This window comes from Adiantum capillus-veneris, chromosome 26 (genome assembly GCF_014529385.1).
Source record: "Adiantum capillus-veneris isolate H3 chromosome 26, ASM1452938v2, whole genome shotgun sequence".
NCBI classification, from domain to species: domain Eukaryota; kingdom Viridiplantae; phylum Streptophyta; class Polypodiopsida; order Polypodiales; family Pteridaceae; genus Adiantum; species Adiantum capillus-veneris.
This window is the reverse complement of record NC_140956.1, coordinates 59,363,619-59,507,797: the sequence shown is the minus strand read 5'-3', so window position 1 is coordinate 59,507,797 and position 144,179 is coordinate 59,363,619. Positions and strand designations below refer to the sequence as shown.

Below are 144,179 nucleotides of genomic sequence, written 5' to 3'. Positions count from 1 at the left end.
GAAAGCTTTTAAGGCCTCTAAAGCCTCCTCTTCTTCTGTTCTCCAATTTGCAAACTCCTCATGCCATTCGTCCATGTTGTAGATTGCACATCTTCATTGCTTGTGGATTGAAGGTCTGTGTAGCCCTCCTCAGTGGGGGCACCAAAATGATAGCGGGAAAAAGAGCAGTGCAATCGGGTGGCCTCTGTACTCGTGCACACTCCGCAAACCACGCCTCATGCAAACAAGCAAAGAACAAAACAAAGGGGGCACCACCCTAAATTAAGAGGTTTAGGGACCTCACACATAGTGCACATAGGCAAGTGAGACTTCTGGCATTATGATGGCATCAAAACATATGGCAAAACACATAGAAACGAAGCTTAGGGACCTTATGTAGCATATATATACACAAGACATCAGCTTAACAATACAACGGCATCTGATCATACATAACAAGGATATAGAGAAGCACGCCAAGGATGGCATAATCCCTTGTCAAAAACAATCAACCCAGCAAGTAGGTATGATCCTACTAGCAACACATCAATACCTTAGAGAATGATGGCGAGGATGGTGGCCATGGAGCATAAGAGAAGACTGCTTATTTAGGTTTTAGGGCTAGTAATGTAGCATACTAGAGGGAGAGAGAGAGAGAGAGGGAGAGAGAGTAGAGCTCCATCCATAGCTCCTCGTTGTGAGCAATGTCGTCATAGCTTCGTTGCTTGGTGAAGTGGGTGAAGTGTTGGTTTTGAGTGAGAGAAGGCCTCCTTATATAGGTTTCTGAGAGGGTTTAGGATTAGGGATAAACATGCTTAAATCCGCTGATTGGGGTTACTTTTTGCTTAGGGTGGTCAACAGATTGAGGTCACCTGATATGTCACCATCAAGATATTCTCTAGAGTGATGTGAGAGGGGAGGGTAAATGCTGATTTTTCTGATTGTGACACCTGGGGATAAGGCCTTGACCAGCATTTAAGAGCAGGTAAGGTGGCTGTTGAAACTGGAGGTTCTGCACATGTCAGGGGGGGACCTGTTGGGTCCTCCTGAATATCAAATTCTCAAAAAATCCTCAACCATGGCTTCTTTTGACATGTGTTCTTTGAAAAAATCAGCATGTCTCTTTTCAACTCAAAAGTCTTTATCCCTATTGACTCACCTTTACCATAAGATTTTCTCATTTTCTCCTCCTGTAACTGCATTGTTGATGCCCAATCACTGCTTCTAGTAACAGTGAACTGTTACCTACCAAATACTTATGGTGCAGTGAAAAATATTTACCATGGGTAAAAAAAATTACTGTAGGTAAAAAGTGATTTGTATTTACCATGTAGGTGAAAAATATTTATTGTAGGTAAAAAATATTTATTGTGGTAAAAAATATTTACTGTCAGTAAAAAAGTGAAAACGGAGTATGCTGTGCTGTGAGTCCACACGAACATCCTCGTGTAAATTTCACTAGAAATTCACACCTAGAATGGGCTATTCTGTAAGATATAGGTTGTAGGCATGCATAAGAGCTCGTTCCCACGTATCTTCAATCCATGGCACTTTTTACTCTTTGGTGCTTGTGAAGTAGATTTTTCTTCTCTTTCGAGATCCCTTGGACTAGAGTATCCTCATCTCCCCAACAACTGACTGTGCCTTTATTGCATCTTCAGAAGGGGTCCTAAAAACCATGCATCACATCTAATTTGGTTTTGTTTGTTTTTTTAATATGTTTTTATTTACTTTTTCAAGTAGTATGTATAAACTTCTATGTTTTCATCCATTTTGCTCTTTAAGAGATATGACAAGGTCATGTACGAGCAAAGTATTTTGGGATGTAGTGTCCAACATACAATCCTGCATTATGCAGTTATGGACCTACATGTAGGGTTTTCTTTGGAACATGTTGTCACACTGGATACAACATGGTATGAAACTCAAGCAATTCAATTTATTCAGTGTGGAGTAAAGATAATGAGGGTCCCTCTCACTCATGTCGCAAAGTGTTTACAGTTATCTCCACACACAAGTACACCCTGAAGGATGTTCTTTTTTCAAAAATCCTTTTTTGAAACATATTCCACATGTGTAGAATTTGAGTCTCTGGGACTGACACTGATGCCCGTCATATCAATTATGTGTCGCGATAAAGTCCCTAGGTGCTGGTCAGATCTGCTTTCTAGACCATTTTCAACATGACGTATCAAAAACAATTTCAGTGCCCAAAAATTGTCAGATACTTAGAAGGACTTGTTAAGGTACAAGTGTTGTTGAAAAACTATAAAGGATGGTTGTATATACATGTAGCAAGGATTTGTTCTATTGATGAACATGTTTCATTGGTATCTAGGTGTGATCGATTTTCACATTCTATTATGGTCCAATGTCCAACCCATGAGGTTCATGGATATGTAGGTTTGGATTTGTTTTGCTAAATGCATGCACACCAAGTATTATGGGCCCCAGTGTTTAGCAAAGGCTGATTTGGAGCGGCATGTAGATTCATCACATTAGTTGCTTATGAAGCATTTTACACTCTATGTGCGGTATCTCTATGAGATTACTTTTAATTACTTTTGGATATACCAATCGCCAATACAGGTCATGACTCGGTTCGGGTGTTTGTGGATCTTTCAAGTTAACCAAGATGGTTATTCATAACATTGTTGATTTCTCAACAATGTTGTAAGGAACTGTGCCCCTTGTTTACCAATCCTCTGGGAAGACTGTTTGTAAATGGTGGGGAAAACACACCTCAGTACTGTCATTTATCCAAAGGGGATAGACAAATTACAAGTTTAATCTTGTGCTAAAGGATATGCGAAGAGCATACATTAGCACCAAGCAATCCAATTAGAAAGCATGTACCTCTCTACTTGGAGTTTGCTAACCATAAGGTAAACATGTTTATGACTAGGTTTAGTCTCTTCATAGATTAAGTCGGGTTCTCAACCTTGACCACTAGTTATGGTGGGGTTGTTTACTGATACGATAGGATACGATAACAAGTCAAGGATATATAGTTTGCTGTGATGAGTTATGCCAACCAGTCACTTTCATGGAAAGTGAAAAGAGGTACTCTTTGGGGTACATCTTTGTTGTGATAACTCGTTTAATATGCTCATGTGGGGTCTAAATGGAGTTTACACACTATTGTTTATGGACCAATTACACAAGACGGTTGCAAAGGGACAACAATGTCAAAAATCAATATGTTAGTCTTGGTTTCATTGAACCTCCTTCTGAACTGTGTTCTGGTCAAACGAACAATTGGATCCATGACAGATGCCACCGTGGAAAACATTCGTGTTCTTATGAAGATACAACCACTTTTGTTTTTGACGACAAAAACGCTTCTCCAAGGGGGGGGGGTGGGTAATGTAAGGCCAAGGGCAAACCCAAGGGCGGTTCACGGACCCAGGCCAAGGGTCGGCTACTAGGTGTGGACAAGGGATTCTAAGTATGGATGACCAAGGGCCTATATTATGGGTGGTCGGGCGGAGAATCCCTCGTGAAAGTTCGCTCAGTCTCACATGTGCATCTCGACATAGAGAATCATAGGTGTACATTGTTACCGGCATTTTGGATACTCATTTTTTTTGTAAATTTGTATGTATACATAGGATGATATGTGTCCAAAGGGTTTCCTTTTTGTGGAACTTTTAGCTTGCTTTAGCAAGCACATATACATGCAATGCAAGTCACTTGGCTCGCGGTTTATCTTAAGTGCTTGTCAGTATGTTTTTGAAGTACTAATTGTATATAACTAAAAACTCATTTACAAAAATTTTAGTGAAATAGTATAATTTTGTAGGTTTTTGGTCATGGTGCCTCCTTTATGCTTTTTGATGCCATTTTTTGCCCTTAACTAGCCTTCTCTATGCGTAGTCGTGCTATGGAAGCCTTCTGTTCATGCCAATTTTGCACTTGGTATATAGATTCAACATTTGGCATCTTCATAACTTTTGTTTCAGAGATTTTTTCAAGCTTTGAAGCACCCAATTTAGAGTTGTGGTGTTATAGTTATGGTGTGTTCTTTGCAATGCACAAGGTATGGTAACCCGCACTTGGTATAGAGAGTTTGTTGGGAGCTCAATTGTGATGTGAGATCTCTATGCTATGATATTGTGGTTTTGTAGTGATGTTTTATGAAGGGAGAGCTCTTGTGTGGAAGAGTATAAGTTAGTGGTGGCCATAATTCCATACTTTGATAGGGTTTTCTTGCTCATATCAGCATCTTGTGTAATGCATCCACATGCCATCAAGGTGCAAGTGTCTCTCTATAGCAACGTCTCTCTCTCTCTCTCTCTCTCTCTCTCTCTCTCTCTCTCTCTCTCTCTCTCTCTCTCTCTCTCTCTCTCTCTCTCTCTCTCTCTCTCTCTGTGTGTGTGTGTGTGTGTGTGTGTGTGTGTGTGTGTGTGTGTGTGTGTGTGTGTGTGTGTGTGTGTGGAATTGGAGCTGATCTCTTTAGATAGCTGATTCCAGTGTTAGAGTTTACAACTACTGGTGATTCATTAGTTCAATCAGTAGGACTGGAGGAAAGATAGAAACCGAGCTAGAACAGTTACATGAACTGGAATACATCTACTGAGAATTAGATAAGCTGAATGACTGGAATTAGTGTTCAATTCAGATTTTGATTCGGAAGAAATGGATACAAAGCATATCTGGCTGAAGTATACTTGACTACTGTGTCAGGAATAACAAAGTAAGAGTACAAGTGGGGATAATGTAGCCTAGGAACAGCTTCAGGACTACAATCACACACTAAGAGTAGGAAGTTAAAAGATAAAACTGCCCCAAAAGTACAACCAACAATTGCCAACCCGATTACAATGTAATGGGTCCTATTTATAGCTTCTTGGAGTTACTGTGGTGACCGTCATGGTAATTACTAAATGATCCGTTGCTCGGCTTTCCAGGAGCTGGTTCCCACCTAATGAAAATGCCTCCATCATCTACATCCTTCCCTCCTTTCTTGAATTTTGGTAAGACTCCAAAATTTCTAGAAAAAAATCCACCGTCTAATCCTTCTGAAACATGGCTTTATACCATATTTCATGCTTTTTGTTGACTGCTTGACACCCCCTATAGTTGTAATTCCAAGGGTGTCAGCCAAAGAGATGTCCACACCCAGCTGAGAAAATCCACCATCTGATTCTGAAAATGTTGGGAAAAATCCACCGTCTGATTCTGAGATGGCTGGAAAATTCCTCCATCAAATACCAAGATGGAACTACCCAGTATCCTTCCACTGAACCCGCTTTCTTTTGCCCTTAGGTCTTGATGGTGTCTGCGAAGTCCCAGTGCCAGCACTATCCTTCTGAATGAGTCTGTAAATGGCCTCTTGCTCAAGCTGATCTCGCCTCTCTGTGGTCATTTCTACTTCATAAGGCGTGAGAGGATGATAAGTTTTGGTGTCGGGATCATAGAGCGTGCGTTTGCCTTTTGTGAGACGAGTTCTGGCTAGTTTGTGACAATGCCAGGCTGTATGGATCCATCCTTTTGGAACAGGCTGATTAGTTCTGATCCTTGCTTCAAAAAGAATCTCAGCCATCTCTCTGTACTGGGGTCCTATACCTGGTTTATCCGTAATGTCCTTTTAAGGCACTTTAGAGGACTCAACAGTGAGTTATAGCAGTTGGTTGGTGATCTTAGTGAGACCTCTGAGTTGAATTTTCCACTATCCCATACACAATTTGATCCTCTGCACCTCATCTCTTAGCTCTGGAAATCATTCAGTTGGAAAGCATCATTGAAAAGTGTTTGTCAGGTTTTCCATTCCTCAGTCGATCGCTCATACCAATCCTAAAGATCATCATTAATCTTGAAGTATGTGAGCCGATCTACTGGTTCTTTGTGTTGAGGATAGAGTGTTGGAAAAAATCTTGGCAACTCTGCCTCTCTTGCTGGTAAAGCATACAGGAGAATTGGTGAATCATGCACAAATTCTAAGAAATTAAGGACAGCCTAGTTCTCTTGCTGCATCATCTTTCTGGCTACTTTAACCAGCTAAAACAGTCGTTGGAGAGCATTTTCTTGTTCTCCCACTGACATTCGAGTTTGAGGTCCCTTGCTGGTGGCAGTCTGATCTTCAAGATTAGCTTGCACCCTTTGATCCAGAACTCCCCTAGCACTCTGCATTTGCACTAAGACCTCTTTTAATTGACTCCTGACATCCTTCATGCATCTATACGTTGGCTTGTTCCCCAACAGAAGTTCTAATTCCATGGGTAGGGAACGACAATCTACAGTAGAATGCCGTTGCCAATGTGGATTAACTACTCTCTCTTCAACATTCAATATCCATTCAGGCACCCTTGTACTGGGATGATCAGGCAGTTGACAAACCTCCTGATCTCATGGAAAGAAACTAATTTCCAATGCTCAACCATTTCCCTAGGGCCGACATATAGTCGTTGAAATTGCTCCAGATCAGAGATAAGATCATCATCCTCCAGATACCGCCTCGTTATAGGAGCCTACTGATGCCTCAATTTGTTATTCAACGTGATGAGCTGTAATGAATGTTGCTCATCACCTGCTAGACCATCTGTCATAGCTTTGCCTTTCCCCCTATTGTGTTGTGACTGGTCTGCCAGTGAATTTCCAGTGTTGCTGGGTTGTTGCTTTCCCAGCCTGCTGATCACTCGACTGCTGCCCTTCAGGCTGGTATGGTTGGTCTACCTGTCCTCTTATTGTCCCTACACCACCAGTACCAGGTTTTGGAGGTGGAGATGGAGGAGAGTCATCATCATCATCATCATCATCATCATTACGCCCTTCTTCTGGTTCATCCTCCTTCTCTGCTTCTTCTTCCTCCTTATCGTCATCCTTCTACTATTCAATATAATCAAGGATAGCTTGATTTGCTAGAGCACTGTTATATTCAAAAAAATTATCTTGCAAATCACTCTGCATTGTCTCCATAAGAGACCTCAAGTTATCCATGTTGAAAACAGCATTCCCTTCTGGATTCAAGATCTCGGCCAGATTATTATAGATATATATTTCTGTTAATGTGGCCTTCAGAGCAGTGTGGCTGGTCAATAATGAGTTGAACTCAACTCTCTTCATTCTTAGCATAGTTTTGAACCTATCAGCAGCTCTGTCAGCTTCTGCCTTTTCTTCCCGCATGGTCCGTATCTCAGACTCTACCTTGTCGAGCTTACTTTGTAACTACTGAATAGTCCTAGCTGACTGAGCTTCAAGGATACTGTGGTGCAAGTTCTGGGCTGCTCTTCCTTGCTCCAGCTTTTCAATCTGCTCCTCAGCTCCTTCAGTTTAGTCTTTACTTTAGTTAGTTCATCTTCAGACCCTGCAACATCCAGCATTTGTCCCATGCAATTGAAAATAGTATTCCATGATGACTGAATAAGTACGGAATTACCATCCTTAACTGTTGCTGGGTCAGAGTCAGTTGGCTCATAGACCGTGGACAGGAGCCAAGTAGGGTAATGCAGAATAATCAAATTTTTGCAAAACTAGTCGTCCCTTGAGAGAATGAGTCTGCATCTGTTGTAACCTGTCTTTCTTTGTCAATAGCAGGGACTTGGAGATGCTGGTCCTTTTTCATTATCAGTCTGGTCTGATGGCTGCTTAGGACTGGCCCTTTCTGATTGGTCTTGTCCAGTACTGGTGGTTGCTAAAATCTCGACTGCTGTGGCTGGCTGACTCCACCAATGGTTTGGACAGTATGTTGTTCAGTCTGGCTAGCTGAAGTCTTTTTAGTAGACATTGTTTTGATTTGACTTTCTAGCTGCTTTAGGAGAGCAGTGCTTTTGATCAGTGTCGTCCTTGGCCTCTTTGAACTGCCAACTTCCTCTTGTATAGCCTTTCTCTTCTGTCCAGTGGGAACTAACTGGCTTTCTGGGGCTTCTTCATCAGATAATAATTCTACATTCTGGGATATTGGGAATGGCTTCTGGCTCCAAGCCATTCTCACCTGATCATGGGCGTTTGGAGCAATTGCCTAGTACAGAAATTGTCAAACATACCAAGCCTTGAATACACTTTGGGACTTCAACTTGGCAGTTTGCTGAAGTCATTATGCGACAATATCTGGCAGAGGTTGATATCGACTTTAGAATCCAATCTCTTTGCTAAAAGCATAGCAAAGAGTTTCTCTGACACATATGTCGGATTATTTTTCAGGCTCACAGCTTCAGCCACAAATCGGTAAGCAGCAGGAACGTCTAGACCTGCTACTAGAATCCCTTGCGCACTGGCTTTCCGTTTCCCTTTAGCAGCATCATCCTCCTTCAAAGTTGCATTGATCTGCTCGATAGTTTCCACAGATGACTTTGGCCCATTTGGCATTTGGAATGCAAAAGCAATATTTTCTGGAGTGATTGACACTTTTGTACCATAGACCATAGCACTTCCATCTTCAGCATTAAAAGAATCCAGGACTTGCCTTATGATGGTTGTGTCAAACTCAATCCTTGTGGCTTGCACATGCAAATCCCATAGTTGGAGTAAAGCCTTGGCTTGCTCAGTAAACACATAGCACTGAATCTTACTATGCGAAATGAGTGGAAGAGTTGCCTTTGCAGCAGTAATAAGGGCTTGGGTTTCGTCGATAGCCTCCTGCATCTTCTCCGACATTTTCTTCCTACCCATACACCTTGAGGACGATGATGCAGTAGACAAAGAAGAAGATAACTTACTTGATTCATCAAACCTGTATCCAAGTGTGGCTGGCAAGGACAAGCGACAATCCACAGTCTCCTCAGAAGAAGAGGTTTGCGGCTGCAGTGAGGAAACTTCGGAGCTCGGCGATGGTGAATGGACAACAGAAGGTAAGCGTCGTGCAGGAGACTTGCGAGAAAAAACGCTTACTTGCCTTACTGTTATATGCATTCGTGCCATAAAAGCTCCACTACTTACCGTTCCTAGAGTTCTGTGCATTGCAAGTGACGTGGCAGACATGCATTGGACAAGAATTTCGCTCGTCTTTGAAATGATTACCACTGATATTCCATCTGGCCGTTGGTCCCCCAAAAATTGATATTGATGTCCATACTTTTCTGGTTCTGGTCTGGACAGGGTTTGATAGCACTGAAACTGTTCTGGCTTTTTGACTGGTTCTTAAACTGGTTGTACATGGAAAAGACCTAAAATAGCTGATTTTGGATTTTCCTGGTCTTCAACTCTCATACCATCAATACCCGTTTCCCCAGCTTCTAAATAATAGAGCTTGATTTTAGCTCCATTATATAGCCCCAACAACAATAATCCAAACAGATCTTTCAGCCTTACCATGCCATTTGAGAATTCCCAATCAACTTCAAATGGTCCTGCCCAAGCTATCTTTAAGTTTGGTTTCTTAGGGCCTAATTTGGACTGATATAACAGAACCAGATCGCCTTTCTGAAACTCTCGAGCCAGTGTTTCCTTCTTTGTTGTTGCTTTCAGCCTGCCCATTGCATCTAGGATAATATGGTGTGGATTTCTGATGCTTGATTGAAAGCATATCCATGAGAATATCCATAGTGTCATTTATGAAGTGTGTCCCTTGGTCTGACACAATCTCCACAAGACATCCATAGCGGCATACAATATTCTCAAATAAAAACCTTGCTGTGGTTTTTGTTGTGTTGTCAGAAAGAGCCTTAGCTTCTACCCACTTGGTTACATAGCAGGTAGCCATCAATATATACCTATTCTTCCTAGGACTAACCTTCTTGAATGGTCCCATAAAATCCAAACCCCATTTCATGAAAACACCCAGTGGCTGGACTGGTGTTAAAGGAGTCATGTCTGTTGTTGTGGTCTACCCATTCTTTGGCATATGTCACAGGTTTTGCAAAAACTTCTGACATCAGATATCAATGTTTGCCACCATAAACCAGCCTACAGAATCTTCTTGAAAGTAGTATCAGTAGAAAAGTGTCCACCAGATTTCCCATTATGTGCTTCTGAAATAACTTGCATTCTGCCCTCCATAGGCACACATCGACGAAGAATCCCGTCGACACCCAATCTGTAGAGTGAGCCACCAATAATGGTAAACTTTAAACTTTCAATAACCAGAGCCTTCCTTTGGTTCTGCTTCCAGTCATCTGGGAAGCCACCCTGAGAAAGAAACTGATATACTTCATATAATTCAGGATCAACTGATTCCGCCGCTTCCAGCTGAAATAATTCAGCGTCCACTGGCTCGTCTCTTAAAGATACTCCAGAGTAGCCCTTCGTACTCCTAGAGAGGAAATCAGCGCCACAGTGGTTTTTGCCAGGTTTATGAAAAAATCAAAATTCAAATTCCATAAGGAACATCATCCACCTTATTAGCCTGCCTTGAATAATGACTTTATTAATCAAGAATAATAGGGCTTGATGATCCACATAGAAATGAAACAATTTGCCTAGCAAATAATGCCGGACAATTTCATAGCACTGAAAACCATCCCTAAGGCCTCTCTTTCAGTGGTTGTATATCCTTGTTCAGCCTGGCTGAATCTGCGACTAGCAAAGTATACAGGAAAATTAGTTCTTCCATCTGGCTGAGCTAGTATCACTCCCATTGCCAGTCCCGAAGCATCCACATGTACATGGAAGATAACGTCCCAATTCGGTTGGCGAAGAACTGGTATACTGATGATGGCACTCTTTAAGTTCTGAAAACATTCCTCACAATCAGCAGTCCAAATGAACTTGCTGATTTTCTTTGTAAGCTCATACAATGGTAATGCTTGAGAAGCAAACTTATGCACATACCTTCTATAAAAATTAATATATCCCAGAAAAGAACTTAATTTTGATGCATTCCCAAGCGCCTTGGCCTGTTGGACGCACTGGATCTTGTCTATTCCATTTATGGACACCACATGTCCCAGTAGTAGTTGTCCTTTCCAGACTAAGAAAACAGATTTGAATGGATTTAGACAAATTCGCTTCTACCGACAGCGCTTAAAAACCATCTCCAAAAATAGTAAATGTTTTTTCTCTGTGAAATATACCGTGAAGTCATCCATGAATATGGCGAGGAATTGATGAAGAAATTCATTGAAGATTTCCATCATACATCTCTAAAAAGTGGCTGGTGCATTGCAAAGGCCGAATGGCATTACCAGATACATAAATGCTCCCCACTCTGTAATGAAAGTGGTCTTTCCCCGATCCTCAGGAGCAATTTGTAACTGGTTATAGCCACTATATCCATCCATAAACCTGTACATCTCATATCCTGCAATCTCATCAAGTAACATATCTGTGAAGGGTAATGCGAATGGATTCTTAATGGTTTGAGCATTCAGTTTTCTATAATCTACACATACTCTCAACTTCCCATTCTTCTTAGGCACAATCACAATAGGAAACAACCAATCACTACTGGCTACTTCAGTAATGAACCTAGCTTTTAGAAGGTTGTGAATCTCTTCTTTGACCTTCTTAGCATAATTTGGATTCATTCGATAGCGCTGCAGTCGTATTGATCTGGCATCGGGTTTCAGTGGTATTCTGTGTTGACAGACCTCTGGATCCACCCCTTTCAGATCAGTATTCTCCCATGCGAACACATCTTTATAGTGCTGGAACATATGTCGTGCCTTCTTTTTCATTGTAGGATTCAGATGTTTATTTACCTTGATCATTCTAGGGTTTTCTTCAGACCCTAAATTCCATTCCTCTATCTCTTGATCATCTGGAAGCAACTAGTTAGGCCCTCCACCCTTTGTCTTGGTTGACTCCTCAGCATAATCCCAGGACAATCCTCTGAGCTCTGAATTACCATTCTGATTTCCAGTAGCTCCTCCAGAGCATGCCGGTTCTATTGGTGTGTTGAACTCAACCGGTTCTTCTGGCCTTCCAGTTAACCTCACTGGACGTTCTCCTGAATACAGTTTAGTGAATTGTTCCAGAAATTGTTTCTTTTGTTTTTCAGCTTCATCTTTGTTCATTAAAACTACATTGAGATCTATCTCTGTTAATGGAAAATTATTCATAGCTGCCAAAATTTTCTCAATTTTCTTCACCTTATACTTCTGGCAGAGCTCTTTGGGTCTCAGTTCTTTTCTCCAACTTCTGGTGTTACTCGTCTGAATCTGGATTCTACTACCGGCCCCTTGTATTGTCAAAGTCTGACGCTCCTTGCACATCCAATACTAGGAAACTGGCTTTGAACTTTGCTTTGCCCACTCGTATCTGCATATGATCTACCATTCCAGTTGCCTGCACCACTCGATGATCCGTCATTCGGACTTTGAAAGGTGTTGGTTTCAGGTTGGTAATTCCCATCCTTTACTGAAGATGTACTCCCAAAATGTTTACCCTTGCTCCTCCATCTAGTATGATGCTTGAGAGTGGTTCCCACTGTTTTCGCACTTTGTAGTCCACCTAAATCACCGGCACTTCATCATCTCTGACAGCTATCAAGTCGACTGATCTGGCCTCCGCCTCAGCCTTCATTCGCTGCCTGATGAATTTCACTCCTTCAGGTAGAGTTCTTCTAATGTCCTCTAACTCCACAGTGAGTTTCTGAATTCTGTCACAAATTTTGACATGAAGTTCCTCTTTCTTATGCTCAGAGTTGTCGTCAAAACTTGAAGAATGGTATTATCTTCACAATACCATTCCTTTGGTTCAGTGCTTCCAGCTCCTTTAGCAGTTCCCAACTCTTCCATCAACCCTTGTACTGTAGCCAACATGGTCTCAGGAATCCAAGTCTTCGACTGATTTGGTTGTTGTCAAGGCTAGGGACTTGCTACGCGCCGTGTGCGAACCACAAAGGCTCCTAGCACACAGTCATACAACAGACAAGCTCACAAGGAAGAATGGTGTGTCACTCACCTTCCTGCGTAGTTGCGAATGAAGGATTCCCGTGCCACGAAGAAGAGGGAGACGCCGCTACGCCGCGCTCAACCGCCTCGCCGCCGTCGTGCCGTCGCAACGCTCGATCACACACACACTCTCACACTCTCTCTCACACGTACACACACACACACACACACACAAGGAGATGGTGAAGGAGAAGGTGGAGATGGAGCAAGAGCGGCTTCTATTGCACAATGAGAGAATGAGTAAAAATTAGGTTTAGTGGCTTTTATATGAGCTCACCCCATTCACACTTGGGCGCCCATACTTAGCCAACTAAATCCTTGAATATTCCAGTTAGAGTGCGTCTGTCATCGGCGATCACCCTTACCCTGTTCCTATTGGTCCGACAAGCCCGGTACCTGACTCTAAACAATACAACGTTTATAGATCATAGGGTGTCCGTGTGCCGTGAGGGTTAACATGCCCCCCTTCCAGATGTAGATTCCGTCCTCGGAAGCTATCCAGTTCAAGCTCGTTCGTCGAGATGGAAGAGCAGTCGACATGGATGTGCGTAGCCTTCTTCAATCACTGCAAAATCAAACAACATTGCCACAGTAATTGCATTCTCATATACAATTAAAAATCATATGCAATTTTAGACAGACAAATTGATTGGTAACAGAATTTTAGACAATTTGTCAGTAATAAACATTAAATTGCAATATAATCAAATGCATAAACAGATGTAAAGGTAAAAAATTAAACAAGTCCGGGGTCGCTAATTTAACGGTCAAAAGGCTTTAGAGCTTGACTATTAATACCAGGGGTAACTTCTCAATTTTTTCTGGTCAATTAAGTTGTTTAATCGCGAGAGCCAAGTATTTGATGTTCGAGGGCTGACTAGAGGCTATACCTAGAAGACCTTGTAGTTAAGCTACGATAAAAGGAATTTCTCATGAAATCATCACCTGACTGATTACCTTTTCTTTGACCCCACAAAGTCTTTTCACATTGATTCAATTTTGATGTGTGTGCTTATTTTGTACGCCTTGGGTTTTTTGCTTTTCAAGGAAAAGCGCCCACACTGGGAACCTCTAGGGCTCTAGTACCATAGGCGATTATGTGAGTGAAGTAACAATTTAAGCAGGGATTTCTCTTCCAGCTTAAAATTTTACATTGTGGCACTTTGGTTTTTTTGTTTGTTCATTTTCAGCATTTTAATTTTGTAACTTTGGGGGGTCATATAACACTGTTACCCTCCCCAGGCTCATCACATTAGTAAACTCCCTTTATAATACTTCAGCTAAAGGTCATTAGGGTTAAGCCCACTTGCTAGTGTTTTCTTCAATTGTTCATAGGCCCAGCTGGTCACACTCTTCAGTCCATTTAAATTCAATGAGAAGCTTGTACAAAGGACGTGCTATCTCAGCGAAAAATAAAATAAACCGTCGATAATAACCCACGTGTCCCATGAACCTTTGAACTCCCTTGTAATTGGTTGGTGGTGGTAACTCTAGAATCACTTTAATTTTGCTCTCATCGGTTGAGATACCATTCTTAGATACTATATGCCCTAAAATAACTCCATGCCTGACCCAAAATTGGCATTTGAACAGGTTCAATGAGATACGATATAACCTACACTTTTCAAACACCTTCCGCAAACATGATAGATGTTCTTTCCAAGAAGAGTAAACACAAAGGTCGTCTAAGAAAGCTTCACAAAACTCTCTCAAATATTCTTTAAAAGCAATGTTTATTAATCGTTGGAATGTAGCAGGGGCATTTGTTAAGCCAAAAGCCATCACACGAAATGCAAACACGCCAAATTCTGTGATGAAGGCAGTTTTAGCTTGGTCCTCTAACGCTATCGTGATTTGGTTGTAGCCTGAGTACCCATCTAGAAAGCTATAAGCTTCCTTGCCTGCAACTCTTTTGAGTACATGTTCGGAATATGGTAGGGGGTAATGGTCTCTTCTAGTAGCTGCATTAACTTTTTTGAGGTCCACGCACACCCTGAGTTTCCCATTCTTTTTTGGCACGATAACTATTGGAGACACCCATTCAGAGTGTTCAATAGGATATATGAACCCACATTTGATAAGCTTTTCTAGTTCTTCATGAATGATCTTTGCGTACTTAGGATTCATCGGGTAGGGTCTTTGTTGTACGGGCTTCGCAGTGCTAATCATAGGGATTGTATGTTGGACCACAGAAGGTGGAACACCTTTCATATCATGGTATGTCCAAGCGAATATGTCCTTGAATTCCTTGAGAAGCTCTTTGAGGACCGCCTCTTCAAATTCTGTGAGGTCTTGGGCAATAAAAACAGGTTTTGATTCTTCACCGGGGTCGGCTAATTCTATTTCTTTAACTATTGTCGGACCATCATAGATTCCATTATTCCCATCGATAGGTATTCTTTGGGCTTTTGTGTACACAACCTTTGCTTCCCCTGTGGTGTAAGATTTGAAATTTTCTGGTGCAGGATGCAAGTCTGTGGATTCTGGTTGTGCTTTGGTCTGTGATTCTATTTCTACTTTCTTGTGTTGTCGAGCTAACTCTTGGTTTTGACGCCTCCTTGCAGTGCGGCTCAACTTTGGCTTGTCTATGATCTCTAATTGGGCTATGTCATGGGGTCGTGGTCTACACCACATAACATTTTGGACATATTCACCCCAATCGTCTACCAATTTTCGATGAGTATCACATGCTCCTATATAACTGAGCCATTCTGCTGAGGATCTCGTCTTTTTTATCCTAGCACGTACATTGGCTCGATATCGACGCCTCTTAAAGTTTTTCTTTTTCTTATTTGAGACCTGCTTTTGATTTGCATTTAGATCTGGCTCACTAAAGGAGTCCTCGTTGGTGTCCTCTTCACTCTCGGAGGAGCTATCATCGGTTGATGTGCTCGGTCCTTCCGAATGTTTTGACTCTGAACTTGCTCCACTCTCTAATTCATGAGATTCAGAATCCGTTTCACTCTGGGAGTCCGTGTCTGAGTCATGTTGGTCAAATTCTTCTATTGAGCTATCGGTGTCACTGTCAGATTGGTCTACAATTGCCTTGCCCTTAGAAGATGCATGTATGGCACTTATCATGTTCAGAGGTGCAATTTGTGGTACCTCTTCCCCCTCTGGTGTGACCCAAGTGGTTCCTCTATTTCCCCATGTATCTATGGTTGCAGCTAGGTGTACCCAGTCCACGTTGTCTAATTCCGTCATACCCGGTAACACATCCATGTAAGGAGAATCTTGGCCAATGTCTGTATCCTTCTTACAAGTGTAACAATATTGTAGTGGGGCCGAGTGAACTGTGGTGTCAGAGCGATGATCAATAATGGTTTTACTCCCTAAGGGGTGTACCTTACCAGTCACCAAATCCACTCTAAGGACAGAGTCTTGGAATTGCAAATAGACATGATTTTTAGACCAATCATGAACCATTTGTGCTTCCCTCATGAATGGTCGTCCTAAAATCATTTCATATGACATAAGGTGTTTAGAGAAATCCATTACAATGAACGTATGTCGTACCTTGTGTCCTAGAACTTTGATCTTAAGATCCTTGAGCATCCCCATAGGTTTGGCTATGGTACCATTTGCCATCTTTACCACAATGTTAGTAACACTGAGGCGGGGTTTTCCCATGGATTCCCAACAATCTTTTGTAACGATGCTAACTCCCGCACCACCATCAAGAATTCCCTTTATAGTTAATCCCTTGGTAGTGATGGGTAGGGTCGCATTAGACTCGTCGCCTTCAAAATACTGCCCTAATTCGTTAATGGGTACCTCGATCACAGACTCGTGTCCATCTAAGTCAAGTGATTGCACATGATTTTCCTCATCAATCATAATCGAGTCAAGCCTATTTGGTTGCGCAAACTGCGGTAATCCCGTTCGTAGCTCTCCGTTAAGGAATGCTCGAAGTGCAAGGAATAACTCAGGATCTCCATATATCTTTGCTATGATCGTGGTTCGGACCTCAGAAGACATGAAGTCCACTAGTTTGGCAACATTCATTGGCATTTTGCAGGGTGTAGGTCCTTGACTAGGAACTGGTGAGGATGGAATCTCATATTCCTCAATGGGATCAGGTATTCCTTCGTTAAACATCCTTTCCAACAAGAAAGGTGTATGCTCACATTCTGATGTCCCGTCCTCACTCCCTTCTTGGATGATACTAGATATGGCTAACAGTCTATGGTTCATGTGGGGTGGATGACCTTGCGTGGGAAACACTGTGTCATGAATTTTGACATGCATGGGTTCTGGTTCTAGTTTCCTTTGAGTCTCCTCCACTAAACCTCTTAGATGTTTCACCTGCTCAATCTCGTCTACTGGGTTTGGGTACGTCCCAATCTTCTTTTTACGATCCTTCCCTTTTTGCCCCTGCGGTTTATCTTGGGGGTCTTGGATTGGATTTGGAAACACTTGTGGTGTTTTCAGAGGCTCTTTATGGTTTTCTCTTATTCGGTTTTCATTTGGTTCCATGTTACGGTTTTCTTTGTCGGTCTTTCCCTTTGTGGTATTGGTTCTAGTCTCCATTGTCTCGATTGAATCTGAATCATCCTCGAGGTCATTCATATACACGGGGTCATCTCCTGTTCCTATGTTTGTTTTGGAACTTGGCTTTGAATTTCCCGTATTCTGCGACCTCTTCCTTCGTGTCTTCTTTTTCTTTGCTTGGATAACTGACGCGGTATCTCTCTCTTCGAGGATATGGCCTGGCCCTTGAAGCATGGACCGCGTAATCGCATAAGCGGGTGCGATGGGTGGTATTGGCGATGTCACACTAGCAATTTTGACCAAATTTAGGGGTGTGATTTTAGGCGGATTTGGGTTATAGGGGCATTGGGCAATCAAGTGATCTATGCCACAACGATTACATGTGAGTATTGGCATTGCAGACGTGCTCCCTTGATTCATTTGCATCTGTGCAGCATTCTTTTGCAGCCTAATAGGGCACTCCGCTGCCCGATGTGGTCCACCACACTCGTAGCATTGAAGAGGTGGCCTCCTAGCCTGGGTGTTGATATTTTGACCTCTGGATGCGAGAGCAACAGCTTGATAAACCGGCTTGACTTGCCCCCAACAATCTTCCATGTAGTATATAGGACACTCTTCCAATGTATCAAGTCCGTAGGCAATACTAGTGTCTATTTCCTCCTCACAGCCATCTACATAAGCATTAGATGGCTCGCAACCCACTTGGTTCATAGGGGCGACTCTTGGATGCGGGGGCTGTGGTCCTAGCACAGGAGGTGGTAGCGGTGTAGCTTGTACAACATTTTGAGATCTAGGGACCATGTGTTGTGGTAGTTGCTCAACAGGTGGAGCAAGCATCAATACAGGAGCTCGAGGTGCATCCGTCCAGGCTACAGGTGGTCTATTTGCCATCATACGTTTGATCATTAAACAATCCTTAGCTTGGTGACCATACCTACCACATGCATTGCAAGTTCCATTAAATTTTACTCTAAACGTAGGAGGGCACTCACTAGTGCTATGTGGACCTAAGCAAATGGAACACCATTGTTGCTCCCTTCTTGGATACATGTGACTATTTTGAGGGGGTCGATTATCCTTAAGAGACTCTTGGATTGCCTTGGTGAGGTCTGTCAAGAATGTCTCAAATACCTTTGGCTCATTGGCAATGGGCTTTGCAGTCATGGGTTCATACTCAATGGCTTGTGAGCTAGTGGATCTCGTGTCAGTAGACACCCTCATGCCTGCTATCATCAAGTTGTCCTCTAATTGGATTGCATTGGCAGTGACATCTTCCCAGGTTGTGATACCTCTAATCACTAGTCCATTATAGATTCCTTCATTCCTCAACCCTCGAATGAATCGATCAAGCAGTTGGTTATTGTTGAAGCGCTCATTTACAGGGCAGCGAGAGTTTAAGTGCTTTAGACGACTAATGAAGTCCCTTACTGACTCTCCTTCCTTACGTTCGGCCTTCTGTAGCTGAGATGCTACACCCCAAAGCACACCTTCTCGTATGTACTCCTTTAGAAACAACCTTCGAAGGGTAGGGTAGATTGTTTTCTCGTCCACCCTTAGGATTCTATACCAATCTCCAGCCTTCCCACTTAATGTCAAGCTTAAGGCATTGCACTTATGTAGTTCGTTGCGTTCCCCTAAGGAATCACATACTTGTTCAAACACTTCAATGTGTTTTCTAGCATCTTCGTCCCCATGGAATTTTTGCGTGAGTTTGGCAATTTGTACTGCCTTACTTCTAGGCTCTCTATGAGATGCATGACGCATATTTTCCGCGATAGATCGACCTATGGTCTGAGCAAATGCTGCCAAGTCACCTATGTGAGGAGGCAGGGCCGGTGGAGGTACTCTTGGAATCATATGTGGGAGAGGGATGGGTACCGGTCTTGGCATATGTGTGGATGATGCAGGATATGGAACATAACCGGGCATAGGTCCACTCGGATAAGGGCTAGGGAGCGGCACTCGAGGAGCATAAACAAGTGGTACAATTGGAGGTGTGGGGGCCATGTGTGCATAAGTGGCTAGAGGCACATACGATCGAGGCCCCATATTAGGTACTACGACACTAGGTAGTGGCACTGCGCTAACCGTAGATGTCATCGGTACATTCTCTGTCAGGCCTATCCCTGGAGTGAGCACTGTGTTTTCCTTAATAGAGGGTTGAGCCAAGTTAGGGAAGCTAAAGTTGTCGCTCGGAGGCTCAGATTGCATAGAGACCCCAGGTGAAATGACGTAAGATGGGTCCATGGGAGTCATTAGAGGAGTCTCCATTTGTGATAGAGTAGGTTGTTGAGCCTTGCTCGTATCCAGAAATCTCATGGGGCCAGTTGAGAGTATATTTACCCCTCGGTTTTGCCTTTCTGATTGAATAATGCCATGGATAACATTACATATCATTTTCTGTTGATCTTCGATGCTCGTGGCACTAGAGGTGGATTGTACAATCTCTATCCATCCTACATGGTAGGCGTGGCCAGAGTGTAGATCCGTCAACACCTTAGTGTGGAGGTCGTATGTCCAATGATCATTAATGAACATTCCTTCTAGAGTCGACGTGTTAACGGTTTCTTGTGAGGTAGAAGCAATGTTGCTCCCCATGGTTTTACTTGTCACCAACGGTACTCTAGAGGGAACTTTTGAAGGAGGCAGCTCAATAGGGCCTTCTTGGTAAGAAGTTGGCAGGATATCCACATGGACACTCTTTGGGGGTGTGGGGTCCACGTGCGATGTGAAAGGAGAGTCCACTTCCCCACCCCCTTCGTGTGCTTCATTTGCATCAGGTTCCGAGCGAGTAGCTCTACCTAATGTTTCCATGAAACGGCTAAACATACTAGTACTAGGCTGTGGAGCTTCGGGAGGTGCATGGCCTTCTCTCTCAGTGTTTTGGGTAGGGTATGCTTCCATGATTTCTGAGTCGGAGGAGGAATCACTAGCGGCTATTTTAGGGTCTTGGGTGGTGCTACCTTGTGTCCCCGCTGAGGGTCTAGAGCCTATCGTGGATGGGTAATGGGTGTCCGTATGAACAGAGGCACCCTCAATATGCTCGTGTTCTAGCACCCACCCAGAGCGTAAGTGCATGTGCTTTTGATACCCTAAGGTGTCAAAAAGCTGCTCTAGGAGGCCTTGTGACTAGTTTTTTGCGTGTTTTTTATTTGTTTTTTTGCTAGATTTTTTAGAGCGTGTCGTGGAATGGGCCGTGTGATAGCTCGAAACGAGCGTATCGCTAGGAGGGACGCGCTGTGCTTTACAGCCCACCGTTTGGTTCTATTTTGCTCCAGAAAAGCCCGAAACAGTCTTTTCCTAGCTGGGGAACTAGGCTCCAAATAGCAAGTCCTAGTGTGCAATGAAGGAGAGGAGAGTGTAGGACTTATCCCACATTCCTCACTCCCTCCTTGTGAGTCTAGCCTATATATATAGGAGTGAGACTACCCTATATCATAAGACAGAGACAAAGCCTGGGATTGGGATTGGGATTGGGTCTGGGTCAAATGATCCCGATCCCGATCTCAATTTTATACAAACCAACCCGTCCATTTCTATAACCTCCCCATCACTCACGTTTTTATTTTTTGAATTTTTTTTTAAAAAAAATTATGATTTTTTAACTTTATTTTTATTTTTTTATTCTTTTTATTCTTTTATTTTTTTGGATATTATTTGGTGCGCGTTGACTTCACCTAACTATTTACTGTCTCACCTACCTACTGACCTGCTAATCAGTGGTTCACCTAATTACTAACCTACTTAATTAACTAACTGTGCGCCTAACTGTGCACCTAACTGTGCACAAACCAGAAAACATAGAAAATGCAGAAAATTGAAACTTGACAGAACTGTGCAGTGCAAACTAGAAAATGCAGAAAACGCAGAAACGCAAGAAATGCTAACTGTGTAAGCTGAAATCTGAGCTTAATAGAACTAGCAAAACAGAGCTTAACAGAACACAGAAAACTTGAATGCAGTCAACAACATTGTGTCTTTCTCTACTGTTTTTGCATAACAACAATAATCAAACTTAAGCCACGCCTTTCCTACATAAAAAATAGCTTCAATACAATTTACAGGTCGCCATTGGAGCTTCACGCGCAGCAGCTCCCCGGCAGCGGCGCCAAAAATGTCAAGGCTAGGGACTTGCTACGCACCGTGTACGAGCCACAAAGGCTCCTAGCACATAGTCATACAACAGACAAGCTCACAAGGAAGAATGGTGTGTCACTCACCTTCCTGCGTAGTTGCGAATGAAGGATTCCCGTGCCGCGAAGAAGAGGGAGACGCCGCTACGCCGCGCTCAACCACCTCGCCGCCGTCGTGCCGTCGCAACGCTCGATCACACACACTCTCTCACACTCTCTCTCACACTCTCTCTCACACGTACACACACACACACAAGGAGATGGTGAAGGAGAAGGTGGAGATGGAGCAAGAGCGGCTTCTATTGCACAATGAGAGAATGAGTAAAAATTAGGTTTAGTGGCTTTTATATGAGCTCACCCCATTCACACTTGGGCGCCCATACTTAGCCAACTAACTCCTTGAATATTCCAGTTAGAGTGCGCTTGTCATCAGCGATCACCCTTACCCTGTTCCTATTGGTCCGACAAGCCCGGTACCTGACTCTAAACAATACAACGTTTATAGATCATAGGGTGTCCGTGTGCCGTGAGGGTTAACAGTTGTGTTGTCTCAGACAACTGGGTAGGTATCTTATGAATGACCCCGGGCATCAGAGCTCTCTGGTTGCTCTGGCAGTTTCTTGGCTAAATCCTCAGTGATTTTTGCCGCTAGTTCTCTTTACTCCTGCCATTCATCAACCACCTTTTCTTTATCCTTGGCCTTCCATACCTCTCTCTGTTGAGCCCATTTTCTACTTTCAGGAGTGACTCGTTTTGTTGGTCTTTCTGGGATTTCCTTAATCACCACCCCTTTGCTTCGTATAACTGCTCGTACAAGAACCGGTTCTGGAACCTTCGCCTCGGTATCCGCAGCTCCAAGTGTTTCTGGACACTGAGCCACGAAATGCCCATACTTACCACATGTATAGCAATTCAGGCTTCGATTCTAGAAATTACCACGACCTCGGCCTTGGCTGGTACTCTCTTGGTATCTACCGCGCCCTGCTCCAATACCACTTACACCCGGTTTCTCTTCTTGAGAAACACTGGTAGTTTCCACTCTTATTGGTTCAGCATTAGTGAATGCTACCACTGATAAATCTTTTCCGTTCTTAAAATGATGAATTCGAATACCACAGTTGTTCCATAGATGGCCATAGGCTTTGCAATAAGTGCAATGTGGACATTCGTTTGAAACATGGTCTTTAGATTTACACTTTGAACACTAGGTTTCCATTCTTCTTACAGGTTGTCTGGTCTGGCTAATTTCAACAATTTGTCGGACCATCTCTTCAATCTTCCTAGACCAAGATCCTTTCTTAGTCTTGACTTTGGTTCTTTCATCTGAAATGCTTTCAGAGCTACTGGAGGCTCTACTGGACTCAGAATCTTCAGTAGAAGTGCTGCATACTACTAGACCTCCTCTTCTTATGACTCTTTTCCTTCTTAGCTTGTTGTTCTAACTTCAGGGCCCGCTGCACCAAATCATTGAATTTCTTGGTTGGTGCCGACACCTCCTGTTCCCTAAGCTTCTTACTGCGAAACCCATTCAAAAACCATGCTCGCAACCGCTTTTCGGATGGTGGTTCCTGCAGTTGTCTAGTTAGTTCCTTGATTTTCTCAACATAGCTTCTGACTAACAATTTTCCCTGCCTTATCTTATCCAACTCACATAGTATATTCTCATCCCCTCTGTTGTCTGAATATTCCATTCGAAAAGCTTTAAGCAGTTTATTATATAATCTGAGTTGACAAGCTGGGTAATGGTAGTACCATTTCCTTGCTACCTCCTTTAATGTTTGTGGAAAGTAGTCACCCCAATCATCGTCATCAATATTTTTTTAACTCAACATACTGCTCAAAGGCTTGGATATGAACATTCGGGTCCTCCTTCTTGAAGGGGATCGGGGAGCACCACAGACGGAGAGTGAGAGAGAGAGAAGGAGACACACGACACACAGATATGGGTGGGGAGACTCAAAAGAACGAGCAGCCCCCTATACACTTATGCTATGTATAAGGTATACAAGTCAGTGGGCGCCCAGACTTAAAGGTGAATGTGCATTTAAGCAAGGGAACCTAGTCTAAAGACCACAAAAGGCAAGAGAAAACCGCTCTCAACCAATGCCCACTGGCTGGCTGTGATCGTGTGCATCCGGCTGTCCTGCTCCCGTGTAAGTCCATACACCACCAAACGTACCGCACACGTACTGCAAGTATGTACGCAATACCTGCATATCTCCCTCCTGCACTTTGCCATCATCAATCAATAAATGACTGACAACCCCAACTGCAAATGCTCCCACTGCAGCTGCGATATCCGGTCTCAAGATCAGCATCTCATACATGAGACCACCGAATGCCGATGCAATGCTAGCGGACCCTGCTAGCTCTATGGAGCATGCATCAATATACATATCCCTGGCAATAGGCATCTCTGACTGACAAGGCGTGTCAGCCACATGCATCTCCTGACTGTCCGTAAAAGACGCATCAATCTGTCGTGCAACCTCAGAGCAAACCATCTGCTCTAGGTGTCTGCTGGAAGACATATCCTGCACAACTATATCCCCATGCTCTTTGTCAAGCATAGAAAGGAATGACTGCATAATCGTTGACATCTTAGCCTCCTCTGCAATCATCCAATGCAAACATGACCACTCAATCTGCTGTGACTCACTAGAGCTCTCATGCTCTAACTCCGTATGCATAGACTCTTGCACAACGTCCTCCTGTCGTGACTCACTAGAGCAAGACCGCTCTACCTGTCTATCCTGCATAGAAGTATCTCGCACAATTGACTCTCTACTTTGCTCAGTCCTAGCAAAGCATGCATGTCTGACTCTGTCACCTGTCTGTGTGACTGCTCGAGTCGTGCCCCAACTGTGTGCACAACGAGCTCACTACTCTGCACTCCATGCAAAGCACCCTGCAACCCATGAGCAAAAGAGACTGTCCGGGTCTCTCGCTCTCTGCATGGCTGTAACAAGATTGAGACTCGACCATCTCACACCAGTACTATGTGCAATGGGTACCATGTGCCAACTCTAGCACCTCTCGCAATCACTAGCGAACCCAAATGCAACACAAAAGATCGCTCAAGCAGCGATACCCAACATCCACTATCCCTGAGCTGACCAATGGAGATCAAACTCATTGTCAAATCTGGTACATAGCGCACATGTCTACAAGTAAGATGCACCACTCGGCAATGACAGTCTCACATCTCCTGCACCTGCCTATCGCATGCATCGATCCATCGGTCAAATGTACACTGCCAAGCATCCCGCTAGAATAGCTACAAAACCATTCACGATGCGACGTGACATGAAACATAGCATCTGCGTCTAGCAAGCACTGCGAAGGGAGTGCACTATCCACATGTATAGCATCTCGTGCATAGCTCGAGGTAAAAGTGACATCCCCGTCACTAGTATACTCCGACACTACATCTGTCTCAAATGTCAAAGCAATTGAGTCCATGGCATCACTACATACATCTCTGAGACTGCCATATCTCCTACGATGTTGCATACGATGAAAACAACGCCGTCTAACGTGTCCAGAATGACTACAATACCAACATGTCACCTGTCAGCGTACTCGTGAATGTACATGCCTCACACGAGTCCTTTATGACTCAAATCTATCATACATATCATGTAATCTGCACCAAAGTTCTCTCGAAGTAGTCTCATACATAACAAGAGCATATACAGATTCCGCAAGGTGCAAAGAGAGCGTAGATAGTGCCATCTCCTCTAGCTCATGCCACTGATCGTCAGACATGTTTGAAGGTCTACATGCATCACCACTCAATGGTTGATGCAACCCTCGCTGTGTCAGTGCATCAAGCATACAATCTCTCCATGCCGCAAAGTCTGACCCACCAAACACGCGCATCTGTGAGAGGTCACAATCTGATCGATCACCTGTCTCTGCCATGAGCACAAGTAGCAAGCTAGATAGCAAAACCACCTCACCAACAACACCTGGAAACTGTCTACAAATATGGCTAGAAACACAATGTAAAACCTGTGAGACACACTCCAAAATAGAGCTCCCGCAGTGTCAATACAAGCCTCGCCTGCTCTAGTATCACACTGCAATCTGTGAGCTAATCACCAAGCCTACATTGTGTGGTATCGATGCATACACATGCCATCACTAGTGACATCCCCGTCACTAGTATACTCCGACACTACATCTGCCTCAACTGTCAAAGCAACTGAGTCCATGGCATCACTACATACATCTCTGAGACTGCCATGTCTCCTACGATGTCGCATACGACGAAAACAGCGTCGTCTAACGTGTCCAAAATGAACACAATACCAACATGTCACCTGTTGGCGTACTCGTGAATGTACATGCCTCACACGAGTCCTTGATGACTCAAATCTATCATACATATCATGTAATCTACGCCAAACTGCTCTCAAAGTAGTCTCATACATAACAAGAGCATATACAGATTCCGCAAGGTGCAAAGAGAGCGTAGATAGTGCCATCTCCTCTAGCTCATGCCACTGATCGTCAGACATGTTTGAAGGTCTACATGCATCACCACTCAATGGTTGATGCAACCCTCGCTGTGTCAGTGCATCAAGCATACAATCTCTCCATGCCACAAAGTCTGGGCCACCAAACACGCGCATCTGTGAGAGGTCACAATCTGATCGATCACCTGTCTCTGCCATGAGCACAAGTAGCAAGCTAGATAGCAAAACCACCTCACCAACAACACCTGGAAACTGTCTACAAATATGGCTAGAAACACAATGTAAAACTTGTGAGACACACTCCAAAATAGAGCTCCCGCAGTGTCAATACAAGCCTCGCCTGCTCTAGTATTACACTGCAATCTGTGAGCTAATCACCAAGCCCACACTGTGCGGTATCGATGCATACACACGCACAAATCTCCCACCTGCAGAGAACACCGCACGCAAATGCTGAGTGCAACCCGTAATCTCTACCTAGATCGCATAAATGATACGCATAAAACTCATGGGAAAATTTCGCCAGAGTTTCGACGCACAATGGCTATCAACACAAAATAACCATTGGCCTGCAAGCTCAATACAATGAGCAATCAATGCGCACCAAACTACACTCAACATACATGCATAAGCTCTGCAAACCTGTGTCCAAAAAATGCTCACAAAGAGTACCACAGGTGACCATACATATCATCCACAACCAACCTCTGCACTTGCTCACAAGATCTACTTCTCACCACATAAGCATACATAGAGCATTACCCGCTCAAAGACCATGTATGCAAGCCACAACACTGCAGAAGAACCACTCAACTGCAACAACTGGCAACACCTGTGGGAGTACTAGACTCAACCTGTACCTGGGAGTCAAACCCGATCTTGTAACACCTGCAAATGCTCACAATCGAGCAAATCAAACCAATCCACCTCATATGTGTCTGCTACCTGCAGTGTGCACGGGTAAGTTGTCTGCAGCAAAGAAAACAATAATGCCCAAAACTGTCCTGAAAAACAGTCTCTGTGTTTTTTATTTCAGACCCACCTGCACTCCAAATCAGAAAACAATTCCTTCTATAAAGTCGTAGAGCTTGAAGCCAGCTCCTTTTTGAACCAAAAAGTTTTGGAATCGGAACTTTCTAGCTCAAGTTATGAGCAAAACAGTAGACTGCTGTCAAACTGCCAAAAACTGAACGACTTTCTTTTGTGCTTCTTTGAGCTCATAGAAAGGCTCAAACTCACTTCCCACTTCGATGCGTGAGCTGAATGCGTCAATATCGCAATGCTTCCATGTCTATAGAAGCTCCAAGCTCCAATTTGTCGCCGATGTAGCCATTGCAAAGCTTGCTGAGAAGAGGGAAGATGTTGTACACAGTGGGCTGATCTGTAGAGGAACTGTGGACTGATCTGTGAGCACTAGGAAGCTCCTGAGAGCTCTCCTGCAAGCCTCTGTATGGCTATCCACAAGCCTCCTCTATTTCTTTGCTCAGATCTATGACCTCTCCGCCATAGCCGACGAGTTCATCGTGAAGCCGTCCATCTATGCTCTCACACCTGTCGCCCTGATACCAATTGAAGGGGATCGGGGAGCACCACAGACGGAGAGTGAGAGAGAGAAGGAGACACACAGATATAGGTGGGGAGACTCAAAAGAGTGAGCAGCCCCCTATACACTTATGCTATGTATAAGGTATACGAGTCAGTGGGCGCCCAGACTCTAGATGACCGGGCAAGGCACAGGCGCCTATACCCCAACACGTCTTTCCCCCTTTGAACATGGGAAAAGAAATTTTCAATGAAGATGTGTAATCATGTCTATCAGTCTCATTTCTTCCTCTTCTTACCTTGGAATCCTGACTCCTTTTTGAAGCTTTCTTAAAATAGTCTGTGTTTGCATCCCAATTAATTTCTGCCTCTGTCTCAGTTGTTGTCTCCTCCCTAGCTTTTCTACTGGAACTATGACGACTTCCTTTACTGCCTTTGGCACCTTTGTCTCCTTGTGTGGTCCGAGAACTCTTGGCCTTGCGTTCTTCCCTTTTAGCCTTGCGTCGTCTGGACTGACAGGAATGCTAAGAGTCCTGTGCCTCATCAGCATGATTGTGCTCCTCTTGAGCCTCAGTGTCAGTTATTTATTCATCCTTGGGATCAGAGTCTCTTTCTCACTCCTCAGGAATAGGGTCAACACGGTAGGATGGTTTTCGGCAACGACTCAAACTGGGAGAGGAGTCTGTTGGTCAACGAGCAACAGCTCTAGCCACCGTGATCGCCAAAATGGAATTGGAGCTAATCTCTTTAGATAGTTGATTCCAGTGTTAGAGTTTACAGCTACTGGTGATTCATTAGTTCAATTAGTAGGACAGGAGGAAAGATAGAAACTGAGCTAGAACAATTACATGAACTGGAATACATCTACTACGAAGTAGACAAGCTGAATGACTGGAATTAGTGTTCAGATTCAGATTCAAAAGAAATGGATACAAAGCATATCTGGCTAAAGTATACTTGACTATTGTATTAGGAATTACAAAGTAAGAGTTCAAGTGGGGATAATGTAGCCTAGGAACAGCTTCAGGACTACAATCACAGTATAAGAGTAGGAAGTTAAAAGATAAAACAACCCCAAAAGTACAACCAACAATTGCCAACCCAATTACAATGTAATGGGTCCTATTTATAGCTTCTTGGAGTTACTGTGGTAACCGTCGGGGTAATTACTGAATGATCCGCGCTCGGCTTTCCAGGAGCTAGTTCCCACCTAGTGAAACTGCCTCTGCCATCTACACTCTCTCTATTGAAGTGCCGAAAATACATACTCTCTCTCTACTGATTGGTTGGAGGCCATGCTTGAACACACTTTTCATGAGCAATGAGGGTTGGAGTCGGGTCTTCCTACAATGGAGTCTTACCATGCACGGAGCGACATTTTTTGAGCGAACAAAAATCCGAGCGAATATTTATACAGCATGGACCCATGTTGTCCTATGTGGTGCAGTTTGAGCCCCATCCTCAACATAAAAAGGATGAAGCAGAGGGGGGCATGCCACCTAAGGGCCATGTCAATAGTTTTCTTCTATATTCTCTCTCTCTCTCTCTCTCTCTCTCTCTCTCTCTCTCTCTCTCTCTCTCTCTCTCTCTCTCATCCCTTGCTCTTTCTCTCCTGCTGCAAATGCGCTCTCTTCTCTCTTGACTATAACACACAAGATTATGTCTCCTCTCTCTCTCTCTCTCTCTCTCTCTCTCTCTCTCTCTCTCTCTCTCTCTCTCGTATACTGCACATGTGTTCATGATTTAAGCTAAGGTGGAAACTACTAGGGGAGCAGTTCAAGCTCGAAGGTGCAGTTTTGCACAGGCTAGGCAAGGTATATATGTGGGTGAGGCTTATTAGTTAGGCAAAAACATGAGGGGGAGAGAGTTTATAATATGTATAGTAACTAGCTAATTAGTGCACAAACTATTGAATTTTAAAATTCACAAAAGGGTAACATTCCTTGGGATGGAGTATATTCATCTCTAAGGCTCTTAAAATTTTAATAAGCCTAATTGTTGTGCCCTCTTCTCCATCACAAAGAGAGAGAGAGAGAGAGAGAGAGAGAGAGAGAGAGAGAGAGAGTGACTTCATAGTACTCTTGAATGATAAGAGTGATTTGTCTTGGACACATGTCATACTTGGGCAGGAAAGTGCATGCCATACAAAGGTGGTAGCCATGTCATAGTAGGGCAGGGAAGCACATAGGTGGTAGCCAATCATTTGCAGATGAAAAGAAAATAGTTGACCTCCTTACCTTGTCAGAGGGATGGTCTCACACCCTCGGCCATGTTCTCCAAGCAAAAGCCAACTACAAATAGTGCACGCAGGAGTTCATTTCAGATATGTCGAATCCTGACAGATATCATCTAGGCCGAATTTTTAACCACCTGAGCTACTCCCATTTGCTACGAAAAATGTGGTCCTTTTGTTTTCAAGTCCAATGTGACAGCATGATTAATGACCATTTGCAAAAGCAGAGTGGACGGGTGCCCAAGTGTGACAAGAGACTTACAAGACATTCTAAAATACAAAAGTGAATGGACTCTTTTTTTCTGAAACTTTTCAATGTGTATAAAAATTGAAAAGAATTAAGTGAGGCTCTCTCTCTCTCTCTCTTCGTCGTAAAAAACCTCTTCCTGAAATGGAGTGCATTGGATGCAAGGTGCAAACCAATGTTCAAGAAAAACCATTTTTCTAAACATACAAATTTCCCTTTCTTGAATTTGCGACAAAGAAATTTTTAAAAATTAGGTTATTTTCATATATTTTCACATTATTTTTCTCTGTTTTGGGGTGGAGTTTTTCTTGATCCCCTTGCCCTCAACTTGCATTTCTTAAATTGAAAACGACAAGATATTATGTTGAGACACATTTTTTTCAAAAATTGGTGCAGACCCTTTCGCGCTTGGTGCACACACTTTGAGGAAGATTTTTTTTTTCTAACACATTGTAGAAGTCTAAAAAGAAAAGTCTATGTGCTTGAGAGTGTATTTACTTTTGCTTTTGTATTCATTCCAAAAGAGAGAGTTAAGGGGAAAAAAAAAACCTCCTCAAAGGATCTGGGTCAACAACTCAACAACGGAGATCCTTTGAGGGAGGTTTCTTTCTTTTAAACTCTCTCTTACAAAGTGATAGACTTTTCCTTCACTAAATGCAAGTGCATAAAGTTTTCTTGTTTGAGTATTACAATGTGTTTAAAATATATATATCTCCCTTTTGAAAAAGATTTTTTAAGGGAAAATTACCAAAATACTTCTCTAATTTGTGGAAATTCCCAAAATACCCTTCAAATTTCAAAAATTCTCAAGATACCCTTGTATCTATTTTGGTCGGATGGTTCAAGATTTTATGATTTTCTTTTTGACAATTTAGATCCATTTTTGAATGCTTAGCATGTAATTTGTCACAAACTACATAGCAAAAAAAGTCAATTATGTCTAAAAATAATGAAGCGATTCATCTCTAAAGTTTATGTATTCTTGTATTTATAGAAAATCAATCTTCTTACAAAAAGCTACAAGTTTTTATATCTTTGGAGAAATTTAATCTCATGCCGAGGGGTATTTTGGAAAATTCAAAAAATTTGAAGGGCATTTTGGGAATTTATGACAAAATATTGGGGGTATTTTGAGAATTTTTAAAATTTGAGAGGTATTTTGAAATTTCCACAAATTAGAGGGGTATTTTGGTGATTTTCTCTTTTTTTAATATACTATGAGAGAGAGAGAGAGAGAGAGAGAGAGAGAGAGAGAGAGCTAGATGGAACGACTGCATATCTTGTCAACAAAAAATTATCATTAGCGATTTCGATTCTCACCCTATCTTTCACCAATATTAGCCAACAACTAGCAAAGTCTCATCGTGTCTTGCGCCGCACAACAATCTTAGCCCGCCTCTCCAATAAGGCCACATTGGCATGGAAATGCTACCTACCACCTATTCATCACAGGTTTTGCAGAAGCAAGCTGAGAGAGAGAGAGAGATAGATAGATAGATAGATAGATTTTATTATCGTCCTCGGAGGTCAAATATGACCTATGGGACCAAAGTTACATGTGATGTAGTATGTGTATGACTGATGAGTGACTCTCGATGCTGCAAAATTGTAGTGATGAGAGTCGCAATGGAGAGCCCACACTTTGGCTGGGAGAGGAAAGTGTGTAGGTCTAAGTTATGGCTGAAAATGTGAGAGAAGCAAGTTCGGATGTGATCAAAAGCTGAGCACTCTAGTAGTGTGTGGTACTTAGACTCTCGAACTTGCAGTGAGCATAATGTGCACAATCGATTTGACTCTTCTCCATTGCCCCAACGCCCTATCTCACATCGAAGGAAATGGGAGCTAAGCCGAATTGTTGCGATAGTGCGTATCGCGGACAAGGGAATAGGCTCAAGCATGTAAGTGTGAGTACGGTTTCCTCTCTCAGCGAAGAACATGGTTTTGTAGTTGGGGGCAATATAGGTGGTGTAATGTATGAAGCGTGACCCACCGGATTTCTCCCAAGCCGTAATACATTGGCGTTGTAGAAAAGCTTCATTCACTTGAGAGTCAATTGAAGCATCATGTAGCAAGTGTAATGCATCCCATCTCCCAAACCACTTCTTTATGTCTTGCATCCATCCCGTGCTCAGGATCTTGCTTTTATGCGTCTTTTGAACTTTTTTGCTTGCTTCCCATGCAATTGTAGGAAGTCGATGTGAGGGGCTTTGACGCATCTTTATCATGTACTCCACAACCCTTTCCATGCCCATAACCTCAATTGGAAGAGATCCCGACTCAAGAAGTAGGAGCATATATGGTGTTTGTGTCTTAACTTGGAGAAAGTTTGTAAAAAAACGCTTTTGGACATTCTCAAACTCTTTCCAAGTAGACTTTGAGATGCTCCCGCCCCACACTTCAACTCCATAAAGAAGAACCGGTGTCACCAATGCATCAAAAAGATACTTCTTGAGAACCCAACACTTGATGTTTCCCGCATTACACATGTTCTCAAATGCATAATATGCTCTCTTTCCCGCTTCCAAACGACGCATAGCACATTCATGCCACTTGTGATTGGATGGAACCTCAAGGCCAAGGTACTTAAAGCTCTCAACAACTTCAAGTGTCTCATTGTTGTACACAATGCATGGCTTCTCCTTATGGTTGGTTTTCACAAGCATAACCTTTGTTTTGGATTCATTTACAATCAGCCCACTATGCAAGCAAAAGTTCTCAAGGACAACCATAAGCTTTTGTGCATCTTCTAAAGTGTGTGCTAGAAGCACTACATCATCCGCATACAACAAAAGCATGATTACCGCATTGCAAATAGTGACCTCTTCAATGCCTTCTTCTTGCATAAAGTCAAGTACCATTTGTTCCAATTGATCGATGCATAGACCAAAGAGAGTTGGTGACAATGGACATCCTTGTTTAACCCCAATAGTGCTTACAAAATTTTTTGAAATTTCTCTTCCCATGCGCAATTGAGACAAATCACCTTCTCATAGATTCGAGAAACCGCAAGCATAAACTCACTTGGCACTTGGAGTTCTTCCATCCTTCTCCACAAATTGTTACGTGGAATCATATCAAAGGCTTTCTTAAAGTCCACAAAACAACAATACAATCGCTTGCCTTTCAACCGACTTTCCTCCATGAGAACACGAAGAGCGACAAGATGATCAATGGTGCTATGGCATCGACGAAAACCCGCTTGTCCCTTTGCACGCTTGTCATTCTCTTCAGCCCAATCACTCAATTTCATCTCCATTATGCACCCAAACAACTTTGCCATAAGAGACCCAATCATTATAGTCCGGTAGTTGCTTACATTCTTTACATCCCCTCCTTTATGCAAAGGCTTAACCCAATTAGTACTCCAATCATAAGGCATACCATGTTGAAGTGCAAGGTTGAACATATCACACATCCACTCATGGGTAAAATCTCCCGTCCATTTGATCATCTCCGGCTTGATACCTTGAAGATCTCCCGCTTTGCGAGTGGCCAACTTTTCAAGCCCACCGCATACATCCTCAATAGTAAAAAAAGACGGCATACATGGGAGTGAACCATAAAATGGTATTTTTTCAGTATTTTCTTGCTCATATAATTGCCTACAATGTGTGTACATATCCACTAGACTCAAGTTACCAAAATTCTCTACCCGCTTGCCTCTCAAGTTTCTCCAAAATCTTCCACATGCATGTGCCTTTTCTTGGACTTGAAATTCTTGTTGCTTTACTTCCCATCTTCTTCTCTTCTTTTGAATCAATGCCTTGTATGTATGCAAATGACTTTGATAGTTGTCTTTGTCCATAGTTGCATCAAACTTTATCAAGGACTTTCGAGCATCTTGACATTCTTTATCAAACCACCTTTTGCGTGATCTATCTTTGTTGATACCATGGAGATGCTTTATGGCAAAGCATTCTTCCGCACAAGAACAAATAGCTTTCTTGAAAGCTTCCCATTTAGTTTCCAATGGTGCATCACATTGAAGCTTTGTCATCCATAATTTTTGCTCAACCATTTCAATGTACATTGGTGCCCGTTTGAAATCCATACATAGTGATAACTTCTCTTTCCTTTGGCTGAGATTATCATGCTTAGTTGCTTCTCCACATGAAAGGTCAATACATAAGGTGCGATGGTCGGATTCCGGGGTCCATTGACCAAACATAAAACTCTTTATGCGATACATGATGGCTTCAGAGAGTAGCATATAGTCAATCACACTATCCCCATTATGTCTTCTACATGTAAATCCATTGGTTCCACTCCACAAAGATACACCATTGGCAATGAGCATATCCGTGCTATTACACATGTGTAAAAGTAACTTTCCATAGTGATCCGGCTCTTTCTCATCCATTGAAGTACGATCATACAAGTGAACTTCCTCCAACTCCCTTGAAATGTATGGCATATCAAATTGTTGAGTATCATGTTGCAGTGTTTTTGTGCGAGCATTCATATCCCCAAATACAATAACATCACCTTCACCTTTGAAATAAGCAATGTCCTCTTCCAAATCAGAAAATGGTTGATCTCTATCCATGCAAGCATAAAAGGGAGAATCATGATGAGGAATGTAGCAACCGGCTACAAAAATGGGTGCTCTTTTTGGTGTCATAATTTTCAGCCATACATAACGTTTGTACTTGTCATCTTTCACAATTGATACAAAATCTTCCAATCCTTTCTTAACCATACATGCTAACCCTCTTTGTCCTCTTCGTTGCTTGAGATTCTTTGACCACATCAATGAATGTACATTGTAATCCTCCAAGCCGTTAATCCTTTGTGTATCATGCTCCCAAGTTTCAACAAGAAGTACAACATCGGCTTTGCTTGTTAGTTCATCAATGCCAACCCCCGCATTCCATGGGTATCCATTACAATTCCAAAAGCATATTTTCAATTGTAACTCGGTCTCATAGGTCACGCATCCCTATTTGCTTGAGAGACTTGCCTCCTCCTTGGGCACATTTTCTTCATGAGAGATCTCCTTGTTTTTATTATTCTTTTCCTCATATGCCTTGCGACGCATATTTTGTTGCTTAATAGTGCGATCTTCACATACAAAACATTTTGTATCCCTCAAATAGATCCAACTATTATCAAGGATAATCTTTCGCTTGGTCTCATCCGGCATGGTGCATACAATTGGCCGTTCTCCCGAGCGAGGAGCTCCTTGCTTCCCCACTCTATGTGCTCCATAGACCATAACTCCGGACATACCAAAGTGGGTTTTGAAGAAATCTTCAATAACAATGGCAAGAGAAGGAGGTGTCTCTAACTTCTCTTCGGGAATTCCACGAATAACAATGTTCTTGGAACGTCGCTCCCGTTCCTTCAACTCCTCCACATCCACATTCTCAACATTCTTTGTTTGAACCCTAGCTTGCATGAGTGAGGAATTAGAAACCACATTGCTATCACATACATCAGCCCAAGACTTGTTTGTGCATACATTTTTCATGTCGCATACATCCCGGCTCATAGTGTCAAATTTCTCCTCTTTCAATACATGGTCATGCTCTACTTTGCTCATCCGCTCCTTCAAAGCATTCAAGTCCACAAGAGAGCGTTTACATTCCTTGACTTCCTCTTCAAGTTGCATCAAACGTGTTGTTTGCATCTCAAGTGTCCTCTTGAGATTCTCATTCTCAACCACAAGTACCCTTAGTGTGCCATTCTCCATTGCAAGTGCTCGTAAGTCTTCACCTTGTTTGTTTACGGTCTCTTGCAATGATACCAAGTACGCCATGATCATGGTTTTCGATGTCGTTGGTTGGGTGGTTGTGTTGCTATCTCCACACTTAGGAGATTTTGGATCATTTTCCACAATGTTTGTGGACCTTGTTGAAGAAGAAGAACCCTTGCGAGTGCCGGAAGACATTGTATGTAAAATAGGAGATGAGAATCAATTTTGTTGAACCTATTCAGTTCGGAAATGCTGCTACAGAAACGCCTTCCATAACTCTGAAAATTTCTGTCTTTACATCAATGCGTAGAGGACTTTGTGCTCTTCGATTGAGGCTATAGATCACCCAAATCGGAGTTCGGATGAAGAAGTTATGATCAAAAGAGTGGACTGCTGTCTACTAGGTCAAAAAACGGCTGCACTGAGAGAGAGAGAGAGAGAGAGAGAGAGCAACATCCTAAAATATTCACACTAGTCGGCTAATAAGAATGCCCCATGACCAAAGAGTTGAAAAATACCAAGGTCTACTATAATTAAGCTAAGAGTTGGAAAATACTGAAATATAGTGCAAAAGTAAAGGGAGGGAGGGTTGCCTGCCAAGTCGAGCATTGATGCACAAGAAAGCCTACAGGTAGCATGTCAGCAATGTTAGCCCAATGTTTGGGAAAATTGATTTTCATAAACTTACAAAATTATTTCAGGCAATGGAAAAGTTACAAGGTTTCTTTTACTTGCTATCAAACAATACAAGAAAGAACAATTCTCCAGTTTAGTTTTAGGTTTGGTAGCACCTACCTCTTGCTTATCATATATCTATTCTTAAATTTAACCCCACCATCTTTAGGATGTCTAGGGCCAATTATTTAGTCTCTCGAGTGGAGAAATGAGTGACTTATAGGAACTCTTGGCTATGTGTGTTCGGATAAAGTGCCTCTCACTAACTCGCTCGGTCTTATCATCGCTCGAAAAAGTTCGCTCAGAGTATGGGATTCGTCCCTACAATGGTGATTTCAAAGTGAAAGGCTCAAAGGCTCAAACCCACATGCGATCATGGTCTGGTGCAAAGCTCGTGCAATCCAATGTCGACTCTCTCTCTCTCTCTCTCTCTCTCTCTCTCTCTCTCTCTCTCTCTCTCTCTCTGTGAGTGTGTTGGCCACCTGTGTCGTCGGGTTGCAGGCCACACTCACCAAGTGAAGGTGCTTGCGACACGTGTCTAGGGAGGGGTCAAAATCCCTTCCCCCATTATACATAGAACAAATGTGAGGTGTATGCAAAAAGTTTAGCTTTTGGAAATTTGGACTGGGAACTTTGAAGTTTCATGAACATAGTGGGCATTTCATTAGAATAGATTCCTAATGAGAATTACACGAGTGCTTGGGTGGAGAGAGCAACAAAAAGCATAACACCTAGCTAGATCGCATGAACAATACTTTCAAAAGAGAGAGAAATTAAGCTATTGACAATAGTTGAGGACAGGATTTGCATGGAGCCGGTCCCCCCTCCAAAAGGCTTTGTATTATGGTTTCTCCCATCAAGAGAGACATTGTACAATACAATTCTTTGTGTTCCTTCAAGACTAGCTAGTGCAATGAAGATGGAAGCTTCATGCACTAAGCAAAACACTTAGCAAACACAACTTGAATTATCCCCGTTCTCAGACCCAAGACCTCACACACCTTTAAAGACGGTGAGAGCTAGCAGGGTATGAGAGTAGATTGAGAGGAAGAAGGAATATCTTACGAGAAAGATGTACATCTCCTCACATAATCACTCATATTAGCATAGCTTAGCTTAGTAATTAGCTTGCTGGAGGAGATGAGCATGCATTGAAGCTTGGCTCTTGGTTGGATTTGCATCCACATGCCAAGAGAGTATTGATGTAGGCTTCTATCTCACAAGCTTGGAGTAGGTGATGAGTTCTCCATTAAAGCTTGGGAAGAGATGGTCTTCTCTTTCTTCACACATGAGATTGTGTGAGTGTGTGTGTGTGATAATGCCAAGCAAAAATCAGCCCCCTCTCTCTCTTGGGCGAGCCCCCTTGCTATTTGCTCTTCCTGCAGCCTCATTGGCCCTCCCCAAGTCAAGCCAATTACAATTAAGCAGCATAAGTGATAGCCTTCTGACACGTGTCCCCCTTTCCCCTTTTGTGAGAGCTTGAGGTAATTAAATAATTAAACTAAACTCTCATTGGACCCCTTTGCCTCCTGGACAATAGGAATCAGGCAAGCCATGGGGCTCCTGAATGCTCATTGGACCCTTTGGGAGACTGCCCAATAGTCTTCTAGGAGACTTAATTCTTATTGGTTTCTTTTATTAAATGTTTTTAAATTAATTAAACTAGATTTACTCTAGCTTAATTCTCATTGGTCCACTTCAAGGGTCATCCAATAGGAATTGGGCACACCTTGTGGGCATCTGGGCTAGGGAGCTGACATGTGTCCCTAATTCCCTTTGTGTAAAGGGGCTTGTGTGTGTGTGTGTGGCTTTCTCTCTCATCCCCTAGAAGAAGGGCTCGCCCCCTCCCATGTAGGGATGTGCATTGACTTTGGAGAGCACACAAAGCATCCAATTCCCCCTAAGCTTTAACCCTTTGGACACAACCTTTGAATTTTGGAACCTTAGCATTTTGGAAGTCTTAATGGGCTGAACCTTAGGGTCTTTTTAGCCCATTGTTGCACATGGATCTTTTGCAGACGGCCCCCCCTTTGGATCCCTATTTTCCCTCCTTTGGATCCCTACTGTGGCCGGTCTGCTAGCTTAACCAATATTCTAGCTTTTTCTCTCCTGGCACTTCCCCACATTAAATGATCAGTTTAATATGAGAAAATCATTTAGGAGAATTAGATATTGATTATTATGACAATTAGCGACGCCAGGGGATAAAAGAACCCATTGTAGTTTCATCGCTACAGCCATCACAAGTGCATATAACCTCTTGTAGTGTATGGTGCTGAGGAGAAGCAACCATCATGATATGTCAAGGAAACCAAGCAATCCCCCGCCGTACCCGTAGGCAAGGCACCACCGATGTAGTCAGTACCTGCGACAGCTCCAAGCCATGACTTCATCCCCAAAGAACAACTTACACAACAAACAGGGCCTTTCAAAGTCTTATGACTCTCATTTTGAACGCAGGAAAGGCAGCTCCGTGTCGGATATTGTACACGGGGACAGTCGTCGGCAAAGAAGCCTACTATTTTGCTTCATTGCAACGTACACTGGCCATACATAGGACTCTCTCTCTCTCTCTCTCTCTCTCTCTCTCTCTCTCTCTCTCTCTCTCTCTCTCTCTCTCTCTCTCTCTCTCTCTCTCTCTCTCTCTCTCTCTCTCTCTCTCTCTCTCTCTCTCTCTTTGCGTAGTTCCTGTCTGCCTACGACACCGGGCTGCATGTAAATCACATCTACTCGAGTGAGGAGGTTGCACCACGTGTTCGGGGGGAGGGGCCGGAATCTCTTCCCCCCATTAGAGATAGTATATATAGATGATCGTATGGGTTGCTAGCTCCCTATAAAAGCCTCCTTAAGTCCTCATGGTGAGGTTTTCTGCATGGGTTGGGTTGTACCTTTCTTGGTACTTGGTGAGCCCAAGGCTCTTTTTGCAGTATCTCAACGCAGAAGCCACCATGTGGCATTATATTTAAATTAAAAAAAGAATAAAAATGAAGCATCGCTGCCATGAAAAGCTTAAAAAAAACTGCACCGTGAAAAGCAACCAAGTGAATAAAATAAAAGAGCACTCTGTGCGATCTTCTGTTCCCAAATCATCAAGCTGGAGGGTACTTCGGATGCTTGCCGGCGTGATGAGCACTCTTAATCAAAGATCAGATATTTTGTGCAATCAACCCATGGCAGAGGTCTATTCTTGTGCTACTGAAACAAAAGATATCAGATTTCAATCGATGATCAGTTGGCCTTATCTGGAGTCGAATCACGAAACTCATTCCCTTCATAGGCTCGTTCATCACATGTTTCTGTTGATGCTATCAGACTCTTGGCAATGTAGACAGTAGAGGGCGAAGAAATGGAACGAGGTCAGAAAAGCTTAGGATCGATCATACCGAAGCTTATGATGGTTATCCTCAAGTAATTAAGCCAGTGGCTTCAGTGAAACTAGTTGCTTGCACTTTTAGCAGAGTGTGTGAGGGGATTAGTGATAGACGGCTCAATGTCGAGGGAAAGGCATTGGGCAATATTGCCACTAGTGCAAGACATGGTATGTTGAGCCGTTGACTTCAGACGCACTCCTCGTCCAGCTCTGTTGATAGCCTATTTGAAAAATTTGATGAGGCAAGCATTTTGAAACAATCTGCAGACAAACAGAAACATCTCTCATGACCAATTAAACGAAGAATTTGATGTCCGCGGTTGTTGGTTAATGTGTAGCTCCAAGGAGATGCAACAACATTGCACTGGTAGAGCATGGCGTCAAGACGAGGGTGACCAAGAGGCTTTGCACGACCATCAAAGACCGAGCAGCATGAGCAGGAGGCGCGTGAGTAGTTGTAGAAGGTGACAAGGGCAGTTGATTGAGTTGTAGAAGGGGAGCCATTGGCTTTTGGAGGTAACAGAGTAGTGATTGGAGGAACCCCTATGAGCAGTCCATGACTTGTTAATAAGGGAGAAGTGTTAAGAAAAATAAATGGCAAGCACTAGCAAGGAAAATTAGTGTGCAACTGCACATATCTAGGCAGGAAAAGAGGTTGACGAGCTGCACAACCATATTGGGGATAGCAAGCAAAGAAGGGGATTTGAAAGAGTGCCATCTATAGAGGATCCACGATGTGCAAGTAATAGAGGAGGGAAGCGTAAAACAGTATTCGACAGGCGAACAATATGGCAAAGGCATAGATAAGGAAGGAGATCGATGACTGAGGAAGCTAGTCATCCAAGAGAGAGGGGTCCATCAAGAGCAAAAATCCCATTTTGACAATGAGGGGACTGTTGTTGCAGAGCATGAGAACAGGGTTGAGTGGCAACCAAAAGATGGTTGTTGAGTTGAATTGAAGAACGGCGTCAATAGCAGATCGGAGCAGCACGTTAAAGGGTGCATAGGGTTGACGAGAGGCAATAGAGAGAAGGCAAGGTCATTTTCTTCGGAAGATTATTATTTGGTGAGACAAAGGCTCTTTTTGCCTCTATTTGGTCGCAGAAGCCACCACGTGGCATATCAGAGCTTCAAATATAAATGATTTTTTTTTTTTTTTTTAAAGGCCGTGAAAAGTGACGTTGGTTGGCAAGCAAACAAAAGCAGTGTCGCAAGTTCGTAGAGGCGCCAGTTCGGAGGTTCACAAAGGCAGCAATTCGCAGGTTTGCAAATGTGCATCAGGTCAAAGATGAATTCAGGTAAGTCTCTGGCCATTCTCTGCTATAAAACGTCTATAGAATATAACAGGACATATGTAGATTGACATCAAGGACTAAAATAAACAAGTACAAGTTTGCCGGCAATAGTGATGAGCATACTAAATGCTCCTATGTGGAGACACCGAACTCAACACGCCCGTTATCATGCGACCTTGCATAGGGAAGCAACAAGCGAATGTCTTGTTTGGCCAATGGAAGTACGCAACGTGGAGTTCTCTTTCAAATTCAAGCATCAGCCAGTCCCATGAACAAATTAGAAAGGCTCCTAGACTTCTTGAGGACAGACCCTACGTATGATAGCATGGATGACGAGTTGCATAATTGAGGAGAAGCCCTGCTTGGTCTACAAGGAGAGGACGCACTGCAAATAGGGAACTGGCTACAACATAAGGCATGAGAAAGAGTTGACGGCCGAGCAGAGAGTGATGGTGCAATTTTAACAAGGGAAAATCTATTGAAAAGCACCCATAACTCTTTATGTAGCAAACCTTCGACATAGAATATAAAATTATATCTGCTTCTCTTTAAGTTTAATCAACATGCCACATCTCCTGTATTTATCTTCTAACATTTAATGGCCTAGTAACTTGTGTGTGTAGCGGAATTTAGCATGAACATAGTGGGCATTTCATTAGAATAGATTCCTAATGAGAATTACATGAGTGCTTGGGTGGAGAGAGCAACAAAAAGCATAACACCTAGCTAGATCGCATGAACAATACTTTCAAAAGAGAGAGAAATTAAGCTATTGACAACATTTGAGGACCGGATTTGCATGGAGCCGGTCCCCCCTCCAAAAGGCTTTGTATTGTGGTTTCTCCCATCAAGAGAGACATTGTACAATACAATTCTTTGTGTTCCTTCAAGACTAGCTAGTGCAACGAAGATGAAAGCTTCATGCACTAAGCAAAACACTTAGCAAACACAACATCAATTATCCCCGGTCTCAGACCCAAGACCTCACACACCTTCAAAGATGGTGAGAGCTAGCAGGGTATGAGAGTAGATTGAGAGGAAGAAGGAGTATCTTACGAGAAAGATGTACATCTCCTCACATAATCACTCATATTAGCATAGCTTAGCTTAGTAATTAGCATGGTAGAGGAGATGAGCATGCATTGAATCTTGGCTCTTGGTTGGATTTGCATCCACATGCCAAGAGTGTGTCGATGTAGGCTTCTATCTCACAAGCTTGGAGTAGGTGATGAGCTCTCCATTAAAGCTTGGGAAGAGATAGTCTTTTTCTTGCTTCTCACATAGGCTGTGTGAGAGTGTGTGTGTGTGTGATAATGCCTTGCAAAAATCGGCCCCCTCTCTCTCTTGGGCGAGCCCTCTTGCTATCCTCCCATTGGACCTCCCCAGGGTTAGCCAATGACTATTAAGCAGCATAAGTGATAGCCTTCTGACATGTGTCCCCCTTTCCCCTTTTGTGAGAGCTTTAGGTAATTTAATAATTCAACTAAACTCTCATTGGACCCCTTTGCCTCCTGGCCAATAGGAATCAAGCAAGACATTGGGCTGTTGAATGCTCATTGGACCCCTTGGGAGACTGTCCAATAGTCTTCTAGAGGACTTAATTCTCATTGGTTCTTTTATTAAGTGTTTTTAAATTAATTAAATTAGATTTACTCTAGCCTAATTCTCATTGGTCCACCTCCAAGGCCATCCAATAGGAATTGGGTACACCTTGTGGGCATCTGACATGTGTTCCTCATTCCCTTTGTGTAAAGGGAGCTTGTGTGTGTGTGTGTGTGGATTTCTCTCTCATCCCCTATATGCAAGGCTCGCCCCCTCCCAAGTAGGGATTGCAAAGACTTTTTTTTACACACACGAAGCATCCAATTCCCTTAAGGTTGACCTTTGGACACAACCTTAGCATTTTGGAAGTCTTAATGGGCTGAACCTTAGGGTCTTTTTAGCCCATTGTTGCACATGGCTCTTTTGCAGATGGCCCCCCCTTTGGATCCCTATTTTCCCACCTTTGGATCTCTACTGTGGCCGGTCTGCTAGCTTAACCAATATTCTAGCTTTTTCTCCCCTGGCACTTCCCCATATTAAATGATCAGTTTAACATGAGAAAATCATTTAGGAGAATTAGATATTGATTATTATGACATTACCTCTCTCTTGAAATCATAGTCGTCCTCGACTATGGTGTAGAGAAGATAAAACATATTCATGAGTCCTTTTCTTAGCGGGTAGAGGATCCCTATGTTACCCTACGACAACATTCCACAATGGATGACTAGTCCATTTGGCGCTTGAGAGCCTGAGGCTGCCGCAAGCATGTCTACACATTAGTCCTATCAGTCTTCCATAGTAGAGTGACAAGCTCTACTTGGTGTTTGGGAGACGTCGTCTCCGCAAACTTGATCTAAGCATGCATACTACTTCATTTTTGTGCACAATAAAGAAAAGAGAGTCTTATAAGAGAAAAACTTTGTTCGTTTTTAAGATTTTGTACATTTGCTTACTCTTGGGAAGCATTGTAAGCATTGACAAGGTTTAGGTTATCCTTTAATTGTCTGCCTTGCATCCATCTAGCATCTTCAAAAGGATAATTCTTAAACTTAATAAGATATTGTCGGATAGTCTTACCGCCTCTTAGTACCTTGTCTTCATGTCGGAGAATGGACTGGGGCTGTAGCACCTCGTCTTGTTCCGCGATCTCCGGTGGGTCTTCAGTAGTTGGTTCTTGAGGTGGCTCTCCTTTGTAAGGCTTTAATAGGCTCACATGGAAAGCATTGTGTATGAGCCAATGATTGGGCAACTTGAGTTGATAGGCCATCTCATTGATTGGCCTAAGAATTTGGAAGGGACCATAGTACCTTTTTGCTAGTTTAGCATAGTACTTCTGGTGGCCCGTAGGATTCTTGCCCGTCGTGTGCCTTAATCGAGCCTTGGGAAACTTTAATAAGACCCAATCATTTTCTTTAAAGGCTTGGGCTCTTTTGTGCTTGTCAGCAGCAGCCTTTTGCCTTTGTTGTGAGATAGAGATAACATCCTTAATCTTTTGAAAAGATTCTTGTAGGTCTCGGCTATATTCATCTGCAACGAAGATCTTCCCTTGTACCTTAAGTAGCAAGGGACTTTTTGATCTTCCCTCAATTACCTTGAAAGGTGCTTTTCCCGTGGAAGTATGTATAGTGTTATTGTAAGCATACTCCACTAAGGGTAAGTACTTCTCCCATTGGGATCTTTGATCTACTTCCGTTACAGGCTTTTAGTAGATTGAGAATGGTTAGGTTAGCTATTTCACTTTGGCCATCCGTTTGTGGATGATAGGCCGAAGAGAAATTTAGCCTTGTCCCTAAAGTCTCAAAGAGACCCTTCCAAAAATTACTGGTCATTCTAGGATCTCTATCCGACACTATGGACATTGGCAAGCCATGGTACTTGGAAATTTGTGAAATGAAGAGGGTTGCCATTTGATGGGCTTTGATAGTCTTTTTGACAGGTATAAAATGAGCTTGTTTATTGAACCTGTCTACTATCGTCCATATTCCCGTATTCCCATGGATAGACTTAGGCAATCCAAAGATAAAATCCATGGATATGCTCTCCCATGGTGAATTAGGTATTGGCAAGGGTTGAAGCAATCCAAGTTGCTTCCCTCTATCAAATTTTGTCTTTTGGCATACCACACATTTAGAAACATACTCTTGTATGTTCACTTTCATGGTAGGCCAATAGAAATATGTATCAATTCCCTTTAAGGTAGACTGAATCCCTCTATGCCCCGCATAAGGTGGAGCATGTGATTCATACATTACTTTCTCACGTAGTGAGTTAGTAACGCATAGTCTATTGCCATAGAGAAGATAACCATCTTGTAAAGTAAATGGTTCTTGTTTCTTTCGTAATGCAAGGGGTGAAATCACATCTCTAAAATCGGGATGAATAGCGTACTCATCTATCATTGAAGCTAGATCATTGTGAGTTGCTATGGAAACCGCATTCACTCTCGGTCGTCTTGAGAGTGCATCAGCTACTTGATTATGCTTGCCAACAATGTGAGCAATATGAAAATGAAATTGCGAAAGGAAATTTTTCCACCTCATTTGTTTGTCGCGGAGAGCTTGGTCTGCGTCATGAAGTACTTAAGACTTTGTTGATCCATTCGTAGAATGAAAGGAGTCCCCAATAAATAGTGCTTCCATGAGTGTAAGGCATGTAAAACTGCAAGGAGTTCCTTTTCATATATGCCTAGAGCTTGCTCAACAGGGTCGAGCCTTCGACTTTCATAGCCTATGGCGTGCCCTTCTTGAAGCAAAACTGTAACATTTAATGGTCTAAAAACTTATGTGTAGCGGAAATTAGCATGAACATAGTGGGCATTTCATTAGAATAGATTCCTAATGAGAATTACAAGAGTGCTTGGGTGGAGAGAGCAACAAAAACCATAACACCTAATTAGATAGCATCAACAATACTTTCAAAAGAGAGAGAAATTAAGCTATTGACAACAGTTGAGGACCGGATTTGCATGGAGCCGGTCCCCCCTCCAAAAGGCTTTGTATTATGGTTTCTCCCATCAAGAGAGACATTGTACAATACAATTCTTTGTGTTCCTTCAAGACTAGCTAGTGCAAGGAAGATGAAAACTTCATGCACTAAGCAAAACACTTAGTAAACACAACTTTAATTATCCCCGTTCTCAGACCCAAGACCTCACACACCTTCAAAGATGGTGAGAGCTAGCAGGGTATGAGAGTAGATTGAGAGGAAGAAGGAGTATCTTACGAGAAAGATGTACATCTCCTCACATAATCACTCATATTAGCATAGCTTAGCTTAGTAATTAGCATGGTAGAGGAGATGAGCATGCATTGAAGCTTGGCTCTTGGTTGGATTTGCATCCACATGCCAAGAGTGTGTCGATGTAGGCTTCTATCTCACAAGCTTGGAGTAGGTGATGAGCTCTCCATTAAAGCTTGGGAAGAGATAGTCTTTTTCTTGCTTCTCACATAGACTGTGTGAGAGTGTGTGTGTGATAATGCCTTGCAAAAATCGGCCCCCTCTCTCTCTTGGGCGAGCCCTCTTGCTAATTGCTCTTGCTATCCTCCCATTGGACCTCCCCAGGGTTAGCCTATCACAATTAAGCAGCATAAGTGATAGCCTTCTGACATGTGTCCCCCTTTCCCCTTTTGTGAAAGCTTAATCAATTAAACTTAATTGATTTAAATGAATTAAATCCCCATTGGACCTTTCCCCATTCTGACCAATAGGAATTAAGTAGCCCATTGGGCTGCTCAATTCCTATTGGACCCCTTCATAGGCTGTCCAATAATCATCCAGGAGACTTAATTTTCATTGGTTCTTTTTATTAAGTGTTTTTAAATTAATTAAACTAGATTTACTATAGCCTAATTCTCATTGGTCCACCGCCAAGGCCATCCAATAGGAATTGGGTACACCTTGTGGGCATCTGGCCTAGGGAGCTGACATGTGTCCCTCATTCCCTTTGTGTAAAGGGAGCTTGTGTGTGTGTGTGTGTGGCTTTCTCTCTCATCCCCTAGAAGAAAGGTTCGCCCCCTCCCATGTAGGGATATGCAAAGACTTTTTTTTACACACACAAAGCATCCAATTCCCCTAGGGTTGACCTTTGGACATAACCTTTGAATTTTGGAACCTTAGCATTTTGGAAGTCTTAATGGGCTGAACCTTAGGGTCTTTTTAGCCCATTGTTGCACATGGCTCTTTTGCAGATGGCCCCCCTTTTGGATCCCTATTTTCCCTCCTTTGGATCCCTACTGTGGCCGGTCTGCTAGCTTAACCAATATTCTAACTTTTTCTCCCCTGGCACTTCCCCACATTAAATGATCAGTTTAATATGAGAAAATCATTTAGGAGAATTAGATATTGATTATTATGATATTACCGCTCTCTTGAAATCATAGTCGTCCTCGACTATGGTGTAGAGAAGATAAAGCATATTCATGAGTCCTTTTCTTAACGGGGAGAGGATCCCTGTGTTACCCTACGACATCATTCCACAATGGATGACTAGTCCATTTGGCGCTTGAGAGCCTGAGGCTGCCGCAAGCATGTCTACACATTAGTCCTATCAGTCTTCCATAGTAGAGTGACAAGCTCTACTTAGTGTTTGGGAGACGTCGTCTCCGCAAACTTGATCTAAGCATGCATACTACTTCATTTTTGTGCACAATAAAGAAAAAGAGAGTCTTATAAGACAAAAAAAAAACTTTGTTCATTTTTAACATTTGCTTACTCTTGGGAAGCATTGTAAGCATTGACAAGGTTTAGGTTATCCTTTAATTGTATGCCTTGCATCCATCTAGCATCTTCAAAAGGATAATTATTAAACTTAATAAGATATCGTCGGATAGTCTTACCGCCTCTTAATACCTTGTCTTCATGTCGGAGAATGGACTCGGGCTGCAGCACCTCCTCTTGGTCCTCGATCTCCGGTGGGTCTTCAATAGTTGGTTTTGAGGTGGCTCTCCTTTGTAAGGCTTCAATAGGCTCACATGGAAAGCATTGTGTATGAGCCAATGATTGGGCAACTTGAGTTGATAGGCCATCTCATTGATTGGCCTAAGAATCTGGAAGGGACCATAGTACCTTTTTGCTAGTTTAGCATAGTACTTCTGGTGGCCCGTAGGATTCTTGCCCGTCGTGTATTCGAGCCTTGGGAAACTTTAATAAGACCCAATCGTTTTCTTTAAAGGCTTGGGCTCTTTTGTGCTTGTCAGCAGCAGCCTTTTGCCTTTGCTGTGAGATAGAGATAGCATCCTTAATCTTTTGAAAAGATTCTTGTAGGTCTCGGCTATACTCATCTGCAACGAAGATCTTCCCATGTACCTTAAGTAGCAAGGGACTTTTTGATCTTCCCTCAATTACCTCGAAAGGTGCTTTTCCCGTGGAAGTATGTACAGTGTTATTGTAAGCATACTCCACTAAGGGTAAGTACTTCTCCCATTGGGATCTTTGATCTACTTCCGTTACATAGGCTTTTAGTAGATCAAGAATTGTTAGGTTAGCTATTTCACTTTGGCCATCCGTTTGTGGATGATAGGCCGAAGAGAAATTTAGCCTTGTTCCTAAATTCTCAAAGAGACCCTTCCAGAAATTACTAGTCATTATAGGATGTCTATCCGACACTATAGACATTGGCAAGCCATGGTACTTGGAAATTTGTGAAATGAAGAGGGTTGCCATTTGATGGGCTTTGATAGTCTTTTTGACAGGTATAAAATGAGCTTGTTTATTGAACCTGTCTACTATCGTCCATATTCCCGTATTCCCATGGATAGACTTAGGCAATCCAAAGATAAAATCCATGGATATGCTCTCCCATGGTGAATTAGGAATTGGCAAGGGTTGAAGCAATCCAAGTTGCTTTCCTCTATCAAATTTTGTCTTTTGGTAAACCACACATTTAGAAACATACTCTTGTATGTTCACTTTCATGGTAGGCCAATAGAAATATGTTTCAATTCCCTTTAAGGTAGACTGAATCCCTCTATGCCCCGCATAAGGTGGAGCATGAGATTCATACATTACTTTCTCACGTAGTGAGTTAGTAACGCATATTCTATTGCCATAGAGAAGATAACCATATTGTAAAGTAAATGATTCTTCTTTCTTCCCTAATGCAAGGGTTGAAATCACATCACTAAAATCGAGATCAATAGCGTACTCATCTATCATTGACGATAGATCATTGTGAGCTGCTATGGAAACCGCATTCACTCTCGGTTGTCTTGAGAGTGCATCAGCTACTTGATTATGCTTGCCAGCAATGTGAGCAATATGAAAATGAAATTGCGAAAGGAAATTTGCCCACCTCATTTGTTTGTCGGAGAGCTTGGTCTGCGTCATGAAGTACTTAAGACTTTGGTGATCTGTTTGCAGAATGAAAGGAGTCCCCAATAAATAGTGCTTCCATGAGTCTAAGGCATGTAGAACTGCAAGGAGTTCCTTTTCGTATATGCCTAGAGCTTGCTCAACAGGGTCGAGCCTTCGACTTTCATAGCCTATGGCGTGCCCTTCTTGGACTAAAACAGCTCCAAGGCAATCACCACAAGCATCACATTGGACCTCAAATGGTTTTGAGAGATCCGGTAGTGTAAGCACAGGTTGAGAGATAATCTTTTCTTTAAGCTTTTCGAAAGCATTGTTCTCCTTAGCAGACCATGTGTACCTAACGCTTTTCTTTGTTAGGTCATGTAATGGTCCCGCAATTTGTGAGAACTTTTCTATGAAGCGTGTATAGTATGCACACATACCTATAAAGCTTCGTAGTTCATGAAGATTCCTTGGTTTAGGCCATCCTTTTATTACCTCTAACTTTGATGGATCCATTTGGATGCCATCTTGAGAGATAATATGACCTAAATACTGAATCTCTTGCAAGAAAAATTCACTTTTCTTTCGATTAACATAAAGTTTATTCTCTCTCAAAACTTGAAATATTACCTGGAGGTGTTGCTTGTGTTCGTCTAATGAATTAGAGTAGATGATAATATCATCAAAGAACACTCCAGTGAAGGTTCGATGAGGCCGGAACAGCTTCTCCATCAAGCGGTTGAATGTGGCTGGTGCATTGGTCAAGCCAAAAGGCATGACAATGTATTCGTAAAGACCAAGTGTGGTGCAAAATGCGGTCCTTACAATGTCTTGATCAACTGTCCTTATCCGATGATAGCCACTTTTAAGGTCAATCCTACTGAAGTAGGTCGATCCTTGTAGCTTATTAAATAGGTCTTCTACCCGTGGAATGGGAAACCTATTCTTGATAGTGATCCTATTTAGTGCTCTATAGTCGACACACATATGATATGTGCCGTCTTTCTTTTGCACTAATAGCACCGGTGAGCAAAATGGAGATGAGCTAGGCCTAACCATGCCCTTCTCAACTAACTCATGAACTTGCCGCATAATCTCCTCTTGTTGAGCTTGAGAAACTCTATAAGGAGGTTTGTTAGGCGGTGAACTTCCTGGAAGAAGTTCAATTGCATGGTCATCATTACCTCGTTTAGGAGGTAGCTCACAAGGGATGTCGTCAATAAAAACATCTTGAAACCCCTTGAGAAAATTGGATAACTCTAATTCCTTTTGGTTGCTTTTATTTTCTTTTGTTCAAGCATTAGGTTCATTTTGAGAATCTTTAACAAAAATCATGTACACGAAAATAGAGCTCTTTATTGACTTGTTGAAAGCTGGTGTATGTACAATGGGAATAGTGTTACCCATTTCCTTAGCATCTATATACATGTCTTTTTCCTTGAACTTAACGGAGATTCTCCTTTCAGGAAATTTAACATCGGCAGCCAGGCGGTCAAACCATGGTGCCCCTAGGATTACATCCTCATGCTTGAGAGGAGAGATAAATAAGTCCTCTTTGTCCACATAGCCTTGGACATGAAGCCTCAATTTCCCGATTAAGGGAGTGACTGAAGCTTCTTGCCCCTTGAAGGCATTGTCTGCGGGTAGGACATCTCCCATCTCGTAGGATTGTATGCCTAGCTTGGTGGCCAACTCTATAGATATAAAATTGTGAGTAGAACCAGGGTCAAAGGGAATAAAAGCATCATGTTCTCTTACCTTTCCCCAAGCATGGCATAGAGGATATCCTTTGTGATGAATTTGGTGAGTCTCCTCCTCTTGGATTTCAACCAAGGAAGCTCTAGGAGGATCTTTGCGGTTGTTCTTTTGGGGACAAGCGCGGTACGGATGCCCTTGTTCACCGCACTTGAAACACCGGTTATCCTTGAGATAACACTCAAGCTCTTCAGGAGAGAGTTTGTTCTTACCTTTGTAAACTCCCTTCTCTTTAGCTTTGTTGGAGTTGCCCTTAAGAGACTTTTGGACATTGTCCTTCCCCTTAGGCTCATTGGAACCCTTGTTTTCCGTGGGCTTATTATTTCTTTTAGCCCCCGTTTGAAAATTGATTCGAGAGGCCACCATAGTATGGTGTATTACCGCCGATATGGTACATGGCCTTTGGGAGTTGACATACTCCGCCATTTCTTCGGTTAAGCCCGCACAAAATTGTTGCTTTTGCTCTCCAAAATCCAACTTTTTGAAGACAGTGGCTTTGAGTTGTAGGTCCCAAAACTTGTCTACATAAATGTGGATGGATTCATAGGGAGAGAGCTTTAAGCTTCGCCATTCGGTGAGTACTTTGTCTTTGGCATCGGTGGCCAAAAACCTACCTCATAATGGAAGCTCTTAAAGCGTCCCATGTTCGTGGAGCTTCACCGTTGGCTCGTAGGCTAGACCACCATTGCCTAGCGGACTTTTGAAAGTGCATAGCTACATGGCGTAGCTTAGAGGACTCCGTGAAGCCCTCATCTCCAAACGCCGCATCAAATTGCTGGATAAAGGCCAAGACTTTGTCCGTAGCACCAAAGGTACCATCATAGGTAAGGAAAGAGATGCTCTTCCCTCCCTCTTTGAATTTCTTCAACTTGGATGACCTCTTCCATGCGGCATAGGATTTCCTATGGCCTCTTCTTTTTGATGGTTCAAAGGTTGCACCATCACTTTCTTCAGAAGGTGAAGAATTTGAAGAAGGTGGAGAAGAGGGTGACCTCTTTCTCGCCTTTTTCTTGTCTTGATCTTCGTCGTCTTTACCATCACTTTCATAAGAGGAAGAGGATGGAGAAGATGAAGAAGAGGGTGTCCTCTTTCTCGCCTTTTTCTTCTCTTGCTTTTTATCATCCCTCTTTGAATTATGGCGTGGAGAAGAGTGTGATGGTCTTCTCCGCTTTGGTGGTGATGGAGAGCGTTTAGCCCGCCGTCTTCGTGGAGCCATCTCCACCGAGGTGGTGGGAGACTCACTTCTTTCTCATTCCTTCGATGGAGGCTCTTGAGTTCTCCTTTGGGAAGGAGATGCATCATCAAGAAGTAAATTCTTGAGCCCTTCGTACGGATTCCCTTCTTCTTCCCGAATCGGAGAGAGACCTCTTTTGGGAGTCTTGTTCTCTCGTCATGGTGATGAGCTTGGAGAATCCCGTGAGCATGGAGCTGCCGTTGCACTTCACTTTGGAGAGATGGATTACCCATGGCTTGTTGAAGCCTAGAAACAAGATAGTTAACAAGCATTGAAGCATCATTAGTAGCTTGCTCATGAGCAAAATCAAAGTTATCAACATTAATTTCACTCTCTTTACTATTGTCAGCCATTCTAACAACTTTTAGGTGTAAACTTTTTAGGTGTACTTTGGCACTTCAAGCCCTAGTTGCTACTCCTCTTTACCCCTTTAGAAAAAGCACTCAAGCTACTGTACCCGCGGCTCGAATACCATTAATTGCAAGGAATAGAAGAGAGGGTCTTTCGACACCAAAACAGCACCGGCTCCTGTCAAGCTTCTTATAGCTCAATAGTGGTTAAGCCGTAGGCAAGCCCCGTAGGACTCCACTATTAAGACCATAGCTCTCGACGGTGATGCCCCGTTAACTGCACGAAGGCAGGCGCACTGCAAGGCTGAAAAATACTCACAGGCAATTAATAATACCAACCATTTATAGCTAGCTTGAGGACCTCCCTTCTTGAGCAAGAAAAGAGAAACCTTGTGCTCTAATACCAATGTAACATTTAATGGCCTAGTAACTTGTGTGTGTAGCGGAATTTAGCATGAACATAGTGGGCATTTCATTAGAATAGATTCCTAATGAGAATTACAAGAGTGCTTGGGTGGAGAGAGCAACAAAAAGCATAACACCTAGCTAGATCGCATGAACAATACTTTCAAAAGAGAGAGAAATTAAGCTATTGACAACATTTGAGGACCGGATTTGCATGGAGCCGGTCCCCCCTCCAAAAGGCTTTGTATTATGGTTTCTCCCATCAAGAGAGACATTGTACAATACAATTCTTTGTGTTCCTTCAAGACTAGCTAGTGCAACGAAGATGAAAGCTTCATGCACTAAGCAAAACACTTAGCAAACACAACATCAATTATCCCCGGTCTCAGACCCAAGACCTCACACACCTTCAAAGATGGTGAGAGCTAGCAGGGTATGAGAGTAGATTGAGAGGAAGAAGGAGTATCTTACGAGAAAGATGTACATCTCCTCACATAATCACTCATATTAGCATAGCTTAGCTTAGTAATTAGCATGGTAGAGGAGATGAGCATGCATTGAAGCTTGGCTCTTGGTTGGATTTGCATCCACATGCCAAGAGTGTGTCGATGTAGGCTTCTATCTCACAAGCTTGGAGTAGGTGATGAGCTCTCCATTAAAGCTTGGGAAGAGATAGTCTTTTTCTTGCTTCTCACATAGGCTGTGTGAGAGTGTGTGTGTGTGATAATGCCTTGCAAAAATCGGCCCCCTCTCTCTCTTGGGCGAGCCCTCTTGCTATCCTCCCATTGGACCTCCCCAGGGTTAGCCAATGACTATTAAGCAGCATAAGTGATAGCCTTCTGACATGTGTCCCCCTTTCCCCTTTTGTGAGAGCTTTAGGTAATTTAATAATTCAACTAAACTCTCATTGGACCCCTTTGCCTCCTGGCCAATAGGAATCAAGCAAGCCATTGGGCTGTTGAATGCTCATTGGACCCCTTGGGAGACTGTCCAATAGTCTTCTAGAGGACTTAATTCTCATTGGTTCTTTTATTAAGTGTTTTTAAATTAATTAAACTAGATTTACTCTAGCCTAATTCTCATTGGTCCACCTCCAAGGCCATCCAATAGGAATCGGGTACACCTTGTGGGCATCTGGCCTAGGGAGCTGACATGTGTTCCTCATTCCCTTTGTGTAAAGGGAGCTTGTGTGTGTGTGTGTGTGGATTTCTCTCTCATCCCCTACATGCAAGGCTCGCCCCCTCCCAAGTAGGGATTGCAAAGACTTTTTTTTACACACACGAAGCATCCAATTCCCTTAAGGTTGACCTTTGGACACAACCTTTGAATTTTGGAACCTTAGCATTTTGGAAGTCTTAATGGGCTGAACCTTAGGGTCTTTTTAGCCCATTGATGCACATGGCTCTTTTGCAGATGGCCCCCCCTTTGGATCCCTATTTTCCCACCTTTGGATCCCTACTGTGGCCGGTTTGCTAGCTTAACCAATATTCTAGCTTTTTCTCCCCTGGCACTTCCCCATATTAAATGATCAGTTTAACATGAGAAAATCATTTAGGAGAATTAGATATTGATTATTATGATATATCTTATGCGTGTTTTGTGTGTGGCCGGAAGGACATATATTCACAACACTGGATGTTTCAATTGCACAAGCGCAACTCTAGCTTGACAACACTACAAGGTTTGTTATCTATATCCAACACCCCATGACTATGCATTTGCTTGGTGCAACACATAAACGACACGTGGCAGGGCATGTCTTCCGTTTCTTATAATTTTTGGAGAGACGACAGCGCCAGCTCTCCACCATACTTTTGTATGGCACCTCTACATGATGTGCACTATATACTTTGTAGTCTCAGTCTGTGACGTTTCATTGCAAGACGATATGTTTAATTATTCACATTGCTTTTTTTTGTAGCTTTACTCAAACATTGTCCTCTGACTTGCACGATGGGATGAAATTTGTACATGATTACCACGTTGGTAGTGTAGTTCAACTTTTATAATCTGTTTATGCTTTCTGTATTTTTGTGTAAAGCTTCCTTAAGTTTAGTTTAGCCATATGTTTTCCTCACCAGTGTTGCATGCTCAATTTTGATCATCGTATCTATGTATCAAATAGACATGCATTTCTTTTCTCATAGTTTGACGATTCAACCTATATATTGAAATAAAGAAACATTGACTACGCTTGATTGAAAATAAGATGGGTGTCTCAAAGATGGTTCCATGGTTTAGAGACTAAATGGTTGATATAACTAGGTTGAATGGTACAATTTGCAAACAACTACCAAAGTAGAGCTTCACTCCAAAATCTATCAAATTATGTATGGCAAAGGCCCACCAAGCAAGACTAGTTTCTGTGAGTTCCATAATGTGGCAATTGCAAAAAAGACAGTCTTAGACGTGAAAATATCTACAATGTATTGAAATTATGGAAAACCATACTAACCACACAGGGCGTAGCGATCGATCCTTGCGTACCTCAGAGAATACGAAACAAAACACGCGGTGCCGGGGAGGAAAAAGTTTCCCGCGCCTCTCTGCTACTTTGCTGTGTATCCTCAGCAAGCGGAACCTCTGTTCTGTTCCCCCAGCGAATCCCTACCTCCAACCCTAATCCTGACTGCAGGTCGACCATGCTGTCTGTAGGGGAGCTCGAGCCTACCTCAGCCGAGGCTTCTGCGGCAGCCTCGCAAGCTCCAGCGGAAGCTGTAGTGGAGCACCCTCCTGCCTCCCCTGTTACCATGGCTAACCCCCCTGCAAGCAATGATGGCGCCCCTGCTTCCCTTGCTGCTCAAACTTCACATGAAGAGCCTGTTTGTGCTTCCACCGATGATGCTGTCGTAGAGGATCCTTCAGATGAAGAAGCTCAAGATGGAGATGAAGCTACTGATGGACGGTCCCCCACTATTGGAACTCTCGAGGAAGCTGACAAGCTTTTTCAACAGGGCCGACAATCTCTTCGCACTAACGACTATGAGCAGGCTGCGGAGCTTTTCAGCCGGGCGTTGGAAATGAGGCAAGTCACTTTTCCCCCTCTCCTTTCAAAGAAAACAGGCAGAGCATTTACATGGTTCTTACATTGCTTTGGAAAGTATACCAAAAAGGATTGTATAATAGCCTTATTGTGTAATGTCACTTTTGCATTTGCAATTCTATGTTGCTCACTACATTGTCATTCTAGCCAAGGGCTTACAACTTTATTTCTTTGCTTTGCATGCATGGCGTACTAGTACGGTGGAATCAATTTCACCTAATCATTGTTAACGCTTCCGCCATAACACCAACCACTCTATCAAGGACACAATTAGATATTAAATGTTTAAAATTATTTCATCACAACGAACTACTTCACGGGCGAAGCGCCAGAAGTAAGTCAATTTGATATAATCACGATCACATCCAAGGTAGGCGGGGCAAGCTGTGACTTATGTTTTGTTGCATCTCTATGAAAGAGCGTGGTACAACAGACTGTTGTACGCTTATAGGCGTGACAAGGTGGGGTCACCCATAGAAAATCACGTGAGAACTGGGCTACATTGTATTTTTTAATGTGATTTCAGTGGTGAGTCCAATGCAAGCATCTCCTAAAATTTAGGGAACTGCTATTGTGGGCCATGAAATCTGTTCGCGTCATTAGCTTCAGAATGACAAGGGGAACATTTTATTACTCTGCTTAACTGATGCACCAGTTGAGAGATTTTTAAGCGGGAAGCCCAATGCAGGGAAATTGCATGCATGAGTGCCAAGTGACACTTTTTGACCAATTTACAAAAAATGTGAGGAGGGGGCGAGTAGAAATCAGCAAGGGGCGCATTTTTCATGTCCTGTCACATGTTAAGAGCTATTGTGTGCAAGCTTTCCCTCTCATGTACAGTGTAGTGCAAGAAGTGATGTCCTGCACACACCACTGCTCTCTCTCTCTCTCTCTCTCTCCCCCCCCCCCCTTTGTGCAGTAACGTGTTGCAACACAAGAGGGCTCTTCATTTGATCTATGTACAGGTGTGTGGTCTTATGCTTCTGTGCCGAGGCAAGAGCCTCTTTGAGCAAGAACAGGAGTAGGTAACTGCTACTCCAAAAGCAGGCACCGCTTCCGAGCCGTGTGTGCGTTGAAGTGTTAATTCCCGTTATAGGTTCCTTTTGCAAGGTTTCTCTATGTGTTAAAGCTTAAAGTAGAGTTTTGGGTGAAAGCCAAAGTCTACCGGCCGATGGGCCGGTTTCATGGTTCTGTTGGAGGGACAGAATCACTTTCCTCAAGAAGTGAGCCCCGATTGTTTTTTGGTGAAGACAGAGTACAGTACAAGAGCACGGGGTTACACTATGGCCGACAACAAGAAAGACATTATGGAAGAGGGTTCCTCTTTGAAGGAGGACATGTAGGAAATTCCAATAGTGTTCGAGGTTGGTGAGAGTTCACGGCCACCCTCGTCTGTATCTCCTGTTGATGTGAATGCTCCACCAGTGCAGGGCTTTATGACTGGGTAACTTGAAGATGACGCGTTTATGACTCAGTCAGGTGCCGCTGTGAACGTGTTTTCTCGACTGGCGCAGAACCCAAGGTTTATGGAGTTTTTGCAATCGCTACCAGTGTCACAGCCGACAAGGCAACTCACATAGTCAGTAGAGTCCGTCGAGGCTCAAGTCCATGTACTTTATGTATCCAAGCAGGATAGGGAGTACTCGTACATTGCGGAGTCAAGGTTTTCAAAACAGGTTCCTTCCGTTCATGAACATGTGGTTAGGACGTCTATTCTGGCCTTGCTAGTTCAGCCCGCCACCTTTCCAAGCCCGCATGTTGCGTTGTAGGGACATGGAACGAGTTTTAGACAATGCATCAGGTTTTTTCACCACCCATGGTACATTTTGGGTATTTTGGGGTGGATCTGTGTTCTAAAGTATGACTGGTTATGCGCCTGGAAACCAATTATATACCAGGAACAGTGTTTGGGGGTATGCAAGGCATAATGCCAAACCCATGCATGGTAGCATTGGCATGCATTAAGGCTTTCAGAACAATTAGGGCCAGTTTGGGATGCCACAGGGTAATTTTGTATGGTTGGTTTTTCTGGACAGCAGCAAGATATGGCACCTATGACGCAAAATGTCAATGGCCAAGATGCGTCGATGATCCCTATCACAGTGCCTATGTTGCAAGCAATTCCCTATGACAATTTGGGGGCATTGGAGAAACCAAAAACTTACAAAAGAAGATGGTGCAACTGTTAAGTTTGAAACTTTCAGCGGCTCTGAGGATAAGACGAAGGCTCTTACTTTCCTCCAACAGTTTGATATAGCTTATGCAGGGGGGGATTTTACAGAGGCCTCCAAGGTCGGGAAAGCTGCCACCTTCTTGAAAGGCAATGCGCTTACATGGTGGACGATCCTCTTGATGCAAGGACAGGCACCCGCCACATGGATATACTTCAAGCAAATGTTTGCATCTGCTTGGCTGTCAAATGAATTTGAAGCCAACGTCATGACGGATTGGCACCAACTGATTGCGGCTACTTGCAAGAGCCATCAGGAGTACAATCGGAGGTTTTGTAAATCATTGCTCTCAGCAACCTCTTGCAGGCTCGTGCCTTTGACAGAGCAGATAGAGAAGTATTGTTGTGGGTTGCCTAAAGGGCTTTTAGATTATTGTACAAAGAACAGAGTGGCTACCCTCACTCAGCTTATGGAAGTTGCCAACATTGGTCTTGCCTTGTTGAAGGGAGAGGACAGTGGATTTCCGGGCAACGTAAAAGAGGGGTATCAAAAGAAAAATTCAGCTAAGAAGCCCGTTGCAAAAGCGGCTCTTGAAGCATCACAAGGTTCAGAAAAGGACAACAAGGATAAGGACTGAGCCAAAACTTCTGGAGCGCAGGCAAAGAAACTGAAAAGAAAGCCTTTTGTGCGTAAGTCGCTCGAGGAAAAGAAGATCTTGATGGTTGAGAATACAAAGTTGACTTTAGATCTCGTGATTGTTTCACCAGATCTTAGGAAGTCATTTGTGGTCCAGTGTGACGCGTGTGGCAATAGCATCGGAGCAATGCTGATGTAAGATGGACGGGCAATAGCTTATGAAAGCAGAATTTTGCAAGGGCTAGAGAAGGAAATGCAAATCTACAAGAAAGAGCTTTTGGCCGTGATTCATGCGCTTTCTAGTTGGAAGCACTATCTCTTAGGTGCTGATTTTGTTGTCCAGACAGATCATCAGACCTTGCGATACTTCTTGACATAGTCATAGCTATCCGAAAAGCATATGCGACGGACAAACATTGTTTCTATGTTCCACTTCTAGATTATGTATGTGGAAGGCAAGAAGAATGTTGTGGCTGATGCGTTATCAAGAAAGCCACAAATTTCAGCCGTGTCAATTTCTTATTATCATGAGCTTGATGACATGAAGGAACAATATGCTATAGATGAAGATTTCGCAAGGATTTTTGAATAGTTGCAAGAGGGGCAACATCATGAGCACTATCTCCTCAGAGACGGTTTTATGATGATGCATGGCAGACTGTGTTACTAAGCCATTGCGACATAGCTCACGGTAGAAAGTCATGTTCCACCATATGCAGGGCATCATGGTATTGATGCGACAGTTAAAGCGGTAGAGACATTCTTTTATTGGCCTACTTTGAGAAGAGATGTGGATGCCTTTGTACGAGCATGCTGATTTGCCAAAAGGTCAAGTTTGACAGGCAAAAGGCACCAAGGTTGTTACAGCCACTGTCGATTCTGGACATAGCAGCTAAAATACACGTATTTTATTTAGAATACATGACGTCCCGTATTGAAACGTACTATAGGTCTCATAACGTTTTCTATTCTAATGTTTTTTTGCTCAAAATGTATCTCTTTTTCTAGTTGATCAATTGTGTTTTAGAGCTTCATGGTGCTTGTGTAACCGGCCTGTTCAATCCAAAAAGGGCGGTAGACTTTACTTTAAACCTTGATTTAGCTTTCACCCATTATTAGTCGTCTATTTTACCTGTACTTTCAAGACACAACAAAGGGGAGAGGGATACAGGCTACTAGATTGCACCTGTATGAGTAGACGGACACCAGATTGGCCCCTAACTTAGGCGCCCCTTTCGGTATTTCTTTATTGTTCAAAAGAGGGAATAAACGCTGTGGTTCCTACAAGCTGCCCCGCACAAACTCGGCTGAATTTCCACTGTTCCAGCCCGATTTCGGCAGCATAACTGTACTAGAACCCTTCACGGTCAGTATTCCCACGCATTGACTGACTTTCCCGAAGCATACGGGCACTTTGCAAAACCTGGCGAGAATCTGCAGCACGCTGAATTCTCTGTTTTCAGCCCTGAAAATGCGCCAGATCGCCTGTACAGCGGTCCCCTTGCGTCCCCGAACCTCCTGGGGGTATTAGGGTCCGTTTAGGGCCAAAACCCTAAACCTGCAAAAATACACAGCAGGCTGTAATTCGCTGTTTCGGGCTCCGTTTCGCGTGCCGGTCGCATCCCTAGCAAGTCCTCGAGCTCCCGCACCTGTAGGGCTACTTGCCCTTTGAATCGGACGAGATTTCTGGCGTGAAACCTCTCCGAATTCACCTGTACCTGTGGGGGGATTAGCCGCTAGCTAATCCAGTACCTGTGCAAGAGGCTCTTGCCTCGGCAATCGCGCATGAACCCACACAACTGTACATTGGTCAAATGAAGAGCCCACTAGAGGGGCATAACATACTGCCAAAGGGGAGAGAGAGGGCAGTGCGTAGCGTGCAGGGCATCACTCCTGGCACCGCACTGTGCATAAGAGGGAAAGCAAGCACTCCATAGCTCTTAACCTGCAGCCTCTGTTGACTTGGCCACAGAGTAACAAAATGATCCCCATGTCAAACTGCACGTAATGACGCGAAGACATTTTCAGGTCCCAAAATAGCAGTTCCCTAAATTTTAGGAGATGCTGCCATTGTATCTTTCTAGGTCATCCGACCCTCTTTGTACACTGCGGCCACATCCAGAACTGAAATGTAGCCTCTGTAGCAAAGGATTCCACTTTGGCTAGTCAATGACCCCACTTGGCTAACCATAGTCCTTGTCCAACCTTAGTGCTCTCTTGCCCTCAGGCCTGGACTCCCTCTGGACAGTTCCACACTAGCTATGCAATGCAGGGCAGTTAGATTTCCCGAGGGGTGTTTCCAAAAAGTGAAAGTAAATAGATAATAAGAAAGAAATCAACAAAAAGGATAGATAGTAGTCACACGCTGGTGACATACCCCCCTCTTGAAATCTCAAACGTCCTCGTTTGCATCTATGTCGTACATGCTTACTGTCAACACTGATGTATTCAACACCTGTCGACACATATACGACACATACATGCTCATTGTCAACCCTGGTGTATTCAACACCTCGTCGACTCATGTATTGCCTGCGTGTGAACCCTGTCCCAATGACATAGTGGTAGCTTCGCACTCTGCCATTGCTTTGAGTCACTAACTTTCCAATGACAAAATGGTAGCTGCACATTTTGCCACTGTCTTATAGTACACGTTGGATCCCGTAACACTTTCGAGCATACCCAAACCGACAGTTTAAGAATGCAGTTACACATGTACTCTTCAATAGAAGCAATCACTGTATCCTTGACAAACTGACAAGAAATTCTCACTTCTATAGCACTAATCAAACTTTTGGACATTCCATAAGAGCAATTGCCAAACTGACAATCTGTACAGCTCTAACATTCATGTAACAGGTATTTGATTTGAGCTCACTTTAAATACCTTGTACATCATTTGTTTCAGAAGCCATTGTCACACTGACAATCCATTTAGCTTTGAAACTCAAGGGGTCAAGGTAGGTTGCAAATCGAAGGCTTCCAGGTAAAGTGATAACACAGTTGGTGACTCTGCAAGTTCACCTTCTTCCATCCACTTAGCATCCATTGGTGGATAGTTTCTGAACTTTACCAAGTAACGCCTAGCAACCTTGCCTTTCACTTTCCTTTCTTTGTGTGCCAAAATCTGTTCAGGGACCAAGATCTCGTCAAGTTCCTCGACTTCCGGCTGATCTTCAGCTGGCATATGTTATGGCACATCACCCACATAGGGTCTGAGAAGACTCACATGAAACGCATTGTGAATCTTCCAACTGTCAGGCAATTTCAGCCTATATGCAACATCACTGATTATGTCGCATACTTGAAAAGGCCCATAGTAACGCATGCTGAGCTTTGGAAACAGTCTTTCCTTGCCCTTCATCTTCTTTAACCTTGCCTTTTCAAAGCGTAAAAGCACCCAATCACCAAGTGAATATACCACTTCACGACGGTGACGATCAGCTGCTTTCTTTTGCTTTACCTGAGTCCTTTCTAAGGCCACTTTGACCTTCTTGTACATTTCATCCATGTCCTGAACATACTTATCTGCTTCAAATATCTTGTCCTTTGTATGCAGTATGGGAGGAACTTTCTTGCCACCTTCAACTATCTCAAAAGGTGCCTTGCCAGTTGATGAATGCATTGTATTATTGTATGCATATTCCACCAATGGCAAATACTGCTCCCACTTTCCTTTATGCTCTGACACATAGCACTTCAGCAGATCTAGGACAGTAGAATTTGCCTCTTCTGACTGCCCATCTGTTTGAGGATGAAATGACGAAGAGAATTTGAGCGTGGTACCCATATTCTCAAACAAGCCTCTCCAGAACAAACTAGTCATGCGTGGATCACGGTCGCTAATAATCGACTGTGGCATGCCATGATACTTGAAAATATTGCTCATAAACAAGCATGCCATCTGATCTGGCTTTATCTTCTTCCTGACAGGAATAAAATGAGCCTGTTTGCTGAATCTGCAAATAATGGTCCAAATACCATCGTTTCCTGTCTGCGTTCTCGGAAGATCAAAGATAAAATCCATAGCAATACTTTCCCATGGTTTATCTGGAATAGGTAGTGGTTGCAATAACCCTGGTGCCTTTTGCCTGTCAAACTTGACCTTTTGGCATATTAGGCATTCTCGCACAAAGGCATCCACATCCCTTCTCAATGTAGGCCAATAGAAGAATGTCTCTACCGCTTTAACTGTAGCATCGATACCACGATGCCCTGCATACGGTGGGACATGACTCTCTTCCATAACTTTGCGTCGCAATGGCTTTGTGACACACAATCTGCCATGCATCATCATGAACCCGTCTTTAAGAAGATAGTGTTCATGACGTTGTCCATCCATTAGTTGCTCGAAGACCCTTGCAAAATCTTCATCATTTGCATACTGTTCTCTCATATCATCAAGTTCATGATGATAAGGAATCGACACAGCTGAAATTTGTGGCTTCCTTGACAAGGCATCAGCCACAACGTTCTTCTTGCCTTCCACATGCACAATCTGAAAATGGAACATGGACAAGATATTTGCCCATCGCATATGCTTCTCAGATAACTTTGTCTGTGTCAAGAAGTATCGCAAGGTCTGATGGTCCGTTTGGACAACAAAGTCTGCACCTAGCAGGTAGTGTTTCCAACTTAAGAGCGCATGAATCACAGCCAGTAACTCTTTCTCATAGACCTGCATGGTCATCTCTGGCCCTTGCAAAATTCTGCTCTCATAGGCTACTACCCTGCCATCTTGCATTAGCACAGCACCAATGCTACTACCGCAGGCGTCGCACTGGACCACAAATGACTTCCTAAGATCTGGCAACACAATGACTGGATCTGAAGTCATCTTTTCCTTTAAGAGATTAAAAGCTGAAATCTCTTTCTGTGTCCATCTAAAGGTGACTGCCTTCTTTTGAAGAGCATGTAAAGGTGAAGCAATCTCAGCGAAATTTCGGATAAACCTTCTGTAATAGGAGCATAGTCCCAAAAAGCTTCGGACATCATGCACCGTCTTCAAATTTGGCCATGACTTGATCGCTTCAACTTTTGCAGGATCCATTCTGACACCGTCCTTTGAGACAATGTGTCCCAGAAAGTGAATCTCTTCCAGAAAAAACTCACTTTTCTTTGCATTGATGAGCAACCTATGACTGCGTAGCTCTTTGAACACAATGGCCAAGTGATGCCTATGCTCCTCTTCATTCTTTGAGTAGACTATCATGTCATCAAAGAATGTACCAACAAACTGCTGGTGTGGACGGAAAATTCTGTCCATCATCCTATTGAACGTAGCAGGAGCGTTTGTGAGACCAAAGGGCATCACTAAAAATTCGTAAAGGCCAAACGTCGTTCTAAAAGCAGTCTTGTGCACATCCTCTGATCTAATGCGGATCTGATGATACCCACTCCTTAGATCTATCCTGCTAAACATAGCTGCTCCTTCTAATTTGTCCATAATATCATCAATTCTAGGTATAGGAAACCTATTCTTGATGGTATTCTTGTTTAGTGCACGGTAGTCGATGCACATACGCCATGAGCCATCCTTTTTCTGCACCAACAACACTGGAGAACAGAATGGAGATGAACTGGGCTGAATCAGCCCCTTTTCTAACAACTCCTGTACTTGGCCCATTATCTCTTTCTGCTGAGCCGCACTAACCCTGTACGGAGGCTTATTTGGTGGGCTACAGCCTGGCACCAAATCTATCGCATGGTCCTCGGGTCTCTCTGGCGGTAATTGAGACGGTAATGAATCGGAAAAACAGTCACTATACTGTTGTAAAAACATTGACCTTTCTTTATCTAGCACAGATAAATTTGATTCATCACAATCTGACACTTCACGTGCAAAAACCAAGTACGCAGAAAGATGCTTTTTCATTACAGAAGTAATAGCAGAAGCTGATACAGTAGGAATAGACTCCCCTTTAAGCTTTACATCCAGAATGTGAGTCTTTCCCCTGCTCTGTACAGTGATCTTTTTGTTGTAGGCATCCATGATTCCCTGTACACGAAATAACCAAGGAATACCTAACAACACATCACATCCGTCCAGTGGCATGATGTAAAATTCTTCAGCATCTACATAGGACTGGATATGTAGACGCAACTTTCCAATGATGGGTGTCACAGCCTCTGTATGGCCAGGACATGCCAAAGCTGCCTCTGCTGTATACCCCATCTCTTCAGGTCTGATTCCCAACTTTGAAGCCAATTCTGGGGAAATGAAGTTGGCTTTGGCACCTGGATCAAAGAAGATAAGCACTGTTTGATCCCTAACCTTTCCCCATGCTCTGCAAAGCTCACTCGCATCTGAATTTGGCTTGTCGCCCACCATATCTGGCACTAGACCAGCCATGGGCTTCTTTCCTTTCTTGTCTTCCTTGTCATCAGAATCAGCTGGCCTTTTCTTTGTAGGACAGTTGTAGGCAATGTGGCCAGGCTGCTCACATATAAAGCATTTGTTCTCTGTCCTCAGGACCTTCTTTTGCTCTTCTGACTTGCGAGGAAAACGTCTTTTCCATTTCTTTGCTGGTCCTTTTTCTGATTCAGCCGTAGCTTTGTCTTTCCCTGCGTTGGCCGACTCCTGAGTCCCTTTAGGAGCCTCATTGGGAACGTGCTTCTTGGCTGAATTTTTCTTGCCTGATCCTGCCTTGACGCCAGTGTTAAATTCACAATCTTCTCCCTTGAGCAAACCATTGCCAGTGTTTGCTACCTCGATGAGCTGCGTCAAAGTAGTGACTTTTGTCTTCGTACAGTACTTTCTCAATCCTTTAGGTAGGCCACAACAGTATTTTTCAATCTGTTCTGTCAATGGCACAAACCTATAGGAAGTTACTGGAAGTAGAGCTTTCCAAAACTTCCGATTGTAATCATCCAGATTTCTGCAAGTGGCAGCATTTAGCTGGTGCCATTCTGTCATGACATCTGCTTCAAAATCATCAGATAACCATGTTGCTGCAAAAATCTGCTTGAAGTAAATCCATGTGGACGGAGCTTGCCCTTGAAGCAATAAAGTTGTCCACCATTGTCCCGCATTCCCTGTCAAGAAAGTGGCTGCCTTGCGGACCTTTGAAGCCTCTGTAAAGTTTCCCCCTGCATAGGCCTTGTCAAACTGCTGGAGGAATGAAAGAGCCTTCTTCCTGTCATCAAACCCTGTAAAGGTCGTGAATGACACACCTTTGCCACCTTCTTTGTACGGAGTTGGCCTCTCCAGCGGCGTTAAATTGTCATATGGAAGTGACTGAAACATGGGAACACTATTAGGGTTCATCTGTGTTCCTTGGCCGCTATTAACTTGACCTGGAAATGCCATATTTGGCTGCTGATTTGTAATTCCAGCCATACCAAAATTTGCTTGTGGCATCCCAAATTGTCCCTGAGTGCTTTGAAACCCTGGTTGCATACCCATGACACTGTACATGGGGTTAGGCATCATCGTTTGAGCACCCGCAAACACTGTTCCTGGCGTATAAAACTGATTTCCAGGTGCATGACCAGCCATGCTCTGAAATACCGATCCACCTCCAAAATAGCCAGGGTGTACTGAAGGTGGTGGGAAGACCTGTTGCATAGCCTGTAAGTTGCTTCCCTGCCCATTAGAACCAGCTATAGGCTGCTGAAAGGTGGCGGGCTGAATTGGTACAGCTTGAAAAACTGGCATCTCAGCCACCTGTTCTTGCACCTTAGGCATACGTTGTGGAGACTGCATGTTCTCCGTCAAGTGTACAGGTGTTTCCATTGACTGTGCGGTATGAATCACCTGTGCTCGAGCCTTAACAGGCTTTTGAATATGATCCAGTGACCCAACTTGCTGAGACGGAACAGGAGGTTGCAGAAAGGCTAAAAACCTTGGGTTCTGCATTACTTGTGTGAACATAGCCACAGCAGTAGCCAACTGGGTCCTGAATATATCATCATCAGTCTGTGGTGGTCTTGAGGACTCACCCACTTCATGTGTCTGTTGACCCTGTGAAGAGGAAACCTCTTCAGTCACATCATCTGGTCTGTCAGCCATAATTACAATTCCCTGTGTCTGGTCTATGATCCCCTGTGTCTTCAAGCCCAAAACTGACCAAGGCTCACTTCTATGGGAAAAAGTGATTTAATCCCGTCGATGGAACCATGTAACCGGCCTGTTCAATCCAAAAAGGGCGGTAGACTTTACTTTAAACCTTGATTTAGCTTTCACCCATTATTAGTCGTCTATTTTACCTGTACTTTCAAGACACAACAAAGGGGAGAGGGATACAGGCTACTAGATTGCACCTGTATGAGTAGACGGACACCAGATTGGCCCCTAACTTAGGCGCCCCTTTCGGTATTTCTTTATTGTTCAAAAGAGGGAATAAACGCTGTGGTTCCTACAAGCTGCCCCGCACAAACTCGGCTGAATTTCCACTGTTCCAGCCCGATTTCGGCAGCATAACTGTACTAGAACCCTTCACGGTCAGTATTCCCACGCATTGACTGACTTTCCCGAAGCATACGGGCACTTTGCAAAACCTGGCGAGAATCTGCAGCACGCTGAATTCTCTGTTTTCAGCCCTGAAAATGCGCCAGATCGCCTGTACAGCGGTCCCCTTGCGTCCCCGAACCTCCTGGGGGTATTAGGGTCCGTTTAGGGCCAAAACCCTAAACCTGCAAAAATACACAGCAGGCTGTAATTCGCTGTTTCGGGCTCCGTTTCGCGTGCCGGTCGCATCCCTAGCAAGTCCTCGAGCTCCCGCACCTGTAGGGCTACTTGCCCTTTGAATCGGACGAGATTTCTGGCGTGAAACCTCTCCGAATTCACCTGTACCTGTGGGGGGATTAGCCGCTAGCTAATCCAGTACCTGTGCAAGAGGCTCTTGCCTCGGCAATCGCGCATGAACCCACACAACTGTACATTGGTCAAATGAAGAGCCCACTAGAGGGGCATAACATACTGCCAAAGGGGAGAGAGAGGGCAGTGCGTAGCGTGCAGGGCATCACTCCTGGCACCGCACTGTGCATAAGAGGGAAAGCAAGCACTCCATAGCTCTTAACCTGCAGCCTCTGTTGACTTGGCCACAGAGTAACAAAATGATCCCCATGTCAAACTGCACGTAATGACGCGAAGACATTTTCAGGTCCCAAAATAGCAGTTCCCTAAATTTTAGGAGATGCTGCCATTGTATCTTTCTAGGTCATCCGACCCTCTTTGTACACTGCGGCCACATCCAGAACTGAAATGTAGCCTCTGTAGCAAAGGATTCCACTTTGGCTAGTCAACGACCCCACTTGGCTAACCATAGTCCTTGTCCAACCTTAGTGCTCTCTTGCCCTCAGGCCTGGACTCCCTCTGGACAGTTCCACACTAGCTATGCAATGCAGGGCAGTTAGATTTCCCGAGGGGTGTTTCCAAAAAGTGAAAGTAAATAGATAATAAGAAAGAAATCAACAAAAAGGATAGATAGTAGTCACACGCTGGTGACAGCTTGTTTATGTGTGCTATGGTTAAATATTGAAGAGTCATTGAGGAGGTCCATGAACCGCTTCATTTGTTCTTATTAACACTAGAATGGTAACAAGACACTTTTATGTCCTTGGACACTTTTGTGTCCTGTTAAGTGACCATTTTGCTTGAATTATTTGAAGAGTATGAGAATGGATTTCTAGGTGCTATATATCCACAAAGTTGCTGAAAAAAACTTAGCATTTTTTTTGGAGTATCGATCTCACCATTAACCTTACTCTTGCACAACATTTTTGAACCTAAATTGTGTAAAAAAACGGGTCTTGTTTTCGGTTTTTTTTCAATTTTTTGCAACTATACCACTCTAAACTTCATGTTTGTGAGGTTTAGATGGCTAGAGGTTAGGCCTTCATAGTTCTCAACATGTTTTGATGCTTGTAGGGAGAGCTAAGTGTTAACATTGAAAGTTATGACCAATTTACAAGAATTGCATAATCCTGTTTTTTGGCCAAAATTAGCACTTTATGATTTTTTTGGGGGCTTTCTTGATATCCAAATTTAATTTTGATTGTGTAAGTATAATATATAACATAAAGCTAATCTTCCTTGAGTTTTGGGGGACCTAATATGCTATATAGCATAGTATATGATGATGGTTGAGTTTTTTGATTGCTGAAGAATACGATACATTTTAGAGTAGCAAGTATAACTTTCTCAATATTGCTAGTTTCTTAGGCCAATTGTGTGTATTTTGTAAGTAGTAACCATATCTAATCATAGACTACAAACTTGGCTAGATATTGAGTAGTTTCTATGGGTTTCTAGAGGTCATAATGCTAAACCCAGTTTTTTTATGTTTGCTGTATTTAGCACTTTATCATTGCCCCCAAGGTTCCAATTGTAAGAGATCCATTATCCTTTTGACATGCTCCATGGCTCCTTTTGAATCCAAAGGCGCAAAGGGAACTAAGAAAACATGTATATAGTATCTGTATTGAGCGTGACTATAAAAACTTTGATGATAGGTCCGCAGAATGGCAAAATGCAACCTTTTTTGTACCTATTTTTTTTGCCCAAAAAAAAATTAGTGAGGTAAAAGCAACCATATGTTTTGGTCACCAACCCATTGAAGTTAACGGGGCATTTTATCTCATGTCCTACAAAAATCCCCACTCTTATTTATATGCAATCAACCGTAAGAAATTGCTGTTTTGGGCAAAATGCATTGTGCCATCAACTTTGGAGGCTTGTAGTGACCAAGGGATGAGAAAAATTACAAGTTTCTCATTTTTTCCATATGTAGTAGTTATTAAACTATAAGCTCATGAAAGGATTTTTCAAAATGAGTGGATCTAATATGGTTTTGGAATTTTTTCCCAAAACCTTGAAAGGACACTTTTATGTCCTGTTAGGTTACCATTCTAGTGTTAAAGTCGAGTTACCAAGGAAGGCCCCCTTGTGGGTTGGGAACGTCGGAACGGCGTTCTGGAGGGGTTTCATGGCTCGGAACGGCTAGACGTTCCACAGGGGGATTTGGTACCGGAACGGCTCGGAACGGTCCGGAACTGCATATTTTTAGATTTTTGATCTTCATCTTGTGAGGCTCCCCCTTCTTAAATGCCCTTGCCCTCCACCCCTTACCTTCACAGTGCACACAAGCTTTCAAGGGTCAAAGCTCAAGCTCTACCCTCTCGAGTCTCGAGTCTTGACTCTCAAGCTCTAGCCTCGTTAGTCTAGACTCTAGACTCTAGAGTTGACAAGGCTCTCTCCCTCTCCCCCTCTCTCTCAAGCTCTCTCGAGAGTCGAGTCTCCCACTTTTAAGCTCTCTCTCTCTCTATCTCTCTCTCTCTCTCTCTCCCCTCAAGCTCTCAAGTCTATACGACACACGTTGTCCATAGTAAGGTTGAGTGGTCTTCAAATCAAGTTTTTTGTGAGTATTAGAGTCAAAGGACTCTAACACTACTATTATTCAATCACACAGAGCTTGAAATTGCATTATTTGGGTGTTTTTATGCCTCCCGTTCGACGCCGTTCCCGTTCTGGACTCCTTACCGTTCCCCTGTTCCTTGGGGGATCCCGTCGTCGTTCTCGTTCCGCGTTTCGGGTAACTATGATTAAAGTATCATATCTAAAAAGTTGACGTATTTTATTTTTGATTCTCAAAATACGTCTAGTACGTATTTCGTACACTGCGTCCCGTCCCGTACCGTAGCTGCTATGATTCTGGATAAGCCATGGGAAAACATTGCTATGGACTTTATCTTTAATCTTCCATGAACGCCAACAGGGAATGATGGTATATAGACCATTATTTGCAGGTTCAACAAATATCCCCATTTTATCCCTGTCAGGAAGAAGATAAAATCTAATCAGATGGCACGGTTATTCATGTACAATGTGTTCATGTCATAGTTACCCGGAACAGGAAATTGGAACGGGGAATGCGGAACGGCAACATGCATGGAACGCCATTCCTTGTTTCGGATACCTACATTTGAAACACAAAACGGGGATCCGGAACGGGAAATTAGGATGGGAACAGGGAACAAAGTCTTGAAAATGGCCATTCCCTGTAAGTACGGTTCAAGTACCATGGTATGTCACAATTGATTGTTAGCAATCGTGGTCCTCGCATGACAAGTTTTTTTGGGAGAGAATCGTTTGAGAACATGAGCACTACGCTCAAGTTCTCGTCTTGGTTTCATCCACAAACTGATGGACAATCAGAAGAGGCTAATTTTACTGTCTTGGGTCTGCTGAAATGTTATGTGTCAGATAACAAAGGCAAGTGGGAACAGTATTTGCCTATGCTTGAGTATGCGTACAACAATACGGTGCATCCATCAACTGTCAAGGCACCTTTTGAGATCGTTGAAGGCGGCAAAAAGGTTCCTCCCATTTTGCATACAAAGGACACGATCTTTGAGGCAGATCGATATGTTGAGAACATGGATGAAATGTATAAGAAAGTTAAAGTTGCCCTGGAGAAGACTCTAAGCCAAACAGAAAAGAGCTACTTGTCGTCACCATCCTAAATTGTTGTTTTCACCTGGTGATTGGGTTTTATTGCGGTTTGAAAAGGCAAGGTTAAAGAAAACGAGGAGCAAGGAATGCCCGTTTTCGAAGCTTAGCATGCGTTACTATGGGCCTTTTCAAGTGCTTGATAAGATCAGCGATGTTGCTTATAGGTTGAAATTGCTTGACACTTGGAAGATTCATAATGTGTTTCACGCGAGTCTTCTAAGACCCTTTGTGGGTGAAGTGTCGGAAGATTCGCCACAAGAGGATTAACCAGAAGTTGAGGAACTTAATGAGATCCTAATACCTGAGCAAATTTTGGCATATAAAGAAAGAAAAGTTAAGGGACAGGTTGCAAGACGCTATTTGGTGAAGTTCAAGAACGATCTACCTATGGATGCAAAGTGGATGGAAGAGCATGAACCGTCAGAGTCACCAAATGTATTGCAGCTTTACCTTGAGGCCTTTGGGTTACAGCCTACGTATGCCCAACACAACGTGTGCAAAGGAGGGGTAATGATAGAGCTAGTACATCAAATATACATATGGATTTAGTGTAATAGAAGTTTGCATTGCTCTTTAAGTGTTAAACGTATAATGTTCACTTCTATTATAGATGGAAATGACAAAAATATGAAGGTCTCATTAAGTCATTTGTATCTATGTCTTATGATTGTTTGCGGATACATGCGATGATAAAAGAGTGCTGACAACACAAGATCATCAATAACATGTATTTATGGTATGCAATCGAGGACGTTTGCGATTTCAAGAGGGGGGTATGTCACGAGGACGTGGCAACTGCTAACCTTAGTTGTTGGTTTCTTTCCGATGATTTTCGTTTAATTTTTGAGACCCTCTTTTTGAAGTTGCAAATGGTTGGACATTGTATCGCCAATGTGAAACAGTAGTTTCACCCGCGGATGGGAAGTTGGTCGGCACTGGAATTCGAGTAGTAAAAGGGTGTCTAGGCTTAGTTCAAAGTCATCTAGGTTCCCTTGCTGCACTTAATAAGTTGGTGGATTCTAGGAAATTAACTCCACAAAGACACACTGACAAGGTAGGGTCACCCAGAGAAAATCACCTGAGAACTGGGCTACATTGCATTTTTAGATGTGGTTCTAGTGATGAAAGATGGTCAAATGACCAGTGAGAGCCCAATGGAAGCATCTCCTAAAATTTAGGAAACTGCTAATTTGGGCCACAATCTGTTCGCGTCATTAGCTTCAAAATGATAAGGGGAACATTTTATTACTTTGTTGCAAAGTCAACTGACGCACCAGTTGAGAGATTTTTAAGTGGGAAGCCCACTACAGGGAAATTGCCTGCATGAGTGCCAAGTAGCACTTTTTGGCCAATTTACCAAGGGGACGAGTAGAAATTAGCAAGGGACGCATTTTTCATGTCGTGTCACAGGTTAAGAGCTATCGTGTGCAAGCTTTCTCTCTCATGTACAATGTAGTGCAAGAACTGATGTCCTGAACACACCACTGCTCTCTCTCTCCCTCCCTATGTGCAGTAACGTGATGCCCCACAAGAGGGCTCTTCATTTGACCTATGTACAGTTGTGTGGTCTTATGCTTCTGTGCCGAGGCAAGAGCCTCTTTGAGCAGGAACAAGAGTAGCTAACTGCTACTCCAAAAGCAGGCACTGGTGAGGGTTATAACCTCATCAATACAAGTGCATTTTCAATGTAACAGACTTGGACACTCCAAGTTGAGATTCTACCGTGACACCACAAGAATACACTTCAAAACAGTTCAGAGTTTACAATTAGTTCCGTGCCTAGAGATATTGGCCCCAAAGACTGGCGCCCCTTTCGATACTCTTTTTGTATTAGTTTGTTGCAAAAGTACAAGCGAGTGGGAGGCTCTCACTCTCAGACTCTGTGTCCAAATGCTCTGAGAAGTGGGAGGCGTGCCCACTTATTTAAAGGTTACAAGGGATGCCCAAAAGCAGAGCCCCAAAAGATGAAAATTAAAAGCCTTGTAAATTAAGCAAGTCTCTCTCTCTCTCTCTCTCTCTCAAGCTTGCTTGTAAATTAAAGCAATCAAAGCAAGTCTTTCTCTTTCTCCTTGCGTAGCCAAAATAAAGCAAGGCAAAAGTGCCCACGCAAAAGCTGTACGGATTTTCGTGAGTTGCGTCGCAAAACGCGGGCCTGTCCGTACGGTGCTTGCCACGTTAGCAATTCAGCGGGGGTCATTTTTTGGGGCTGTCCATGCGGGGAGGGTGTGTACCGGGCAGCCATGTGTGCACAAGGCAGCCACGCCACCAGTTTGTGACATACCCCCCAAAGCATTGTAATCGCCCTCGATTATGCTTGCAAAATAGACAGAAGCCATAAACTGTCTTAGCAGACTCTGACAGTTAGTACCACCGCACTAGGAACACATATCTAGCACATGTACCAATTGACAGTCACATCACACGACATCACGGGATATCACTAAACATATAGGACATCACATGACAAATCACATTCAACATTCATTTGGATCTCAGACCATGATTTATCGGCAATGCAATTAGCAATCGCATCTAGATCCACCCAGGACCTCAGAGATGCCCGATTGACTAATCCCTATTGCAACCATGTCTATCGAGATCATTCAGACCAAAATGCTGCCGTCATTTCGTCTATCAGTTTTTGCACTAAACAAGTCAAGAACAAATCAGTTTCATATTATCCGGAATTCCATTTCATAAAGTCATACAACAGAATACTGTCAGCTCTTAGTATCCTTGAAGCTCAAAGAGACATCAGTGACTCTAGTATAAAAAATCGAGGCATCTGTTGACAAAGGAGTGGAGTAACTCCCCTCTTGTGCATACCCACTCAAAAGCTTCAAGGTAAAGGTTCACAATCTGAGGAGTATTTGCTAGGTCCTCCTCCTCCATCCACTTCGCATCCAATGTAGGATAGTTCTTGAATTTAACCAAGAACCGCCTCTTTGCTTTACCCTTAATCTTTTTTTCTTTATGTGCCAAAATCTGTTCTGGAACAAGGATCTCCACGTTTTCTTCCACTTCAGGTTGCTCATCAAGCTCCCCATCTTCAGGCTCATCACCTTTAAAAGGTTTTAGGAGACTCACATGAAAAGCATTGTGAATCCTCCAAGTGTCGGGCAATTTCAGTCGGAAGGAGACATCATTTATCTTTTCGGAGATCTGGAAAGGTCCGTAGTATCGCATACTAAGCTTTGGAAAAAGCCTCTCCTTTCCCTTTTTCTTTCTCAAGGATGCCTTCTCAAAACGTAAGAGCCCCAATCATTCTCCTTCAATTTCAAATCGCGTCGATGGCGATCTGTTGCCTTTTTCTGTCTTTCTTGAGATTTTTGCAAAGCCTCGCAGACCTTGGCAAAAGCCGTGTCCAAGGCGCACGTGTGCTCATCGGCTTCAAAAATCATATCTTTCGTGCTTAGGAAGGGTGGAACCTTTGTAGTATCTTCAAATGTGGAAGAGTGTATTGTGTTGTTGTAGGCAAATTCCACCAAAATTAAATACTTTTCCCATTGAGTCTTCTGATCCGAGATGTAAGACTTCAATAAATCTAGTACCATTGATTTGGCAATCTCAGATTGCCCGTCAGTCTGCGGGTGGAAAGATGACGAGAACTGCAACCACGTGCCAATGTTCTCCCAAATAGCCTTTCAAAACAAACTCGTGAATCTAGGGTCCCAGTCGGAGACAATCGTCTTGGGCATGCCATGTAATCTGGAGATCTAGGCCACAAACAATCTCGCTAAGTGATCCGGCTTGATTGTTTTCTTCACTGGAATGAAATGAGCTTGTTTGCTAAATTTGTCAATAACAGTCTAGATACCATCGTGACCACTCTGTGTTCTCGGGAGATCAAAAATGAAATCCATTGCAATACTTTCCTAGGGGCGGGTGGGTATGGGCAAAGGCTGTAACAATCCCTGCACTTTATGCCTGTCAAACTTGACCTTCTTGCATACCAAGCAACTGCGCACAAACTCGTCCACATCCTTCTTGAGTCTCGGCCAAAAGAAGTATTTTTCTACCCCTTTCAAGGTGGTAGCAATGCTGCGGTGACCCGTAAAAGGTGGACAGTGGCATTCGGTCATAGCCTTTTCCCTCAACGGCTATGTAACGCACAACATGGTTTTTCTCATCAAGTAGCCATCTTGAATGGAATATCCCGCTACTATGTCCTCATCCCGTATTCGTTTGAAAATGTTTGCAAAATCTGTATCTGTGGCATACTGATCGACCATATCCTTGAAGCTCCTATGATGTATCGCGGAAATAGCGAGAACCAACGGGTTTCGAGACAAAGCATCTGCCACCAAATTCTTCTATCCCTGCACATGGACAATCTGGAAGTGAAATTGTGACAAGATGTTCGCCCACCGCATCTGCTTTTCCGATAGTTGCTTCTATGACAAGAAGTAGTGTAAACTCTGATGGTCTGTAAAGACAGTAAAATCCGCTCCGAGTAGGTAATGTCGCCACTGAGTAAGAGCATGGATAACTGCCAAAAGCTCTTTCTCATAAATCTGTGCTGTCAATTCCGGCCTTGAGAACAATCGGCTCTCGTAGGCAATGACATGGCCTTCTTGCATTAAGACCGCACCCAGACTACGACCACAAGCATCACAATATACTTCAAATGACTTCTGCAAGTCCGACAAAGTCAAAACTTGTCCTGTAGTCAATTTCTCTTTCAATGTCTGAAAGGCAGTTACCTCTGTGGGTCCCCACGAGAAAGGGACCTTTCTGTGTTAAGATATGCAAAGGGGAAGCAACCTCTGCAAACTTTCTAATGAACCGCCTGCAGTACGAACACAAGCCCAAGAAGCTTCTAACTTCATGGACATTCTTCAAATCGGGCCAATCACGGATAGTTTCTATCTTGGCCGGGTCCATCTACACTCTTGCTGCTGAGGCAATGTGTCCCAAAAAGTGTATTTCCGGTAGGAAAAATTCACTTTTCTTCACATTAATCACCAACTTGTGATCTCGTAATGCCTGAAAGACCTGAAGCATATGTTCTCTATGTTCTGCCTCGTCCTTGGAGAAAACAATGATGTCGTCAAAGAAAGTGTCAACAAATAGTCTATACTCTCGAAAATCTTGTCCATCATCCGGTTAAATGTTGCAAGAGCATTGGTTAGGCCAAAAGGCATCACCAAAAACTCAAATAACCCAAAAGTCGTCCGAAAAGCTGTCTTGTAGACATCTTCCGGTGCGATTCGGATCTGTGATATTCACTCTTCAAGTCGATCCTGCTAAAGCACGAGGCACCCTGTAGTCGGTCCAGTATATCATCGATTCTAGGAATCGGAAATCTGTTCTTGATGGTGATTTTGTTGAGAGCTCTATAATCGATGCACATTCTCCAAGATTCGTCTTTCTTCAAAACCAACGACACTGGAGAGCAATACAGTGAAGTACTAGGCTGGACAAGACCCTTTTCCAAGAGGTCTTTCACTTGGTTCATAATTTCTTCATTCTGGGCTCGGCTCACACATTAAGGTGGTCGGTTCGGTGGTGTGCTTCGAGGTATCAGATCAATGGTATGATCCTCAGGATGAGCAGGTGGTAACTCGCCTGGCAGGTCCTTTGAGAGGCAATCATTATGAGTGTGGAGAAAATCTTGGCGTTCTTTATCAAGTTCAGACTTATTTGTCCTATTCTCATCATTCATCTCTCTCAAGAAGATCGAGTAAACAAACAGATTGGATTTCATTAATTTTGAAATGGCCGAAACCGATACAATAGGGACATACTCGCCCTTAAGTTTTACATCAAGTACAATGGTTCTGCCCTTCTCTGTGGTGAAAGTCACTTTTCTCGCCCGATAGTCGACCACAGCGTTGTTCTTGTGGTACCAGGGAATTCCCAAAAGGACAAGACAACCTTCCAAAGGCATTATGTAGAAGTCCTCATGCCCCAAATACCCCTGACAATGCAACCGAAGTTTGCCAATGATAGGTGTAATGGCTACGTCCTTGCCGGGTGCCGCTAGAACTGCCTCTGCTAGTGGTCCCATCTGGTCGGGTGTGATCTCGAGCAGTGCCGCCAATTCAGTGAAATGAAGTTGGCCTTGGCTCCTCCATCAAAGAAGATCGTGGCTTCTTGGTCTTTCACTTTGCCCCATGCTCGGCAAAGTTCTGTACTCTCGTCCATCGTGCTTGGATCAATATCCCTGCAATCTGGAACTAGTCCCGTTTTCATCTTGCCTTTTCGTCCACGTTCCTGAGTTGCTCTCGAACCCTTTGGCTTGTCTTCATCCTTGTCACTCTGTTCTTTCGGTGTCTTTTTAGGGCACTTCGTGGAGATGTGCTGAGTTTCTCCGTATCCAAAGTACTTTCCCTCCTTGATGTAGAGAGCTCTCTCTCGAGAAGTGAGTTTGGGTCGTGCATTTTTTTCTTTCTTTTCTGGGTTGCTCTTACTATTTTTTACTTCAATTCTTCGAAGTCTGTTCGGTCCTTTGTGTCATGATTTCATCTGTGAGGTAGGTCAAACTGTCCGAGTGAATGGCAAAACCTTGTTTCGCATGACTGATCAGTTCTTGAATGGAATTTGATTTTGCTCTAAGTAGTGATCTCGGAACTCTGTAGGAAGACCCAAGGTAAACCACTCAATCTGTTCTTTGAACGAGATCTTCTTAAATGAAGAGGCTTGTAGACGGTTGGATAATCACCATGTGGGAACGTGTTCTTAAACGATGGGCAACGAATTACTCAGTAATTACTATAGTAAACCCGAAGTGTATAAATAGGACCCATTACATTATTATCGGGTTGGCAATTGTTATCACTTGTATTAGCGCTTTGGGCTATACTTGTACTTGAGCATCAGTAGCAGTATTGTCGGCTATACTTTCTCTCTCTCTGTAATCATATTCATTGTAATCTTGATCTGTAATCTCAATCATGGCATATATTTCAGTGATACTTACTTCTCGTCCAGTCTTCTGAATCTGAATATGAATCTGAACCTTATTCCAGTCTATAAGTCGGATTCTTATTTCAGTATCCATATTTCAGTCTAGTCTCTGAATTTTGTCTAGTCTGCTGTTTGAAATCTTCCCACACTAGTAGCTGAAATCCTTCAACACTGGAATTAGCCGTCTAAAGAGATCAACTCCAATTCCATTTTGGCGATCACGGTGGCTCGAGCTGACGCTCGTTGACTGAAAGACTCTTCTCCCAGTTGAAGTTTTCAGCAATGGCACCAAAATCCAATCGTGGCCGGAAATCTACCATTCGTGTGGACCCCATTACTGAGGAGTCAGGAAGAGAGTCCGACTCCAAGCAAGAGAAAATGACTGACACTGAGGCTCAGGAGGAGCATAGTCAGGCTCCCAAGCGTCATTCTGAAGCCAAGAAGAGAAGTGGTGGGATCAGCAGTCATCGAAATGATTACACAGCTTCCCTGAAGATTTCCTTTCCCATGTTCAAAGGAGGGAAAAAAGATGATCCAGATGTTCACATACAAGCTTTCGAGCAGTATGCTGAACTAAAAAACATTGATGAAGATGATTGGGGGAAATATTTTTCACAAACCTTGAAGGAGGCAGCGAGGAAATGATATTACCATTACCCTGCATGTCAGTTTAGATCATATAACAAATTACTTAAGGTCTTCAGGTTAGAATATTCCGACAATTGAGGGGACGAGGATATTCTCTGTGAATTGGACCAGATCAAACAAAGGAATTTAGGAATTTGTCAGTCCGCAGCTATGTAGAAAGATAAAAGAACTGACCAGGCAGTTGCAAGAACCGCCGTCTGAGAAGAGATTGAGGGCATGGTTTCTGAATGGGTTCAGAAGCAAGAAGCTTAGGGAACAAGAAGTACCAGCCCCTACAAAAAAATTCAATGACCTAGTCCAAAGAGCATTAAAATTGGAATAGGAGGCTAAGAAAGAGAAGAGCCACAAGAAGCGAAGGACCAGTAGCAGTAGCTCGGCTACTGAAGCTTCCGATTCCATTGCAACATCCAACAGCTCCGAGAGCAGCTCCAATGAACGAACAAAGGAGAAATCAAAGAAGGGATCATGGACCAGGAAGATTGAAGAAATGGCTAGGCAGATTGTAGAAATCAGCCACACGCGACAACTGGTCCGAAAGATGGAGACTTGGTGTTCAAGATGTAAATCTAAGGACCACATCTCCACTGAATGTCCACAATGTACCTACTGCAAGGCCTTTGGTCACCTATGGAATAATTGTGGCATCATAATTCACCATTTTAAGAAAGGAAAGGATCTATCAGTGGTTGCCTACACTGAACCAGTGAAGACAGAACCAATCAAAGTAGCTCAAGAGGAAAGACTAGGTACCAGTGGTACTGGTCAAGGACGTGGCAGATACCAACCAGGAATGGGTAGAGGAAGAGGAAGAGGCAACTTCCAGACCACGAGCATGAATTGCTATACCTGTGGGAAGTATGGTCATTTTGCAGCCCAATGTCCAGATGCATCGGTAATGACTGCTACTAAGGTTAAGGCACCAGAGCCAGTCCCAGTCAGGGTGGTTACCAGGAGCAAGGGAGTGATTATTGAAGAAATTCCAGACATTTCAGAAGTACCAGTCAATCCTAACAGCAGCAAGTGGGCTCAACAAAGGGAAGTTTGAAAGGCCAAAGGTAAAGAAAAGGTGGTAGATGAGTGGCAAGAGCAGCGGGAACTAGCAGCTAAAATCACAGAGGATTTAGCTAAGAAGCTGCCAGAGCAGCCAGAAAGTTCCGAAGCTAGAGTCATTCAGAAGATACCAGCCCAATCGACTGATAAAGATCAGTCAATACCGGCCATGACAGAGACCATGCTGGCTATAGTACAGGGACTAGCTGATGAAATGGGAGTAGATGGAAAGAGTAGAAGTACTGCTAAAGAAGAATGGCAGTGTGAAGACACGAGTTCTTCAAGCTCTGACAATCAGTCTGACCAAGAGCGAGAGGAAATTCATGTGAAAATTTGTGATAGAATCCAGAAGCTGACTGTAGAGCTGGAGGATATAAGAAAGACCTTGGCTGAAGTGGCCAACTTTATCAGACAACGTAGGAAGACTGAAGCAGAGGCCAGAACAGTGGACCTGACGGCTGTTCGAAATGATGAAGTTTCACTTATTCAGGTAGACTACAAGGTCAGGAAGCAGTGGGAACCTCTCTCAAGCGTCATACTGGATGGAGGAGCAGGAGTCAAACATAATGGGAGCTCATCTTTAGCAAAGAATGGGTATCACTAACATGAAACCAACACCATTCAAAGTAAGAATGACAAATCATCGAGTCGTCCAGGCGACGGGCATGATTGAACACATGCAGATACGAGTTGGGAGGGAGAAATTCAAAACCAGTTTCCTAGTCTTGGATGTGCAGGGAGCATATGGAATGCTACTAGGCCGCCCATGGCTAAGAACAGCACATGCTGTCCATGGTTACGCAAACCAAACGTTGACCATAGAAGGAGTCAGTGGCAGAATCAAAATTCAGACCAACAACACCAGGAGCTGGAAAAAGAAACTAAGGCCGAAGGAGTTGTGTCAGAAATACAGAGCCAATAAAATTGAGCGAATGCTAGCAGCTATGAACATTTTTCCTTTGGTAGAAATTGATTTGAATGCAGTCCTGCTGAACAAAGAGCAAGCTGACAAGCAGAAGAGACAATTCCCTGATCAGTTTACTGAAGTCAATGCAGGGGAAAGAACAGTTCAACTAATTGGAAGAATGGAGGAACCAGCTGATCCTGGTGTAATGGAAGAACCAGTATGTTTTGAAGAGTACCCATTGGATCAGAATAATGATTCAGAAATGAATGGACCTTCTTGGGACCACGCTGAAGAATCGACCAAACGAAAAGGAGGCGGACCAAACTTTTTGCTTCCAGATGATCAGGAAGTAGAGTGGAACCTGGGATCATAGGAAAATCCCAGAATGATCAAAGTCAACAAGCACCTCAAACCGGCAATGAAAGAAAAGGCACGAAAAATGTTCCAGAACTATAAAGATGTGTTTGCCTGGGAACATACAGATTTGAAGGGAGTAGATCTTGAAGTCTGTCAGCACCGAATACCACTGAAACTGGATGCTAAGCCAGTCAGATTGCAAAGATACCGGATGAACCCCAACTATGCAAAGAAGGTCAAGGAGGAGATTGATAATCTTCTCAAGGCTGGGTTCATTACGGAAGTAGCAAGCAGTGATTGGTTATTTCCCATGGTTGTCGTTCCTAAGAAGAATGGGAAATTAAGAGTTTGTGTCGACTATAGGAAACTAAATGCCCAGACCATTAAGGATCCATTTCCCTTACCTTTTACTGATATGTTGCTTGATGAGATCGCAGGATATGAGATGTATAGCTTCATGGATGGTTATAGCGGCTATAATCAGTTACAGATTGCTCCTGAAGATAGGGCCAAGACCACTTTCATCATTGAGTGGGGATCATTCATGTATCTGGTGATGCCTTTTGGCCTGTGCAATGCACCAACTACCTTTCAGTGGTGTATGATGGAGATGTTTAATGAATTTCTTCATCGGGTCCTCGCCATTTTCATGGATGACTTCATTGTCTATTCAAATGAGGAACAACACCTTCTATTCCTAGAGATGGTTTTTAAACGTTGCTAGGAGAAAAGGATTTGTTTGAATCCATTCAAATCTGTATTTCTGGTCTGGAAGGGGCAGCTCGCAATGGAATAGAAATGGCCAATGACAAAATACAGTGTGTCCAGCAAGCTAAAGCACCCAGAACTGCTTCAGAATTGAGTTCTTTCTTGGGGTATGTAAATTTCTATAGAAGATTTGTGCACAAGTTTGCTTCTCAAGCAATACCACTATATGAGCTTACAAAGAAGACCAGTAAGTTCAACTGGACTGCCGAGTGTGAGGAGAGTTTTTAGAATTTGAAAAAAGCCATTACCAGTAAACCGGTCCTTAGGCAGCCGAATTGGGATATTATTTTTCATGTACATGTAGATGCTTCAGGATTGGCAATGGGGGCAATATTAGCTCAACCAGATGGCAGAACAGACTATCCGGTCTATTTTGCTAGTCGGAGATTCAGTCAGGCTAAACAAGGCTATACGACCACTGAAAGAGAAGCCGTCGGAATGGTTTTTAGCGCTACGAAGTTCAGGCATTATCTATTGGGGAAGTTATTCCATTTTTATGTGGATCATCAAGCTCTTCTATTTCTAATTAACAAAGTTATTATTCAAGGCAGGCTGATAAGATGGATGATGTTCCTTATGGAATTTGAATTCAGAATTTTCCATAAGCCTGGTCGAAACCATTGTGGAGCTGACTTTCTTTCCAGAAGTACGGAGGGATATTCAGAATCACCTCTGAGAGATGAGCCAGTGGATGTTGATTTATTTCAGTTAGAAGTAGAAGAATCAGTGGATCCTGAATGGTATGATATTTATCAATTCCTTTCCCAAGGTACCTTTCCAGAGGATTGGAAACAGAATCAGAAGAAAGCTCTAATCATAAAAGTACGGAGGGATATTCAGAATCACCTCTGAGAGATGAGCCAGTGGATGCTGATTTATTTCAGTTAGAAGTAGAAGAATCAGTGGATCTTGAATGGTATGATGTTTATCAATTCCTTTCCCAAGGTACCTTTCCAGAGGATTGGAAACAGAATCAGAAGAAAGCTCTAATCATAAAAAGCCTGAAATTTACCATCATTGGAGAAGTACTTTATCGACTAGGTGTGGATGGTATACTTCGAAGATGTGTCCCTATGGAAGGAAGAATGCAAGTTATTTCAGAAGCGCGTAATGGCGAGTCTGGTGGACACTTTTCCAACGAAGTGACCTACAAGAAGATCCTGCAAGCAGGTCTGTGGTGGCAAACACTGATTGCTGATGTCAGAAGTTTTACAAGAAGTTTTTGTAATACTTGTGACATATGCCAAAGAATGGACCGACCAACAGCTGCAGACATGACTCCCTTAATGCCAATACAACCATTGGGAGTATTCATGAAATGGGGACTGGATTTTATGGGACCTTTTAAGAAGGTGACTCCCAAGAAGAACAAGTATATCGTGATGGCTACTTGTTATGTTACCAAGTGGGTTGAAGCCAAGGCTCTTTTTGACAACACAGCCAAGTCAACTGCAAGGTTTCTGTTTGAGAATATTGTCTGCCGATATGGATGTCCAGTAGAAATTGTGACCGATCAAGGAACACATTTTATCAATGATATTATGGAAATCCTATTGGATATGCTTTCAGTCAAGCATCGGAAATCTACCCCTTACTATCCTAGATGCAATGGACATGCTGAAAGTAGCAACAAGACAATAAAGACTATTCTCACTAAGGTGGTGCAAAAGAAACCAGACCAGTGGGACTTGAAGCTTTAGACTGCTCTATGAGCTTATAGGACAGCTTATAAGGTAACTACTAGAATGACACCATTCAGAATCGTGTATGGTACTGAAGCAGTGGTTCCCATGGAGTTTGTAATCTCCAGTCTGAGAATGGCTGTGAGGTATGGATTAGACTTCAACCATAATCTTAAGAAAAGGCTGGATGAACTGATGCAGCTAGATGAACTCAGGCAAAGGGCTATATTGGAACAAGAAATTGTTCAACAACGAAAGAAGCACTCGCATGATCGCCGAATTAAAGTTCGAGAATTCCAGAAAGGAGACTTAGTGGTTCTATATCAGTTTAGATTGGGTCCAAAGAAGCCGAATTTGAAGATTGTCTGGGCAGGACCTTTTGAGGTTGATTGGGTCTTCTCCAATGGCACAGTCAGATTGAAAGATTTATCTGGACTAATGTTGCCGGGAGTGTATAATGGAGCAAAGTTCAAGCTCTATTATTCAGAGACCAGAGAAACTGGGTTAGAACAAGGAACTAAAGAACTAGAGGTTGCTGATCAAGAGATACCGGAATCAGATATTTTTGGACTTTTTCATGTGCAACCAGTTCCAGTTTCAGAACCAGTACCAAAAGGACCAGATCAGTCTGATCTTAGAATCAGTACCAGTATGGTTGCACCAGACTGGGAATCAGTTCAGTACCAGTATGGACACACCTTCCAAATTTTAAGTGTCCAACAGTCAAATGGCACGCCAGTGATAATTATTACAAGGATGCGTCGCAGTCTTGTCCAATGCATGTCTGCCACGACAGCAACGACGCACACAAGTCTAGGAGCGGCGAGTGGTGGAGCTTTTATGGCGCGAACACGGATAACAATCAGGAGAGTTAGCAATTTTTCCCATAAATCTCCTGCGCGACGCTTTCCTCCTGTTAACCATTCGCCATCGCCGAGCTCCGAGGTTTCTTCACTACAGCGGCAAACTTCGACGTCTGACGAGACAGCTGACTGTCAGATAGTCTTACCAGCGACACCAGGAAACGGCTTTGACACAAGTAAGTCATCTTCTCCTTCGCCTGTCTCATCGTCGTCGACCTCACAGTGTATGGGTAGAAGGAAACGCTCAGAGAAGATGCAGGAAACTTTTGAAGAAACCCAGGCTATAGTTGCTGAGGCAAAGGTAAGCCTTCCCGTTCTTCCATACAGTAAAATCCAATGATATGTCTTTACTGATCACGCAATGACTCTGCTACAACTCTGGGATCTGCGAGTTGTGTTGCAAGCTACAAGGATTGCTTTTGATGCAGATACCATCAAGCAAGTTCTTGATTCCTTTGATGCTGAAACTAGCAGTGCTATGGTAAATAGTAGAAAGGTGTCAGTGACACCAGAAGCCATTGATTCGCATTTCGGATGCCTAATGAGCCCAAACCGTCTGTGGCAACTGCGCAGCAAATAAGAATCGCTCTGAAGGAGGATGAAGCGGCTAGAAAGAAGCGCAAGGCAAGTGCTCAAGGAGTTCCAGTAGCAGGATTGGAAGTCTCTACTGCTTACAGGTTTGTAGCTGAAGCAGTCAGCCTGAAGAACAACCCAACGTATGTGTCAGAAAAATTATTTGCTATGCTGTTAGCCAAGATACTGGATCCACAAGTCCATATCAACCTTTGTCAAATACTCTCGCATAATGTACTCCAACAGACTGTCAAGCTGAAATCTCAAACTGTTTTCAAGGCAGATGTTAATGAGCAGGTAAAGCAGGCTTGGAGTGAGCAGTCCATTTCTGAACCAAAGAAGATTGAACTGTCCTCAGACGACGAGGAAACAGACAGTCAAACGGTTTCCAATGACCTGAAAAGGAAAGCCACGGTAGAAGAAGCTGACAGTTCAAAGAAGCCAAGAATTACACTGACAAAAAGCAGTGAGTTCTTGAAGCAAATAGAAAGCCAGGTTAAGGCAGTAAGCACTAAGAAAGCTGAGATAAGTAAAACGGAGCAGCAATCTGTTCAGAAGACTGTGCCTGATCATTCAGTTGTCAAACATACAGTTGCTACTGGATTTGGGAAAGATCATGTCAAGCGAGTCTCTGTTGAGAAGATACCAGACCAGTCAGGGGACAAAGGCAAGAGTCAACTAGACAAAGGGAAAGGTCCAGCGTTCTCAACTTTGTCTGGTGGAATTCTTGCCATTACTGGAAACCCTCTGCAACTTGTAAAACAGGATAAGTTACAACAAATGCAGACTCAGAAATTGAGAGGGCATCTTTTGCTCAGCAAAGCTGATTATGCAACTTTACCCTATGTGGCTCCAGTGGCAATATATGAACCTGTTGATTCTGATCCAACCACGGTCAAAGACAGATGTTCAGTATTGATACAGTCTTCTTGGAATACCATTGTCAGTTGTATGGTGGAGGCTGCTGGATCAGAAGACGAAGTTAAAAAGCTTAAAGCTGACCTGGCAGAAGCACAACATCAGATTGAAACACTCCAGAAAGCCCAGGAAGTACAGAACATACAACACAGGATACTGGAAGCTCAATCAGAAAGGACTCGGGAATTGTTGAACAAAAAGTTAGCTAACGCTGAGTCTGAAATTATGATCATCAAAAGTCAAAGGAATGACAAGTTGAGAGCTGTCGAGCGAACTGAAATGATGCTCAGGATGAAGTGGGCGGAATTCAGAAAGCTGCTATTGCACCATACAGCTTTGAAGCGTTCGCTGACTGATAGATACATCTACAATAGCTTGTGTGAAATTTTAAACCCTTCAGGCAATGTTGTTTTCGACTTAGAAAATTTAAAGTCCTTGATGGAAAGTATGCAGAGCGATTTGCAGGATAAGGTGGGTGAGTTCAATAATGCTCTGATGAACCAAGCTATAATGGATTATATTGAGCAACAGACTTCCCCGGATGAAGAAGATGAAGTTGATCAGGAGGAGGATGATCAAGAAACCGGGCATACACAGGATGATGATGATGCCCCACCACCATCTCCACCTCCAGGACCTGGTACTGGAGGGACAAGGCCAGATGAAGGAGGCCAGTCACAACCCGACCAGCCAGACCAGAATGAGGGTCAGCAGGAAGGACAGGATAAAGAGCACCAGTCGGGTAATCAGTAGACTGAAGAGCAACAACCAAGTAATACTGGGAATCAGCCAACTGATCAGTCCCATCACAACAGAGAGGCTAAAGGGAAAATGAAGGTTCAGGATGAGCGACAAGTGGCTGATCATCAGCATTCACTACAGCTCATTAATTTGAATAAGCAACTGAGACATCAACAAGCCTCCATCACCAGACAGTATCTGGAGGATGATGCTCTCTGGATTGATTTAGAAAGATTTCAAAGACTATATGTAGGAGCCAGGGAAATGGTAGACCATTGGAAATCAGCCGCTTTGCATAATAAAGAAGTTTGTAGACTACCTGCGCATCCTAGTACAGTCCAGTTGTTGGAACGAGTTCCGGAATGGATACTCAATGTTGATGAGAAAGTGATAAACCCGCACTTGTAAAGGTAGTCTACTGCAAATTGTCGGTCCTTAGCTCTAGAACTGGAACTTCTGCTGGGTAACAAACCAACTTACCGCTGCATGAAGGATGTTAGGGTACAACTCAAGGAAGTTCTGGTATAAATGCAAGCTGCCAGAGGAGTTTTGGATCAGAGAGTCAAAACCATTCTTGAGGACAGCTACTAGTAGCAGAGGACCTCAAACGCGAATGTCAGTAGGAGCACAGGCAACTGCTCTCCGAACCCTATTCCAGTTAGTGAGAATCACCAGAAAGATGATGCAGTAGGAAAACCAGGCTGTTCTCAATTTCCTGGAATTTGTGTCTGATTCTCCAATTCTCTTATATGCTGTTCCAGCAAGAGAAACTGAGCTGCCAAGATTCTTTCCAGCACTGTATCCTCAACATCAAGAACCAGTTGATCGACTCACATATTTCAAAATAACTGATGAGCTTCAGGATTGGTATGAGCGATCAACTGTGGAATGGAAGATTTGGCAGACATTGTTCAATGATGCTCTCCAAATCAATGACATTCAAACAATGGAAGAGGAGCTGCATAGGATTCAGCTGTGTATGGGCCAGTGGAAGATTCAAGTCAGAGGATTGACCAGGATTACTAATCAGTTGCTACAACTCACGGTCGAATCTTCCAAATTGCCTGAAAAAGACATTGCAGCAAAGCCGGGTCTGGCACTGCAGTACAGAGAGATGGTTGAGATTCTTTTCGAAGCTCGTGTCAAAACAAATCAGCCTCTTCCAGAAGGATGGATCCATACTGCTTCGCATTGTCATAAGCTGGCCAGAACCAGACTGAGCAAGGGCAGGCGTACACTCTATGATCCTGACACCAAAACCTATCATTCTCTCACGCCTTATGAGGTAGAGATGACCACAGACTGTCAGGATCAGCTTGAGCAGGAGGCTATTTACCGACCGATTCAGAAAGAGAATGCTGGTGCTGAGACTTCTCAGGCACCATCCCGGTCAAAGAGCAAAGGCAAAAGGAAGACGGTCCAATGGAAGGATACTGGGTAGTTCCATCTCAGAATTCAGTGGCGACTTTTCTTCTCAGCAGGCAGGGAGAGATGACAGCTCTACCTTGGCCTGGTGAGAGCTCCACCTTGGCCTTTTCCGCTGCCTTCCGCAATCCTTGGTCCTTCTTGAACTCCTGCATCCCAACACCAGAACCAAACGATGGATTTTTTTCAGTCTCACATCAGAATCAGACAGGGGAATTTTTCGGAAATTTTGGAATCTTGCCAAAATTCAAGAAAGAAGGGAAGGATGTAGACGGTTGGATAATCACCATGTGGGAACGTGTTCTTAGACGATGGGCAGCGAATTACTCAGTAATTACTAGAGTAATTACTACAATAAACCCGAAGTGTATAAATAGGGTCCATTACATTATTATCGGGTTGGCAATTGTTATCACTTGTATTAGCGCTTTGGGCTATACTTGTACTTGAGCATCATTAGCAGTATTGTCGGCTATACTTTCTCTCTCTTTGTAATCATATTCACTGTAATCTTGATCTGTAATCTCAATCATGGCATATATTTCAGTGATACTTACTTCTCGTCCAGTCTTCTGAATCTGAATCTGAATCTGAATCTTATTCCAGTCTATAAGTCTGATTCTTACTTCAGTATCCATATTTCAATCTAGTCTCTGAATTCTGTCTAGTCTGCTATCTGAAATCTTCCCACACTAGTAGCTGAAATCCTTCAACACTGGAATTAGTTGTCTCAAGAGATCAGCTCCAAGTCCAAGGCTGGTAGAAAAGAGCTCTAGAATCTCATATCTCTTGCAATATGCATCCAATGTATCCTTCTTGGTCATCCAAAGATGGTTCCAAGCAATTCGTATGTCACGTTCATACTCTTGAGTCAGCCAAGAAGAAATAAAAGGCCTTTTGAATTTCAGCCATTTAACTAGTATTGTCTTGTTCAGTAAAAGCGTGGACCACCAAGTTCGAGCATTTCCCTTGAAGTAAGAGGTAGCCCTCCGAATCTTGGAGAGCTCTGAGTAACGCCCTCTAGAGAAAGCTATGTCAAACTGTTGTATGAAGGCCAATGCCTTCGAAGCATCTCTATAACCAGAAAACGTGTCAAGTTTAATTGACTGTCCACCTTCCTAAAACTCTCGGACTTTCTTACTTTTATCTTCCAGAAAGTCATACTTATTGGCTTTATAAAAATTCTTCTTCTTTGTATAAAAGCTGTTGTCATCAGAGTCGGAACTATCCGAAGACGAGTCCTTTGTAGAACTGTCAACCAATGGGCGAGATTTAGGCTTCTTTGCCTTTTTCTTGCCCTTTCCGAAGCTTTGCTTTTTACCTTTTCTGTCTTCTACGCTCTCGGACTTTCTTACTTTTATCTTCCAGAAAGTCATACTTATTGGCTTTATAAAAATTCTTCTTCTTTGCATAAAAGCTGTTCTCATCAGAGTCGGAACTATCCGAAGACGAGTCCTTTGTAGAACTGTCAACCACTGGGCGAGATTTAGGCTTCTTTGCCTTTTTCTTGCCCTTTCCGAAGCTTTGCTTTTTACCTTTTTTGTCTTCTTCGCTTGACTTAGAGGAGCTAGAAGAACTCTTAGAAGAAGAAGAATTGGGTGGTACTTCAAATCGAACACGCTTCTTCTGCTTTCTTGTGGATGCAAATGTAGACGGACGACCTAAATAACCCGGGAAGTCAGTTCCTTTCTTCTCCTTTTTGTCGTGCTTTTCTGCCTTGTTTTGTGCGTCAAAAAGCTAAGCAATTCGTGTATCAACCACGTCTTCTAATTCTTGCACTGTGTACATCCTTGGAGTAGGAGGTTTCTTCAGTGCCGGTTTAAGGGGTGGTTATGTGGTTTGCAGCCACTGTGCATGCACCTCGTTGAAGGAGGTCTGGCTCATAAATTTTGCAAATTTCAGGTCTTTTACAAAATTTAGCATCATCTTTGTTGCATCGCCGATCAATCGTCGACGCTCCATCTCTTCGAGCTCCACCTGAGTAGGCCGAGACGTGGGCCGTACTCGTGTGAATCTTCGTCGTGATCTCTTCTCGCATCTCGGATGCGGAGGAAGTCGACCGATCTCTGTCTGAAGCCATAAGTGTCACGTAAAAAGGATTGGATTTCTTGCAGAAGAGAAATCGGCCGCGCTGAGACCACTGTAACAGACTTGGACACTCCAAGTCGAGATTCTACCGCGACACCACAAGAATACACTTCACAACAGTTCACAATTCACAATTGATTCGACATTGGCCCGACGGAGTTCCGTGCCTAGAGATAGGCGCCCCTTTCGGTATTTCTTTTGGTATTAATCTGTTGCAAAAGTACAAGCGAGTGGGAGGTTCTCACTCTCAGACTCTGCGTCCAGTTGCTCTGAAGCAGAGGGAGGCCTTCCCACTTATTTAAAGGTTACAAGGGATGCCCAAAAGCAGAGCCCAAAAGCTGAAAATTAAAATCTTGTAAAATAAAGCAAGTCTCTCTCTCTCTCTCTCTCTCTCTCTCTCGCTTGCTTGTAAATCAAAGTAATTAAAGCAAGTCTCTCTCTTTCTCCTTGCATAGCCAAATTAAAGCAAGGCAAAACTACCCACCAAAAGTTGTACGGATTTTCGTGAGCTACGTCGCAAAACGCGGGCTTGTCCGTACGGTGCCTGCCACGTTAGCAATTCAGTGGGGGTCATTTTTTGGGGCTGTCCATGCGGGGAGGATGTGTCATGTGACACATCCCAACCCTATGTGTCAGTGGACAAGCTACACCACAGCAGGGTTCAATCAGTTCAGTCAGTCTAGATTAGCAGTGATCTGGCACTTTTGTGAGTCTATTCGTAGACCGTGCATGCCCAGTCACTTAGCATAGATGCATATCCTCCGGTTGGACACAGCATGATCGTCGGAATTCCCATCGGAATCCATTAGCAACAGCTAGGGAAATTTTCGAGTGCATTTAGCCTATTTTCCTATTTATTGGTATTTTCACTTATTATTATTAAGTGACTTTCCAACAAAAGTAGGTAGGGCAATTTTGCTAAGTTAATATATAACCAAACCCAAGTTAGCACTTTTTGGTAGAAGAGGCAATAGGAGCTTCCTGCTCAACAGGCAACTTCTCAGCAATACCTCCCAGCACCCCAGCGTTTGGATCTCCATCCTCGCCGGGCAAGTCCCCATCTCTGGCGTTTTCCCTCTTTGCAGTTACCGCCGGCAACATCAGGTTCCCAGCATCTCCCCCTTGCATGATCGCCCCATAGTACCATTCAGCCCAGCGTTTTTTATTGCAAAAACGCCACCTCTTCAGCAGCGTTTTTCATCACAAAAACGCCAGCCTAGACCTCAGCTTTTCCAGCGTTTTCAGCCCCAACACTAACGCTAGGTTACCTGCAGTTTCAGCAGTGACAAAACGCAGGAATTCAGCCTTAGACACAGAAGCAGATCAGCCCCCAGTCGGTTGCAGATGTTCCCCCATTTTTAGCCATAAAAACGCAGTCAAAACAGTCATTTTCAGCCACCGAAACAGCCCCAAAAATCAGCGATTAGAAGATCCCAGATTTCAGCCATCAAGTCGTCGTCGTCACCACCGTCGTCGTCATCGGCATAGTCCAAGTTGCGTCAGTCCATTGCATTTGCATTGTACACCTTTGTGCAATCAAAGTAGACCACTCTCGCCGACGAGAGTGGGGCCTTCGGAGGAGGATTTTACAAACTCTCGGGTGTCGTATCTCTTCTCTCCCCTTCTCTGTCTCGTTCACTTGCACGCACAATATCCACTCACTTTGTTCGTGATCACAGCACTCTACAAGACGGAAGGCTCTCTCCTTCCCTAAGAACTAAAAGGAACCTTGAGCAAATAAAGATCACTTATCTTGAGAAAATACAACATTCATTCCGTTGCACCTAACATTGGTATCAGAGCTTTGGAAGTGTTCTGCATTACTCAAGGAAAGAACCACAAGAACCACAAGAAATTTTTTTTGCATGTTGAGGTCGCACGAACCCAAGTTTACTTGGGCGTGGCGATTCCTAATCGTGTTTTGTTGAAGAGTGACAGGAATCCCAAGAAAGAAGGGCTTGTCCAGCCTCCCCTTGTGTCTCTTTTCACTCATTGAGAGCGGACCGTGCACTTAGCGGCCGGCCAATCGACGTGAGATGGGAAAAAGCAACCTTGGTGTGACCGCAAGGCCGCCAAGGGGTGCGCCCGCAAAAAGGAGTAGAACTCGGGTGAAGAGAAGGTCCTTCTCCAACGCGATTTGCAAGCGAAAGAAAACCTCAAGAATCCCAAGAACCCTAACAACCCAAGACCCTCAAGACTCAAGAACCTGAAGAACCTCAAGAACCCAAGATTCTCACGAATCAAGGACCTCAAGAACCTCAAGACCCTCAAGAAACCAAGTTCCTCGCGAGCTTAAGACCCCAAGATCATAGTGCATAGTCGTCACCCGAAGCGGAATGGATACTTCGCATACAAGTGATGAGCATGAGAGAGGCGACGAAGACTCGTCTCCACCCGGAGATGATTTCTTCAACCCTCCCCCTTCGCCATCTACTCCACCAAGTGCTTCTAATCCTATGGAGGAAATGGTCAAGCAGATGATGGCCATGATGGATAGACAAGAAGCAAGTCGCCTTGCTCAGGAGTGTGAGCGCCTTGCTCTTGCCGCAAAATAAGAAGAAAATCGCCTTGCTCAAGAGCGTGAGCACCTTGCTCTTGCCGCAAAACTAGAAGAAAATCGCCTTGCTCAGGACCGTGAGCGCGACGACAGAATTGCAAGAATGGCCGCAGATCAAGTAGCCAAGGACCGCGAGCGCGACGAAAGAAACGCAAGATTTGCCGCACAACAAGAAGAAAATCGACTTGCTCTCGAACGCGAGCGCGCTGAACGAAATGAATGAAAAGCAGAAAAGGAGGCCGAGTGTGAAGCTCAAAGGAAGCTTCGCAATCAAGAATTTATTGCCCAAATCCTAGCCTCGAAGACCGAACCACCCAAAGATCGTGGGAGTTCGTCAAGTGGCGCAAGCCACGATGCGGATTCACACAATCCAGTCACAGAGAAGTTGACTTTTAGTAAGTATGACGGTAAGATGGATGCTACTGTTATTCATTCTTGGTTGCATCAATTTAATGCTTATTTTGTGACAACTAAGAAAACAGGCAATAGCAAAGTTTTGACGGCAGCTATGTACCTTGCCGGTGATGCCATAAATTGGTACCAGGCATGGCGAGGGGCACAGCTAGCCGTGCACCTAGAGGCATCCGACGATTTCACGCCTCCCTCTTTTAGTTGGGCTGATTTCCAAGACAAGCTCAAGGTGCGGTTTATGCCACCTCAGTACCTTGCACGATTGAAGGACGATTGGCGAGCTCTCAAGCAAAATGGTATGCCGGTTATGTCTTTCTCTAATCGTGTTTTGCAGCTTGGCACTCAATTACGCAAATCGGATGCGAAGCGTAAGGAGGCATTTCTTTACGGATTGGACGAGTATATCAAGTATGATGTTGAGGTACTCGATCCATTCGATCTCAACAAAGCGGTAGCCATTGCTCTCCCCCACGAGATGAAGCACAACAAAGGAAAGCCTAAGGAGAACAAGACTTCCACAAGTACCTCGCAGACTTCTCAGAACCCTCAGAACGGTAAGAATGATAACTCTTCTAACCAATCTTCCAACAGTATCTCATCAAAGAATTCTTCCAATGAATCTAAGGGTAAGGCTAACACAACTGCTAAACCTAAGCTTACGTAAGCTTACGTCAGATGAAAAGGTAGCACAAGGACTTGTAGGAGGTTACATCACGTCGGAAAAACAAAGCACTTATTCTAAGGAAGGTCGTCGTTTTCATTGTCACATTAAGGGTCACATAAAACGAATATGTCCTAAGCTTGAATCGAATGAATCTAAAGAACCCACAACACCCACTACATCTGTCAATGCAATGAATGATAACACGGGTGTGTCCAAAGTTGCTCAGGACCCTCCCATTGATGATTCTCTTATTAAATGTTATGGTCGTACGTTGGGGCACCGTTTTGTCATATTGTTTGACTTAGGTAGTATGCATGATGTGATCAGTCTCTCTCTTGTTGAGAGAGCCCGCCTCGAAGTTAGTCTGAGATCTCCTATCGAGGTCTCTGGCTTTCGTCCTGGTATGGACGCTCTCATCACGAAGGAGTGCCTTGATGTGTTGTTTGCGATTCAACAGACTGCCTTCACTAGAAGATTTGTTGTTTCTCCTCCTTAGGATGTGATATGATTTTAGGCATGAAATGGTTTCGTGAAATAAACCCTCTCGTTGATTGGGAGGCTAACACTTTAACTCTCAATGCCAAAAGTGATTCTCCTACCATCTTTCATGGAGTGGACATTTCTCCTTCTCCATCTCTCATTGCTAATATGCAGGACAAGGTTGAAAGGATTCGAGATAAGGAGACTCTTTCAGTCTCTTTTTCTCCACAGCATGACTCACAGGATTTGCATGATTATGAGAAGCATGATGATTTGAATGACAATGATAAGCATGATGATTTGGATGACAATGAGCAGCATGATGATTTGCATGAAGAAGATGTGATTGTTCACAAGGATGATGTGTTAGTTGATGTTTTTTCTAGCGAAGCTAACCTCGTTGTAGGTTCGATCAATCACCACGAATCGATCTTGACTTTCGAGTCGAGGTCCACAGCTCCCCCACAAGAAGATTCGATAGATCTCGAAGAAGCGATCTTGGCTCTCGAGCCTTGGTCCAAAGAACCATCACAGGAAGTATTATGTGTTCGCATGATTGATACGCACGCATTGTTTGAGTGTTTCATTCGTGACGGTTTCCTATATTTTAGTCAACATCGTTATGTGATCCCTTTTGCTAGGCATGACGTATTGTATGTCGAGCACGTTTCTCTCATGGATGAGCACGAATGTATGCGGATTGTTCATAAAAAGCTGAAAGGTATGTATGTAAGGAAGTCACATTCCATGTCTCTTCCTTGGCATGACACAGTTTCCGAACGAGCACATGATAGTATGAGCACTAAGCATGGGCATTTCCATTATGATTTGCCACAGTTGATTGATTTCGATCAAGCAGAAAAGATTCATTGTTTGCATGTGGTTGATGAACGGGTTGTCACTCCGTCTACATGTTCATCTACATTGCATACACAGTCTTTAGAGAAGAAGATTTTTTTCCTTTACTTTATATGGAATGGGTATGTTCATGGTTTTGTGTTGGAGATGGTTTCAGGAATTTTCAGCCATGGAGATTCTTGAAGACGAAAGAAGCAGGACTCTACATGAAGTTGAAGCAAGAAAGGAGATTCAGAAGACTTTGTGTCGCTTTCGGCGCGGCCCAAAGAAGCAAGTGTTGCAGACCTTTATGAAGTTTAAGTACCGCGCGACCCACACATCAGAGTGGGCCGGCGAAGAGTCCCTTCCAGGATTCTGGATGCTGTTGGCGATCTCCCTCGACGCCATAGAGTTCGGTACCAGTACCTCACTTTGAGAAGGAGGGGATGTCACGTGACACATCCCAACCCTATGTGTCCGTGGACAAGCTACACCACAGGAGGGTGCAGTCAGTTCAGTCATTCTAGATTAGCAGTGATCTGGCACTTTTGTGAGTCTATTCGTAGACCGTGCATGCCCAGTCACTTAGCATAGATGCATATCCTCCGGTTGCACACAACATGATCATCGGAATTCCCATCAGAATCCATTAGCAACAGTTAGGGGAATTTTCTAGTGCATTTAGCCTATTTTCCTATTTATTGGTATTTTCACTTATTATTTTTAAGTGACTTTCCAACAAAAGTAGGTAGGGCAATTTTGCTAAGTTAATATATAAGCAAACCCAAGTTAGCACTTTCTGGCAGAAGAGGCAGCACGAGCTTCCTGCTCAATAGGCAACTTCTCAGCAGCACCCCCCAGCACCCTAGCGTTTGGATCTCCATCCTCGCCGGGCAAGTCTCCATCTCTGGCGTTTTCCCTCTTTGCAGTTACCGCCGGCAGCATTAGGTTCCCAGCATCTCCCCCTTGCATGATCGCCCCATAGTACCATTCAGCCCAGCGTTTTTTATTGCAAAAACGCTACCTCTTCAACAACGTTTTTCATCACAAAAACGCCAGCCTAGACCTCAGCTATTCCAACGTTTTCAGTCCCAACACTAACGCTAGGATACCTGCAGTTTCAGCAGTGACAAAACGCAGGAATTCAGCCTTAGACACAGAAGCAGATCAGCCCCCAGTCCGTTGCAGATGTTCCCTCATTTTCAGCCATAAAAACGCAGTCAAAACAGTCATTTTCAGCCACCGAAACAGCCCCGAAAATCAGCGATTAAAATATCCCAGATTTCAGCCATCAAGTCGTCGTCGTCACCACCGTCGTCGTCATCGGCATAGTCCAAGTTGCATTAGTCCATTGCATTCGCATTGTACACCTTTGTGTAATCAAAGTAGACCACTCTCGCCGACGAGAGTGGGGCCTTCGGAGGAGGTTTTACAAACTCTCGGGTGTTGTATCTCTTCTCTCTTCTTCTCTCTGTCTCATTCACTTGCACGCACAATATCCACTCACTTTGTTCGTGATCACAACACTCTACAAGACGGAAGGCTCTCTCCTTCCCTAAGAACTAAAAGGAACCTTGAGCAAATAAAGATCACTAATCTTGAGAAAATACAACATTCATTCCTCTGCACCTAACAGGATGTGTGTACCGGGCAGCCACGTCACCAGTTTGTGACATTCAACGCTGGTTATACGCTGTTTTTGGACTGTTTTGCAGCTGTATGGATGCCAAAAGCATTGGGAACAATGCCCCATTGTTTGAGGACAATTCCAGGACTGTTTAGGGCTGAAAACAGGGTGAAAACCAGTAAATACAGCGAGCTGTAATTGCTGTTTTTGGGTTGAAAACAGTGGATTTATGTCATTAGAAGTGAGTTTCAACAGGGGGATTTGTTCAGGGCGAGTTTTGGGGTCGTTATGAAATTTTACCAGAATAGGTGTGATCTAGTTGGATACAATCGAAGATCCCCATGACTCTAGTTTTGTAACTTAACCCTCTAAAGGAATAAAGAAATACCGAAAGGGGCGCCAGTTTTTGGGGCCTACAGGTTGTCGGCGTCTGCTCGGAGCATTTTAGCTTCCGAGCCGTGTGTGCTTTGAAGTGTTAATTTCCGTTACAGATTGCAAGGTTTCATTGTGTGTTAAAGCTTAAAGTAAAGTTTCGTGTGAAGGACGAAGTCTACCCCCCTACGGGCCGGTTTCACTACGAGCTATCTATTTTGGAATGGCCAAGAGCCATCTGCTTGTAATCCATAAGAAATTGCTTTAAAGATCGAACAGATCTAGCTAGTGAGTTTCCATCGTCTCTAATGGATAGGTGAGAGTCTTTCCATTATCTGATTGTCTGGATGTCACTTTTGCACCATGTACTTATAGTGCGAAGCTTAGGTTGAGTTTTTGATGATCTCAAACTCGTACAGGCTTATCTACACCACAGTATATGAATGAGATAAGTGTTTCAAGTAGCATGACTGTGCACAAAAACCCAAGATTATGGACTTTCAAGTCTACCAAAGATCTAGTTGTGAATACGATTTCAACTTTAGTGGATCTCCTACTTCCTCTATAGCACTAAGAGTGTTTATAGAAGCACCGTTTTGGGGGTAGGACCAAGCTTGTGATTACTACATCACTCAATAAGTGTTGATGGTCAATTTTTGAAATGTTCACACTTTTCTTTTCAAGAAAAGAAATTTTTTATCTACCAAGGGTAGTTAGTCCTTTGCAAACTCTCACCAAGGGGACTTGGATTAACAAGATATATGAAGGGGTTCGGATTGCCAAGGCAACACCGAAGGTTAATAGTTTAATTTTTTTTAGCTTCACTAATCTCTATTTTGAGTGATTAGTAGGTCAAAAGAATTTGGATAATGTATCCTTACATGTTGAAATATGCACTTGATCTCCAGGTAAGTATAAGGTATTGTCCACCTCATCGTAAGTATATGTTTTTGGTTTAGTTTTATTCCCGCATAAGTTTGCTTACGCTTTGCAAGAAGGATGCGTAAGCTAGAAGGCTTTCATCCACATGACTAGGTCATGTAAGTGCATTGCATTTTGGGAAAGTAGTGTTTTTGGAACCACTTTGGGAACTTATCACTTTCTCTCTTCAATGTTCATTAGGATACCAGTCACAATTTCGTTTCCTAGTGCAACAGTTATAGACCTATATGGTAGGGTTTCTTTGGCACATGTTGTTAGTCACACGGTGTGCAACATGGTCCAGGAACTCATGGAGTTCGGTTTAGTCAGTGTGGAGCAAAAGTATATGAGGGTCTCTTGCTCCTGTCGCTGAGTGTTTGCAATTACCTCCACATACAATTACATCCGTACTTGCTAGATGTCACTTTTCCTGACATCATTTTCTGAGACATATTCCACATGTGGAGAATATGAATCTTTGGGATTGACATTGGCGCCTATTTTCTAATGATGTGGTGCGACATAGTCCTGAAGTGTTGGTCGCATCCGTTTGTTTGACCATTTTGATCACACAGTACCATGAACAATTTTGGTGCTACATAGAGACTTGTTGAGGTTACTAGTATTGTAAACAAATTTGATGCATGGTTGTTTACACTTATAGCAAGGCTATGTTGTGTTATTGAAAATGTTTCATGGTTGGTACTGTTGTCACAAAGTGATGACGTGGCTGTCCGCTTTGCAGGAAACCCTAACCCTAAAATAAAAAACCCTAATTTTGTTGAAACCCTAATCGTAAAATCAAAAACCCTAATTTTGCAGAAACCCAAAACCCTAAATGTTGATGTGGTTGAAATTCCCGAAACAGCGCAGATTTGTTGACGTAACAGCTTCCGTGAAAACGGCGCATCTCACGCTGACACGTGGCAGTGTGTATGGACGCCAACACTGGGAATTATAGCAGTGGTAGTTTTGGACAGCCTTTTGGCTTTTGCTTTTACTCAACGCAAGAGATAAGAGAGAGAGAGAAGCTTTTGCTTTTATTTTATAAAAGCATAGAAGAATGAGAGAGAAAAAGCTTTTGCTATATTTTAAAAGCTTTTGATTGGATAGCTTTTTAGAACTTGCTTTATTTTATAAGCAAGAGAGAGAAAGAGCCTTTGCTTTATATATGGGCTTTTGCTTTTCAGCTTTTGGAGCTCTGCTTTTGGCATCCCTTGTAACTTTAAATATGTGAGCAGGTCCCTCACAACTCAGAACATTTGGACGCAGAGTCTGTGTGTGAGCGCCTGCTCGCACTCTTGTACTTTGAACTCAGATTAATACAAAAAGAAATATCGAAAGGGACGCCAGTCTTTGGGGCCAATATCTCTAGGCACGGAATGTCACTAGGAGGTGTATTTTTCCTGTTGCCTTCCGTAAATAAGTACTATATATTTTTATTTATTTTTATTTTTACTTGTGGACAACCAAGGAAATTTTAGCGTTCAAACACTTGAAAGAGAAGCTGACTTCAGACCGGTAATCATTTTGCCAGATCTTTCGAAACCTTTTGTCGTTCAGTGTGATGCGTGTGGCCATAGTCTTGGTGCAGTTCTAATGTAGAATGGCCAAGTAGTCGCATATGAGAGCAGAATTCTTTTGAAGACTGAAAGAAACTTGCAAGTCTATGAGAAAGAATTGCTGGCAGTAATTCATGCTCTCACTAGTTGGAAACACTATCTGCTAGGGGTTGATTTTGTTGTCCAAACGGATCATCAAACCTTGCGATATTTTCTCACACAGACGAAGTTGTCTGAGAAGCACATGCGATGGGCAAATATCTTGTCAATGTTCCATTTTCAGATTGTGCATGTGCAAGGGAAAAAGAACGTGGTGGCTGATGTGTTGTCATGAAAGCCCCAAATTTCAGCAGTGTCAATTCCGTACCATTGTGAACTAGACGAAATGAAGACACAATATGCTGAAGATTCAGATTTTGCAAGGATCTATGACCAGCTTGTTGATGGGCAACATCATGAGCACTATATGCTTAAGAATGACTTTCTCATGATGCATGGAAAGTTATGCGTTACTAAACAGTTACGGCCAAAGATTTTGATGGAAAGTCATGCTCCACCTTATGCTAGGCATCGTGGAATTGATGCGACAGTGAAAGGGGTTGAGGCATTCTTCTATTGGCCAACTTTACGTCAAGATGTTGACACATTTATAAGATCATGCTTAGTATGCCAAAAAGTCAAATTTGACAGACAAAAGCAACCGGGATCGTTGCAGCCATTGCCGATCCCAGATAGGCCATGGGAAAGCATAGCAATGGACTTTATCTTTGATCTTCCAAGGACGCAAACAGGCAATGATGGGATTTGGACTATCATTTGTAGGTTCAGTAAGCAGGCCCATGTCATTCCTGTGAGGAAGAAGATAAAGCCAGAACACATGGTCAAGATATTCATGAGCAATATCTTTAAATATCATGGGATGCCTCAGTCAATTGTCAGTGACAGGGATCCACGTATGACGAGTCTTTTCTGGAAGGCATTGTTTGAGAACATGGGCACTACGCTAAAGTTCTCTTCTTCGTTTCATCCGCAAACTGATGGACAGTCAGAAGAGGCAAATTCTACTGTTTTGGACCTGCTCAAATGTTATGTGTCAGGGCACAAGGCAACTTGGGAACACCATCTTCCATTGGTTGAATATGCTTACAATAACACTGTGCATACGTCAACAGGTAAGGCACCATTTGAGATAGTGGAAGGAGGGAAGAAAGCCCCGCCCATTTTGCAAACTAAGGACAAGATTTTTGAGGCAGACAAGTATGTGCAAGATATGGATGAAACATACTGGAAGATAAAGATTGCTCTTGAGAAGACTCAGGCTAAGCAAAAGAAAGCTGCTGATCGTCACCGTCGTGAACTTGTATTTTCACTTGCTGATTGGGTACTTTTGCGCTTTGAAAAGGCCAGGTTAAGGAAAAGGAAAGGCAAGGAACGCTTGTTTCCTAAGCTCAGTATGCGATATTATGGTCCTTTTCAAAAAAGATCAGCGATGTAGCTTACACGTTAAAGCTACCAGAAGGCTGGAAAATACATAATGCTTTTCATGTCAGTCTTCTAAGACCCTTTGTTGGTGATGTGCCAGAGAATATGCTTGATGAGGAACAACCCGAAGTGGAAGAATTGGATGAAATCCTTGTTCCTGAACAGATATTGGCACATAAAGAAAGAAAGGTTAGAGGAAAGGTTGCAAGACGCTATTTGGTGAAGTTCAAGAACTATCCATCGTTGGATGCCAAATGGATGGAAGAGTTTGAATTGGTTGATTCACCTCAGCTATTGCAATTGTATCTTGAAGCCTTTCAGATGGAACCCACAGTGACTTGATGTAGACTTTTTGGAGCAAGGCAAGAGCATGGTTCATGATTGCCAAGAGAGTAGTTAAGCAATTGTATCTACTCTTTCCATACAGAATTTAGCTAGAGAAGTTTGTGCTTCTGAGTACACTAGAAGGCTTCTATGCTTGATATATGTGTCGTAGCCAAGTTGGTGGGATTGTTTAATCGTCCAATGGTACATTTCCGGAAGCATGTATATCTTGGATTCCCATCATAGAATATGTGTGATATCAACAGATACCGCATGTATTATTGGCATGCAAGCGAGGTCGCTTGCAATATTTCAAGGGTGGGGTGTGTCACCAGGAGGTGTATTTTTCTTGTTGCCTTCCGTAAATAAGTACTATATATTTTTATTTATTTTTATTTTTACTTGTTTTCCCCGGAACCCTTGAAAAGGTGCAAGTGGACATTGCATGGCTAGGGTGAAACGGCTTCGATCGAATAGGTTTCTCATAGCGGGAGTCTGGGTCGGTCAGTCTGGGACTGGTCGGGCCAGTTAGCACTGAATATGATGAGTATGGAAGCCTGTGTGCGCCAAATGAAGTCTGGGCCACTCGGAAAGTCACTTATAACTTTATAAGTCAGTGGGAACTAGAGAATTAACTCAAAAGGGGCAAACTGGACACATGGTGGCTCCAGGCAGTTTTGCCACTTCCAACATGAAGAGGGGGCGCCCAATTTGAGAGAGGAGGCTGATTTGACTCAGAAGTGAGCTACAGTGTGTGTGTGAGTAGTGGGTGCAGGTCTACAGCTTTAATGGAAAGCTTGCCTTCTCCTCTGTCTCATGTAGCGCGATGACTTGCTCTCGTGCATCTCTCTCTCCCCTTCGGCACATACTGTAATGCCCCACTAGTTGGGCTACTCAGTTGAACATGTACAGTTCTGGGGGTTTATGCGCGTTTGCCAAGGCAAGAGCCTTCTGAATAGGAACTGGATTAGCTAATTGCTAATCCCCCACAGGTACGCACAGTTCCATCGCGAAAGATTGCGAGTTCGGAGAGTTTTCTCGCGTGAAAACTCGTCCAATTCACAGGGGAACTGTCCCATTCCGTGCGGGAGCCCTTGGGACACGCGTAGGCGTGTTCGCTCTGCTAAAAACAATCCGAAACAGCGAATTACAGCCTGCTGTGTTTTTCTGCAGGTTTAGGGTTTCGCACCTAAACTGCAAGGGAACACCGGGGGAGCCTTGTGAGAGCCTTGGGATGCGTGTACAGGCTTTTGGGCACCCGGCAGTGAAAAACAAGGAATTACAGCCCGCTGAAATTCTGTGACAGCTCACCAGAAAGCTTCCAGATAGCGAGGGAATCCGTCCTAGACAGGTGCTTTTGACCTCCAGGGGTTTTTGTGCCGTTATGTTGCCAAAATCAGGTCGAAAATCTGCGTTTTCAGCCCTCGCCAGGTTTGGACAGCTTTGTGAAAGCTTGTGCGAAGTGGTTGGATCGTCTACCTTAATTTGAATAAAGAAATACCGAAAGGGGCGCCAGTCTTTGGGGCCTACAGGGTGTCGGTCTCGTGTGCGCATTGACATTCTAGTCGCTGGACGCAACTGTGTTCTCTTCCCTTCTCAGTGCTCTGTGTAAAGTTAACAGGTAATTGAAATAGTACCGCCCTCTACGTTGTACAGGCCGGTTATACGGAACTCCACCGGGCTAGTGTCAAATAAATTGTGAATTGTGAACTGTTTTGAAGTGGTTATTTGGTGCTGTCGTGGTAGATTCTTGACTTGGAGTGTCCAAGTCTGTTACAGTGGTATCAGAGCACAGCCGATTTCTCTTCTATGGGAAATCCGATCCTTAAATTTTTTTTTCCGTGGCACCTATGGCTTCAAGCAAAGATCAATCGACTCCCTTTGCATCCGGAGATGGGGAAGGGATCACAACGAAGATTCACGCGAGTATGGCCCGCCTTGGCCTACTCAGGCGGAGCTCGAAGAGATGGAGCGTCAACGATTGATCAACGACGCAACAAAGATGATGCTCAATTTTGCGAAGGACCCAAAATTTGCAAAAATATATGAGCGAGACCTCTTTTGAGGAGGTGCAGACGCAGTGACGGCAGGCCACATAACCACCCAAGAAACCTCCTACTCCCTGGATGTACACAGAGAAGGAATTAGAAGAGTTGGTTGATGCATGAATTGCTCAGCTTTTTGACGCGCAAAACAAAGCTGAAAAGCACGGCAAAAAGCAGAAGAAAGGGATTGACTTCCTCGGCTATTTGGGTCGTCAGACGACATTTGAAAAGGCAAAGAAACAGAAGAAGCGTGTTCGATTTGAAGGAGTATCAGTTCTTCTTCTTCTTCTTCTTCTGACAGTTCTTCTAGCTCATCTAACTCGAGCGAAGAAGATAGAAAAGGCAAAAAGCGAAGCAAGAAGGATCGCTTCGGAAAGGGCAAGAAAAAGGCAAAGAAGTCTAAATCTCGCCTCGTGATTGATAGTTCTACAGAGGACTCGTCTACAGACAGTTCAGACTCTGATGACAACAACAACTTTTATGCAAAGAAGAAGAATTTTTACAAAGCCAACCAGTATGACTTTCTAGAAGACAAAAGCAAGAAAGTCCGAGAGTTTAAGAAAGGTGGACAATCAATTACATTTGACACGTTTTCTGGTTATAGAGATGCTTTGAAGGCTTTGTCTTTTGTACAACAATTTGACATCGCTTTTGCGGGAGGGCGTTAGTCAGAGCACTTTAAGATTCGGAGAGCTGTCTCTTACTTTAAGGGCAATGCTCGAACTTGGTGGTCCACGCTTCTATTAAACAAGACTGCGCCAGTTAAATGGCTGAAATTCAAGAGGCTTTTTATTTCTTCTTGGCTGACTCGAGAGTATGAACGCGATATACGAACTGCTTGGAACCATCTTCGGATGACCAAGGAGGATACAATGGACGCTTATTGAGAGAGATTCTGGAGCTCTTTTCTTCATTTAAGAAGATTTTGTTCAAGGAACAGATTGAGCGGTTTACCTTGGGTCTACCTACAGAGATCCAAGATCACTGCTTAGAACGAAAGTCAGCTTCCATTCAGGAGTTGATGAGTCATGCGAAACGGGGTTTTGCCATCCACTCTGGCAGTCTGACTTACCCCACCGATGAGATCATGACACAAAGAGCTGAACAGACTTCGACAAATGAAAGTAGAAAGAGAAAGAGCAACCTAGAAAAGAAGGATGCACGACCCAAGCTCACTCCTCAGGAGCGGGCTCGCTACATAAAGGAGGGGAAGTGCTTTGAATGCGGGGAAACTGGGCATATCTCCGCGAAGTGCCCTAGCAAGGCACCGAATGAACAAGATGAAGAAAGGCCAGAAAGTTCTAAAGCAGCTGAGGGACGTGGTAGAAAAGGCAGATAAAAAGCAGAACTTGTACACATTGCGTGGGGCCTGAACCGAATCAAATGAATGAAAGTACAAACTTTGCCGGGCAAAGGGAAATATCAGGAAGCTCTTTTGAAGGAGCCAAGGCCAACTTCTTGAATTGGCGGCTCGATTTGGAATTACGCTTGACAAGCTAAGGCCATAGGCGGAGGTAGTTCGAGTGGCACCCGGACGGGATGTTGCCATTACACCGAGCATTGGCAAACTTCGTTTGCAATGACAGGGATGTTTAGGGCACGCGGAGTTTTACGTAATTGCCTTGGAAGGTTGTGACGTTCTACTCTAAATCCCTTAGTACCACAAGAACAACGTCGTGGTTGACTACTGGGCAGAGAATGCGACTTTGACAAATGAAGGGCTCAGAGATTGTACTTGATGAACTTCAATTTCTTTACTCACTTTTTTTTGGGAGAGAACTGAACGATGGATGAAGGTCGAATATGTTTTGACTTGAACATACGAATGCTAAGATTTTCTCCACACTCATGCCGATTGCTTTTCAGAGGGCCTGTCACGCGAGTTACCACCCACTCGTCCTGGGGATCATACCATTGATCTGATACCTGGAAACACGCCACCGAACCGGCCACCTTATCATGTGAGCCGAGCCTAGAACGAAGAGATTATGAACCAAATGAAAGACCTCTTGGAGAAGGGTTTTGTCTAGCCTAGTACTTCACCGTATTGCTCTCCAATGTTGTTGGATTTGAAAAAAAAAAAAAAGACGGATCTTGGAGAATGTGAATCAATTATAGAGCCCTCAACAAAATCACCATCAAGAACAGATTTCCGATTCCTAGGATAGATGATATACTCGACAGATTAAAGGGATCCTCGTGGTTTAGCAGGATTGATTTGAAGAGTGGATATCATCAGATCTGAATCGCGTCGGGAGACGTCTACAAGACAGCCTTTCGGACGACTTTGGGGTTATTTGAGCTTTTGGTGATGCCTTTTGGCCTAACCAATGCTCTTGCGACATTTAACCGGATGATGGATAGGATTTTTCGAGAGTGCAGGCTATTTGTTGGCACGTTCTTTGACGATATCATTGTTTTCTCCAAGGATGAGGCAGAACATAGAGATCATTTGCTTTAGGTCTTTCAGGCATTACGAGATCACAAGTTAGAGATTAATGCGAAGAAAACTGAAATTTTTTTCCTACCAGAGATACACTTTTGGGACACATTGTGTCAGCAGTAGGAGTGCAAATGGATCCGGCCAAGATAGAGACTATCCGTTGTCGGGGGATAATTGTGCGAAAGGTGAGCCGGGAAGGCACCGGGCCCTTGGTTGTGAGAGGTGCAGGAAAAAAGGTGTAGCAGACGCAATTACCGACAACAGTATTCAAAACAAACAGTTCGCCTAATTTCAGTTAATCGACAGAATCCATGATTAATCAATCACTATGGAAGCTTAAATGCTCTTTACAAGAAAAAATCTGGCTTAAATCAGGTGCTTAAACAAGAAAATGATGAAACTCTGCTTACTTTGCCTTTTGCTCCCCGATTCGAATGGTTAATGGGCTTCGAGCAGGTTTAGGATGGCTAATCCAAGTTAAGCTTGAGGATTTTAGTGGTTAATAAACTCTTAACTTTGGTAGTCCGAGCTTAGAGGGCTTTCGCTTCTGAGCTTCGGAATCAAAGCTTAGCTTAGAATAGGTTAAGAGATATTAAAGAGAGCTTACGAGGGTTTTAATGAGGGCTTAGGACAATTGGATTCTCGGGTTTCAGAGGGTTATGAGAGCTTAAGAGGTTTTTAACAAGGACTTAGGAGATTTGAGAGGTTTAGGATGGCTTGAGGGCGAAATTGGGAGATTAGCGAGATTAGGAACTTGATTATGCGAGCTTTAGAGCTTATGTGCTTGATTATGCGGATTAAGAGCTTGAAGATTATGAGGAGGAGCTTAAGAATATGGAGCTTACGAGGAGGAGGTTAAGAGATTAAGAGATTATAGCTTATGAGGGGCTTAAGCGCCTCAAGATTATGAGGAGGTGAGCTTAAGAGCTTGAAGGCTATGTCGCTCATGAGGAGGATCCACAAGATGATGAGGTGAAAAAGAATCCCCAAAAAAAAAGTGAACACACGTTTTTGTAGAGCCCCTATTTTCGTTGCATGGTTTCCCCTTGCTAAAAATAGCTAGGCACCCATTAGCGACGTCGCTAATGGGTACTAGCCCTTGATGACGTGGCAACGCTGAGGGATGACCTGCGCGGAATTCGACGCGGCTACTGCCGAAATTGAGCGCGAGGAAGCCCTGAGCATTTTTTGACTCTGTGGCGGTGCCATCCGAGCGCTCTACCGTGCGCTATGAGCGCATCTTCTTCCGTGCGCCTTCTTCTTCATTGCCTGCACGCCTTCGCCATACTTGGCTTCACACCCTTTAGGTTACCCTTTATTAATGGGCGGCCATTGGGTTATCCTAGTGGGCGGCCGGCCTTGCTCTAATTTGGGTGGGTGACCCTTAAAGGGCACCCCATTTAGCATACATATCGACTGGCCCTCATTTGCCTTGGGTGGGTGGCCCTTAAAGGGCACACCATATGGCATGCATAGCTTCATGTCGACCAAAGCACTGCCAAGCATGTCTGCTCTAGCCTCTAGTTCCCCTCAAGGACACCCCATTTGTCATACATAAAGGCACTTAATTTGGCATGCGGCATCGATCAAGCTTTGATCCGCAAAAAATAAGGCATCATATTTGGTATACATATCGGTCAAAGCAATACCTTGCAATATCTCTTCGGTACAACCCTTTTTGGCATACACATCGGCCTTGCATTGGGTTGGCCCCACATTAAGCGTACGTACCGGCAAGGCATTGCTTGCTTCATTGGTGGCATTCGGCACACTTACCGGCCATGCAGTGTCGGCTAAGTCTAAGCTTGGGACTTCAGGTCCGGAACATATGTCGGCCAAGGCAAAGCCTAGCACCTTTTTTTAATCTTCTAGCAAGTCGCAGCCGTGTTGGTATTTCTCCACAATCATTGCATTCCAAAACATGGATAAAACTCAAAATAGCACTTTGATCGAGCCGCCCAGATTGGTACGGAACCGGTCCCCGGTGCATCTTCAACGGTCAATAACTTGACAACCGTAAATCCAATCACCGATCTGAAAAGACCGACGCGCTCCACAAAATGAGCACTTCAGCCCGACGCATTCATTTCATTTTTATCCCCTCAGTTGCTGTTGCCCAATCCGTGCCCAATCCGGCGCGGATCTGCAATTGACTTGAACTTTAAACTGCCATAACTTCTTCATCGTACCTCCAATCGACGAGCCGTAAAGACAGGCCGGTAGAGCACATCGAGCATTACAGTTCTAGGGCACAATACCACATCCGTGTTCACTTCAAGCATAACACTTTTTAGCATCATTAAGGCATGTTTTTGGCCCTTTCATCTGCATTTGACATACATTCAGCATTGAACTCGACCTGCAACCAGCCCTTAATCACTGTTCATTAAACATATAAGCTTCAAACAAGCTTAATGTGCATTTTTGAGGCATCTTTCTTTGCATGGGAGCGGAGCTGCATGACACCGTGATTGGCCCGATTTGAAGAATGTCCATGAAGTTAGAAGCTTCTTGGGATTGTGTTCGTACTACAGGCGGTTCATTCGAAAGTTTGCAGAGGTTGCTTCCTATTAGCATATCTTGACACATAAAGGAGTCCCTTTCTCGTGGGGATCCACAAAGGTGACTGCCTTTCAAACTTTGAAAGAGAAATTGACTACGGGACCAGTTTTGACTTTGCCAGATTTGCAGAAGTCGTTTGAAGTATATTGTGATATGTTTGGATGCGGTCTTAATGCAAGAAGGCCAATGTCATTGCCTACGAGTGCCAATTGTAAGGCCGGAATTGACAACACAGATTTGTGAGAAAGAGCTTTTGGTGGCTATCCATGCTCTTATTCAGTGGTGACATTACTTGCTCGGAGCCGATTTTACGGTTTTCACAGATGATGCGAGTTTACCCTACTTCTTGTCACGGAAGCACCTATCGGAAAAAGCAGATGCGGTGGGCAAACATCTTGTCACGATTTACTTCCAGATTGTCCATGTGCAGGGACAAAAGAAATTGGTGGCAAATACTTTGTCCCGAAAGCCGTTGGTTCTAGCTATTTCCGCGATACATCATAGGAACTTCGAGGATATGGTCGGTCAGTACGCCACATATTAGATTTTGCAGATGTATTCAATTGTATACAGAAAGGGGAGATAGTAGCGGATTATTCCATTCAGGATGGCTACTTGATGAAGAAAACCATGTCGTGCGTTACACAGCCGTTGAAGGGAAAAGGTTTCTAATCGAATGCCACTATCCGCCTTTTACGGGTCACCGATGCATTGCTACCACCTTGAAAGACGTAGAGAGAGACTTTTTTTGGCCGAGACTCAAGAAGGATGTGGACGAGTTTGTGCGCAGTTGCTTGGTATGCCGGAAGGTCAAGTTTGACAGGCATAAAGCACATGGATTGTTACAGCCTTTTACCCATACCCACCTGCCTTGGGAAAGTATTGCAATGGATTTCATCTCCCGAGAACACAGTGTGTCACGATTGTTTATTGCCCAGGTCTTCAGATTGCATGGCATGCCTGAGACGATTGTTCTCCGACAAGACCCTAGGTTCACGAGTTTGTTTTGGACGGCTATTTGGGAGAACATAGGCACGTGGTTGCAGTTCTTGTTCCACCCGCAGACTGACGGGCAATCAAAGATTGCTAAGTCAGTGGTACTGGCTTTGTTGAAGTCTTCTTGGTTGGATCAGAAGACTACTTGGGAAAGGTTTTTACCTTTGGTGGAATATGTCTACAGAAACATGTTTGACTCTTTGATTGGAAAGATGCCATTTGAGATTTTTTGAATTTGCTACGAAGGTTCTACCCTTCCTTACCGCGAAAGATAAGATTTTTCTTTGAAGCCGACCAGTTCACGAGGGACTTGGTCCGGAAGGCTTTGCAAAAATTTCAGGAAAGACAGAAAAAGGTAGCATATCGCCATTGTCGCAGCGGCTTCTTTGTAAGCTTAGCATGACATAGTGTGGACCTTTCTATGTTTTTCGAGAAGATGAATGATATCTCCTTTGGATCGAAGCTGCCAGAATACTTGGAGGATTCACAATGTTTTTCATGTGAGTCTCTTGAAGCCTTTTGAAGGCGATGTGCCCGATGATGAACAACCCGAAATGGACGAAAACGAGCAGATACTCGTTCTAGAACAGACATTGTCACAGAAAGAAAGTAAGAAGGTAAAGCGAACTGACGGTTCTTGGTTAAATTCAAGACCTACTTTGCATTGGATGCAAAGCGAATGGAGGAGAAAGACCTAGCAAATATTCCTCAGAATGTGAATCTTTACCTTGAAGAATTTGGTTTAGCATAGTCTATTCCAAATGGAACCCAGAATTCAGCTTGGCCAGAGATCTGGTGCAGTGGGTTTGCACAAGAGGGGAGTTACTCCGCTCCTTTGTCAGCAGATGCTCGACTTTTGAATACTAGAGTCACTGATGTCTCTTTGAGCTTCAGGGGTACTGAGAGTTGACAATATTCTGCTGGATGACTTTATGAAATGAAATTCCGGAATATGAAACTGATTTATTCTTGACTTGTTTTTAAGTGCATGAACTGATAGACGAAGTGACTGCAGCATTTTGGTCTAAATGATCTCGAATAGACATGGTTGCTATAAGGGTTAGTCAATCGGGCATCTATGAGGTCTCGATTGGATCTAGATGCGATTGCTAGCTACATTGCCGATAAATCATGGTCTAAGATCCGAATGAATGTTGAATGTCATGTGATGTCCTTTGATGTGGAGTGATGCCTTGTGATGTCGTGTGATGTGACTGTCAATTGGTACATGTGCTAGATGTGTGTTCCTAGTACGTAGGTACTAACAGTCTGTGTTTGCTAAGACAGTCTATGGCCTCTGTCTGTTTTGCAGGCGTAATCGAGGGCCATTACAATGCTTTCAAGAGGGGGGTATGTCACAAAGGATGACGTGGCTGCCCGCTCTGCAGGAAACCCTAACCCTAAAATAAAAAACCCTAATTTTGTTGAAACTTTAACCCTAAAATCAAAAACCCTAATTCCGTAGAAACATGAAACCCTAAATGCTGATGTGGTTGAAATTCCCGAAACGGCGCAGATTTGTTGACGTAACAACTTTCGTGATTTACGGCGTATCTCACGTTGACACGTGGCATTATGTACAGACGCCAACGTTGGGATTAAAGCAGCAACAGTTTTGGACAGCCTTTTGGCTTTTGCTTTTACTCTACGCAAGAGATGAGAAAGAGAGAAGCTTTTGCTTTTATTTTATAAAAGCATAGAAGAATGAGAGAGAAAAAGCTTTTGCTCTATTTTAAAAGCTTTTGATTGGACAGCTTTTTGGAACTTGCTTTATTTTATAAGCAAGAGAGAGAAAGAGCCTTTGCTTTATTTATGGGCTTTTGATTTTCAGCTTTTGGGGCTCTGCATAACTTTGAATATGTGAGCAGGCCTCTCACAACTCAGAGCATCTGGACGCAGAGTCTGAGTGTGAGCGCCTACCCGCACTCTTGTACTTTGAACTCAGATTAATACAAAAAGAAATACCGAAAAGGGCGCCAGTCTTTGGGGCCAATATCTCTAGGCATGGAACTCCGTTGGGCCAGTGTCGAATAAATTGTGAACTGTGAACAGTTTTGAAGTGGTTATTTGGTGCTGTTGTGGTAGATTCTTGACTTGGAGTGTCCAAGTCTGTTACAACTGTCAAAGTCGACGATGCGGAAGCGTAGAGAGAGAGAGAGAGAGAGAGAGAGAGAGAGAGAGAGAGAGAGAGAGAGAGAGAGAGAGAGAGAGAGAGAGAGAGAGAGAGAGAGAGAGAGAGAGAGAGAGAGAGAGAGAGAGAGAGAGAGAGAGAGAGAGATTGCGACCAACCAACCTTCGCAATGAACTGATGATAATACAATGGGGGTTGAGGGTTTCTTATATAGCAACCTCAGTGAATTGCTTTACCTAGACTTTGACAAATATGTAAAATAAATACCCAAAAGCCAAACTAAATAATGGGATCACATTGGGCAGTTCACTTGAGATGTCAAAACTTAACACCCTCTCCGCAGCTCATAGTGGACATCAACAGTGAGACCAAGTCGATGAAGAAGCTATCATGGACCCCAACAATAGCTCCTTGCTGGATACACCTTGGATTTGCTACCCTCAACTTTGTACCTTGGAAGATTGCCATCTTGAGCATCGGTTTCCTTTTAGAAAATTGAACTGTAGACCACACTACGTCCAAGAATCCCCATTCATGAACTGTGAACACATCTTGTCCGAATATACTTTCGTGATAATGAACTTGGAAACACATCTTGTCCATAATCCGACAGCAACAATGGATTGGTGCACTCATCCAACTACTGACGTGTCAAGTCATTGAAGAACAGAGCCATTCTGTAGATCCCAGTCGAGGGGCCTAAACCCTAAGTGAAGAAGCAAAAGCAGCAGAAGAACTTTTACCAACTTGCAAAGTCTTGCCGAGTGGCCTATTTTTAAAGAGAAGTTCTTGCCAACTTATGAGACCCCGTCACGATGGGGCCCAACTTCCAAGTGACCTAAAGATGTTAAAATAAAGCAGGACCAATACAAACACACACATGCTTATTTGCGTAGAAACTGATGACGTGGTAGCAATGCGGATTTGCGAATTTTGCGTTGACTGTTGATGTGGCAGTCTATATGGATTTTCGGATTTTACGCTGGCCCTTTGACGTGGCAGCTTGTACGGATTTTCGTGATTTATATTGGGCAGTTTTCAACGCCAGCTTTTGAGCCATCGCTTTTGAGTTTCAAGCTTTTCATGTAGATTGCTTTTCAAGGCCAAGGGCCTTTAAATATTTGCAGAGCGCCCAGTCTCTGACACGCTTCGGTGAGAAGATGCAGAGTGCGAGTATCGGCATTGTACTGAATTCAAGTAATATAAAGAAATACCGAAAGGGGCGCCAAGGTTTGGGGCTAATACTCTCTGGGGTGGAACTTTGTCACTCCTCGTGTTGTCTCTCTCTGTAAGGTGCAGCGGAAGTGAATGTTGAACTTTGCTGTCCACGTGACACTTCCAATCCTATGTGTTCGTGGACAAGCTACAGCACGACCAGGGTTCAGTTCAGTCAAGTCAGTCTAGAATAAGAAGTGATCTGGCACTTTTGTGAGTCTGTTCGCAGACCGTGCATGCCTAGACACTTAGAATAGATGCATATCCTCTGGTTGCACACAACATGACCATCAGAATCCATCAAGAGCATTTTTACAGTGCATAGACCTATTTTCCCTATTTTTGACATTTTTCACTTATTATTTTAAGTGACTTTTGTTGGGAATTGGGTAGGGAAATTTTGCTAAGATAATATATAAGCAACCCAGAGTTAGCACTTTTGGCAGAAGAGGCAGTAGGAGCATTGCTCAACATGCCAATTCTCAGCAAGAACAAGAACCCCATTAGCCTGGCGTTTTTCCAAGTCAACTTCAGCGATTTCAGCCTTGATCCTTGGCGTTTTCAGCAGGGGTTGCATCAACGAATTCAGCTTGCCCTAGGCGCTTCTAGGAGCAGTTTGGCAGCGTTTTGAACCAGCAGCATTAGCGTTTCTGGACCAGCATTCTAGCGTTTTTGGTAAGCATTGCATGGGCGTTTTTGCATCAGCCATTTCAGCCAGCAAAGGGACAGGATAGCAGCGTTTTACAGCAGCCATACCAGCGTTTTCAACAAGGGATTTTCAGCAAGAAATTGACCAGCAAGACAGCGTTTTCTGCAGCGTTTTTGGACAGCCCATTAGCAACGGAAAGAAGCTTGCAGTTAGCGTGTTTCATAAGCTATTAAGTCAGCACTTCAAGCATTCGGTTTTCAGCCATAGTCCCGTCATCGTCGGCACCACTGTCGGCCTCGACATAGCCCCATTAGATTTGCATCAGCATCTTGTACCAGATTGTGCAATCAATAGCAGACCACTCTCGCCATCGAGAGTTGGGCCCCTGGAGGAGGGGTTTACAACTCCTTGGTGTCGTATTCTCTTCTCTCTCTTATCTCTCAGTCTCATGCACCTTCACTCACAGTGTCCCTTCACTTTGTTTGTGTCCGTTGCACTCTCTCATTAAAGAATGGAAGGCTCTCCCTTCCATAAGTAAAAGGAACCTTGAGCACAGTTCGGAGCACTCATCTTGAGCAAAGTTCAACATTCACTTCCGTTGCACCTTACATTTGCTCAAGATGAGTGCTCCGAATTGTGCTCAAGGGTTCCTTTTACTTACGGAAGGGAGCGCCTTCTGTTCCTTTAGTGAGAGTGCAAAATATCACAAACAAAGTGAATGACACTGTGAATGAAGGTACTGAGAGAGAGAGAGAGAGAGAGAGAGAGAGAGAGAGAGAGAGAGAGAGAGAGAGAGAGAGAGAGAGAAGAATACGACACCAGAATGTTAGTCAAACCCTCCTCCAAGGGCCCCACTCTCTATGGCGAGAGAGGTCTATGCTATTGATTGCACAAATCTGGTACAATGGTCTAGATGCAATGAACTTGCTGACGATGTCGACGACAGTGATGACGGCGACGAGACGTGGGCTGAAATCTGAAAACACTAGAGGTTGAAATCTGCAAATCTGCTATCTGTTGAATTCTGACACTGTGTCCGCGAGGACGGTGATGACGACGATGCACTGAAAACGCAGATGCTGAAATTTGCAAACAGCGGGCTGAAATTGAAAATGCTGGCTGATCAGACTGTGCGGCGAGGATCTGCTGCGGGAAGGTGAGATTTGCGAGGTTTAGGGCTGCTGTAGTGGAGTCTAAATGCTCAAATTGAAAACGTTGATACTATGGGCTGATTTGTCACCGGGAATCTGCAAAACGCTAGACTGATCTGCAAGTTGCAAAAACGCTAGGGTTGATTTGATGCAAAAAACGCTGATGTGGTCTTGAAGGTTGAAAAACGCTAGGTTATCCTGTCGGTCTTGCTAAGAAGGTGTACTGCAAGTGTGGCACTTCCTTTGCCTCTTCTGCCAGAAACTGCTAGCGCTAGGTTTCTTATATATCAACTTAGCAAAATTGCCCTACCCCCAATTTCCCAACAAAGTAACTTATTAATAATAAGTGAAAAATGGCTAAAATAGGGAAAATGTGTTCTGTGCATTGTAAAATGCTCAGGATGGCTATTGACTATACTATTGATGATCACGGTGTGTGCAACTAGAGGATATGCAACTACTCTAAGTGCCTGGACATGAACGGCCTGCGCACAGGCTCACAACGGTGCTAGAACACTTCCTAAGCTGACGTGAACCCTAGACTTGAAGTAGCTTGTCCCACATGCACATAGGGCTAGATTTCACGTGACATCCCCTCCTTTTGAAAGTGAGGTATTGGTACCGATCTGCATGGCTTCCTTGTAGCCTGCCAACAATTCGGGATAATCTTTGAAAAACTCTTCATCGATCCACACTGCTTCGTGGGTTCCTCGATCCTTGAACTTCAAAAAGTATCGTCTCTCTTGTTTCTTTGAACCATGGCGAAACCGATACAACAACACTTGCTTCGGCTACATGACTTCAGCTTCATCGATGATCTCCGGTTCTTCTTTGAAAATGTCCTTTGGAGGTGTTCCTTGAAACACTTTCAACCAAGAAACATGGAAAACGTTGTGCATATGACCATGAGTTAAGCAATTGCAATTTCATGGAAACCTCATTTATCTTTTTAATGACAGGAAATGGACCATACATTTTGAGAGAGAACTTAGGACATTTCTTTCCAACTTGCTTAAGACATTGCTTCATGATTCTTAAATAAACCCAATCCCCTTCTTTAATCGAAACATCCTGACGATGCTTGTTAGCCTGTTGTGAGTAAGACTCCTGAGCCTTGCTTAGCCGAAGCTTCACACTCTTAGAAATCTCATCCAACGACTGACTTTGAGTATTGGCATCATGCATTTGACTGACCGAGCAAGTCAAAAGTGACTAGAATGGACGGCCAAAAGCTGCCTCATACGGAGTTCGACCAATGGCAGAGGAAAAAGAGTCATTCAAAATAGCTTGAACCAATGGGAGATAGAGCTCCCAATGAGACTGTTGATCATGTACAAATGACTTTAAAACATCAAAAGCCAACTGATTGTAAATCTCTGTTTGACCATCGGACTGTGGATGAAAAGCCGATGAAAAATTCAACTTAGTGCCAAAATCTTCAAAGAGTGCGCGCCAAAAATTGGACATGAACTTAACATCCCTTCTGAAACAATCGATTTTGGCAAACCAGAGAGGGGATACCAATGCTTAATGAACAACCGTGCTACATCTTGTGCAGTGACTGTGGTTGTCACGTGACACATCCCAACCCTATGTGTCCGTGGACAAGCTACACCACAATAGGGTTCAGTCAGTCCAGTCAGTTTAGATTAGCAGTGATCTGGCACTTTTGTGAGTCTATTCGTAGACCGTGAATGCCCAGTCACTTAGCATAGATACATATCCTCCGGTTGCACACTACATAAGCATAAGCATTGCCACCAGATTCCATCAGAGTCAGTTTGGGGATTTTTCAAGTGACTTTATCCTATTTTTCCCTATTTTTGACATTTTTCACTTATTTATTAAGTGACTTTTGTTGGGAACTCAGTAGGGCAAATTGGGTAAGTTAATATATAAGCAAACCCAAGTTAGCACAATTGGGCAGATGAGCAAAGAGCACAACAGGCTTTTCCAAGCAGCAGGTGCTCAGCAGTTACCATCGCCATCCTCTCCCCATCTTTGGCGTTTTCTCCCACAGCAAGCCCTCGCCAGCAAAGTGTCCTCCCTTGGCGTTTTTCCCACGACCAACAAACCACAGCCCTTAGCGTTTTTGATCGCCAGCCCTAGAACAAACCTCAACGTTTTTATCAGCATTTTCAGCATGTGAATCACTGCCATTTCAGTGTTTTTCAGCATTGGGAAAACCTGCAAAAATCCAGCGTTTTCAGCCTACGACCTCAGCCCAAAAACGCAGCCTGAACATGCTTCATCCTCAGCGTTTTTGTCATCAGCATGACCCTTGACGAACCCGTAATATTCAGCCATAAAAACAGCAGTAAAACAGTCATTTTCAGCCACCGAAACAGCCTCGAAATTCAGTAGATAGAAGACCCCAGATTTCAGCCCTAAGTCGTCGTCATCATCACTGTCGTCGTCATCGGCGTAGTCCAAGTTGCATCAGTCCATTGCATACGCATTGTACCACTTTTGATTGCTTTTGTGCAATCAAAAGTAGACCACTCTCGCCGACGAGAGTGGGGCCTTCGGAGGAGGGTTTTATAAACTCTCGGGTGTCGTATCTCTCTTCTCTCTTTCTCTCAGTCTCATACACTTGCACGCACAATATCCACTCATTTTGTTCGTGATCATAGCACTCTCCATAAAGACGGAAGTCTCTCTTCTTCCCTAAGAACTAAAAGGAACCTTGAGCAAATATAGATCACTAATCTTGAGAAAATACAACATTCATTCTGTTGCACCTTACATTGGCATCAGTCCATTGCATACGCATTGTACCACTTTGTGCAATCAAAAGTAGACCACTCTCGCCTTCGGAGGAGGGTTTTACAAACTCTCACGTGCCGTATCTCTCTTCTCTTTTTCTCTCAGTCTCATACACTTGCACGCACAATATCCACTCACTTTGTTCGTGATCATAGTACTCTCCATAAAGACGGAAGGCTCTCTCCTTCCCTAAGAACTAAAAGGAACCTTGAGCAAATATAGATCACTAATCTTGAGAAAATACAACATTCATTCCGCTACACCTTAGCCTTCCGTCTTTATGGAGAGTGCTAGGATCACGAACAAAGTGAGTGGATATTGTGCGTGCAAGTGTATGAGACTGAGAGAAAGAGAGAAGAGAGATACGACACCCGAGAGTTTGTAAAACCCTTCTCCGAAGGCCCCACTCTCGTCGGCGAGAGTGGTCTACTTTTGATTGCACAAAGTGGTACAATGCGTATGCAATGGACTGATGCAACTTGGACTATGCCGATGACGACGACGGGATGACGACGACGGCTTAGGGTTGAAATCTGGGGTCTTCTATCTGCTGAATTTCGAGGCTGTTTCGGTGGCTGAAAATGACTGTTTTACTGCTGTTTTTATGGCTGAATATTACGGGTTCGTCAAGGGTCATGCTGATGACAAAAACGCTGAGGATGAAGCATGTTCAGGCTGCGTTTTTGGGCTGAGGTCGTAGGCTTAAAACGCTGGAATTTTGCAGGTTTTCCCAATGCTGAAAAACGCTGAAATGGCAGTGATTCCCATGCTGAAAACGCTGATAAAAACGTTGAGGTTTGTTCTAGGGTTGGCGATCAAAAACGCTAAGGGCTGTGGTTTGTTGGTCGCGGGAAAAATGCCAAGGGAGGACACTTTGCTGGCGAGGGCTTGTTGTGGGAGAAAACCCCAAAGATGGGGAGAGGATGGCGATGGTAACTGTTGGGGATGGCTCACCAAGGGGATGACTTGGGGAGGTCTTGTTGAGAGAGGGAGGGAGCACTTGTTGCTTGGGAAAGCTTGTTGTGCTCTTTGCTCATCTGCCCAATTGTGCTAACTTGGGTTTGCTTGTATATTAACTTACCCAATTTGCCCTACTGAGTTCCCAACAAAAGTCACTTAATAAATAAGTGAAAAATGTCAAAAATAGGGAAAAATAGGATAAAGTCACTCGAAAAATCCCCAAACTGACTCTGATGGAATCTGGTGGAAATGCTTATGCTTATGTAGCGTGCAATCGGAGGATATGTATCTATGCTAAGTAACTGGGCATGCACGGTCTACAAATAGACTCACAAAAGTGCCAGATCACTGCTAATCTAAACTGACTGGATTGACTGAACCCTGCTGTGGTGTAGCTTGTCCACGGACACATAGGGTTGGGATGTGTCACGTGACATCCCCTCCTTTTCAAAGTGAGGTACTGGTACCGAACTGTATGGCGTCGAGGGAGATCGCCAACAGCATCCGGAATCTTGGAAGGGACTCTTCGCCGGCCCACTCCGTTGTGTGGGTCGTGTAGTACTTGAACTTCATAAAGGTCTGCAACGCTTGCTTCTTTGGGCCGTGGCTCGTGCCGAAAGCGACACAAAGTCTTCTGTGGCTCCTTCGATGCTTCAACTTTGTCTAGAGTTCTGCTTCTTTCATCTTCAAGAATCTCCATGGCTGAAAATTCCTGAAACCATCTTCAACACAAAACCATGAACATACCCATTCCATGTAAAGTGAAGGAAAAAAATCTTGTCTTCTCTAAAGACTACGTATGCAATGTAGATGAACATAGAGACTCATCAAACACATACAAACAATGAGGTCGAATCTTTTTTGTTTGATCGAAATCAATCAACTGTGGCAAATCCCAATGGAAATGCCCATGCTTGGTGCTCATACTATCATGTGCTCGTTCGGAAACTGTGTCATGCCAAGGAAGAGACATGGAATGTGACTTCCTTACATACATACTTTTCAGCTTTTCATGGAAAAACCGCATACATTCGTGCTCATCCATGAGAGAAACGTGCTAAACATACAATATGTCATGCCTAGGAAAAGGGATCACATAACGATGTTGACTAAAATACAGGAAACTGTCGCGAATGAAACACTCGAACAATGCGTGCGTATCAATCATGCGAACACATAATACTTCCTGTGGTGGTTCTTTGGACCTAGGCTCGAGAGCCAAGATCGATCCTTCGTGATTGATCGAATCTGCAACGAGGTTAGCTTCGCTAGAAAAAGCATCCACTAACACATCATCTTTGTGAACAATCATATCTTCTTCATGCAACTCATCATGCTTGTGAGAAATCACATCTTGATCATGCAAATAATCGTGTTTGTCGTTATCATCCAAATCATCATGCAAATCATTATCATTCAAGTCATCATGCTTCTCATAATCATGCAAGTTCTGTGTGTCATGCTGTGGAGAAAAAAAATTGAGAGATTGAGAGAATCTCCTTATCCCGAATCCTTTCAACCTTGTCCTGCATATTAGCAATGAGAGATGGAGAAGGAGCAATGTCCTCTCCATGAATGACAATAGGAGAATCACTGTCAGCATTGAGAGTTATAGTGTTAGTCGCAAATTTCATGAGAGCGTCATTATCACGAAACCATCGAATGCCCAAAATCATATCACATCCTGAGAGAGGAGAAACAACAAATCTTCTAGTGAAGGCAGTCTGTTGAATTTCAAACAACAGATCAAGGCACTCCTCTGTGATTAGAGCGTCCATACCGGGACGAAAGCCAGAGACCTCGATAGGAGATCTCGGACTAACTTCGAGGCGGGCTCTCTCAACAAGAGAGGAACTGATCACATCATGCATACTACGATGTGAAAAAAGTAAAGAGAAGCAGAAAAAGTCTATTTGAAGCTCACACATTTATTGAGCAGTGACTAGGGCTCGAAAACAAGCAAGGAGATCCAGAAAGTGTATGCTTTATGTGGTTATGAAGGCCTAAGCCTAGAGATTTTATGCTTGAAGAAAAGGTTTTACATGTGAAAGGGCTCTTAGTACATATGGTCAGTGGTAAAAAGGAAAGTGTGTAAGAGACTTCACATCTCTGCATGAGGGAGGCCGAAAAAGTCCTATTCTGGAAATTTTTTGTAAAACAGGTTTCTGTACAAAACGGGCCGCTCTAGGAGAAGGAAAAGGGTTTTTAAAACATTTTTGCATCTCACGCACAGAGGCTAATTCTGCACCGATTAGGAGATATTCAAGTTTTCGTACTCTGTTGTATTAGCGGGGAGGAAGCCATAAGCTTGGAGCACTCTAATCCTAAGGCAAGCTTCCATAGCCCACTCTAATCCAATCTTCCATAGCCAATCTAATCAAAGATACCATAAGCCACTCTAATCCAAGCTTCCAAGCCACTCTAATCATGGAAGGAGTTTAAATAATGTAAGCAGTGGTACTGTTAATGATAATCAAGCTTCAGGATCTTGTTCAAGCTATCAGTTTTAAGCTTTGTCTACATTAATTGTGTTTGCTGCAACCCTCTTCCACACACCTCTCACAGCGAGAGGCCCCGCGCCTTCCCGGCTCTCCTTTCGAACACAAATCCCTCGACATTCTTGGTGAACCCGACGCGAATCGAGCCGGGGTGGGAGATAAAGATGGAGATGTCAAAAGAGTTGATGCAGTTTATTGAAGATTTCAATTCCAATAGATTTGATAGAAATCTATCAGCAGCAGATCTGCCAAAAAGTTGGGCTTAGTTCAGAGATGTTTGTAAGAAGTAAAAGCTATGAAGATGAAAGAGCAGATTGATGATGCAGTGGAGATGGCACTTGATGCCGTACATGAACAAGATGGAATTTTTCAAGGACATGATCCAGATGGACTCCTTGCATGCTATAAAGCCGAGATGAAGAGCCGAGGAATTTCAGAAGATCGGATGATTTCGAGTTTTGAAGAAGTGGTAACCTCCAAATTTAAAGGTAAGGTTCGAGAACTTGCAGAAACATATCCCACACAGCGAGACTATTTTGCAGATGGGTTTCTTTATGAAAGCTCAAGGATTATTGAGTTGGCAATGAAGGAGATTACCGAACGAAGCCAGATTTTTTTCTATAAAGGTGAAGGGGATCAGATGCAGTTTCTCAACTATGATGAATTCTGGGAGCATATTTCTGCAAGAAGCAAAGCCAAAGAAAATGCTGAGCTCGAAGTAGCAGATTCAGTTTCAGAAGAACTTATTTTGAGCAACGAAGAAAAGGTAAATGATGAATTTAATATTGAAACAAAATTATATGAATTCTTTTCAAAGATTGCTTGCATGGATGCTACCTCCAATAATGGTTTCGGTGAAGACATAGACCATAGTTTTTTCTAACGTCAACCATGCGGCATACGCGGGCAGGTATGGAAGCCTGTCACAAGCGCGGTTCAGACCCCCTGAAGAATTCATACGTGGGATACCATACGGCACCCTAAAAAACACTAGAGAGTAGCACAAAAACCACAGAATGCAAGTTTAAACTTTAAAACACTATAGAGCATTGGAGCAACACAAAACCACAGAATAGAATAAAACTTTAAAGTTTGAAGTTTAAACATTATAGACAATTAAATTTTGCCGGATTATTAAATTCGCTGCCCCACGTATGGAAAAGGCAATCATACGTCAATCATGCTCGTACGCGTCCGGAAGCATGGTTGGCCAATTGGGCGCGTGAGAAAAAAACTATGACATAGACTATACAGCAAGTGGTTTACAAGCTGCTGACCTTGATATGGGTTATTCTGAAGGAGTTTGTTAATCAGATGAGCTTCTATAGGATATTATTGAAACTATTTGCACTATAGCCGAGCAGGACAACATGTTTGTTCTAGATGAGTGCATAAACAAAGCTATTATATACACAGTAGCTGATGAAGTGACCAAGATTGTGGACCCAACACAGGATAAGCCTAAGGATGTCAATGAACCTATGATTGCTACTAACCATATGTTTGCAGATGCTATTATCATGGAAGAAGATGCCATAATCGATCATTTCTTATCTAGATCTGAAGAAGATGGTTGTGACAGTATAGAAGAGCTTTCTGATGTGTGTACCTCTTCAGAGGGGGTGCCAGATGAGCCTTTGCACTGCTATGATGTATTGCTAAGTAACATGGATGCAGATAAGGAAGCAGGGAATTATATGGATGAGTATGAAGATTGCTTAGATTATGTTGATTATGAACAGGATATTGACATGGATTTTACATCTATGCTTATATACGGGCTGCAAGAGGAGCCAACTCCTAAAGCTTTGTTGAATGTTGAGACTTCCAAGGGTGATTTTCCCAAGGATGTTATGGATAAAGATCTTCAGGATAAAGCTATTATTCATTATCAACCTCAAAAACTAGGTAAAAATCTCTCTCATGATACAAGTCCAGGAAGTCCTAAGGTTTTTCATGATGGCTATGAAGCTAGAGGGGGTGATGCTACTAAATCATCCCTGTTACAACATAAAGCGCACAAGATTTTTCGTTTTCTTGGGCAATGTGTCAAATGTGGTTGGATTTACTATTCCTAGTAATTTTTATGTCAATGATGTCCTGGCTACCAGTAAAAGGGAGTCATAATTTTTTTAATTCTTGCTGGTAACGACCTTAAGTTATCAAAAGTTTGTGAGATGTGGCTGTTGCACTATGCTTCAGGAGAAGCTGTAGTATATTGCGGAGGCCAACAATGCTATGTGATCTTAATGGGTTTTGATCCAAGAGATTCGATTGATCTTCAAAGGCAAGTTCATTATGGATGGGTGTTTTTGAGTATATATTGTGGTTTCTTTCTGCTAGATCCTAGAATAGCATATTTGGAGCAGAAATTCTTGAAGTTGATTGATACAAGATGTGTGTGCTCCACTATTGGGGCAATTTCTTATTATCCCATTTGATCCTGGGAGCTATTGAAGAGCAACTTGCAGATTCAGAGATATCATTTATTTTCATGTGGCAGGTTACCTGGTACTGGGTTTTGTTTTTGGATTTATGCTATCAAGAAAAGAGTATTGGATTTTGTGGTCAGTAATCTTATATGGCTAGCTTCTAGTTGACATCTTTGGACAATTGATAAAGTATCTTCACATCTTTTGAGTTGGTTCTGCTACCAGAACTTGAAGTAATGGACTTGACGGCTATTCCGTGTGTAGACAGAGTAAGGCATACTTGAGCTTGACAGGGTTCCCTAAAGTGAGCTTGATGGTCAAGTCGTGTGCATCATTAACTGGAGCACTTGAGTTTGGCGGGGTTCACTAAACAAGTTTTTCATAATTGAATGCTTTGGAGACACGACATACATGGTTCAAAGATTTGCGATGGATAGCTACCAAATAATTGAGCTAGACGATTGATGATATGGTTTAAGCCTTATTTTGTTTTACATATACTTACCAATTATGTTATCTTGATGGCAAGCCGCTTAAGGTGATTATAGCAGATATAGATTGAAGACCGGTTGGCACAAACCGGAGGCTGTGCAGGTTCAGAAGGGGTGGATGTCGTGCCGCTCCGCTTCCACGATGGAAAAAAGAGTAAAGAGAAGCAGAAAAAGTCTATTTGAAGCTCACACATTTATTGAACAGTGACTAGGGCTCGAAAACAAGCAAGGAGATCCAGAAAGTGTATGCTTTATGTGGTTATGAAGGCCTAAGTGTAGAGATTTTATGCTTGAAGAAAAGCTTTTACATGTGAAAGGGCTCTTAGGACATATAAGGCAACTTGGGTAGAGGAAGACATGTGGTCAGTGGTAAAAAGGAAAGTGTGTGAGAGACTTCACATCTCTCTGCATGAGGGAGGCCGAAAAAGTCCTATTCTGGAAAATTTTTGTAAAACAGGTTTCTGGACAAAACGGGCCGCGTTGGGAGAAGGAAAAGGGTTTTTAAAACATTTTTGCATCTCACGCACAGAGGCTAATTCTGCACCGATTAGGAGATATTCAAGTTTTCGTACTCTGTTGTATTAGCGGGGAGGAAGCCATAAGCTTGGAGCACTCTAATCCTAAGGCAAGCTTCCATAGCCCACTCTAATCCAATCTTCCATAGCCAATCTAATCAAAGACACCATAACCCACTCTAATTCAAGCTTCCAAGCCACTCTAATCATGGAAGGAGTTTCAATAATGTAAGCAGTGATACTGTTAATGATAATCAAGCTTCAGGATCTTGTTCAAGCTGTCAGTTTTAAGCTTTGTCTACATTATGTGTTTGTTGCAACTCTCTTCCACACACCTCTCACAGCAAGAGGCCTCGCGCCTTCCTGGCTCACCTTTCGAACACAAATCGCCCGACAACGCTCGGTCTCCAAAGCCAATCTGTGAGCTGTACGATCGGCCTCCAAGGCGGCGTTTCTTGCCGCCTCGTCCGCCTTTCTTTGTTGCTTCCGTTCTTTGCGTTCGTTGCGCTCGCGTTCTAAAGCAAGGCGATTGTCTTCTTGTTTTGCGGCAAGTTTTGCGTTTCTTTCATCGCGCTCATGGTCCTGAGCAAGGTGATTTGCTTCTTGTCTATCCATCATGGCCATCATCTGCTTGACCATTGTCTCCATAGGATTTGGTGCATTTGGTTGCGTAGATGGCGAAGGGGGAGGGTTGAAAAAATCATCTCCTGGTGGGGAAGAGTCTTTGTCGCCTCTCTCATGCTCATCACCTGTATGCGAAGTATCCATTCCGCTTCGGGTGACGACCATGCACTATGATCTTTGGTTCTTAAGTTCACGAGGAACTTGGGTTCTTGAGGGTCTTGGTTCTTGGGTTCTTGAGGGTCTTGAGGTTCTTGAGGTTTTCTTTCGCTTGCAAATCGCGTTGGAGAAGGATCTTCTCTTCACCCGAGTTCTACTCCTTTCTGCGGGTGCATCCCTTGGCGGCCTTGCGCTCACATAAGGTTGTCTTTTCCCACCTCACGTCGATTGGCCGGCCGCTAAGTGCACGGTCCGCTCTCAATGAGTGAAAAGAGACACAAGGGGAGGTTGGACAAGCCCTTCTTTCTTGGGATTCCCGTCACTCTTCAACAAAACACGATTAGGAATTGACACGCCCAAGTAAACTTGGGTTCGTGCGACCGCAACAAGCAAAACAAATTCTTGTGGTTCTTTCCTTGAGTAATGCAGAACACGTCCAAAGCTCTGATACCAATGTAAGGTGTAGCGGAATGATTGTTTGCGCTTTGCTCAAGATGAGCACAATTCGGAGCACTCATTTTGAGCAAAGTGCAAACAATCATTCCGTTGCACCTAACAGTGGTCTTACAAGGAATCAACATGCAAAACTTGCTGAAATGATCAATAGTTGTCAAACATTGAGTGTTCCTTGAATGTAAACTAGGTGGAAGGTTAGTCACAAATTCCATGCAAATATCTTGAAAAGATCCATTGGGAATAGGCAGCGGAAGCAAAAGACCCCGCTGCTTATCTCGAGGAGCTTTTACCTTTTGACAAATAGTGCACTGTGTGACATAACGGAACACATCCTTTCGCATTTTAGGCCAATAAAAGAATCTTTCTTTTTTTTCGAGAGTGGTGTTCATTCCCTTGTGTCCACCCATGAGAGAGTCATGTACATCGTGCAATACGGTTGTCCTGAGAGAGGGAAACACACATAGATGGTGACAAAAATATAACAAACCATCACGAATGAGATAGTTGCTAGGTCCTTTGGAAGCAAGAGCTTGCAACCATTGCTTACCAAACTCAGAATCTGTGTACAGGTTCATGTTGCCGAAAGACACACCTTGAAGAGAATCTGTGTATCGTGACTCAAGAGCCAGGATCTGTCCTTTACGACTTAACGCATCTGCAACATGGTTAGCTTTTCCAGGCATATACTCAATCAAACCTCCAAGTTGCTCAAAAAATTGTGACCACCGTGCTTGGCGATCATTCCAATGTGCACTAAAGCATAGATTGGAGCCACTTGAGTGAGTGCTTGGTGAGCTGTGTAAACTGTGAACTCTCTATCATACAGAAAATGCTTCCAATTCTTAAGAGAGTGAATGACCGACAAAAGTTCTTTATCATAAATTGAATAGTTCTTTTGTGCACTATTTAGTTTTCGACTAAGGAAAGCAACTGGACGACCATGCTGCTGAAGCACAGCGCCTATGGCAACATTGCTCGCATCTGTCCTTACCTCAAAGGGGTCATCCCAAGAGGCAAGGATAAGACATTGCGCTTCTGTCACCGCAACCTTGAGAGCTGCGAAAGCCTCAATGACTGCTTTGGGCAAATCCACGCGCTGTCGGCGAGTCTTTACCTCTTTCAAAACATCTGTCATGGGTGTGGCAATGCGTGCAAAATTCTCTATGTGTGGACTATATGCTTGACATAAACCAAGAGAAGAACGTACATCATATGTAGTTTTGGGCAAATCTCAATTACGTACCTGTTCCACCTTCGCGGGATCTAGCTTGACGCCTTCTGCAGAAATGATATAACCCAAATAGGTAACTTGAGTGAGAAAAAACTCAGATTTCTTAGCTGCAATGTACAACTGACACTCATCCAAACGGGTTAATACCCTTTCTACATCCTTTTCATATTGTTCCTACGATGCAAAAAAAAAGAGAATGTCATCAAGAAAGATGAACACACATACACCAACCATATCGCCAAAACGGCCTACCATGAGACAGTTAAATGTATCCACGGCACTTGTCAATCCAAAAGGCATAACCACATCCTCCCATTGCCCTCGCTCTGTGCGAAAAGCGGTCTTGTAGATGTCGCCTTTGAATACCCTTACCTGATGGTATCCACTTTTGAGATCGACCTTACTGAAGACCTTTGCCCCATTGAGCCTATCGAGGATATACTCAATGCGAGGTATTGGAAACTTGTTCTTGACGGTCATCTTGTTCAATGCCCTGTAATCAACACACAAACGAGACAAACCATCCTTCTTGCGGACAAACAAAATAGGAGTAGCAAAAAGACTTACACTAGGACGTATGAATCCTCTGGCCACTAACTCCGTGAGTTGCTGCTCTAACTCTTCTTCCTGAGTCTTGTTGAAACGGTAGGGAGCCTTACTAATAGGTTGTGTCCCCTCCGTAAGCTTGATGCGATGGTCTTCCGGCAAAAGCTGAATACCTGTCTAGAGCCTGAATGCTCTGGGTAACTGGAGAGGCATAGATGAATTCTGCTTGTGCTCCTCTTCGCAATTCACGCTTTGTCTGCACATGATAGATGAGAGGCAAAGAATGCAGACCCTCCTCACCACGAATGATCATGGGAGAGTCACTTTTGGCATTTAGAGTGAGAGTATTGTCTGCCCAATCAATGAGGTGGTTATGCTCATGAAACCATCTAATGTCCAAAAGCATATCACATCTTGAGAGAGGAGACATGACAAATTTTCTACGAAAGGGATCTTGTTGAACTGTAAACAACACATCAAGACACTCTTGCGAGATGAGAGAGTCCATACCAAGAGTGAAGCTCGACACCTTGAGAGATGTCTGGCTAACCTCTAGACGGGCTCTCTCTACAAGAGAGGCACTAATCACATCATGCATATTGCCTGAATCAAACAATATGACAAAACGTTGACCCTTCACATGACCATAACACTTAAAAGAGAGACTCATCGATGTGTGTGTCAGAAACATGTGAAGATTCAGATTGGTTCATTAAAGTGCTTGTGGTAGCTGTTGGTGCATTGGGTTCCTTAGGTGGGGCTGTCTTAGGACAAGCCGCTTTAATGTGATCCTTGACGTGACATTGATAACAACGACCTTCCTTAGCATAAATGACTTATTCTTCTGTCGTTATGTATCCTCCTATAATTCTTTTTGCGGCTTTTTCATCCGGGGTTAGCTTAGGTTTAGTAGGTGTTTTAACTTTACCCTTAGATTCATTTTGTGAGTTCTTTTTCGAAGGGTTAGAGGAAGATTGGCTAGAAGTACCATTCTTACCATTCTCACTATTCTTATCGTTCTGAGGGTTTTGAGGAGTCTGAGAGATTCTTTGAGAAGACTTGTTCTCCTTAGGCTTTCCCTTATTGTGCTTCATCTTCTGTACGAGAGCAATCGCTACCGCCTTGTTGACATCGATGGGATCGAGTGCCTCGACATCATACTTGATATACTCGTCCAATCCATAAAGGAATGCCTCCTTGCGCTCATCATCCAATTTGCGTAATTGGGTGTCGAGTTGCATAACACGATTAGAGAAAGACATAACTGGCATACCATTTTGCTTGAGATTGCGCCATTCGTCTTTCAATCATGCTAGGTAGTGGGGTGGCATAAACCGTGCCTTGAGCTTGTCTTGGAAGTTGGCCCAATTAAAGGAAAGGGGCGCGTCTTCGTGACTTCCTCTAGGTGTGCGGTCAACTGTGCCTCTTGCCATGCATGGTACCAATTAATGGCATCACCAGCAAGGTACATGGTTGCGTCAAAACCTTGCTATTTCATGGTTTCTTAGTTGTTGCAAAGTAAGCATTAAATTGATGCAACCAAGAATGAATAATAGTAGCATCCATCTTACCATTATACTTACTGAACGTCAACTTCTCAATGACGGGGTTGATGGAGTCCGAATCTTTGCTTGAGCTACTTGATGAACTACCAATATCTTTGATCGGCTCAGGTTTCGAGGTGAATACCTGTAGGACCAACTCTTGCATGCGCTGGTCTCTCTGTGCCTCAACGCTCTAACTCCAAGGTCGTTCGTCTTTCTTCGGCGCCAAGCGCGCTTGCTCACGCTCACGCTCCCGCGCAAAGGCTAACCTTCGCTCGTCGTGCTCGTGCTCCAAGGTAGCGCGTTGCGCTTTTTGTTGTAGCATCGTGTCCATCATCGACTTGACCAAAGCCTCCATCGGATTTGGTGCAAACCGTGGCGTAGATGGGGAAGGGGGAGGGTCGGAAAAACCTCTTGGTGGGGAAAATTCTTCTTCACCACCTCCATGCTCATCACCTTCATGCAAAGTATCTATTCGGCTTCAGGTGATGACCATACACTGAGATCTTGGGTTCTTAAGTTCACGAGGAACTTGGGGTCTTGAGGTTCTTGGGTTCCTGGGTTCTTGAGTCCTTGAGGTTCTTGAAGTCTTTCTTTAGCTTGCAATCTGTGTTAGAGAAGGATCTTCTCTTACTCGAGCTCTACTCTTTCCTGCGGGCGCACCCCTTGACAGCCTTGCACTCACACCAAGGTTGCTTTTTCCCACCTCATGTCGATTGGCCGGCTGCTAAATGCACGGTTCGCTCTCAATGAGTGAAAAGAGTCTGCTACTCCCGAAAAGTCCGTTTAATTGACTTTCGATGCCCTCGTAAGTCGCTGTCTTTCCCCAAGTGAATCACCGCAACCCATAGCGAATACCCCTCTCTTGGGCTCCAAATCACCAAGCTCAAACTGTCTAGAACGTTTTAAAACGTTGTGGCATGGAAGGGAGGCTGGTCGCCGACAAGGGGAGAGTGGGGAAGTTGATGAAGTGCTGCTAAGCAGTGTTTCAGAACAGTGTTGCGCAGAGGAGGAGATGACAGTGTCAAAGGCTGTTGGGCACAACGTATCAAAACGCAAGGAAAAAAGAGCTGCAAGCTACTGTCGCTTTCATGTAGTGCCACCACGTCACCTCAGAGCCCTGTCGGCGTTGCCAAACGCCCTTGCCTAGAGCTCTCAGTGCCCTAGCTTGGCCGCTAGTAAGAAGACTGTCACAAGACAGACACCAGGTGCCAATAGAAAAGAACAAACTGAACAGACTTTTTGCACTTCAATAATAACTGAACTGAAAGAGAGAAACGACATGCGTAACGGAGTGGGAGAATTCCATCCTAGAGAGTATTGGCCCCAAACCTTGGCACCCCTTTCAGTATTTCTTTATATTGCATCAACATAGTACAAGCCGGAACTCCACGCTCTGCACCTTCTGTAGGAAGCATGCCAGAGAATGAGTCCTAACCTCATATTTAAAGGCCCTTGGCCTGAAAAGCAGTTACAGTGAAAAGCTTCAAACTCAAAAGCAACTGGTCCAAAAGCCAATGCCAAAAAGCTGCCAGTGTAAATCACGGAATTCCGTACAACTGCCACGCCAGTAGTTAGCGCAAAACGCGGAAATCCGTATAGCTTGCCACGTCCGCACTGTCAGCGTAATTTTTGGAAATCTGCCACGTCATCAATTTCGGGTCTTGCTTTATTTTAATCCTTTATGTCACTTGGGCCCCATCGGACGGGGTTCCCATAAGTTGGTAGGACCTCTTCTTCTGTTACTTGTTCTTCTTAGGGTTTAGGCCCCTCGGCCGATAAATGCAAGTTGGCTCCCTTCTTCAGGGCTTTGACACGTCAGCAGTTTGTGACAAAGACTTGTTGAATGACCAACGTCTCAAAACGTCGTCGTTGAAGCCTCTCTTCCCTAGTGCCATGGCGTTGCTGCTGTTAGCAAGAATGCGAGCGTTTTGAGATGTCGCGAGGAAAAAAGGGATAGTCGCCAGCGGTTCTCCTCTTTGTCACTGGTTCTCTACTCTGGGCCGCCTTGTTCGCCCAAGGTCAAGGAGCTCAGAGCTATGATACCATGTCAAAGTCGACGATTTGGAAGCGTAGAGACCAAGGGGAGAAAGCATGAGAGAGAGATATTGTGAACCAACCAACCTTGGCAATGAACTGATGATAATGCAGTGGGGGCTGAGGGCTGCTTATATAGCAATCTCAGTGAATTGCTTTACCCAGACTTTGACAAATAAGTAATAAATACCTAAAAGCCAAACTAAATAATGGGATCATGATGCAAAGCATGTTGCGTCCTTGCATGTTTATGTCATGTTTTCAACCTTGATCACCGTTATGGTGGGGTTGCCTATTGACAGGAAAATGAAAGCAAGTCAAGGATTTTGTACATGCTGATGAGTTATGTCAGTAGGTCACTTTCATGGAAAGTTGAGAAGAGGTATTTCTGAATGTTCCAGTTTCTCCAGAACGTCCGACTTCTGGTCATTCCTGTAGACACCTCTTAGTACTGGTAACTCGTTTACAATACTCGAGCGAGTTATAAATAGAGTCTACACAGTATGTTGGATTTAAGCGAGTTACATCAACAGCTGCACAAAGACAATAATGTGGAAAATCAAGATGTTTCTCTTGGTTTCATTACTGAACCGTGTAGTGGCCACATGAAAAGCTGGACCTCTGAGAGGTGCCACTGTGGAAAACATTAGAGTTCTTGAGAAGATCTTTCCACTTTTACTTTTGAGGACGAAAACGCTTCTCCAAAGGGGGGAGCAATGTCATGCCAAGGGCAACCCTGAGGGGTCACGGAACCGGGCCCAGGGCCGACTGCTTAATGGGCATGGAATCCTACAAGGCCGAGGGCCTATAAATAGGGAGGTAGGGAGGAGGATTCTACATATCAGTTCCCTCAGTCTTACATGGAGTGTGTATATAGATACTATGAGTTAACAAATCATGCGCCAAGCGTAGTAGCCGAAAGATGCCAGCTGTGGCGGAAAAGGGAACATTGAAGCTATTTTGGATTGTGTAGTGCACATTTGATTTGCTAAGGAAATTCATCCATGTTTTCGTAAAGGCATCTTATGCTTCTCCTTTTATGGATAGGGCTGGCCATGCTTGCTGGCGTGGCAGTCAGCCGTTTCTATGGGCAGTGTAATTTTTGCCTTAGAAATGTTCCTTTTGCAATAAGTGAGGGTTGCTCAAAGAAATGGCATATCAAGATGTCGAGACTGCTTGCCAAAGGATAGCTGATTCAGAGATCTTCATTATGTTTATGACGAGAATCAAGAAATAGAGATTTCTTTGATGAAGGCTTAATGTGCCGCCAAAACAAGCCATAGAACATACGTAAAACTCACAGCAACCCAACGGTACATATGGTACCTCTTCCTAGTAGCACCTCTATGTAGTAGCCAAAAGCTTTAAACTCTTGCAAAAAATGGTTTTGGATTTTCTTATTTATAGTGGGAGTCTGATGTGTTCAGAAAAACATCTCCATCCGGGAAAGAGCTTTGAAGGGCTTATTGGGACTGAAGTCACTGGTGTGACCAGGGCAACACTATGTAATGAGAGATCTAACACCGCCTTTTGTGTGTGTACCAGGGTTCATCATCATGGAGAATTAGCGTTTGAATCTGCTTTCACATACTACAAGTATGGCTGTGCTCTACTTTACAAAGCGCAAAGCGAAACGGATCCTTTAGGTGGGGTGGGGGAACAGGTTTTCCCTCTTGTGGACTTGAGCATAGTTTCACAGCTATTCCTTTGCTTGAAAAACTCTATTCGAGCTTGGAATGTGTTTATTGTTTGCAATCATAGTAGTTTGTTGGTAGTCATGGCAAGGTGTTCTCTTTTGTAACAGGAAGTGGTGACAAAGCTGAGGATGAAGAGGATGCTGAGGAGGGTGAAGAATCAGACCTAGACATGGCATGGAATATGCTTGACATTGCAAGGGTTATATATGAGAAGCAACAGTCTCACTCAATCGAGGAGGTGGATGTAATTAGTGCACTGGCTGATGTAAGCCTTGAGAGAGGTAAGCACTTCGTGTCATGAAGCTAGAACTAAAGATAACGTATGTGTCTAGTCCAAAAGACCCAAAAAGATTGTTTATCGAGATTTTTTTTTTGGTATGCAGAGGATTTTGAAATGTGCCTTCGAGATTACACACGTGCACTGGAAATTTTGGAAGGGCTTGTAGAACCAGATGATCGTGGCATTGCAGAATTGTATCCTCCATTGATTGCTACTCTAATTAAAGCAATCACATTTTTGTGTCATTGCAGAGGACCTTCTAGTTGCAATGTTTGCTTTAGCTAGGCTTGACTTGCCAGTATTTCTTTAACTCTGCTTTGCAGATGCTTCAAGCTTGCTTTGGCTCTTCAACTTGGTTATAAGCCCAAGGAAGCATTGAGGTATTGCCAACAGGCAGTTTCTGTATGTGAGGCTCGGCTAAAGCGCCTCAAGAATGAAGTTGCCACTGCCAAGGGACTTGTGGACTCCAAAGGGAAGGCACCAATTTGCGATAGCTCACCAAAAGCATCACTTTCAGAGGGAGTGCCCATGTTGAGTTCGGATGCATCTCTGGATAACCCGTGCCTAAAGCAAGAAAATGAAATCAAGGAAATTGAGGAGTTGCTCTGTGAATTGAGAGAGAAGGTGGAGCACTTTTTTCTTTTCTGGACTCGATATAAATGCATTCTAAGAACAAAAAGACAATTACCAAAATACCTTGGCAACTTCCCAAAGTTCCCCTCAAATATCTAAAATTCTTTAAATGTCCCTCATATTTTCCCAAAATGCCCTTAAATTATTTTAAGTAGTGCTCATGGGTATGTGAGCCTGGGATACTTTACTAAAAGATGACTTTTATGCAGGTTGTGGAGCTAGAAAACATGGCTTCAGGTCCCTCATTGTTGGAATCATTGAAGGAGTCAAATCCTGCTGTTGTGGAGAGTATAACTCAGGTTTTCCAGGTAACGGCACAGATGGCTGGCCAAGGAGGCGGCAGCAGTGGAAGCTCATCCCATGCTGAACCTTCTCCTGGTTTTGATGCTCCTACTAATTCCACATCTATGGCTCCAGTAACGCATTTGGGAGTTGTTGGTCGAGGGATCAAGAGGGCTACCCCTGTTGCTGTCTCAAATGGGCAAGAGGCTACGGTAAAAAAGCGATCGCTTGATGATATGATGACAAGAGATGGAGCTGGGGATACGCAAATAGGTTTTGGCTCTAATAACAAATCAGATTGAAATGCTAGTGCAAGGCCTAATCATTGCGCATTACCATGCGCTAAGCACTGCATTTTGTAGTCAGCCAAGGGAATATATGGATCCTTTTCCCTGCCCAGATTTCAATGATAGCGCATGCAACATTGTGCAGATGATTGAATGTGAGTTTTGCATAGGGTAGTGCAATGACATGTTTTGTGATGTCCAGTTCCCCTTCAAGGCCTGCTTGGCCAATGTTAGTTTGGTCTGAAGGCGTTTGTTTTGGAGGAGAGAACAGCCAGGTCATGGTATGTCCAATTTCTGTGAGAATTGTGTAATACAACATGCATCTGTCTTACCCAGTGCCTGATCTTGTAGGTTTGAACCTGGTAGTAGGCCCAACTTTAGGAAGTTTAACTCTAGGATGTGTAGGGTCCATCGTTCCAGAGATCTCGTCTTGGTGGATATAATCAATTTTATAGATTCTACTTTGAAACAGGATGAAGTCTTTGAGATTTGTAATACAGAGCATCGAGCACAAGAGACACATGCACTCACTTTTACAAATGTGAAGAATTTTCTATGCAATGACTTATGAACACCTAAATTTTAGTGACTTCCATTCTTTTTGTTGCTTCAGGGCCTTGTCCCTAAGCATGCATTTGTTTAGGACTAGAACCGATAAGAAGGGCTTCAACCTTAGTATCTCTTCACATATGCTCATTATTGCTCATTGAAATTAGTTTTATAAGATGATTTGCAACTTCAGGTGATACTTATTTTATAAGTAAGGGATTACATCTGTACGACTCAGAAAAACATGTCTTAACAGAGGGAAAAATTCTCTCGGTGGTGCAAGTACATTCGCACACTACCATAATATGGTAGCAAATCTCCCTTGAAATGTGGCTATACCCTATGTGATCACTCGGTCAAAGCATTGTGAAAAGCTTTTGACTTCTCATGAGGCACAACATTTGTTAGTAGATTAGTAGGGTTGTCTTGCGTAGGCGTATAAGTCAAGTTGACCCCTTGTAGAGAGTGTCTCTTTGACATAAGGTAATGCACCTCGATGTGCTTTATGTGAGCATGGAACACTAGGTTCCTTGCAATTGTCAAAGTACTTTGACAGTTAAGGAAGATTGTGGTGGCCTATAGCTTGCTAGCATTCATGTCATAAAATATAATATCTAACTTTACCAAATGATTCTCATATTAAAATGATCATTTAATGTGGGAGAATAAACGGGAACAAAAGTTAGAATAGAGACATGTGCTTTTAAATCTATCTCAACACAGGACCAAAATGAGAGATGGATGCATCTCAATAGGAGTCCAAAAAGAGACGGTCTGTCAAGAGCAATGTACAATAAGTGCTTTTAGACTTACTTCAGCAGGAACCAAGAGAAGAGGTGGTTAAATTTCAATAGGGGTCCAAAAAGAGGTAGTCTATCGAAGAGCAATGTGCATCTAATGGAACTTAAACGACTTTAGTGTTAGCTTCATTAAGATCTTCAATGGTTAGTGTTAAAAGTTCTTTGACCTTAGGCAAGCTAGAGCTGAGCTTGAGGTGGGAATCTGACCTAAGCTTGAGGTGCTTGTCGTGCTTGATGACTAAGGTGTGCGCTTGATGACTAAGGTGCTTGAGGTGCTTGTCGTACTTGATGACTAAGGTGCTTGAGGTGCTAGTCATGCTTGATGACTAAGGTACTTGAGGTGTTTGTCATACTTAATGAGGAAGGTGCTTGAGAAGCTTCCCATGCTTGGGAGGTAAGGTGCTTGCGTCAAAAAGAGACCCTACAAACTTAATGAGGAAGGTGCTTGAGAAGCTTCCCATGCTTGGGAGGTAAGGTGCTTGCGTCAAAAAGAGACCCTACAAACTTAATGAGGAAGGTGCTTGAGAAGCTTCCCATGCTTGAGGGGTAAGGTGCTGGAGTCGAAAAGAGACCCTACAAACTTAATGAGGAAAGTGTTTGAGAAGCTTTCTATGCATGAAAGTTCCAAAGTTAGGGGAATCTTTCACTTAACCTTCCACTCACACAAAGGGTATCCCTTTTTTCAAAGGACACATGAGACACATGTCAGACTCTCCCTAAGCTTAACCACATGGTGTGCTTGAATGCTATTGGTTGGGCTAAAGAGGGGTCCAATGAGCTTCTAGTTCCATCCAACAAATATCTAGATATTTTCAAGCTCTCTCTCTCTCTCTAAGAGTAAGGAGGATATTTGTCCAAAGACTATCCATGTACTTGAATGCATGCTGCATGTGACTGGCTAGGAGGGAGAGGGGCCCAATGAGCTTGAAACATGTGTAAAAGCTACAGCTTGCCCCAAGCAAGCAAGGGGTTTGCTGGGAGGGTATACACCTCTCACACTTATTTTGTGGATCATTCTCACTTGGTGAAAGTAGAGGAACTCCATCTCCTCCAAGCTTGTGAGAAGTGAGCCTACATGAATACTCTTGGCTATAGAATGCAAATCCAATCAACAGCCATGCTTCAATGCTTAAGCTTGCCATCTTCTCCATCTTCATTACTATGCTATTATGTATGCTACCAAGAATAGTGATGATAAGTGAGGTACTATTTCTTTCTCCTATGGAATGTTTCTTCTTCCTCTTCCCTATCCTTATTCCCCGCTAGATCTTTCCACCTTCGAAGGTGTTTGAGGCCTTGAGATAGTTAATGCTTTTTACAAAGTTTATGTTATGTTTGTGATGCATGAAGCTTTCCATCTTCATTGCATCAGTTAGGTCACAAGGAACACAAAGATTGTATTGTACCAAGTCTCTCTTGATGGGAGAAACTATAATACAAATGCTTATTGGAGGGGGGAATGGCTTCGTATGAATCCGGTCCTCAACTATTGTCATGTTCTCTAAACTCTCTCTTTGCAAAAGTATTATTCATGCCAAGTTAACTAAGTACCATGTTTATGTTGCTACGATCAATTAAGTTCACCCGCTATGCTCACAAAGTAATCTCACCAAAGTACTTTTATCTAATTTCCTAATCCGTTACTCTCAAAGTTCATAGGCCATTTCCATTATGTTGGTATCAGAGCATTTGGTTTCTCTTTTCTTGCTTAAGAAGAAAGGTCCTTAAGTAGCCTATTAATGGTTGTTTTTGTTAATTATATTAGGGTAAGTGAGAGTGGGATCTATTATCGATTTTGTTGGGCCCACTATGTGAGATATGGTGCACACCTTAGGAGCTTTGGTCTTGATAATGAAGTATTTTTAGATTTGCGTACGGCTTTACCATTATTGAGCCATAAGAAGTCCGAAAGGAGCTATCGCTCGGTAACTTCGCTATGTTAGACTCACTCCACTACTCTCTATAATTAACCACTTCGATCTGTGGGTGTAGATACTTAAGTTCTCAAAGGCTAAGAGGAGTAGCAACTAAAGTTTTGAATTGCCAAAGCATACACTAAGTAAACATATAAGTTCAATTAACATGGCTGACAATAACCAAGAGAGTAGAATGAACATTGATAACTTTAATTTTGCACATGAAGGTGCTAATGATGATCCCCTTATGTTTGTTAAGCATCATGTTACTAGGTTGCAATAAGCTATGGGAAACCCCGCTTTGAAAGCCGAAGTTACTCAACAACTGTGTGCTGATGGGATTTCTTTTCCTCTCCAAGAAGAGAGAGATCTTAGGAGGCCTCTTGATGAGACCCCCAAAAGAAGACTCTCTCGCATACAAGAGGAGGAATCCAAAGAACGAGAAAGTAACGAATCCCTAAGTTCCTCTAAAGATGTGTCTCCACGAAGATGGCGGTCTAGACGATCGGCAACTCCTCCCAAGAGGAAACGGTCAATCCATATTCCTTCGCCACATCACTCCCACAGGGAAGAGAGGAAACAAAGGAAGAAAAGGGGAAGAAAGAGGCACCCTCTTCTTTCACCTTCCTCCTCTTCCGACAAAAGCTATGGCTATTCTCCTAGAGAATACAAAAGGAGAGGATATCGCAAATCTTACCCTGCATGGCGAAGGTCACAAAAGCTCAAGAAGTTCAAAGAGGGAGAAAAGAGTATCTCTTTTCTCACCAATCATGTCACCTTTGGTGTTACTGACAAAGTATTGGCCTTCATCCAACAATTTGATGCAGCCTTTGGAGACGAGGGCTTCATGGAGTCCTCCAAGCTACGCTATGTAGCTATGCAGTTCCAAAAATGGGCTCGTCAATGGTGGGCTAGCCTTCGTGGCAACGGCGAAGCCCCAAAGACATGGAAAACTATACGAGTTTTCATCATGAAGCAATTCCTTGCAAGTGATGCAAAGGACAAAGTGCTTACCAAATGGTGAAGTTTAAAGATATTCTCTCATGAGTCTATCCACAAATATGTGGACAAGTTTTGCGATTTACATCTCAAGGCTACTATCTTTCAAAAGATAGACTTTGTCGAGCAAAAGCAACAATTTTGTGCGAGATTACCCAAAGAGAGGACCAAGTATGTTAACTCTCAATGGCCTGATTCTATCACCAAAGTAATCCACCACACCATGGTTGCTTCACGCATCAATTTCCAACAAGGGGCTAGACAGAATGTCAAGCCCATGGAAAATAAAGACAAAAGTGATGCCAAGGGGAAAACCAATGCCCAAAATTCTTACCAAGGCTATTCCAACAACAATTGGTCCAAAGAGAAGGGAGTTTATAAAGGTAAATATAAATTCTCTTCTAAAGAGCTAGAAGCTTTTCGTAAGGACCACAAATGTTTTAAGTGTGGGGAGCAAGGCCATGGTTATCGTCCTTGCCCCAAGAGAATTTCCCGCAATGAGACTCCTAGAGCCTCTATGTTTTAAGCTCCAAAAGAGGATGCTCATTGCCAAGGATTTCTCCTTCCTATGCTTGGGAAAAGATGGAAGAGCACGATGTCTTTATTTTGTTTGATTCTGGTTCAACTCACAACTTGATATCCACGTAGTTGACCACTAAGCTAGGCATACAAGCCCACGAGATGAGAGATGCATTGAAAAGCCAATGGAGCTATCAAGGGACAAGACGTCTCAGTTACTTCCTTAATTGGAATATTAAGACTTCATGTCCAAAGCTATGTGGACAAAAAGGATTTCTTCATCTCCCTTCTCAAACATGAGAATGTTATCGTTGGGGCACCATGGTTTAACCGCATGGCTTCCAACATGAAGCTCCTTGAAAGGAGAATCTACTTCACCTATAGGGAAAAGAGCATGTACATAGATGCTAATGAGTTGGGGAACACCATATCTCTGCAATAAAGGGAATCAAGAGGAATTAGAGTTGTCTAATTTCCTAAATGTATTCCAAGATGTTTTCATTGATGACATCCCTAGTGAACTACCTCTAAAATGAGAGATGATGACCATGCAATTGAGCTCCTACCAGGAAGCTCACCGCCTAACAAGCCTCCTTATCGAGTTTCACAAGCTCAACAAGAGGAGATCATGAGGCAAGTGCATGAATTGGTGAAAAAAGGGATGGTGAGGTCTAGCTCCTCTCGATTTTGTTCACCATTACTTTTAGTGCAAAAGAAAGACGACACATATCAAATGTGTGTCGACTATAAATCACTAAATAAGATCACTATCATAAATAGATTTCCCGTGCCGCGAGGAGAAGACCTATTTGATATTTACAAGTTTTGGCCTGACAAATGCTGTAGACGCTTTCAAACTCATGATGGACAAAATCTTCAGGCCATTCAAATTCTCTTGAGGAGTACAAACGACACCTCCAGGTAATCTTTCAAGTTGTGAGAGAGAGTAAGTTTTTTATTAGTCAAAAGAAAAGTGAATTTTTCCTACAAGAGATTCAATATTTAGGTCACATTATCTCTAAAGATGGCACCCGTATGGATCCAACATAGTTAGAGATAGTAAAAGGATGGCCTAATCCAAGGAATCTACAGGAGGTACGAAGCTTCATAGGTATGTGTGCATACTATAGATGCTTCATAGAAAAAATTATCGCTAATAGCAGGCCCATTACATGACTTAACAAAAAAAAGAACGTTAAGTATTGATGGACTGCAAAAGTGAACGAAGCTTTTGAGAAGCTTAAATGAGAAGCTTATCTCTTAATGTGTGCTCACATTATTTATCTCTCAAAGATATTTAAGGTCAATTATGATGCTTGTGGTGATTGCCTTGGAGCTATTTTGCTTCAAGAAGGGCATGCCATAGCATATGAGATTCAAAGACTCAACTTCGATAAGTGAGTATTGGGCAAATACGAAAAAGAGCTACTAGTTATTCTATATGTACTAAACACGTGGAAACACTATCTCTTGGGGACTCCATTCATCCTACAAATGGATCACAAAGCCTCAAGAACTTCATGACGCAAACCAAGCTCTCCGACAAATAAATGAGGTGGGCAAATTTTCTTTTTCAGTTTAAATTTCATATTGTTCACATTGCTAACAAGCACAATCAAGTGGTCGATGCACTTTCACAAGGACCAAGGGTAAATGTGGTGTCTATAGCAACTCACAATGATCTATCTTTTATGATAGATGAGTATGCTACTAATCGAGACTTTAAGTATGTAATTACAGCCTTTGCAATAGAGAAGAGAAAAGAACCATTCACCTTGAATGACGATTATCTTCCAAATGGAAATAGTTTATGTGTTAACCACCCATACAATAAGAAATCATGTATGAATCCCATATTTCTCCTTGTGCGGGGCAAACAGGGATTCCATAGTCTACTCTTCGAGGAGTAGAAATGTATTTCTGTTGGTCTACCATGAAAAGTAAACATACAAGAGTATGTTTCAAAATGCGTGGTATACCAAAAGTTGAAATTTGATCGAGAGAAGAAACTTGGATTGTTTCAGTCGAGGCTTAACAAGAAAATACATTGTATGCCTGTCAAAACGACTATTAAGGCACATCAAATAGAAACCCTCTTCAGATCTCAAATTTTCAAGCATCATGGTTTTCCAACATTCATAGTGTCGGACAACGATCTTAGAATGACCACAATAATTTCTAGAAGGGTCTCTTTGAGAATCTATGAAGTAGATTAAATTTTTCTTTTGATCTATCATCCACAAATGGATGACCAAAGTGAAATAACTAATCTAACAATTCTTGATCTACTAAAAGCCTATGTCATGGAAGTGGATCATCATTCTCAATGAGAGAAGTACCTACCTCTTATAGAGTATGTGTACAATGACATTGTACATACTTCTACGGGAAAAGCACCTTTCGAAGTTAAAGAGGGAAGATCCAAAAGTCCCTTACTACTTAAAGTACATGGGAAGATCTTCGCTACTACTGATGAATATAGCCAAGACTCACAAGAATCTTTTCCAAAGATTAAAGAGGTTATATCCATCTCAAAGCAAAGGCAAAAAGGGCTGCTGCTAATAAGCACAGAAGAGCATTAGACTTTAAGGACAATGATTGGGTCTTGCTAAAGTTCTCAAGGCTCATCTGAGGCATACTATGGGCCACCAAGAGTATTATGCTAAACTAGCAAAAAGATACTATGTTCTTTTTAAATTCTTAAGCCAATCAATGAGATGTCTTATCAATTAAAGTTGCCCAACCATTGGCTCATGCACTATGTTTTCCATGAGAGCCTATGTAAGAATTACAAAGGAGCTTTATCAAAGGAAGAAATAGTTACAGACCCTCCAAAAATCAAAGATCAAGAAGAAGTACTTCAATCTGAGTCCATCCTATGACATGAAGACAAGGTTTTAAGAAACGGTAAGATTATCTGACGATATCTTATTAAGTTTAAGAATTATTCTTTTAAAGATGCTAGATAGATGCAAAGAACCTAGCTTCAGGATAATATGAACCTTGTCATGCTTACAATGATGCCTTAAAGTAAGCATATGAAAATACATTTTAAATGAACAATGTTTTTGTCTTATAAAACTATTCTCTTTTTATTGTGCACAAATTTAATTTGAGAGTAGCGGAATTAGGAAATAAGATGAAGCACTTTTGTGAGATTACTTTGTGAGCATAGCGGGTGAACTTAATTGATGGTAGCACATAAACATGGTACTTAGTTAACTTGGAATGAATAATACTTTTGCAAGAGAGAGAGTTTAGAGAACATGACAATAGTTGAGGACCGGATTCATATGGAGCCGGTCCCCCCTCCAATAGGCATTTGTATTATAGTTTCTCCCATCGAGAGAGACTTGGTACAATACACTTTGTTCCTTGTGACTTAAGTGATGCAATGAAGATGGAAAGCTTCATGCATCACAAGCATAACATAAACTTTGTAGAAAGCATTAACTATCCCAAGCCTCAGTCCCAAGGCCTCAAACACCTTCGAAGGTGGAGAGAGCTAGTGGGGAATGAGGATAGGGAAGAGGAAGAAGAAACATTCCATAAGAGAAAGAAATAGTTCCTCACTTATCATGACTCTTCTTGCTAGCATACATAATAGCATAGTAATGAAGATGGAGAAGATGACAAGCTTAATCATTGAAGCATGGCTCTTGGTTGGATTTGCATTCCATAGCCAAGAGTGTTTGTGTAGGCTCTCACTTCTCACAAGCTTGGAGAAGGAGGTGGAGTTCCTCAACTTTCACCAAGTGAGAATGAATCCACAAAATGAGTGTGTGTGTGTGGTGTATATCCCCCTAGCACCCCCCTGCTTGCTTGGGGCGAGTATTAACTTTTTCACATGCTGCAAGCTCATTGGACCCCTCTCCCTCTAGACAATCACATGCTGCATGCATTCAAGTATATGAGTAGTCTTTTGACAAGTGTCCTCCTTATCCCTTAGAGAGAGAGAGAGAGAGAGAGAGAGAGCTTGAAAATATCTAAATATTTTTTGGATGGAACTAGAAGCTCATTGGACCCCTCTTTAGCCCAAGCAATAACATTCAAGCGCACCATGTGGTTAAGCATAGGGAGAGTTTGACATGTGTCCCATGTGTCCTTTGAAAAAGGGGTGCTCTTTGGGTGAGTGGAAAGTTAAGTCAAAGATTCCTCTAACTTTGGGACTTTCATGCATAGGAAGCTTCTCAAGCACCTTCCTCATTAAGTTTGTAGGGTCTCTTTTTGATTCAAGCACCTTACCCCCCATGTATGAGAAGCTTCTCAAGCACCTTCCTCATTAAGTTTCTAGGGTCTCTTTTTGACTCAAGCACTGATAGCTGTTTTTTGGCTCTCCGTAATTGCCATAGTGAGTTACCCCACTCTACCAAAATCACCTAAACACTGTGGCTATTCTTACCTTTTCATTGTACATAGACGTGTGTGAGTTAGGGGGCTTTTTCCATATTTTCCCTCAGCTAGCTAGTCACTGTGCTAGTTGAGCCAAAAAAATTACAAAAATTAAATATATTATGTCTCATTTGTGTGTATATATTTTATTGTACATAGGGCTTAAATATAGGGATTTTTCATAATTCTTTTGGTATTTATTTAAATATTTCTACTTAGGTGTGCATTTTTTTCTTATATATGCTATGTACATTTACTCACCATTACCATAATTTTTCTTACCTATGTATTCTATAAAAAATCGTTTCATGCAAGCTTCTCTTATTTTTGAGTGAGAATCCACTCCAAGGAAAAACCTCAAAAATACCTTTCACCATCAGTCATTGCCTTTTACTAAATTCCTATTTCCTAGAGGTATTTTTTCTTAACTCTTGTAAATAAATATATGTGAATAAAAACAAATGAGGATCCCCTCATTTGATTCCTTATATTCTTTTTTCCATTTTATATTTATATATAGCTGACACTATTATAGATTCCATGAATAATTTATATACTAGCCTGTTTTTTCCCATCATATCCATGTATTATATTTATGTATAATCCACAATCATGCATATTTTAATACCCCTAAGAATCAATTAGGTTATGCTCTCATGCAAGGAGGGGCCCACCTTTGGAGCCATATGCAAATTCAACAAAAGGGGAGCCACTGAAGACTTTTTTGTGAAGAAAAACACGTATTTTGGTGGGATTTGTTATATCCATTTCCACTCCGAATTTGAAGCGGTTGTCAAAGGAGAAAATGTGGACCAAGAGCTGAATAATCACCTCAAAAATGTTGGTGAGTTTTGAAGCAACCACCGGTGAGCTAGGATTTTTTGAGTGGACCCCAGTTTGCCCACTTTTCTCACAAGTAGTCCATAGTCTTCTCTCACCTCTTTGCACACTTCTACACACACACACACACACACACACACACTCATTCCTCTCAATCCCTTACTCAAACCTACACCTTTCATGGTTTCTCTCATCTTCTTCACCATTAACCTCCCCTCTTACTTCCATAGCTCTCATATGAGCACTACATATACATACACCATCTCTATGCTTCTCTCTATTACCTCCAAAGTACACTTCCATCTTACCCCTTCTCTATATACATAAAATTCAGCATGTAAACCATGATTAACCTCTGTAAATTGAGATATCTCATCAACATAATTGCCATTTTCATCGCGATAATCAACCTTGGTGGCGGTGGCGTAAAGAAGAGAAGACAAAGAAGAGGATCAATAGTCATTTTGGGAACCTACACAAGTAAGTCCTTCTTCAAGCTTCACCATCAAAAGGATTTTCTCACTTCAATCTTACTTCAACGTTCCACCTCATTCTACCCATTGTAAATACATCATT

At 43.2% G+C, this 144,179-nt stretch overlaps 1 protein-coding gene across 1 annotated transcript; it reads left to right on the top strand.

Annotated features, from left to right (window-relative positions):
* The first annotated feature begins 54,996 nt into the window (after positions 1-54,996).
* Positions 54,997-133,919, top strand: LOC147423530 (Tetratricopeptide repeat (TPR)-like superfamily protein). The gene is made up of 6 exons (XM_086501743.1): positions 54,997-55,516; positions 131,955-132,055; positions 132,214-132,387; positions 132,490-132,580; positions 132,710-133,010; positions 133,229-133,919. Exons 1-6 carry the CDS (start codon positions 55,134-55,136, stop codon positions 133,601-133,603), a joined length of 1,425 nt encoding a protein of 474 aa, XP_086357869.1. The 5' UTR covers positions 54,997-55,133; the 3' UTR covers positions 133,604-133,919.
* The last annotated feature ends 10,260 nt before the right edge of the window (positions 133,920-144,179 follow it).

Excerpts from the sequence above, each read along its gene's own strand:
- LOC147423530 (XM_086501743.1), top strand. The coding sequence starts at position 55,134 with ATGCTGTCTGTAGGGGAGCTCGAGCCTACCTCAGCCGAGGCTTCTGCG. Across the intron at positions 132,056-132,213 it reads AAGCGAAACGGATCCTTTAG|GAAGTGGTGACAAAGCTGAG; the intron begins GTGGGGTGGGGG and ends CTTTTGTAACAG. Across the intron at positions 133,011-133,228 it reads TCTGTGAATTGAGAGAGAAG|GTTGTGGAGCTAGAAAACAT; the intron begins GTGGAGCACTTT and ends ACTTTTATGCAG.